Source organism: Pseudorasbora parva, chromosome 18 (assembly GCF_024679245.1).
Source record: "Pseudorasbora parva isolate DD20220531a chromosome 18, ASM2467924v1, whole genome shotgun sequence".
NCBI lineage: Eukaryota > Metazoa > Chordata > Actinopteri > Cypriniformes > Gobionidae > Pseudorasbora > Pseudorasbora parva.
In genome coordinates this window covers 37282339-37426517 of record NC_090189.1, presented here as the reverse complement: position 1 = coordinate 37426517, position 144179 = coordinate 37282339, and the positions used below count along the sequence as shown (strand labels likewise).

Sequence of the window (144179 nt, the reverse complement as noted above, 5' to 3'; positions counted from 1 at the left end):
TGTGGTGAATTCAGTTGATTGGACATGATTTGGAAAGGCACACACCTGTCTATATAAGGTCCCACAGTTAACAGTGCATGTCAGAGCACAAAGCAAGCCATGAAGTTCAAGGAATTGTCCGTAGTCCTCAGAGACAGGATTGTATCGCGACACAGATCTGGGGAAGCGGACAGAAACGTTTCTGCAGCATTAAAGATCCCAAGAGCACAGTGGCCTCCGTTATCCGTAAATGGAAGAAGTTTGGAACCACCAGGACTCTTCCTAGAGCTGGGGCACAGCCAAACTGAGCGATCAGAGGAGAAGGGCCTTAGTCAGGGAGGTGAACAGAAACCTGATGGTCACTCTGACAGAGCTCCAGCATTTCTCTCTGGAGAGAGGAGAACCTTTCAGAAGAACAACCATCTCTGCAGCACTTGAACACTGAGACCTCTATGGTAGAGTCGCCAGATGGAAGACACTTCTTATTAAAAGGCACATGACAGGCTGTTGTACAGGACTTCTCAAGTAGTGTCAAGGCAGGCCGCAAGAAAAAGTAAAAACTCTGAAGTCTTTTAAAGGAGATTTAATTTTCTTGTCAGGGCATGTTCAAAACAGTGCAACCAGGTTCCATTCAACAAAATTCCACAATAAAACACCAGGAAAATCAAAGTACAAACAAAACTGGAAAAGATTTACATAATGAACGTTACCAAGTTGGCTACAGGCCCAACAGTCACACTTCGTTCTCCGTTTGTCCTAATAATTGGACTTTTTATAGTTAAGGCTCCTCCCCTTAAATTCAAACACACCAATGACAGGACAATTTTATTTACACTCTGCATAGCTTACTTATCTTTTACATCAACATTCTGACATGACTATTATCATCTTCTTTAATAAGTTTCATTTCCGTAAGGAAAACCCATTAGAACCTTAAAAGACATGACATCAATGTAAGAACATTTTCAACGTTTAAACTCCTCCTCCGGAGTTCCAGGAAGAAGGTAAGTCAAAGAGAATCATCATTAACAAACAAATCATTATTTGTCTAATTTTCACCTTTTCTTATTTACCGGCAAAACAAGGATAAGACTGACGACCATGAGTCACAATGCAATGTGCACCTTCCATTTGACACGTGTGAGACAAAACATTAAATAAAATGATCTTGAAAACAAAGCCCATTGTTTGGTTCTTTGAGTTGCGTACCTCACTTTATCACACAGGCCAACTGGAGTTTGCCAAAAGGCACCTGAAGGACTCTAAATTGTCTGGTTTTATGAAACAAAATTAAACTCTTTGTCCTGAATGGCTGGTGTCATGTCTGGAGGAAACCAGGCACCGATCATCATCAGGCCAATGCAATCTCTACAGTGAAGCATGGTGGAGGCATCATCATGCTGTGAGGATGTTTTTTCAGTGACAGGAAATTCGTTATATCCATTATAAATTAAAGACATGCTTAGATAATGATATGAAAGATAGCCACAAAATCGTATATACTAAAGCTGCCAGAAAAACCTCATGGAAGCATTTAGTATGTTTCACAAGAAAGCATGGTCATGATATGTAATGTGGCTTAAATATAAACAGCTGTCGTGTCTCAATATACAGTGGATCCAGAAAGTATTCACAGTGCTTCACTTTTCCCACATTTTGTTATGTTACAGCCTTACTCCAAAATGGATTAAATTCATTTTCCTCAAATTCTATAGACAATGACAACGTGAAATAAGTTTGAAATTTAGGACCCCAAGTCTGTGTATTAGCACTTTAAATTATAATTGAAAAGGATATACATCAACATACATTAGGAAACAAAACCATTGTAAATCACTGAAAGCAGATAGTAGATATGATAGATCTTCCCAAATTAAATGGGGGCGTATCACTTACAGTTGCTGCCTATCTTATGTAATCTTGAGTACATAGAGTAGTATTGCATCATTTATACCTCTGAAGAGTCTTTAGTTTTATCATATTTATAAAAGACAGATACGCTCTACAGATTCTTCTAAAGAACAGCCGAGCTCCTAGAGGCATGCAGTGGACAGAGCTAAAAAAAATCACAAGCACACACACACACACACACACACACGTGTACATTGTCGCATTATCCCTGGATAACTTTTAAATCACTATACATTTGTGTTGTTTACATTAGGCCTGTCATGATATTCGATAAATCAATTAATCGCACGATAAAAAAAATGAGCTCGATAATTTTTTCGGCCGCGATAATTGCCATTTGAATGATTTTTTTGTTTTCCTCGTCTCTCTCATTGACTGCGCGCGCCTCGTCCGTTTGGGGAGATGTTTATACTCGACGCGCAGACCGGGTGCGGCATGATGAGACGTCATTCTCGGCCAGCAGATTAGTCTGGAACTCGTGACTCTTCGGTTGCGGAGCCACACGCAAAGTTCCGAAATTTGACGTGCACAACGCCAACGAAATGGGGTCTCGTGCACTCTGCGTTAACGTCATTTTTGCCGCGCGCATCCTCGCGCTCGAGCGGACGCGTCGTGAATAAACTAGGTTTAAAGCTACACTGAAGTTTGATGAACGCAAGTTAATTCTTCAGTTCAATCTTTGTGTGCTAAAAAGGCACATACGTTCCTGTAGAGATAGCAATACACATTCTCCTTTTTTTGCCAAATAAATGAAAAGCATGTTATGTCAATGTCTTCTCTCTTGCTGTATCAAAATATCACTTTCCTCAGAGATGGTCAAGTTCAGTTTGTGCATGATTAGGTTATGATATAACAATTTTTTTTTAATACTGTATCCTAAATTGTGGATAATTAATATATCATATGCTGAAGTACATTTCTGGATTAAAAGAAAAAAAACAACAAGAACCATACAGAATGGAAAAACGTGACCCTAAAACCGTGATAAGAACCGAACCGTGGGTTTTGTGAACTGTGCCGCCCCTAATATGCTCCTAAAACACAATCATCCGTTGCAGTTTTCATCCATTTTATTTATTGTTTTTGGTACTTATTTAAATGCATTTTTTAAACAGACTTGAGTCCATGCTTTTATTGTTTTTGGTTGTTTTGTTCATTTATTGTGGTTATTTAAAATGTTTTCCATTTTTAGTGTTAAATAGTCTTTAGAAATTAAAGTTTATTGATCTTTGAAAATGTGCACCAGCATTTTTATGCCATTATCATTATTTTAGATGAAAATGGTCTTAGAACGACAATATTATTGTTTATCGATAATATAATATATAATAATTTCTTGTCCAGTAAAATTTGTTATCGTGACAGGCCAAGTTTACATTATTTGCAATTTCACGCCAGTTGCCAACAAAACACAGATTTGATGTATTTTACTTACTAATTGTGGTTCCAATTCATGACCAAAATATTTTAGCTTTGTCTTTCAGTGCCAAAAGATCTGTAAAGCATTGAACTGGGGCTTTTTTATAATAATAATAATAATAATAGTAATAAATTTCACCAAAATTCTGGAAAAAAAACAAAAAAACACAGAATTCTGTTGTTGCTCCAGAAAAACAAACTGCATCCACTGTTTCCTCAACGCTGGGTTCTTTGGTAAGCTGAAAAAGGTTATCTTTCCCTCACAACCAGAAACACACCAATGTCTTTGGTGACATTATTGATTTTTTTTCTGGTCTAAAAACAACACGACAGTTCAGCCGATGACTTCCGTAACCCAAACAAAGCTTGTTGATGGATGTGCTCTTGCTCTTTCTCTTTGTGTGTGTGTGTGTGTGTGGGCATGTTTTTGTGACATATGAGGACACAAATGTGTATAATGACATGGGTATGACATATGTATTACAAGGAGAGGGTGAAATATGAGGACATTAGCCATGTTCAAAATGCTTATAAATCATACAGGAGGAGTTTTTTTAGAAAGTAAAAATGCAGAATGTTTCCTGTGATGGGTCGGTTTAGGGGCAGGGGCAGTGTAAGGGGATAGAAAATACGGTTTGTACAGTATAAAAACCATTACGCCTATGGAATGTCCGCATATGTCACAAAAACAAACGTGTGTCTGTGTGTGTGTGTGTGTGTGTGTGTGTGTGTGTGTGTGTGCTCATCCAGGAGTGTCCCCATTTAAGGAATTCCATTCTTCATGAAGTCATACAGGGCCATACTCGAAAAAAACTTCCTGAAATTTATTTGAATCCTGAAGGAGTGTATTTGGCACATAAATACTTCATACATCATATGTCCAGCTATGCATGGGGTTGCCATGGCAGCGACTGAGGAAGAGGCCAGTCCTTATGGTTATATACTGTATTTTCTCTAAAGAAGCCGATATTGTCCTCAAGGCTCCTCAAAGGAAAGTTCAGGGAAGAAGGAGGCAGGAACCAGAAAATGCTTCAAATACAATACTTGAATTCTAAAATAAACAAACACAAAAAGAAAGTAAAGCACTAGCCCTTCACAGATGACTGCTGCTTAAAAACATAATAAAAACACAACATGTCCCAGGCCTGATCCTCTCTCTTGTCCTTCACTGTAATCTCTCTGTCTTTTATGCTCCCGGGGCTCTTTTAGAAGAACTCAAAGCCATTGCAGAGCGCAGGTGACAATATTTAACGCTCACGCCACCGGCCTCAAACCATTTCCATGGCTCTCGGCCTCTCCCTGCTCGCCACATAATCTCATTGCCCCATGCACTTTACAGTTTTGCCGTGTTTGTGGAGTTGCTGGTGAACAATGGATCACAGTTCACCATTTGCCCCACTGAGAAGGACATCGGCAGCTGGACCAAGAGCCCAGCCAGCCGCATCCCCCACACTGCACAGAGCTTATGCCAGAGCCCACAGCAGACACTGAGCCTGCGATGCAAGAGCAGAGAGAAAGACTGAGCTGATCATCGACCGGAACCAAGCTTGAGTCTATCTAAGAAGCGTCTGACCAGGTGTGTGACCTGGCATACGTTACAGTGGGCATTCTCTTGGAGTATGAGGGAAATGGGTCAAAGTAACATCCACATGGATGGCAGGACCTAAGGTTTCCCAGCAGAACATTGCCCAAATCATCACACTGCCTTGCCTTCTTCCCATAGTGCATCCTGGTGCCATGCGTTCCCCAGGTAAGCCACAGACAGACAAACGGCCATCCACGTGATGTAAACAAAACCGTGATTCATCAGACCTGGCCCCTTTTTTCTGTTGCTCCGTGGATCAGTTCTGATGCTCTAAGCCCACTGTTGGCGCTTTCGGCAGTGGACAGGGGTCAGCATGGGCGCCCTGACTGGTCTGTGGCTATGCAGCCACATACACAACAAACTGCGATGATCTGTGTATTCTGACACCTTTCTTTCAGAACCAGCATAAACTTCTTTAGCAATTTGAGCTCCAGTAGCTCGTCTGTTTGATCGGACCACGCAGGCCAGCCTTTGCACCTCACGTGCATCATTGAGCCTTGGCCGCCATGACCCTTTGGCCCGTTCGCCACTGTTCCTTCCTTGGAGCACTTTTGATAGACACTGACCACTGCAGACCAGGAACACCCCACAAGAGCTGCAGTTTTGGAGATGCTCTGACCCCGGTCTAGCCATCACAATTTGGCCCTTGTCAAACTCGCGCAAATCCTTACATTTGCACATTTTTCCTGCTTCTAACACATCAAATTTGAGGACAAAATGTTCACTTGCTGCCTAATATATCCCACCCACTAACAGGTGCCGTGATGAAGAGATAATCAGTGTTATTTACTTCTCCAGTCAGTGGTCATAATGTTATGCCTAATCTGTGTATATGTGTGTATACTGTTATAATTGGTTCAGAGTTGTTTATTATTATTTTTTATTTAAAAAAAATTATTTGCAAAACATAAGTTACATTTGATAAATTCTGACCTGTGAATTCATATAGTGAAAAGATGTTTGACTGCAAATATTGATCTCATGGGTGAAACTCCAAGGAGAAAATTATCAGTTTAATGGTTCCATGTTTTTAGTACAAACATGTATTATACCTCAAATCATGTACCTTGCTGAGAAAAGGTGAGATGTTGCTATTACTTTGATGGCACATACTGTTTGAGCTAGTTTTAGAAGTGGGTTGCCTGAATTTCAGATTCAGTTTTAATCTAAAACTATGAGGCCATTGTAAATACAGTGGATTCACTGTGGGGGTATACTGTCCTGTCATATTGTATGGTTTTGGTTGAAGGATCCTATCACAATGAGTATTTCTCTTTCTAAAGAGAAGAAAAAGCACTATAAACAGAAACGCAAAATGTGACCCTGAGATTCTATTGCTCGTGCTGGTTTGTGTGAAACAACAACAACAACAACATGCAATTTACATGATTAAACTGTTTGTATGTTTCTGAATTGTGCATCATTCGGAAGGGAATTGATAATGCCTTAAAATGTATTGTTAAATTAAAACAGGATGCAAACAGGTTGCAAAATTGTAACTGCTATATGAATTAAAATATATATATATTTTAAATAAATGTAAATTTATTAAATTATGATTTCAAAAAGTATAGTATTATGTTATTAATTATTGCAATTATGATTTCAAGAAGCCTAAGTATTATGATTTTCATTTTTTCTCAGTCCTTTCAATGGCAAATATTTTCTGAATCATTTGATTTTGTAAACTATCCGATACACACAATACTTTAATATATTTTCGAATTTCAGTTATTTTATGAGATGCACTGTGCATCATGATTATAGGATATATATGCTATTTTTTCTTTTTATTTATTAAATCCAGGCAATTGACTGATGGAACCTTGAAAAAAGAAACTGTATGTAAGAAATGTATTTCAATGAAGCATAAAATGGCCCTGACATGTCACTAGACATTAAGAAATCATGTTAATTTCAAATACTTATATCACTGACAACAGTAGTCCGGCCAGGATATTGTCATTTAAAAGTTGTTGTTGCAGCCCTCAACTGATGTTGATGTTGACATGTTGTGTTTTGGCCTGAAGCTCTGCCCTCCACCTATCGACCAATCATAAAGTCAGAAGTGTTTCGGCATCCGGGTTGCCAGTTCTGCTCTAGTTACCACAGCTGCAGCTACAAACGTTCCTGCTGATCTTGCAGCTTAACTGGCAACCTCAAGCCAGGGGGAGGGGGAGAGGGATACACCGCTCTACAGTCATTTGAAAGTGACTGCAGTACCAGTTTTGGCCACAATCTTACATACACTTCCTTTAAAATTAAGATACAATTTATACAAAACGAAATTCACTTTAACTCTTTTCCGACCAGCTAGGGCTGGGATAAACGATTATTTTTTAAATGATTGATCTAGCGATTATTTTTTCAATGCATCGATTAATCTAACAATTGATTTGTCCTGTCAGATTCGATTCACTTCGATTATCGATTATCTCCCCATTAATTGCCTAATAGCAATTTATACATGTTGATTTTATTATCTGAATGAAAAAACAAATTCCTTAACATTTCAATATATTTATTGCTCTTAAAATTCCAAAGTAAAAGACTATTCTTTAGACATGTCTAATGTTTGTGTGACAAGTATTCACTAAGTTAGAGTTCATTTTCTGAAGACTATCTGAATGAACATCTTTGAGAGAGGCTGCAGATCCCACATCATGTTTGTTTTCTTTATTTAGCAAAAAGAATAACATGTTCTTTATATTGTGAGAGTACACAAATAAAAAATATATACTTAACAGATTATAATGATGTATAACACTTGCCCTAAAGATAAAAATCTGCAGAGTTATTTGAGTCTTTTTGGCAATGATAAGAAAAAAATCTACGCCATTGCGATCATCGAACTCTAGGGGTTAGGGTACTAATATGTACCATTTAGAGGTAAGTAAGGTAAAAAGATTTGCCTTTTTTTCTGAGAGTGTGGTAAAGCAAAATATCATGGTGGAGCTGAAGATCATGGTGGATCTTTTGACCACAATGGGACAGATGGAACTAAAGACCATGGTGGAGCCAACAGAGCTAGAGACCACAGTGGGCTCTGCTTCAAATGGCCACATGGTCTTGACTGGGACCACCAGACTAGGGAGTTCTGAAATGGCCATGATGGCTGTGGATTCTGGCATGGCTTTGTTTCCTCTCACGTAAACAAACCCACTTTCGCCACAACACTTCATGATTCAAGTGCACAAGGATATATACTGCTATGACAGAGAGTAGCCTGCCCTGGGCCCGGAGGAGAATCTGGTGCACCAAACTGCATAGAGGCAGACCCTCCTAGTGACTTATGAAGGACACTACCAATGTGTCATTTGAGTGGAAAATTACATGGAAGGCGCTGAAATCTAGGAAATATCTCAGTGCTAGTAAAACATCTATCATTACCAGGCAGTTTATGGCCCATAAGGGATGGTGAAGACCATAAGGTCTTCAAAGACCTTGAGTCAAGTGGCCATCTAGGAGTGCACCCCAGACCAGGAAGAAAGCATCTGTCGTTAGCTTCAAGCACAGGACCCTCTGCCAAGAACGAAGAACTTCTACATCATTAGGATACAAAGGCGTCTATGCGAATATGGAAGGCATTCCGCCGGAAGCTAGATATTTTACTTTATAAAGTTTTAAATATGGATATTTTTCTTACTAATACCTATCAAAATCACTTTAGTAGGTCTTTACTAACCCTGGAGCCGTATGGGTTACTTTAGTAATGGCTGGATGCACTAGCCTAGAAATCTAAACACACCCTAGTGGCCGTAAATCTAATCTGTTGCGAGTATCGTCTAGCAACTCTCAATACATTTCTGAGCTGTAAAAACCAAACTCTGGTCAGACCAATCACATCGTGTATAGAGTCGGTGGGCAGGGCTTACATTGTGCTTTGGCAGAGTTGCGCTTGCGTGCTTCTAGTAAACACGGAAGCTGGTGAACAGCGGCCTTTCGAATCAGCTTTGACCGCGACTCTGGAAGACTTGGAGTTAAGCTTTTCTCTGAGAAAAGAACAAAGAACGGCACTGAAGTTATTCTTAAGAAGGGAAGACGTGTTCTGAGTTTTGCCGACCGGATACGGCGAAAGTTTAATCTGTAAACTAGCTTCACTTCATGTTGCTCTGGTTGGTTGTAGCGCTATCCTATCACGTGCAGAGGGAGTTTAAAGGGGGGGTGAAACACTCAGTTTCAGTCAATCTCATGTCAATCTTGAGTAGTATTGCATCCTTCATATCTCTGAAAAGTCTTTAGTTTTATTATATTTATAAAAGAAATATGGGCTGTAGCGATTCTTTCCGGAGAAAACAGAGCGCCTGGAGGTGTATTGTGTGGGCGGAGCTAAAGAATGACGATCGCGAACAAAGCGGTGACGTCCTCAAGCGTGGAGAAACTCATGGCTATAGAGCTCAGCTAATAGATATATGATCCAGAATCATTCAGAGGCTGAAATAAATTGAACAGGAGAAACAGCAACAGCAGGACGTCCGTCTCTGTGGTATGTACTGTATTTAGTGGCCTGTCAACATTTGTGTGTGTTTACTCGCAGTTTATGAGGACATGATTCGGTTTATGGACTATTGTATGAGACTAAACCTTAGCAGTAGCAAGCAAAACGGTTTTGTACGTCAGACTAGTGTAACGTTATAACTTACATAGAACAACAATAGAGTCCGTTAGCGCATTTGAATGACGAAGCACGCGATCGTGTCGTTTACTGATGTTTACTCATGCGACGAGCCAACAGCACAGACATTGAAGCAGTTTTACTCAACGGCTGCTTCCAAAGCAGGACCGAACCTTTATCGCTGGGACCGCTCCGTCAAAAACACACTTCTTTGGTATGATTTGGTAAAGTCCTGACAGCAGTGAACGGTGGAGATCCACTTTTGCGACGCGACTGAAGCGATGTTATGAAGCTTCCCGTCATTTCTGCGTTCAAATCGGGTCAAATGCAGCGCTGCCTTCCCGGAATTCTGTGCTGAAGCGTTGAAGTCGCTCGACGTCACCCATAGGAATAAAGTGGAGCGCGGCGCCTGGATCGACTGGATCTGCACCTGAGAGAGTGTTTACGGGCGTGCATTTCCTCTCTCGCTCTGGTCACGCGTGCGCACCCTACCGGGAGAAGAGCCCGTACGGCCCATACAAGGACCTTCCGGCCTATTAACGTCAAGCTGAGCCATACTCAAAAAAATCTCTCCGAAACTTGTGAGAAACCGGAAGGAGTATTTTTAACACAGAAATACTCCATCAAACGTCCAACATTAGTTTTTGAAACTATGTCTATGTTTAGGATGGGAATCCAAGTCTTTAACAGTGTAAAAAGCTCAGTATGCATGAAACAGCATTTAACCCCCCCTTTAAAAGAAAAACGTTTATCCCGCCCCTCGGATTGAGTCCTGTCACTGGTGAGTTTCCAGACCAAACATCTTGATGTGGGTCTGGCTTGTCAGGCTATGGATGCACATTTTTGGTCATCAAATACACATAGGATGGCTTGATGGTGGATCATTTTAATTTTTTGTTGACTTATCACTTTAAGGTGAGGGTGTGAGTGTGTGAGTGATGATAATTTTTGTTTGTTGGGCACCATCCAAGGAGTTCCACCTTGACAGTGATGTACAATCTTAGAAGATTGTTGAAAAATAATATTTTGTTTTTTGGCATTGTCTTATCTGAGACAAAAGCAACTTCTGTTTATGTTGTCCACAGAATCTGAATAACATTTAAGTGACACTTTTCCTCACGTGTGAAAGGTAGTCATTCTGTTCACTAAATGGTAATGTGCCTTTAATTGTGTGCCTACCTCTTTCTCTTTCTCTTCCCACCCTCCCCAGCTGAGTCATATCTTCATACACTCATAGAGAAACAGTCTCCCTCCCACAACCATTCAGACGTACTATCAACTGGCAAAAACTCACAAGCTCCCTGAATACATAATGAAAATGTCAGGCTGACTAAGGAACTAGGGTCAGTGTATAGGAGAGCAGCATGTTCTGACCTCCACTGCATAGAGTTCTTTCATATGAGACATGAAATGATTAGGACTGTGGATTTCCATGTGATTTCAGAAATTATATTGATTTAGGCCTTAAATCTCTTCTTCTTCATTTGGCCTAAGTATGTGTGACTATTTTTTTGGTCCTATGTAATTTATTTTTAAAGTTAAAAGTATTGCATCATTGCAATATGCAAAATGCAACAAAATATACATGTAACTGTTTTTAATTCAAATTCATTTTAATATTTGTTTGGGACAAAGTCATATCAAGTGTCAAATATCAAATATCAAGGTGATACAAATGTCCACATTTTTCATTATGATTGAAAAAAAAACAATCCTTAGAAAAAATTTATAAATAATAGTTTGGCATAATCTTTTAATATTATTAAAATGCTATGTAACAAAACTGCTTATTAATATTTAGACAGATTTTGTCCACCAAGTGAAAATCATGTAGTTTAAAAAAAAACATAAAAAAGAAAATTATGTCATAGAAAGGACCCCTGCAGATTCTCATCACTGTGTTCGAAGGTCGAAGGTTAGTGCAGGTTGTAGAACGTGGTATGACAAAAAAGCGATTTATATTCCTGTATTTATACTGAATAATATTTGGGGGGAAATATAGTATATTCAATATGACTTACAAATGGGAATGAGGTAGCCTGACGTGGTCATACTCAATTCTAGTCAGAATATGAGTCTGAAACTGCTCCATTGGGCTGTGATTATGGGGCGTGTTTCAACCGAACCAGGAAAGACCTCAATTGGATAGAGCTACAACCAATCAGAGCAACGGAGCGACGCATTGTCAAATGTCAACAGACAGAGCGTAACTGCACTGTGTTGCCAAGTCTGCGTTTTTTCCCGCTGGTTGAAGCGACTATTATGTGATATATAGACCCATGAGTGCAAATTTTAGCTGGCAACCTTGCCAAAATAACACATTTTTCCCCCGGAGAACACCCCAAAGAAGCTTAGGGCTAGTAGTTGGCGGATTTTTTTGTAAAAACTTGGCAACCCTGTCTGCACACGCGCTGGAATAAACGATCTTTGCCGGTGTTGTAAAAAAAATTAAGTTTTTATTGATACACAGAGTACTTACCCAACATGATCATCATCTTTGAAAGAAATTATGAAGGTGAATGCATATACAAACATGCTCTCCATTTAGGATTCGAGTAAATATAATCCAAGCCCCTTTGATGACGTGCATGATTACATGATACTGTTGATCATCTGTCCGTCATCGTCTAAAGCCCGCCCTGATGATTTCATTGGTCCGAACAGTTTCTGTTCGGGGATAATTACTCCTCTATGGAGCAAGGCCAGACCGAATTGGCCGACCTAAAAATGTTGTGGGCGGCGCTAAATTCGGCTGGCATACAGGCTAGGAATGAGGCAGAAAAATAAGGGAAATGCTCAAAACACAAAGTTTCAGACATTGCTTCGATTTTCATAAGATAGAGTATGGAGGGATTAAAGGAAAGTGAAAGCATATCATTTTTTGATGATGGGGTAATTGATGATGAGCCAATAGCTGGATGGTGAAATCGTGCTGTATAGACAGATTGGCAAAAAAAAGATTCTTGCAGCTACTGTGGGATCATCTGGTTGAAATGAAAGTTAGAACTATGTCATCTGCATAGCAATGGTAGAAGAACAGAACCCATGTGCCTGTATGATGGGTTCAGTGATGTATGGAGAAGAGGAGTGGACCAAGAACTGAACCCCTGATATGGAGACCTCAGTTTGGATACATACCCTCTCCATCCAACCCTGAAAGACAAACCTGTTAGGACTTAAACCAGTGAAGTGGAGATCCTGTGATGCCCAGTGATAAGAGGGAGGACAGAAATAACTGATGATTCTGTGTCAAAAGCCCTATTTAGACTGTAACTGTTTCTCCCTTGGACGTTTGTAAAAATAAATTTGCATGCCACCTCAATGATAAAACATTCGGATGGCGATTTATTCACGATGGAGGAGCGAGTTTTGTGATACTGCGCACATGAGAACACTGCTCACGTGGTCAGTCAAATGATTGTAATAAAAGTGTAGGCTCTAACTAGATCTTTAAAATGCATCCAAACTACAGCGAAGCGCAGCGATACGGTGCTCAGCAGTGGTCAAAAAGGATATAAACAGTTCATTTTGATGCAGTCTCCACTTGAAAACTCAGAGATGTGGATTCGGACAGCAATGAAATCACCACAAGCCTTTGGTGGCTCTGCCTACATTTTTGCATCACCCGAAATACCTCCAGGTACGTTTACCTGCACTTTTTGGGTGAAACGTCCACCGGAGGCTATATTGGTTATATGTTTATATTTTTTCTCCATTCACAGACTGATCTCATGAAATGGCGTATATCAGACTGATGTATGACACGCCAATTCGTATGCCATTTTGGCGTGCTATCAAGACACATAATCACTTTTTAGTGTTTATCAACGGCGTTACATTCTATCCCCCTACACTGCCCCTACCCCTAAACCTACCCATCACACACACACACACAGCCCCTAAACCTACCCATCACACACACACACACAGCCCCTAAACCTACCCATCACACACACACACACAGCCCCTAAACCTACCCATCACACACACACACACACACACACACACACACACACACACACACACACACACACACACACACAGCCCCTAAACCTACCCATCACACACACACCGCCCCTAAACCTACCCATCACAAGACACATTCTGCATGTTTACATTTAAATAAAAACAATTTAGTATGTTTATAAATCCATTTACCTTGTGGACACACATATTCAGACACATTTTGAACGCGTAACTCAATCCCTTCCCTAAACTTACCCATTTGTGTATTATAAAAAACAGGATATAACAGGCAGATACGACTGCATGCATTATTTATTCAGAAAGTACAAATATCCCAAGTGTTCCGAGGCCAAACGATTGATTTGTGTGAAGAAAATCCCCAAAAGCGATCAGTAACGTCGAGTCCATCCACCAAAGATTAATAATACATTTCAAATATTGCCGCCGGAAGAAACGTCACGTCAGCTTTGACAGCATTGGCTGTCGTGTGTCTCGTGACCAATTGCGTCATTGCGACCGAGTGCGTGTGTGTATGTTCTGTTCGCAAAGGAGATCATCATTTCGACGGCTAAAACTTTAAGATCAACTCTGTTCTTCACATGAAGATATCGTATGACTTCAGAAGACTTGGAATGCAACATGAGTTAATACTTCTATACTGTTTTTTGGTCAGTTTTTGCAATAAATACATGTGACTGTACATTTATTTGGCTCTTACGTGTTTTATATTGTTGAGAGTGGGTAGGTTTAGGGTAGGAGTGGAGTTAGTTACTCCAAAATATAAAATTAGGCTATAAATATTCATTCTGTGAAATCAGGTTGGCGGAGCGACTCCAGTGCAAAAAGTGCAGGTAAAAGTTACCTGGAGGTAAATATTTCGTGTGTTGCAAAAATGTAGGCAGAGTCACGTATTTCCAATGAGCCTTGGTTGGATAAAAAATAATTGAAAATACCTTTCGACCCAACGACAAACAATTGCTGTCTGAATAGGGCTTAAAGGAAGCAGATAGATCCAGGAAGATGAGAACTGGTGATTTGGAATTGAAATGTTTTGAGATGTGCACGTGTGTCTGAAGCGCTGTTGATCTTGTTGTGGAAATAAGAAGATTTTGAAGCATGAACTTGCACAGACAAGGATGAGAGTAGAGATTGATACATACTCAGATGGTCGTTAGATTTGTGCCATTTTCTCTCTGCTGCCCTCAGTTTGATCCGGTGTTCACAAATAACATCAGAAAACCAGGGGTTATAGAGGGAGTAGCACATGCTGGCCTGGAGGAGAGAGGACATATATTGTCTAGGGTAGAAGTTTAAGTGGAACACAGAGTGTCCGTTGTGGTATTCACATCCAGAGATGAGAAATCTGTCTGTCCTTGGACTTTTACGGTGAAGTGTTTCATGTGCTTTGTCCCTTATTTTTTTCATGTTGATTAGTCTCCCCAGGTGTGTCTCTTTAAACCCCTGTGTGTCCTGGGTTCTTTGTCAGGTTTTATCCATGTATGGATGTTACGTGTGCGCGCTTGTTGGCCATTCTGTTTTCTTTCTTTGATCAACAGCGCCAGCCTTACCAACCTCCTAGACCTTGTTTTGATTTTCTTTTTTTGCTATAAACTCAACAAACATTTACAATCCAAACTTATCCGTGATGTTCCTTGAGGGTCCCTGAGTGAGTTCCTGGATCGTGCACTTTTGCTGGATGGTTAAAATTTGTATGTGGTGCCGCTGCCATGACTGAGCCAGCATCCTCAGCCAAGATGGCTACCAGTCCAGCATTTCGTGCCATCATAGTCACCATCCAGAGCCCAGAGATGGCTCTAACCACTGTCAGAGTTGACTCCACCTCCTGTCCCCAGTCCAGTAAGGACTCCGCCTCCTGTCCCCAGTCCAGTGAGGACTCCGCCTCCTGTCCCCAGTCCAGTGAGGACTCCGCCTCCTGTCCCCAGTCCAGTAAGGACTCCGCCTCCTGTCCCTAGTCCAGTGAGGACTCTGCCTCCTGTCCTCAGTCGAGTGAGGACTCCGCCTCCTGTCCACAGTCCAGAGTGTGACCTATCTCCTGTCCCCAGTCCAGTGAGGACTCTGCCTCCTGTCTCCAGTCCAGAGTGGACTCCACCTCCTGTCCACAGTCCAGTGAGGACTCCGCCTCCTGTCCACAGTCCAGTGAGGACTCCGCCTCCTGTCCACATTCCAGTGAGGACTCCGCCCTTCCTGTCCTCAGTCCAGAATGGACTCCTCCTCCTGTCCCCAGTCCAGAGTGGACTCCGCCTCCTGTCCCCAGTCCAGTGAGGAAGTCTCTTGTCCTTAGTCCAGAGTGGACTCCGTTTCCTGTCCCCAGTCCAGTGAGGACTCCGCCTCCTGTCCCCAGTTCAGAGTGGACTTTGCCTCCTGTCCCCAGTCCAGAGTGTGACTAATCTCCTGTCCCCAGTCCAGTGAGGATTCCGCCTCCTGTCCCCAGTTCAGAGTGGACTTCGCCTCCTGTCCCCATTCCAGAGTGTGACCTATCTCCTGTCCTCAGTCCAGTGAGGACGTCTCCTGTCCTCAGTCTGTGTTCAATGAACTCCCTGAGCCGCTGTGATCCCCTGATTTATCAGTTTTACCTGATTTCCTTTTATTATGTTTGTTTGAATAAATGTTTGCTGCACATGGATCCTACTCTCATTCCTCCAAAACAGCCACGGTTACACAGGATGATGACAGAGGAGAGATGGAAAGGAGAAAGTGAGAGCTGTTTTCATCTGAAAGTAACTAGTAGAGGAATTGTTGGTACACAAGTAATGAAAAAATGAAAAAATTTATGTACATGTTATACAACTAAATTAATGATATCTTAAATATTTCCTAATTTCACTAAATGTTCAGTATCATGATTTTTTTTTCATTAAAAATGGATCTTTATTTTCAAGAAAAGGCATTATTTCTGCTTTTGTAGGTTCATTTAAAAAATATAAGCAACTAATTTATACATGCAAACTGGGTGCCGGTGTGATGAGATTGGTCTCAAACTCTGAAAGTAACAAAACTTTGCGCTGCACACTGCCATGCAAAAATGGGGTCTCGCACACTTAACATGCACAACCCACTCGGCAATGCGGATACTTCAGCGTCGAGTGTATGCATTAGCTACGTTGTAGGTAGCCTAGTGTGCTGCACGCGTAGCCTACGACATACCCTGACATGCATCTCTTCAAAAATGTAACCATGTAGAAATTACTACAATGTGGATTTTGACAGTTGTAACTGTAACAGCATGAAATTCAAATGAATTGTTGTTGCATAGAGAAAGGTCCAATTGTTGGAAATTAGAAGGCCTGAGGCCCCACCCCTTTCAGACTTAACAAACACTAACATATAGCGTAAAACCACAAATCTACAATTTTCTACAGCATCTTGAAGCTTGGTTGGAGTGCTATCTCTTTTTGGCTTGGCTGGATTGCTTTTAATAACTTTAGATGCATCATTCGGTATAGCCACAAGATTCTCTCATCTCTGATACAGAGAGAATTGCTAATGGTATTTTGAGCTGAGTAAGCAAAAAAGTGCATAATAAATTAGCATGATAAGAACTTTTTTGTATCTTAAATTTGTGCCAACAATAGAGTCCTCAGCGAAACATCAATATCTATCTTATCTTCAAACAGTGTGTTTGTGGTTACAGCACTTTGTTCAAAAGCATTGTGGTCTAGAACATATCAGCCGTGGTTCTGTGTATTGATTTTACAGATATAGGATAAAAGTATTTTCTCTTTGTGCTAGTCTATTATATGTTTGGAAATATCTCATTTAATTTGGTTATAGATTTGTTGAATCATTTGATCCAGTAATCCAGTAATTAAATGCACGCTGATTATGCTTAAAGGTGCTTTAAGCGATGTCTCTCGTTTTTAGGCCAAAAATTTCTGTCACATATACAGCAAACATCTCCTCACTATCCACTAGCTGCCTGTCCCCTGAACAAACTGTAAAAAAACACAGTCTGGATCACGAAACATAACAAACAGTGCCCTAGCAAGCGACAAGAATGATTCAACCGACAGGAATGATTCAACCGACAAGAATGATTTGAGGGTGGAGGTTTGGGGTTAGTGTGCGTGCATAAAGCGGTGTGTGTGTAGAAGAGAGAAGCATAAAGAGGGAAGTTCGAATGATATGATTTTGATATGGCCGACACACCACCAAAGATACGACATTCTGATGAAAAACTTGCAACAAAAAGGGAAAAGAACCGTGCAAAGTACTGAATTTACATCGGAAAGGTGGCGAAAACTCTGGCGGCAGAAAGGAAGCACGGAGGTGGGGGGGGGGTGTCTTGCTAGCCTCTGTTTTGTTTGACAACACTTCAAACGTCAACAAGAAGTTAGTCCACCCTGGATCGCTTAGAACACCTTTAATAAACTGATAACATGTGGGTTCATGTAAACGCATAAAACGGTTTTCTTTAATCAGGGAAAGGCCATAAACGGCATAAGCAAAAACCGATTGGCACAGGAATTTTTTTGCTCATTACCCCGATTTTCTGATGAATGTAAACACATCAACCAGCTTTCTGGCGGCTTGGGTCATGTGCGCATGTGCGTGACATAAACGTCACACAGAAGTTAAAGCAAACCGAAAGCTAACATGGCTGCCAAGCCGCACTTTTGTCGAGATGAAGAAACTGATCTAATGCTTGATCACATGAATAATCTTAACATTCTAAAGTACAGTGGGGCAAAAAAGTATTTAGTCAGCAACCAATTATGCAAGTTCTACCACTTAAAAAGATGAGAGAGGCCTGCAAATTATGGTGGGAAATAAGTATCTGGTAATGACAAAAAAGCAAGACTTCTGGCTCGCACAGACCTGTAATTTCTTCTTTAAGAGGCTCCTCTGTCCTCCACTCATTACCTCTATTAATGGCAACGGTTTGAACTCATTATCAGTATAAAATACACCTGTCCACAATCTCAAACATTCAGACTCTAAACTCCACTATGGCCTGGACCAAAGAGCTGTCAAAGGACACCAGAAACAAAATGGTAGGCCTGCACCAGGCTGGGAAGACTGAATCTGCAATAGGTAAGCATCTCAGTGTGAAGAATTCAACAGTGGGCGCAATTATTAGAAAATGGAAGACATACAACACCACTGATAGTCTCCCTCAATATGGGGCTCTCCACAAAATCTCACCCCGTGGGGTTAAATTGATGTGCCAGACGAGTCCCCCTGCTTAAGCCATTACATCTCCAGGCCCGTCTGAAGCTTGCTAGAGAGCATTTGGATGATCCAGAAGAGGATTGGGTGAATGTCATATGGTTAGATGAAACCAAAATATAACTTTTTGGTAAAAACTCTGTTTGCAGGAGAAATAATGCTGAGTTGCACCATACCTACTGTGAAGCATGGAGGTGGAAACATCATGCTTTGGGGCAGAGGACGACTAATCTGTGTAAAGGAAAGAATGAATGGGGCCATGTATTGTGAGATTTTGAGTAAAAACCTCCTTCCATCAGCAAGGGCATTGAAGATGAAATGTGGCTGGGTCTTTCAGTTTGGCAGGAGTTGCCCAGGGACAGCCCCAAAACATCACTGCTCTAGAGGAGATCTGCATGGAGGAATGGGCCAAACTACCAGCAACAGTGTGTAAAAACCTTGTGGCAACTTACAGAAAACCTTTGACCTCATTCATTGCCAACAAAGGGTATATAACGTATATAAAGTATTGAGATATATAAACGTATATAAAGTATTGAGATGAACTTTTGTTATTGACCAAATACTTATTTTCCACTATAATTTGTAAATAAATTATTTAAAAATCATGAGTTCTTATTCTGTCTCTCATAGTTGAAGTGTACCTATATGAAAATGACAAGCCTCTCTCATCTTTTTAAGTGGGAAAACTTGCACAATTGGTGGGTGATTAAATACTTTTTGCCCCACTGTATCTAGATGGGAGGAAACATCGGAATGCCGAAATGTTCCAGAAGGTGTCAGATAAACTGATGGATGCAGGATTTCGGAGAACTGTGGAGCAAGTAAGCTGTCAGAGGTGGGTAGAGTAGCCAAAATCTGTACTCAAGTAAAAGTACTTACAGAAATATTTACTCAAGTAAAAGTAAAAGTAGCAATTGTAATAGTTACTTGAGTAAGAGTAAAAAAGTATTAGATGAAAAAACTACTCAAGTACTTAGTTACTAGTTACTTTCGATCTGATTGATAAGAAGCGAAAACCCTGAATTTCAGACTAGAGCTTTCACAGACCTCCAAATATATATATATATATATGTAATGGTTAAACTGGTGTGCTGGGCTAACCAGAGCTCTTTTTAAAACATATTTTGTTCTTATGTTTTTATAAGTATATACATTCTTTAGGTAGGAATAAAATACAATCCCGTTTTTATAAGTATATACATTCTTTAGGTAGGAATAAAATACAATCCCATTTTTATTTGTATGTATACACTTCAGACTGTTGTCTGTCTGAATTTGTGTATAAATGCAAGTCGAATTAGGCTATCTATTTGTTTCGTTTTTAGCCTGGTCATAGGAAAAACGTAGCTGTGGCAACGGTTTTGCAAACCACAAAATATGTACCAATACGTACACATCGCGACAGTCGCAAAGTGAAATGTCCACTGGGTGGCGCTAAAAGCTTATTTTCCCCCCCGGAACAGATGTGCGTGAATCTGGCATTTGTTACGTAGGGTTTTTAACGTACACCCACACTGAACCCTAAACCTACCCGATATTGTTAACAAAAGCAAATGTGACAATTTAAATTTTACCCATGTAATTTTAGCTTGTGTTTTGAACTCGTCTTTGAGCTCTTTTATCATGACTCGTTCTTCACGGGGTTCGTTCCCAAGTTTGTCACATTGCAAATACAAATCTGTATCAGCTGAGCTATCGAGCAAGCTTAATAGGTAAGAAAAGACAACCATCCAAAATGTATTCGTTTACAAATCATTGACTATGGTTAAACAAAACGAAAAAGAAAATGGTGTTTTTCTGCCTCTAGTGTTCATTATTGTTGGAAACACTCGGACAGTGTGTGAAATAGTATTACAATAAGGGAAAAGTGCCCATAGTTACCAAATTACCATTAATAGTGTTCAAATAAGCAACATTGTTACACTTACCGCTAGATGTTTTTTCAGGTTGGAGCTGCATCATCTGACTAAACGCACGCTAATTAGGTATAGCTCCTGCTCTCGCGAAGCAGCCTCTCCAACGTTTCGCGAGACTTGCGAACAAGTCATATTAACTTGTTTTAAAATATATAATTAATTATTACCATTGACAGTAGCGGAGGAACACCACCGATTGTAACGAAGTAAAAGTACAGTTTTTTCACAAGAAATGTACTTGAGTAAAAGTAAAAGTACCTCATTTTAAATAAACTCTAAAAGTACAAGTTACTCAAAAAATGTACTCGAGTAAATGTAACGAAGTAAATGTAATTCGTTACTACCCACCTCTGTACGCTGTTGATGGAAATCGTTAAAGTCTCTATATTATAAAACCAAAAAAAAACACAACACTTCCTGAGTGAATCCTGACAAATCACAAAGACCATGTAAACGTAGTTTTCTGCAAAGTTGTTTTTTTATTTGCATGAAAAACAGTTTCAGTAATAAGCAGATTTTTGATAGTTATCCGCTTATTCTGTGCATGTGAACACAATCATTGACATGTTTGATGTACAATGACAGGTCTACTCTGATGTGGTGATCACAGATTCATCTATGAGGATGCACAACCCAGATAAAAAAATTAATAAAATAAAAAAGTTTTATGTTTCAAACAGAAATGGCAATAGAGGGGCAACAGTTCACTAAATTGAAGCTTTAAATGGATAATTCACCAAAAAATGAAATTAATTTACACACCCTCATGTTGTTCCAAACCTGTATGAGTTTCTTTCTTCTGTTGAACATAAAAGAAGATATTTTTAAGATTTTTGGTAACAAGACGGTTGATGGCATCAATTGACTTCTATATTTATTCTTTCTTTTAATCCTGTCAATTGCGAGGTGGGGCCTCCATGGATCGGACTTTGTTTATTCAGCACATCCCACAGATGCTCGATTGGACCAAGATCTCGGGAATTTGGAGGCCAAGTCAATACCATCAATCAACACCAATCAAACTCATTGTTGTGCTCAAACCATTACTGAACCATTTTTGCTTTGTGGCAGGGCGCTTTATCCTGCTGAAAGAGCCACTGCCACCAGGGAATGAATACTGTTTCCTTTAAAGGGTTTACATGGACTGCAACAATGCTTAGGTAGGTGGTACGTGTCAAAGTAACCTCCACATGGATGGCAGGACCCAAGGTTTCCCAGCAGAACATTGCCCAAATCATCACACTGCCTCCGCCGGCTTGCTTTCTTCCCATAGTGCATCCTGGTGCCATGTGTTCCCCAGGTAAGTAATGCACACGCACCTGACCATCAACATGATGTAAAAGAAAATGTGATTCATCAGATCAGGGCGCCTTCTACCATTGCTCTGTGGTCCAGTTGTGATGCTCATGTGTGGACAGGGGTCAGCATGGGCACCCTGACTGGTCTGCGGCTATACAGCCCCTTACGCAACAAACTGTGATACACTGTGTATTCTGACACCTTTCTATTAAAAATCAGCATTCAATTCTGGAGCAATTTGAGCTCCAGTAGCTCGTCTGTTTGATCGGACCACACAGGCCAGCCTTTGCTCACCACGTCATCAATGAGCCTTGGCCGCCCATGACCCTGTCACCGGATCGCCACTGTTCCTTCCTTGGAGCACTTTTGATAGACACTGACCACTGCAGACCGGGAACACCCCACAAGAGCTGCAGTTTTGGAGATGCTCTGACCCTGTCGTCTAGCCATCAAAATTTGGCCCTTGTCAAATTCACTCAAATCCTTAAACTTGCCCATTTTTCCTGCTTCACAGATCAACTTTGAGGATAAAATGTTCACTTGCTGCCAAATATATCCCACCCACTAACAGGCACATGTATTAATCAATGTATTAAGCTCTAATAGATCTAGTATAATATTAGCTTTAAAATTATATTTTTATATACATATGCGCTTTACATAGAAGTGGGAATCTCCTCAACCACCACCAATGTGCAGCACCACCTGGATGAAGTCTGGAGTTAAAGACTACGGCCAGCAGAGGGAGCCATTTCCGCATATTTTCAACTCGTGCGTGGGGAATGGAGATCACACTTACAGCACAGCTCAGCTGCAGGCATTAATTTAAACGGATGCTAAGCAATGTAAGTGTTTTAACTTCCCAAATTAATTTCTATGAAAGTTAAGCTTCCAAAGGCATGAACTTAAAATGCGTTGTGAATGTATGCCGCGAATGTGGTCGCGATTACCTCAGCTCTCATCACGAGAGCTCATCAACTCATTTATGACGTTAAATGTAATCTGACTCCTAATCTGAGTCTGCTGTGAGACTCACGCGGCCACTCGATCGTTATATTGAACACACGTTCAGTATTTAATTGTACTTTCTGAACTCAGTCACTGTAATCCAGAAGCGGTGGCTTTGGGAATGGCTTCACAGGGCAGCGAAGCATTCTGGGAATTGTAGTCTTTCATCCCCATGAGAAAAAAATACATTTTCTGTCTTTTCTCAGTCTAGAAGGCACCAAATTCAAAAATATTTTCACATTTCTACTACATTAATGACCCAGTTTAAATACAGATTCATCTTCCCAGCGCTGAAGTACCCCTTTAAGCCAGGATATGGGGATTATTAGGAGGCCATGATGGACAGGGGCCAGTGGGCAGATTTGGCCAGGATGCCGGGGTTACACCCCTTCTCTTTATTGAAGGACATTCTGTGGTCGTTAAAAATCCCAGGGAGTCGGGACCTCAGTTACGTTTCATCCGAAAGACAGTGCTCTTTGACTGTACAGTATCCCCATCACTATACTGGGGTGTTAGGACCCACACAGACCACAGGGAGAGCGCCCCCTGCTGCCCTCACTAACACCTCTATCAGCAGCTACCTGGTTTTCCCAGTTGGTCTTCCATCCAAGTTCCACCCAGTTGGTTATTACGCGTTAGGTTATTATTTTCTTGTCAGCAAACTTGAAGCACATTCAGATTACATTGCATATTTATTTAACAGAAATGAAAAGCGTGAACTCACACAAAAGACTGCTTTATTTATTTATTCAGGTACTGTATGTTATCGTCGTGTTGTCAAGTCTTTATAAAATAATATCATTTGCTTGAATTGTGGCATTGTGTGTTTATGGAGGATAAAAGAAAAGGGCAGACTCACAGAGTTCAAAAGACTTCTTTATTACTTTTTTTCAGAGATCATCCATCCATTGACATCTAGTGTCCAATTATATTGCAAAAGAAACACAACGCTGACAGTTAGGCTGATAACAAAAGCTGTGCATCCAATTAAACTTTTACATGCATCAATCACTTGTTAAAAGCTGGCTGAATTAAAGCCCATTCATACCAAGGACGGTAACTATTAATATAACAATGACTATATAAGCGTCCACATCAGCGGACAATATCATTCTGAGCACGTGCTGCAGTTTTGTCGTCTGTCATTTTAAATGCCGTCCGTTTTTATTGTTCATTGTTCAACTCGAAATAAACATAGCAAAATGTATTCCAACAAATATATTTCTCTGTGCTGTACAGTCATTATAGTTGTGGTGAACTATATCTTTATCGTGTGTTAGTGTGAATGTGCGTTTTTGCAGATGCCAATATGGACAGGTTAGCTGACATGCCATGAACAAAACGGCACAAGATAACACAAGCCATGCCGCATTGTTTTGGGTTGCCACTTGATGTACAATGTAAAATCTGCAGTATATGGTCATATTGTATATATTAGAAAGATATCTTGCAGTGCAGCAAAATTCTGGAAGGAGGAAACCACATTCTGCCGCCTTTTGAGTTCCTTTGTTCTTGTATTGATCTGCTCATCAAAATGTGTTGTGCTGCACTGCTATCAAGCTTGCAAAATAGGCTTGTGTGTCAAACTGATTCTTTTATCTGAAAGCATATACACCACCAGGGACTTCTCATCATCATGCTACATGTAGGAACACACTCATTTTAATTGCACAATTACAAAGTATTGCCAAATATGCTACATGTGTTAATCTTGCTAAGCAATTTGCTGAGCTCTTTTCATCTGCCCTACATTCACACAGGTATTTAAAATACAGTTACTCTCTCTTTTGTTTGCTTGACAAAATAGACGGGCAGCGAGTTACAGGACATGCTACATGTTAAATTATTATGACAGCTTCTCAATACAGGCTATTAACTAACCAGGCGGGTAGCTTGATTATTTGGGTCAGTGGAGTTCTTGGCATTTTTGGGGAATGCCTCGCTGTCAGACAGATCATATTCATGCTTAACAGCTGCCGCTGCAGAAAGCTTGCTAGATGAGCCAAAGCAAAAAGCCCCACATGGTTCCAAATAGTGACACATTTTTTTTTACACCCTCTAGCTGGTGTTTTTATAAGGCAGTGATGGAAACCAAACAACTGTGGGAACTGCCTACATGTTCTTCAGGACTTTTTTTCATTTCTTCCCTCTAGTGCAGATTTTAGATTTTAGCTTGTTAAAAAAAGAAGAAAAGCCAACCACTTCTGCTAAGACAACAATTGCACTAGGAAGCTCATGAGCATGTCTGCATGGTGGCCAGAATGACTGTGAAGGAAATCATGGCTCACCAATAAAATAAGCCAGGACATGTTGCTCTAATAAAATGAGCACAGGAGTTCAAGGGATTTGAACATTTCAAAAGATTGAAATGCCTAAAACAACATAATATTAAAAAATAAAGATCAAGAGTGTACAACTCAATTCGTGCCTGGGGTACAAATCTCTGATTATTGTTACTCATCTTATTCAGACTATTGTTTTGATTAAAGTGTGCTTAAGCTTTTTCAGATATTACCTTTCATGTAGTGTATTATATAGCAGTTTGTAAAAATAAAGTCAATGTAAATGCAAAGTTTCAAATATCAAAGTGCGCAATAAATGAAGTTATTGTCTCCCAAAAGAAAGAACCAAATTGCCTTGTCAGTAATTAGCTTTATTTCATGCACAAACATAAGTAGGATTGTACAATTTACATAATGCAAGTCTTTATGGACTACTTGCACAGCTACTTACATGTTCTACTTATTACAAATCGAGAGTTTCTGGTAACAGCACTCAGTTCACCTACATGCATGATAACGCAGATTATTATTATAATTTACAGCTGTCAATTTATTAAAACAATGAATCATCTCTGCGTTAACAGAAATGTTAATTTAAATACATTCTCTTTTCAACTGTACATTCTGAATAATACAGTGCCTTGCGAAAGTATTCGGCTCCCTTGAACTTTGCGACCTTTTGCTACATTTCAGGCTTCAAACATAAAGATATAAAACTGTATTTTTTTGAGAAGAATCAACAAGAAGTGGGACACAATCATGAAGTGGAATGAAATTTATTGGATATTTTAAACTTTTTTAACAAATCAGAAACTGAAAAATTGGGCGTACAAAATTGTTCGGGCCCTTTACTTTCAGTGCAGCAAACTCTCTCCAGAAGTTCAGTGAGGATCTCTGAATGATCCAATGTTGACCTAAATGATTAATGATGATAAAAAGAATCCACCTGTGTGGCATTTAGTCAACTAGGTCATCACATAGAAAATATACATAACCGGAAATAAATGATTTCAAAACAGAAGTGTGTCACGAAGCTCATTGAAAGTAGTCCATTGGTTGTCCACAAACTACTTTTACTTTGACCCGCCCTCAAACACTGTAATTGAAATTCAAATTGTAATGGCCGTTTCTTTTCCAACACATGCTGTAAGCGGTAGAGCAATCACAACACATCCAACCACTCAGAACAGAGAAGGCGCTCTGAAAGTATTCTTAAACACAACCAGCACAATTGAGGCTCTTGTAAAGGCCTTTGTCAACTCGGCATGGAAATGCATCACCGGATCACTCAGCCATCCTTCCCTCGCCTGTTCCCAATGTAGTGGATTGGGCCAACCATTAAGACCAATGCCTCCTAAAGAGGAATGCCTTTCACTTCCTTTGCCCCCATATATCTGCTTCCTCCTCTGAGTCTCCAGTCACTGCTAACCTCGTTGCCATCACCAACAAAAGTGTGATACGTGACCATAAAATCTCCTTTCCTCAGGAATAAGAGGCCCATCATGATCTTCAGCTCACAGTAGACAGCTCAGTTACTTCTGCTTCAACCCTGGTGTGCCATTAAGCAACTACCTGATAATTATTTACCCCATGTCCGTATGTCCTTTCGTGCACCCAGAACAGAAAGACATGAAGGAATATGTAGAGGAGGAACTCAACCAGGTATTCATAGACTGTAAAAAAAAAAAAAAAAAAAAAAAAAAAAAAAAATATATATATATATATATATATATATATATATATATATATATATATATATATATATATATATATATATATATATATATTACAGCACTTCTGTGTTTTAAGGAATTATAAACAAAATCTTTCGTGAGTATTCACAGCGTTAATACTCACTTCGTTCTCGTTTATACTCAGACTATTCTGATCTTTACAAAACCCTAATGGAATATCTTTAGTAAGTCTGTCTGAGACAAAGACTCCAATGTCCTCCAAAGACTCTGTGCTTGTTACATCAACGCTCCATCAAGTTCCTTGGGTTATTAAACTGGTCTAAAGGATGTGCAGGTGAACCCGGGGAAAGTCCAAGCGATTCAATCATGTTCACAACCTACAACCATAAAAATCTTCAACATTTCCTTAGTTTTGCCAACTTCTATTCAAATTCATCAAATTCCACTGAAATTACCCAGAACAATTTGTTCCAGGAACTTTTTTTCACCCAGACCTGTTGCTGTCTCCATTTCCATCATGGTCTAAAAGTACCGTGAAGATTAGGCGAATTAATCTGTTAACGTAGCACTACATGCAGCTTTCCAGTTCCCGCTGGATTTTGTCTCTTCGCATATAAGCTTAACAAAGCCCGAACCTCGTTGGGAGTCCATCCGTCATATTTTTCTCAACAACAGCTCCATTGTTAATTCGAATGGCAAAATACTCCAAAGCAGACTTTTAAAAAATAGTGGTTGAAAAAAAAAGGCTGCGTGGAGTCAACCAATCCAACTAATGCATGAACTCAACCAATCAGCATGTTCAGACTCCAAGTCCCGAGTGCTACAGTGCGAACAGGGACTTTCTGAGGGGAATTTTTTAGACTGCGGTCAAAACACACCAAGTACCACCCCAAAGTCCCTGGTTCCTACGGTGGAAACGCTCTACTAACTACACTCCATAGTATACCAATCCCAAACCCTAAGACTGGAAGAACTTCACACTTTTAGGTGTGTCCATCAGTCTCTCCTCTGGGTACCATCTTAAAAAAACAAACAAAAAAAAATGGGCAGAAGGAGTGGAAAGTCTGAGAGACTGGCCATTTCCTGAGGACATACTGCCATCACCACCAGAACAGCTGGAACCATTTCCTCCTTTGGGCCCAGATTTCCCTCTGTAATCCAGCCACTGGATTTACCCCGTCCAACACATACTCAATTTACAACCTCCCTTATTCCCATGTACTGGAGAACCATCAGATGTACATCGATCACTGGCTGCTCAAACTCTTTTCCTTGAAGATGACCCAGTGTATGTTGTGCAGTAAATCCTGAATTAACCCTGGGGTTGTCCACCCCCCATATCAGAGTGGATGGATCATCAGTGATATCAGGCTCCACTTTCCCTTGACTCTCAAATTAACACCATCAAGTCTCACAAAGGACTATCGACCTTTACCGTTGCTGAAGTGTTACTAACCTGGCTGCCATTTCTGTTTTGGCTTTTGTTTCATGTTTGACTTATTTTGAAATTATTCATAGCCATGTGTTTCCTGTCCCCCTCTTGTTCACGTGTCATGTTTTCATTGGTTTATTCTCTCTTTGTCTTGTCGTGTATATACATATGCTGTTCCATGTACCACAAATCAGGTTATTGTTTCAAGTCTAGTTTACAATTGTTCATGTTTATGCTTTTTTTTTTTTTTTTGATTCTATTCATGGTTTATGTTTCCCATCTTTGGAAAAAAAAACTGCACTTGGTATGTTATTCAACTAAATCTCCAAATAGAATTATTTTATTAGGTCTTAATTAAAGGAACTGTATGTAAGAAATGTATTTCAATTAATCATAAAATGACCCTGATACAGTATGTCACTAAACATTAAGAAATCCGGCCACGATATTGTCATTTAAAAGTTGTTGTCAGTTGTTGTTGTTGTTAACTGATGTTGATGTTGACATGTTGTGTTTTGGCCTGAAGCTCCGCCCTCCACCTATCAACCAATCACGAAGTCAGAAGTGTTTCGACATCTGGGTTGCCAGATCTGCTCTAGTTACCACAGCTGCAGCTACAAACGTTCCTGCTGATCCTGCAGCAACCTCGAGTCAGGGGGAGGGGGAGAGGGGGAGAGGGGGAAAGGGATTGCAGTACCAGTTTTGGCCACAATCTTACACACACTTCCTTTAATTGCATAAACTATAATACTGATTTGCCAACATTGCCGCTATATGATCAATTAAAATAAGCTAATAACATCAATGTTTTCTCCAAAATTTTACAACACAGTGAAGCTGCTTTGAAACAATCATCATTGTAAAAGTGCTATATAAAGTTGACTTGACTTGGGTTCACTTTACCATCGTCTTTGTCTGCTTTATTACCAAGCTAATTATGGCTATGTTCACACTGTAATTTTTTTTTGCTTTCACAGAGCAACATACAGGAGTAGAGTCTCAAATATTGTCTGTATGAACGTGCAACGAGAGTCAAGCATGTATTTTCTTATCACTTTTGACACGTCAAGAGTCAATATTGAACTGTGATTCAGACTTTGAGTTTATCCGTTAACTTCATTAACCGATAGAATCTTCATTGTAAGCATGCGCTAGCTGGACCCTTTATCCGCTCGCACTGTCTTTCGCATGACATGGCGTTTGAGACGCGGATAAAACACAAAGCTGACGGGAACTGTTCCGATGGAGAACAGTGACTGGATCAAGAACTTTCAGATGAGACACAGCTCATATCTCTAGCGCTGTAAGTTACCAAAAGCGAAACCACACACAAAACCCCTTAGCAGAGCAGCTTTCTCACAATGTATGACGTGACAGACAACTAGTTGACCAGTGCAGTTTCGTTCACACAGGGTGGGCTTTCTGAGAATGTCCTGAAAACTTTGGTACACAACATGCCTTTTATTTTCTAAGAAGTAATTCGATTATGCTTTAAGGTTTTCATTTTGAGAATTTCATCTTTTTAATTACATTTTTTTCATTTATTCACAATGTTAGGATGTTGTATCACCATCACATTGGTCACTTTATGCTATATAATAAAGTTATTATTTGTAAATAATGACATAAATATCACTTTTGGGTGAACAATTCCTTAAACAACTGAATCTTCAATCCTCAAACTAAGACAATTTTATTGAATAGCTGCCTGCACAAACCTAACAATCTTTTTTCAGTTTTTTTGAAGTGGCTGTTTATTAATGACCCATGATTGCAGTTAGAGAAGGGTGTCATTGGATCAGTAATGACTACGTCTCGCACAACAGTCTGGAGGCTCTGTGTTCCCTGGTGCTACTTTACAGAGTCAAAGAACAGTGTGATTGCTTCTAGTTGGCCCCAGGAGATAGTCTGTATGCTTTTTCCCTCCACTGGCATAATTAAACATCCACATGCCCACGCCACACCCGCTACCCCATAATGAACGTGTTTGCATGGGGGAGTGAATCTGCCTCGTCTCTTCACTCTCAAACAGCTTAGTACACCTTCCCCTTTTTTCTACATTAGACACTGCCTTCTTTACCCCATCATTGTATACCATTTATATTGGAGTAGGTAAAAATCATAAAAAAAGAGATTAACATGTAGCATTTTTTCTACACGTGCACTGCTTGCATAGGAAATAAATTATACATGACATGCAATGATAATTTGGAGCTCAGGAGGTTTTCAGATGCAGTCAAAGAAGTAACAGGAGACACACTGTTAGCCAAGCAATCGTGTGGCTGTTGAATTCTGTGTGTTTAAAAAAGTATTTCAAGGGCAAGTCACTGTGAATGTTTCAATAAATTTACATGTAATACTGAGTAATACTGGCTTACTAAAAACTGAATTCTCTACTCTAGTTATGCTAATACTACCATACTGCTCTTACTATAGACCCATTTGGAGCCGACATCACAGTTATTTCACTTACAGCCAGGGCCGTACCCACCATTGAGGTCCCCGTGGTCCGGACCTCTGTAATTCTCCTGAGGTGTACATAATAGAAGTTGCAAAATAATAGCCTATTAAGGCAGAATGTACAAATAGGTGTTCTCGCCTCACCCTGCGTATGTTTTCAATTGTTTCCAATGGATGCGCCGCACTTTTCAATAGCGCCAACAGCTAGCAGGTTTTGTCCATTTTTACGCGTTGAGCATCCACAGTTCAACTTTGGGTGAACATCAATGTCCAATCACAGTGGAGGAGAGGCGGGACAAATGCCACAACCACCAACCGGCGCTTCGAACAACGACTGATGTTTGACATCACAACATCGCAAGAGCGCTTAATAATTAGGGGTGCAAACTAATAACGTTTTCTTGACCTGGTTTTCTTGGAAGCCTTCAGTAAATTTACATTTACAACTTTGTTTTTACCGATTCAGACGAAAATGAAAAGACTGCTTCAAACAAAGCTCAGCTTTGAAAAGAGAAAAGATACAGGGCAAGAGAAGGAGACTGGGGAAAAAAGAAAGAGAGAAGATGATGGCGATGAGACAGAAAGAGCAGGTAGCCCACTGTGCGCAGAATAGAAAAAGCATTCGCCTACAATATATTCCTAATTGCTACACATAATGTGATTCTTGTCTGTGAAATCCAGGCTAAACTCTCATAATCTAAAATTGAGATTAGGAGCATCAAATTTTGATTTCACACATTGGTTATATTTTCACATTGATTTCTATCTTTGACATGATCTTACTCATTCAACATTAAATATATCAAGGTTATATGTTCAAATAATGTTCTTTACATAATGTAAATCACAAAGATTTGCAAGTAAAAAAAAGTCAGAATTGTGAGATATTAACTCGAAAAATGTATTCCTTTTATTCCGTGGCTTCCACTGATTGCTACAGTCAGAACAATCATTTTCCGCAACCAGGCTTCGCCCACAAAAAACCACCATAGCTGTTTGCAAACACAAAATGGGTCTATACTGTAGAGTGGTGCAGGTATGACGTCACTTTTCTAGGCCAATCACACTGGTTCCTGCAAGAAAAACCAAATAGGATTTTCCCGTAGGCTTTTGGATTATTGCTAAAAAAAAAAGAAGCTCTGTGATCAACAAAAGCTTATGATACTTACACTTTTTGTCCAGTAAGATAATTCTATCCAGCAAGATAATTATCACAGATGAACTCAACTTTTAATAAATTTGAAGCCTAAAGGCAGTCGCCAGACGTAAAAAACTGAAGGTAAGCGATAAACGAACTACACCACGGTCCCACAAATTCAATGTCACCGTCACTAAGCTTCTGAGAGCTCTTCCAGTTTTTATCTCAAAAACATTTTCCCATAATGTTTGAGTTAATATAAGATCTCAATTATGAGCATAACAAGGCTGTAAAAGCGGACTGATCTTACCTGTTCGGTGTGATGATGTATAAACCCTCGACAGCCTCTGTAGTCCCATTTAGCAACTTGTTAGCAACCTCCTTTTTCAAGACACATAACAGATTAAACAAAATCACAATTGGATTAATGCTGATGTCGTAGAATAAAACGTGTTTGAGCTTGTTTTCACCACACAGACCAGTGGCGTAAGCAGAAAGTGGATGATGGGTGGGCCTCTAATAGTATGGGTGGGCTGTTGAAATAATTCGCATTACCCCTTAATTTGTAGAAGAAGAATAAAATCCCCAAATCCTATTGAAACATATATCAACACAGCTAAAAGTAGGCTATTCCTCAAATGTTGGATCTTTTATTGTCTTTTAATAAAGTCTACTTCTACGTGTTGATGCCTTCTCAAGCCCCCGTACAAGCTGTGTTTGTGATGTTTGAGAGCGGCGCGCGGAATGACCAGGGGCGTAGCCATCTTTTCAGAAGTGAGGGGGACAGAAATGTCGTAATCCCCCCCCCCCCCCCCCCCCCCTTTTTTTGGACCAATATAATTTATCACATCTCTTGCTTTTAATTGGGAAAGATATCAAATACACTGCTGAACAATAACCACTAATTAATATCTATAATATTATTCTCCTATTTTTTATGCCAATTTTATGAGATTCTATGCAATGTAAAAAAATATAGATATATTCTGATGTAAACCATGCTGTTCTCCATGTGAAGATATAGTAAAGTGTGATTTATTCCTGTGATCAAAGCTGAATTTATCGTCATTACTCCAGTCTTCAGTGTCACATGATCCTTCACTAATCATTCTCAGATGAGGATCTGATGATCAACACACATTTATGATTATTATCAGTTGTGCTGCTCATGGTGCTGCTTAATTTTTGTGGAAACCATCTAAACATTTGTGGTAAAATTAAAAAAGAGAGAAATTAATACTTTTATTGATCAGGCATGCATTAAATTGATCACAAGTGATATTTTTAATATTAAAAAAGATAATGTATTTAATAAATGCAAATAAATGCTGTCCATTGAACTTTCTATTCATTAAAGAATCCTGAAAAATAAGCAGCACAACTGTTTTCAACACAGATAATAATTATAAATGTTTCTTGATTATAAAATTATTTTTTATATCTTATATCTTGATTATATCTTGATTATTATATCTTGATTATAACGATTAGTGAAGGATCTTGTGACACTGAAGACTGGAGTAATGATTATAAATTCAGCTTTGATCACAGGAATAAATTACTATATATTCACATAGGAAAAAAGCTGTTTTAATTTTTTAATAATATTTCAAAATAGTACTGTTTTAACTATTTTTGATTACATAAATGCAGCCTTGGTGAGCAGAACATACTAAACATTAAAAGCTGCATTATTCATATAGCCTACTTTATTGTCAATAAATAGCCTACATTGAGATGACTTGAAAAACACACATAAAGCATATATTGTCGCAATCGTCTGATTGTCGTCGTCACATTTCATCATCATAACGATAGTTTTCCTTCAGCTGCAGCTCCAGCGTGACTGGATATTACCTCTACGAATCCGCTTTTGGATTTTCTGTGAGAGCGCCCTCCTCATATTTAGATTCGAATAAAATTACAGGTCCTGCATAGATAATTTTTTGTCTCTGAATATAAATCTTGATGTATTCACTTTGGTTTCTATGTAAATACATTTGCCCGTGACCTCAAGAAGCGCGCTCTCAACCGAGATTAGAGAAAGCTGTTTTTAGCGTCCCTGTTAACTTGCCCGCCCTCGCGCAGGTTCGAATCCCGCTTGGAGCGGGTCGACTAGGATCGGTGAGACCCAGTAAAAGTGCGGGGGACGAAAATACATTTTATTAAAAGTGAGGGGGACACGTCCCCCGCGTAATCTACGCCCATGGGAATGACCGTTTGGGAGGTCGCTTTATTTTTTAAAATTCCGCTATAGGTGCTACTAGTGTCGCAGAAACAAAATACTGTAAGCAACTAAGCTCCGTGCGATCAAGTGGTAGTGACTGCTGTGAGGTCAAATTTACACGATATGGCGTATCTCAATGGGATACAAGCGGCAGCACTGACCTCTTGCGCGCATCTCTACGCCATATCGTGTAATTTGACCTCACCTGCCGGAAGGGATGGCGCGGGGATGGCTGATGTACGTAGTGTTGTCTTTGAGGTAAAAAATTATATAAATACTGTTCGGTTTCTCACAAAAAACAATAATTTTGTGTCTTAAGACCACAATGTGTTGCCACGAGCCACAGGGTTTAATATGGATTCGTATGTCTGTGTGTGTTTTATTCTCATAGTGACTCTCATAGAAATACACCCCATTGACATGCATTAAATGAGTAACGGTTGGAGTTAAAAATCTTAATTTGTGTTCTACTGAAGAAACAAACACACCTACATCTTGGATGCCCTGGGGGTAAGCAGATAAACATCACATTTTCATTTTTGGGTGAACTATCACGTTAAATGTGTCATAAATGTCAGTTTAGCCATGTTTTAATAAAAAAAAAGGTGCTGCTAGTTAGCCTAGAAATCTAGACGCACCCTAGCGGCAGCAAATCTAATCTGCCGTGAGTGTCGTCTAGCAACTCTCAATACACGTCTGAGCTGTAAAAACCAAACTCTGGTCAGGCCAATCACATTGTGTATAGAGTCGGTGGGCGGGGCTTAACATAATGACGGCCGAGTTGCGCTTGCGTGCTTCTCGTGAACACAGAAGCTGACGAACGGCGGTCTTTCTAATCAGCTTTGACCGTGACTCTGGACAGGGATGGGCAGTATTTCAAATACATGTATTTAAAATACGTATTTGAAATACAAAATACTATTTTGTATTTTGTATTTTAAAGCCTTTGGAAAAAATCGAATGTAATTTGTATTTAAATACATTTAAGATGAGTATTTTTGTATTTTCAAAATACTCAAAATACTTTGAGCCAGGCAACCTCTTTATCAGGAGCTGTTTTCATGCATCTACTAGTTCAGACCAGACACGCCCCTCCCCCCAACATTCATTCAGGTGAGCCGCAGCTGTACAGCCCTAGCCTGACAAGCCTGACCCACATCAAGATGTTTGGTCTGGAAACTCACCATTGACGGCTCAATCTGAGGGGCGGATAAACGGTTGTCTTTCAAACTCCCTCTGCACGCGATAGGATAGCGCTACAACCATCAAGAGCAACGTGAAGCGGAGCTCGCTGACAGATTAAACATTCACCGTATCCGGTCGGCTAAACTCTGAACACATCTTCCCTTCTTCAGAATGACTTCAGTGCCGTTCTTTGTTCTTTTCTCAGAGAAAAGCTTAACTCAAGTCTTCCAGAGTCGCGGTCAAAGCTGATTCAAAAGACCGCCGTTCGCCAGCTTCTGTGTTTACTAGAAGCACGCAAACGCAACTCTGCTGTCATTATGTTAAGCCCCGCCCACCGAATCTATACACGATGTGATTGGCCCGACCAGAGTTTGGTTTTTACAGCTCAGAAGTGTATTGAGAGTTGCTAGACGGCACTCGTGGCAGATTAGATTTGCTGCCGCTAGGGTGCGTCTAGATTTCTAGGCTAGTACAACCCAGCCTTGGATCGGCAACTTTACAAAATTGTTGGAATAAGGTGAGGATGTCATGGTCAATTCTACTTGTTGATTAAAGTAGCTTGTCAAATGTGTTTGAAGTATTAACGTTACTGCATGTTAGGGATGAGTGATATCAAATGACAATACATATCGTAGATTCGTAGCAATAATATAAAATGTGAATCGATGGAACTTTTTCTAAATCATTTACATAGATAGGCCTATCGGGGAAAGCACATATATCTGTGCAGCTTTTAGTGGGCAGGAATAATTGGAATGTTGGAGTGGAAAAAGAAGTGAGGGCGAATGAGTTATTGACGTAATTTGTGTTATTATAACTGCCGCTAAAGGAAATTCAAATTCAAATTGAAAACGAAAGTTTTTAAGCAGTTGCACACATCTAAATGCTTTTTGGCATTCAGAATAGGCCCAGATAGATTACAGCCTAATATGGATACCTTCACTGAATTGCCAATTTCACATGTATTTGGTGTATTTTCAAAATACAAAATACTGTATTTGTATTTAAATACAGTTTTCCTCACAGTATTTTGTATTTGTATTTAAATACATTTTTCCTCACAGTATTTTGTATTTGTATTTTAAATACATTTCCATGTATTTATGCCCATCTCTGACTCTGGAAGACTTGGAGTTGAGCTTTTCCCTGAGAAAAGAACAAAGAACGGCACTGAAGTCATTCTTAAAAAGGGAAGACGTGTTCTGAGTTTTGCCGACCGGATACAGCGAAAGTTTAATAATCAACTAACGTTAGCTCCTTCACCTTCGTTGCTCTGGTTGGCTGTAGCGCTATCCAATTGCGTGCAGATGGAGTTTAAAGACAACCGTTTATCCCGCCCCTCAGATTAAGCCCTGCCGATGATGAGTTTCCAGACCAAACATCTTGATTTTGGTCTGGCATGTCAGGCTAGCTGCTAGTTGGAATCAAATCCGGATATTGCCGCAAAGAAACACATAACATTACTACCGGCATGATCTAACTGAAGAGATAAATTAGCACATTTTTATTAATATTAGAAAATAGTTTTAATGCATGAAAAAATAAACCACATTTAAAATTATTATTAAAGAATTGTTAGATGTTAGAAAATAGTATTATTAAAACAAATATATATTTCCCTGTATCTGACAGGATGGGCAAGCTATCAATCTGGGTGGGCACAGCTCACCCGCAGCTACGCTAGTACCACTGACTTTATTTTAGCCAAAACCCCATTCAAAAAGCCCATTGACTTCAGGACAAGGAAACCGGAAGTGCTAAAATGCTAACTCGCTTCCGCATCCTGGCCTACAAAGAGATGTCATATTTGCACCACTCCTTTGCTAAACAGCCTATATGCACAGCATGCACATATTCCTACTAATACTACATTGCTGTTTACAACAATAGTGCTCAGAATACTGTAATGCCACAGTGCAATGCTCTTGACAAGACCCTCCATTTCCTGTGTAATGGATGAACCAGAAGTATTTAAGCATAGAGTAGTTCATCGACAAACACAAGAAATGGAGGGTCGATGTGAGAACATTGCATTATGGGATGCATTATGCTCTGTTGTAAACTGCTCATTTTGACATTCTGTAGTAGATAATCTACAGGAAATGTGCTTACTATGCACAAAATACATATCATATACTGCAGAAATAGTAAGAACTGTAGCATCATGCCTTTCTGAACATTGCTGTAATGTGTAAGCTAACAGTTCAACTTTATTTATTTTTCTCTTTACGGAACCAGTTGGTTGATTTATTTCGAGTAATATATTGAGCTATGTTGCACACCATGCTAGCCCATTTTATCTTTTCTAACAATGCATAGAAATAATAAGATACAATCAACTAGGCTACATAATCAGTTAAGCAATAGGCTTAATGACAAAAAAATATATTTTTTGTTGCCATCAAAGGCTGTGTATCCAGTAAGACTACAATAGTTAGAAACAAAATCATCTGTCACTTGGTAATTTAGCTAATATTTAATACCAGTGTTGGGAAGGTTAATTTAGAAATGTAATAGGGCACAGATTACAAGTTACCCTTTTTTTTAAATATAGTAGTCTTAACTAAAGTCATTTTTTAAAGTAATGTAACTGATTACATTTTGATTACTTTTCTAATTTCCAGCACTGTCTGGAACACATTTTTATCATTCCCCATGGTGGCAATCTCAGATGGGTTGTAGCCGAATGCTTTGTGCAGCGATGTGGACTGATGTTATTGGCAGATGCTGCAAATTCAAACAAGAGAGCCAATCAAAATCATCAGAATAGCTTTCCTTTACTAAATGGCAGGAGACATCATGCACAGTCTGCACATCAAATACAGCAACAACTTAATATTATTTAACATATCCTAGCTTTTTACATTCAGTATATGTAGGCTAAAATATTTAAATATGCTTTGTAACATTTTCATAAGTAGGCTATTTCATAATTTAACTAGCCTACATTTTCTCAGTTACTGATTACAGTTACAAATTATTGTGTAAGTAAATGACGTATTCTAGTTACATATGTACAGACTTCAGCTGTCCAATCTAGAATCTGAATCTGGAGTAATAAAGTTGTGAACTATGTTCTTTTTTTCCCCCTCAGCAATCTGGGAACTTTTCACAAGCTGTAATTCTGTTTCTGTCGTTTCAAAACCTTGCAGTCACACATTTACTGGACTGAATAGTTTATTATAATAGAGTCGCATTAATCATGCACCGACTGTACGAATATTGACATTAAACTGACCCCTTGTGCGCATGTCGCTTTCTCTTTTCCTACTCAACAGTCTAAAGTCTCACATTTTGTATTTATCTCTGTTGAGCAGATGTGGACTAATAAGCGACATGGTGCAATAGTGGACAGATGCTACTCGTTTTAACCTAAGATAGAGTACGGTATAACCATAATCTTGCTCAGTTTGCCTTTATTCGGTTTTATCCCACGAATGCGCCCTTTGCCCCTTTTATTTACGGACTGAACTGCGCCATCCTGAATGCTTCTCTCTTAAACTCTCTGTCGTATGCTCCCAGCATATCTGCCTAGAGGTTTTCGTATATAGTTTCTTCGGCTCGTTTTGAGGCGCATGCAAAAGTTGCGTTATGATGTACGAAAGTTGCAGCGGCCGCGCGCGCAGTTCTCGCGACTGCTAATGTGCATTAGCTAGCGCACTCGAGGTCGCATACGAGCTCGCCTAATCAAACTCTGAAGTACAGAAAGCTTTATATTCGCGTTTGGCAGTCGGTATACGGTGGTGTCGGTTTAAAATGACATGAGGGAATGACATACGCCAGTGTACACACGGAGTGACCGTTGCAGTTTTGACCACGTCCAACCGAAGCGGCGGTACTAGTATGATTGGTGACACTTTTGACATTAGCACCAGAGTCGGCACGTTTGTCGATTCGGCGCGGATTTGATCCCGCTTTTATTGTGATTTGTATTCGCACGGCTGAAGGGTAACTTGTACTGGAGTTTTTCTGTTGTTGTTGGAGGGGCGTTTACCGTGTTGAAGCTAACAGCAGCTTTTGACGGGTAGATCACGGGCTGTCGGGAGTTTGACAAGCTGAGCAGCTTATGTAATGCTGGCGATCCCCCCGCTCGACCTCAAAAGACGAATAACAGCGAGTATTCATAGCGCGGATAAGTTTATTTCGCGACACGAGTTGTATGCGTCGTCATTACGGCGCATTTAGTTGTTTTTGCGACTCGCCGCCGCTGAAAACACTGTCGAAAGCGGCAGCGCGTCTTGTTAAATCTATTGCCCATGCGGGAAGTTAAACGAGAAACTATTGTGAACACCATCTAAACGCAAGACCAGCTTTGGATTTCGTATAGTAACGCATTTTTCTTCATAAATGTTGCAAAGGTAAGTCTGTTTCATGTACTTGGGGGGCGGGGGGGTCATTTGCTTTCCCTGCGTGGTGAATGCAGAACGCATTTTTTAAATTACATACCATATGCACACATTTGTTTTTGTTTTCATGCTTAACACCTTACATTTTCGAATAACAAGCCGTTACTATAGCTCCTACATTGTTAAAACGCTTCTCTTGCTACCTTTAACATTTGCGTCATTTGGGCACCCCAGGCCTTTTTACGTTTAAACCACGTTTTTAGAACTGTTTTTAATTCTCGTTAAGTTATTTGGTACATATTGGCGTTCTGTTTGATATTTTTGTTTGTTTAGCAAGCTTTAATGTACATTTAAAGCGGTTAGTCAGACTGAAGTTCATTTTGGATGCAGTAGCTAAGCTCAACTGACAGGTGGCAGCGGCGCGTTGCATCGACCATTGTATTTGGAGGATTTGCACGGGTTTTAATGTCTCTACGTGCCTCAAGCCTTTATTATCTGAGCAAACAATCGCCTCATCAAGCTCCATTTTGTGGGATGAGTTTGAATGCTTTGCAGTAGTTTTATAAAATTACAGTATTTATTACTGCTTTAATGCACTATTGATTTGAATAAGTTGTCAGGAGAAAAAAACAAGCTCGTACAAGGGTCAAAGACAACTTGAATCGTTGTTTAGCTGAAAAGACTTGTTAAAAGCCGCATAAACAAATAGTTATATCACCTAAAGACAAGAGAGCTTTTGTGGTAGAGTATGGATAGCAATATAGTTTCATATTGTGTAGTTTCATTATGTTGAGGAACTTCGAGTTTAGTCAAAGTCTGAATCTGTAATACAGCTCTGAAAAAAATGAAGAGACTATTTATCATTGATTTTTCAATGTTAAGTGGTCTCTTAATTTTTCTCCAGAGCTGTATTTTATTTTCAATCTTTTTCCTGTAGAAATGGTATTACTTTATTTTAACATAAGTGCTGTGTAAAAACACTAATTTACTAGCAATTAATACCTAATTTTATACGTAAACAATGTCATTTTTTTTAATCAAATGAACTGAATTTTGCCCTTTTCATCTTTCTGTTTATACAACAGGACTGAGATATGGATCGTGGACTGAAACGCAGCAGTAACAATGCTGATAATTTAACTTTTGGGGAATGCATTGAGAGAGGCCTCGTGCCGGAAATTGGTGTCAACGTTCCCGCTTTAAATACATCAAAAGGTTCCTCAAATGGACTGAGCGGTAGTGACGTTCAGAGAAGCCTGTCTATGGTAGATCCATCCTTAATGGGACGTAACACACAAGAACCAGATGTTAAAGCATTTAAACCCTTCAGAATGCAGCACCAGCAAAAGCTAAAAGAGCCCCTTAGTCTCAACATTGGGGAGAACTTTTCACTCTTGGACGAGAGCATTGCAGACTTAAATCGTGGTTCTGGCATCCAGGCCATGGACACTTTTACAGTGAAAACGGAGGAATTGTCCCCCATGGAGAAAGATGGGCTGGACTTTACACCCTATGACCAACTGCAGAAGGAAATGGACGGTCATGAAAGGGTTATTGGAGACAACACCATGGACATCCTGAAGGATCTGGACTTACCTGACTCACTCACTGAACTGAATGAGTTCTACGTTGCCGACGAGGCTGCCTTTCTCTCCTCACTGTCAGTGGATGATACCCTGTTGGCAGAAAGCAACTTGCTGAAGGATACCAGCCCTGTTGTCACTGGCAACAGTGAAGCCTGTACAAATGTGAACTGCACAGGGAAACGGCAGCAGATGGTGGAAGCCAGTGTCAACATGCCGGTCATAAAGACGGAGAAAGAGACAGACTTTATCCAGCTTTGTACACCGGGTGTCATCAAACAGGAAAGCGATAGGCGGAGCTACTGTCAGATGTCTGGGATGGGTGGGTCTCACGGTGGGCCCACCGCTTTGGGAGATATGAGTGGCCAGGGATATCACTTTGGAGCCAACACCCCCTCACCTGTGAATTTACCAGATCAGAAACCTCCGTTCGGCCTGTTTGCTCCCCTACCCACCTTAAGTGACGGCTGGGTTAGAGGAAATGGATATGGAGATTCCTCTGGGATGCAGAGAGCCAATGAGACCGTACTTCCGTCTACCTATCCATACAGCAGGTAGGAATGACTACTAAAGGCTGTTGAATGAACAGCTTTATGCTGATTATGAGTGGTGATGTGGATAAATAGTGTTGTGATCTAAAATGAAATGAGGCTGAGGTTGTGCACATTATTTTGCCTGTCTGCCTGGTTCCTATGCACAACATGAAACTAATGGAAATTAATATACACTGTAAAAAAAGAACAAAAAAAAAAGCAGGGGCTGGATACACAAAACATTCTTAAGAATACAATTATTCTTAACTGACAATTTCTTATTTTCCATCTTAAGAAAAAATTTATAAAAATATTTTGTATTTCCAAAAACTTTTCTTAAAAATGTTCTTATCTTTTTTTCTTATGATTGTTCTTAAGATAAAATTCAAGAAGTATTCATATTCACAAAAAAAGAATGTTCTATTATCGTAAATAACTTCTCCAACCTGTCTTAAATACCATGTAAGATGTTTAATGGATTTATTAGGTTGTTTCAAATATTAAGCATTACAACATAACAGTAGCTAGCTAAATATTTTATAACTAACTACCACATGGATGAGTGTAAAACCAGCAAAGCTCGCACCAACCAGCAAGACAATAGCGGACGATAAACTCCACGTAATTTAAAAATACTACTGTTATTGTGTCACAAATAGTAGTTTTAAAACTTTCAGGTGAGAATGTAGTTTGTGTAAAAATTAATTTTGTGGTTTATTTATAAAGAGAGACAATTTGATCTGGAGTTTTCAGAGTTGTGAGATCCAGACGATCAGTGGGTGTTCAGCGCTCATTAACCTGTCGAGAGCAGACTTTCCTCGGGCAGTCCCTCTGACGTCTGCCGCGGGCTCAGATGTCTCTGAGATATGATTCCTCTTGTGTAGATCTAACGGACGATCTTTGGTACCCGAACAGCATTCTTGATAAACAGCTAGGCTCTTATAAAATACATATTTATATGAGTTGTATAATATTAAAAATATATATTATAAAATGCATACACACGACATTGATTGATTTACTTTTGGTGAGCTTGTGCAAATTGTAGCCTCTTTTTCCTATTTGTAGTGGAGATGAGTGATACCTGGTGAGGTCTTCTGCTGTTGTAGCCCATACGCCTCAAGGTTGTGCGTGTTGTGGCTTCACAAATGCTTTGCTGCATACCTCGGTTGTATCGAGTGGTTATTTCAGTCAAAGTTGCTCTTTTATCAACTTGAATCAGTCGGCCCATTCTCCTCTGACCTCTAGCATCAACAAGGCATTTTCGCCCACAAGACTGCTGCATACTGGATGTTTTTCCCTTTTCACACCATTCTTTGTAAACCCTACAAATTGGTTGTGTGTGAAAATCCCAGTAACTGAGCAGATTGTGAAATATTTAGACCAGCCCGTCTGGCACCAACAACCATGCCACGCTCAAAATTGCTTAAATCACCTTTCTTTCCCATTCTGACATTCAGTTTAGAGTTCAGGAGATTGTCTTGACCAGGAGCACAACCCTAAATGCATTGACGCAACTGGCATGTGATTGGTTGATTAGATAATTGCATTAATGAGAAATTGAACAGGTGTTCCTAATAATCCTTAAGGTGTGTGTAGATGTGATCAGTCACTAGAACATTTTAATTTGGAAACATGATTTATTTATTTATTTTTACGGTGAATATAACTACATTTTATAGTTATGTTGAACGGTAAAATATCAGCTGATGAAATTATGGGAAATCCTGCGCTACATGGGGTCAAAATTTGCATTTTGCAGACATGCCCACTATGGGAAACATTTCTACTAAAAACTACTAAACTTAGCAGGGAATTTTAAAATTGATTGATTAGTTAGAAATTGATAGTAGTTTTTATAGTGAAGAAGTTCGTCTTACGTCCGTGAGAAGTTAATGATACTCTGGCACCAAGTATCTATATATATATATTTTTAATACATAGGCCTACCCACAGCTGTGTTTAGTCACTTCCATGTGTATCTAAGCACAGGGCTCCAGACTGTAGCCGAATATATAGTGCATGTGAATATTAAACTGCAAAATACTATTTAAATATTACTGAACTCCATGTTCTGTGTCTTTGAATGACGGGCACTGATTTTTTTTTACCATGGCGCTGATGTGTTCACGCGAGAGGTGGACAAAGTACACAACTCTATTACATGAGTAAAAGTAAAAGTACTACTGGTCAAATATTACTCCGTTACAAGTGAAAGTTGTAAAAACAGATTTTTACTCAAGTAAAAGTACAGAAGTATTCGTTTTCAAAAGTACTTAAGTATAAAGGTAAATTTCCTTTTTTTATGCCAATGCATTATTTTATTATTGTTGTATAACTGCACACTGTCATCATGGTTTAAGTCATTCAGTAATGCTCCATCTGACGTACTACCATACGACTAACTTAAACTCATTTAAATACTTGTATATAAGTTACAAAGCTCTTTACAAAGCTGCTGTCACTGTAAGGCCTAATGCACGGATCCAATACACTGATACACTTCTGATATTCTCCCGACTTTACTCTTCTCTTTCTCACAAATGTTTATATTTTTTATATTTTATAAGACATGCACCCAACTATACAAATCTTGATTTAAAAAAAAAACAAAACTTTTTTTTAACTGAAACATACTTTCAAAGTATGGCTATGGGTGCACACACTTGTGCCTAAGAACCGTCTTTTTCCATTTTGCTATGAACTGATCAGTGTTTAAAAAAAGTTGAGAAAATGTATATGACCCTATAAGAGTAATTCCCGACAGACTGTCTGAAACAACAACAACAACAAAACCTTTTAAAGATGGAAAAAATCATCCACCGACTTTCAGAGCTGCTACAGAAACGACTTTCGACCTAGATAGAAATTTAGGGGAGTAAAAAGTATGTTTGATAGCTGTACTTATTGTACATTGTTGCTATTTAAAAAAAATAGATGAACTGTTAATAAATGAAATACATGATCATATGACTTTTTGGCAAAACATTTTTTTTTTTTACAGAATGATAGAATAGATATATCGTGGATGATTTTCTTGAAATATATTGTGTGTGTATAATCGCTGGTATCGTTATATATATCGAATAGTATCGTGAGTTATCTGAGTTATTTAAAACTGGCCACAAAAACTGCTCCTAACTGCATGCTATTTGCTAAAGCTGTTGTTTGCAGCTTCAATTAGTGTGAACAGAGCATGTGCTGGTTGGCTTCTTGTCCCAGGAGCCCAGTGTGCTGATCTGTACTGGTGCGGTGCCTGTCCAAAGCAAACACGTGGTCCTTGTGGGGCTCCCCCCGGCCCAGAGCGGCACGCATACACTCCTCTTTGAGCCTGGTTTCAGGAGGCTTTAAGCATCAATAAACTCATCGAGTGGAACACTTGACCGCTGTTGCTGGAGTTTGCGATATTGTTTTTCGGTGAGTGTGAAGAGGACTAGAAGCTATGAGTCATTATGTCTTAAAATTCCCTGAGTACTGGAAATTATATACAAGCGTGTCTTGAACAATATTGGTTTGCTATTTGGGGTTTCAGATGAAATGAATAGTGGCGTTTTATGGCCAGCCTCCTAGACTTGGATGCAAATGTATGTTCTTTGGGAGACTTTTTTTGACCTCGCTATTATGCTTTTGTTCATGTGCTTGACCTGTATGTTTAATAGCAATCGGTTTATTGAAATGTCATGGTAAAGCATGAAAGTTTTTCCCTTGATCCAACTTGATCCACTTTCATCTCATTTGCAGAAGAAAAACCTTTAAACCTTTCCCATTGGCTGTCCTGAATGTTAATCTGGCAGTCTACTTGGAAAGCCAAATGAGAGATATGTGGGTCAGCATGAATTCTGCCACTAAACCAGCGTTTAGTGCTGTGTTAGTGGAAACATATCAGTGTTAGTTACCTGAAATTTCAGGTAATTAAATTACCTCTTTATTCTTTTTTTTCCCCTTCTTTTTTTTTTTTTTTTTACAGACACATCTTGGATATTTTTACAGTTTTTACTTTGGCAGTGTATTAATATATTCTTCAGACATCAAATCTCTAACACTGTAAATCCATTCAAACGTTTTATCTGCTTTAGATGTGCTGTTATGCGGTTGTTTTTCATAGACTTTGTTCTTATGAAGACATTTAAGATTAAAGTCTAAAAAAATCTCCCTGATGTACACTGATTAAATGCTTTCAAAACTTAGTCAGCAGTTATGCCTGCATCATATTTGCTGAATTATGATTGGTCTTTATTACACTAGCTTGTGTGTTGAGCTGTTATTGGTTTTCTTCCCTGCATATTTCACCATTTATTGCTATCTTTACACTGCATGTTTTGTGCACAGCAAAAGAAGCAAGACATGCTCATGAACAGCAAAGACTCTGATGCCACATTTAATTTACATGAGCACTAGAATTTTGTTCAGGAAATGCAAATCTATTTTGTAATCATTTTTTTTAAATGTCATTTGTAATTGCGTCATTACATACTATATATATATATATATATATATATATATATATATATATATATATATATATATATATATATATATATATATATCTTGTAGAAATGTTTGCTTCGAAGGATTTTTTTTTTAATGCAGTTTTTTTTTCTTTTTTTTCTGGAGGTCAGGAATGTGATTTGCTTCTGAAAAGAGATGATAAATCAAACATTTGATAAATTCTCATTTACATGTCACATGTCAGTTAAGAGGTGGGCCACACTGATCTGTGTATAGTGATTGCAGTACCAGTTTTGGCCACAATCTTACATAACCATTTTTCTTAATAAAAAAACTATATTTATAAAAATAAAACTGTGAGCATAAGTTTACAAGTGGGTAATTAAAAAGAAATGAAGAGCCACAAACCTGTATATTAAATTATTTTTCAATTTAGGTACACTTGGGTATATTAAAACGGAACTTATATTTCAATTTCATACAATTATGTTAAATAAAATACAATTTTGATGCAACTTAATTTTTTTAATCTGAGATGTATTTTATACACTTTTGTTTTTATGGATATTTTGATAAAATTATTCTAAAATGGTGGTATGGTAAATGGACTGTATTTGTATAGCACTTTCAACAGACCTTTGGCCATCCAAAGCGCTTTACATATTGCCTCACATTCACCCATTTATACAGCGACGGCGGTGTCAGCCATGTAAGGGGGCAGCCCCAGCTGCTTAGGTGTCTTACTCATGTACACCTCAACACTTGGTCAGGTGGAACCGGGGATTGAACCACCAACCTTCTAGTTTGTAGACAACCATGAACCACTGAGCCACTGCCGCCCTCAAACATAAAATCATAAAAAGGACACCCTAAAATATAAAAAAGGATATTGGATGATTTTCAGAAATTTTCAGTACACGACAAGCTTTTCTTGGGATTTTTCCGCCTGTCACCTGTGCAGTTACTTTTCATACTCAAGGAAGCGCATTCATTCCTGGACACAAGTAGTTTGTCGCCTTTTAAGAATTGATTTTGAATGGACCACATTTTAAAAACGATTCCTTGAAAAATATGTAATTATTAAGTATGTATTTTATGTACACAATTATATACACAAGTAAAGATGAAGTGTGTAAATTACTAGGCCTAGTTATTGTTTTATGATCCATGTAACCATAATAAATAGGGTTGACTCTAAAAAGCCTAACTCATATACATTTTAAATATTCTTAAAGACAAATAAATAGAATGATGAGCAACAGCACAAATGCAACAGAACAAACATAAACATGAAAAACAGTTCTTTTCTGGCTTTTCATGTAGGTCTAAACTAGATTTTCAGGTACAGAAATAATAATCAAAAATATAAAATATCACTGCATAGTCATCGTTGTAAATATAGATTAACCCTTATTAAAGTTATGTCAGAGTAGTGAATACAAGGAGAAAACGCTTCCCTGCCATTGATGACATTTTCTGTGTTTTCACTGTTATTCGGTAGGGGGTGCTATTACGCATCACCTGAAAGTGTACAGAATTTCCTGATCAAAACACAGGTGAAGAAGAAGCAGAAACATGCGATCTCATATAAGCAGATTCATATGAAAAATAATGCAATCACCAGTACAGAATCTATATCAAAAGGCTGTGCTATTGAATGAAATGTCAACCCAGGACGAGCTCTAGGACGGAAGCTTTTGTAGATGTTGATGGACTCGATCTGTGTTTAATCATCGTTATGAATCCAATCTGGATGTAACAATAGTCGTTCTTTCGATTTTCTCAGCTTTTTACTCAAAATGTGGCTTGTTTTAATGACACCCACATTCAAGTGTTGATTAAAAATAATGCATGAAGCAAGAATAAAACAGATGGTCTATTCTTTCTTTTGATATATTGCGTTCAGATATCCTGTGGGCCATGAAACCATGAAAATGAGAACGTTGGCGGTGACTGGCATATTTCATGTTTACATTCATTTAAGATATAACCGACTATTTTTACGATGCTATTTGACAAAGACAGGCATTTTTACATCATTTTGTGTGAATATTCACACGTTTTGAGACGTGTGTGTGTGTGTGGTTAAGCTAGTGTTGCGTTGCCGCTTGAGAACCATACTGAGAGACATGGGCACTTTCTCATCTATGTGCGCTTGAATATTTAAATAGGCAAAGCTAACAAATGTGAAAATTATCAGTGAAGTTGCAGCGCTGGCCCCAGGCCATCAGGCAGTCCTTATTATCGAGCCCTGCTTAGTCACCAGTCAGGTTCTTTTGCATTACATTGGGCCTAAAAACCCATGGCCATTTTGTTTAGAATTGTTGATGCAATTAATGGCCTTTATATTTGTTTTATGAAAGTTAAAGTATTATAAAGCTTTATTAACAGAAACATATGCTTTTTCATTGCTTTAAATAGAAAATATATAATTCAAACATGAGTAATATTTAAAGGAACACTCCACTTTTTTAAACTCTTCTTAAGTCCCTCAGAGTTAAACAGTTGAGTTTTACCGTTTTTGAATCCATTCAGCCGATCTCTGTATCTGGCGTTATCACTTTTAGCATAGCTTAGCATACATAAACGGTAAACTCAGCGGTTTCGGTTTAACTCAGAGACGAAAAGTGGAGTGTTCCTGCCAAATCTGGTAAAAAGTCATTTTACCAATTGATTTATTAATTTATTTTTGTGTGGAAATAAGCATACATGGCATCAAGGCAAACAGAAGTCTCTAATAATATTACTTCAGAAACAGTCATAATCATAATTTGGTATTAATTACAGCAGTCCTTTAATGCACATATCCAGTGCAGCTAGAAATCTTGGCCTAATATTTAAAACCGTAATCACTTTAAACAGTGCGAGTGAGTAATGTTTGACTTGGACTTAGATTTGTTAACTTTACAGCTCTTTCCTAAATCCCACCTTTGATCATCTTTAATGCTACGCGTACCAAAATTGTTTCCCAGGTTTGTTTCAACTTGTTTTCCAATCTTAGAATCAATGGAATTTCCACCAGCAGGCCTTAATTCTAGAGGCTTTCTCACACACTTCAGCAGTTAGAAATATCTTGTCCATACCGGTCTGTTTTGCTCTTTCCTGTGGGCAACATACCGGCAAGTTTATTGCTTCTCTTCACGTTGACAGTGAGTGCTGCAGTAACACAGCGCTCTCAGACTGCATTTAATTTGGATATCATTTTTTTATGAAAAGGTCAAAGACTAGTCTAGTAAAGGAGTCAAACTAGTTTATAGCTGTTGCAATTCTAATAAATAAATATCTATGAATGGATCAGTGTAAATTATATCTCTGCATCTTATAATAATCAGTCGAACTTGACTCCATAGAATCTTATACATGAGAGGTCTACCAATATCAATGTTTTCATTTACCAATAGTGAAAACTAAGACAAAAGATTTTTAAATGACAGAACAAATAAATTGACTTATCAAATACTATTTGTTACACAATACTCTTGGGGTGCGTATTCCACCTGTTTACCTGAGAAGAGGAAGGGGCCGCTTGGTGTAGACTCTACGAGGAACACCATTAGTACGACCAGTTTTTTAAGCAGGGATGTCACAATGCCAACAATCTAGTAGTTACCAGTGTTGGGTGTAACAAGTTACTAAGTAATTATTAGTTACTGTAATTTAATTACTTTTCCCTTGAAAAAGTAAAGTAAGGGATTACTCTTATTTTTTCTGTAATTTAATTACAGTTACTTTAAATGTAATTTGAATGAAATACTGTGCAGTCTCTAGAGCAATTATATATAATATAATAGTGGAATTAACATTAAAATTTTAATTCTAACTTTAAAATGCATGTTTGTATGTATTCTTCTCACATTTGTAATACTTTGGTCAGTTAAAAAGAATAATTTATGTAGCTTTATTTATTTGGAATCGTTTCATGTCATTCCTTGAATCACTTAGTCGAGGTAGATATAGAATTTAGAAAGTAATTAGTAATAAGTTATTAAATACTTTTTTGGAGAGAGTAATTTGTACAGTAATCTAATTACACTATTGAAGATTTAATTAGTAACTAGTAATTAATTACTTTTTTTAGAGTAACTTACCCAACACTGGTTGGTACTGATACTACCAAAAGTACATGGTACTCGAAACTAAAGTTGATACCATGGTAAAAAAAAAAGAGAAAAGAACAATAATACATAAATAGGCATAAGGTATGACATTCTGAACGTATGATAACCTTAAGCAAACATTTGACAGTATCATGGTATTGAGATTACACCTCTAATATAAAATGTGTTATTTTAAAATGTCTGGGGGAAAAAAACACATTTTTTCCTTTGAACACAATACATTTATTTTTAAGAAACATATAATATGTATGTCAGGTTAAATGATTAAATAAATAATTTAATTTCTTAATTTCTTTTTAGTTAAATTAAAATTATACAAAACAAATGCAGTCGTTTAAGTGAGTCTAAACCTGCAGCTCAACAATAATTAGAACATAAAACAAATTTATTTATAGAATTATAATGAAAATAGTTTAAAAATGTAAGTTATGATATACATCATTATTTTATTTTACAGGTAAACAGTACAATGACAATACTAACATTTATAAATGTTATAAATATCTTTATTTCTTGCTTTCAAACATTAAATCATTAAGCTTTTATTTTGGAGGAAAACCATAGGGAGATCCAGGAAGACGTTTCTCTTTGACAACAGATTTATAAACTACATGGTTGGTGCACTCTGCTTTCCCAAATGCAAATGATAAGTGACTCAAACACGCAGCACTTACTGTGAATCAAAAGTGAAAACTAGTTCTGTAATTACATCACATTCTCACATCCATGCATTGTCAAAATTCATATAGTTACCGGGCAACTGGTGAATGACAGTTTCAGCACTGGGTTTTATGCACATTTGGCACTTTGTAATCAGGGCGAACATATAGTGTCTCGCAGATGGCAGCGTGAGCGTGTGCAGCTGACTGTCAGACGCAATCTGTGCATGCAATAATTGTATTAAACCGCCCATGCCTATTCTTAAACATGAACTGCTTTATTTAAACCTTTTAACATTACAATAACACAACATTAGTGGCACTTGGCCTTCAAATTATAAATAAAATTACAAAAAACGTGTATGCAGTCAACAAGTTACTATCCTGTTTCCTTGCTTGGTTTGTGTTTTATGTGCCTTTCAAAAGCTTCTGTTAATGTTTGCTGATTTTGCTCCTGGTGGACATTCTCCTCTGGCTGATACCGGTAAAAAAGAGAGTCTGACAATGACTAATAAAACGGTAGAGAGACACACACACACACACACACAGCACACACCCCTATACTATTTGTCGTGTCCAGTGTAGATGGCCTCTTCCTGTGGTGTGTCCAGTGTAGACCTGGTGTTAGTCGACTAATTGCTTAAATTAATGACTACTAGTCAACTAGAAAAATCTTTAGTCAGGGACAGCCCTACATAGTTCCGTTTTACAAACCTCCAAATTTTGATCTTCAATGATTGATTGTATATATTGTTAATCAGCGTCAGAAGTACAGGATCTGTGTTGAGCATAGTCACGTGTCCCAGCTAACCCCCACTGACTGTTTTCATTTCACTGACTGTTTTCTTGGAACCCTCCAAGAGCCCCTTTCACACAGAGACTCCGGAAAACACTGATAATGTGCCCTGGGATTGGTTGATTTAGTTTGATTCTTGATTCACACTGCCGGTGATTTTCAGGACACATCCCATAAAGATCCCATGAAGACACATGACATAAGGATGTGAAATGTAATGTCTGCAGCATTTTAAAGGTGTCCTGAACTGGATTTTTTTTTATACTGTTGTCTGAGGTCAACTAATGACATCCATATGGTTTTTACAAGCCTGTGCAATATATATCGCATATGTATATATCGCAATATGCATATCACAATGGCACACAATATCTGAATGATTTTAATAGACTACTTCAACATTATGAAAAAGTGTACGTTTTAGGTCAAAGCTGTGACGCATATAGCAGAGAATAGACTGGGCACACAACTGTTACTTATGTGACTTGCTTGACATTAAAAAGAGTTATTAAATGCAATGACTTGCGAAAAATAACTACTTGCAGTCTCGCGCTGTCTGACACACACTGAAACGTGCGCATAAGCCGCCTCTCAGAAAGTGTGATCCCTTCAGTTCAGTTTCATGTCTGCATTATATTTAAATCTTTGTCAAAATCAACAAGACTACAGAAACTTTCCTGGATTTTGTTAATTTTCTTTTCTGAAGAAAGACAATTTTATTTTCACACAGAGATTGGTAGATCTATTGGGTAAATTGGTTGACATTAGCAGTCTTTGTTGCATTATATGGTGACCATTCAAAAATGGGAAAAAGCACTTGGATTTTTTGATCAAAGTTTGCACAGCTGCAACTCAATTTGAAGATAATTTAATAGATTCTAATTATTTAAACACTTTTTACTTTTGATTCCTTAACTTTTAAGTGGTTCCATGAGTAAATTGGTACACCTTTTCAATGGTCTCACCAACACAAATAATGCGGAAACTAGAAATGTATTTTTTTTTTTAATCTGTCATCACAATTGAATATTCCTGTCTAAATGTGCCATCAATAGCCTACTATCTTTCCCATAAATATATCTCAATATCCTTCTATATTCTCATTCTTAATAAACTTTTCTTTTGTATCCTTACTTTTAAAGGCCCTATATGGTTCAGTCCCATAGATATAATGTGGCTCCATGATCAAATTATTGAATATTTATTTTCTACACCAAGGTAGATTTCAAAATTTGAAATTTATTTTGTCTTTTTTCCCCCCAGGAAGATAAATAAATAGCATATACACTTTTAAAGCATAGCCTAACTGAACGTCTTAGAAATTTCAGCCAGTACATTTTTTAAACAAAGGCACTTACATTTTTTTAACTAAATGTTGTTGCAACCAAGTATGAATAAATGAAAATGCATATTTTTCAATGAAACGTTTGACTACGCTACAAGTTACTTAAATATAAAATGTTTGGTATGGTGCTCTGCAGTGGTCAAAAAGGATAAAGAGTGACTTTTGAAGTTATATATTCTTGAAAAATTAGAGATGTTGATTCAGACGGCAATTTAACAGTTGGTAAATTCGGCCCATGATTTTTACTCGGGTGGTGGGAGGAAAAAGCTGGATTCGGATGGCAGTAAAATTGCAGCCTCGCCCCTGTCAATGATGAAAATACCGCACAACCCCACGAGAAACAATTACCGTCCGAATGGGGCTTAAGTCCCCATCCCAGGATCAGTCCCAGGACGTGTTTGCATTAACACAGAAGGCAATTTGATGGCACTTATCTGGGATAAATCTCTGTGTGGAAAGCAGATGTCTCTACAAACTGAAGAATGTTTCTGCTTGCAAATGAGTCTCATTCCATTGAACACTGCCCAAATGCAAAATGCCTGAGTCAGGCGAACGGTGAATAATTGGTGTTTCTTCTGACTTTACACCTTCTTGCAGCTCACTTACTTTTCTGCTGTGGTGGGGCTCATAAAAAGATAACCATAACATTGTTTTGATATAATTTTTTATTTGGAAGTACATCTTTAGGATATTTTTCAAGCAGCGTTCTCTGTCGACGGTAGTGCTGTTAAATTATTTTGCCATTATTGTTATTTTTTAATTTATTTCATGGCCCTTTTTATTTCTGTTGGATAGAAACTGTGTGGAGAGGTGACATTGATTAGGCAGATTCAACAAAGCCATGGCTCTTGAATATATGATCAAGTTTGTAAAAGTGTCTGTGTGATTGTTCAGGGAAAAACAAGTCAGAGTCAGACATTTCGTTCTTTATTCAATACTCATTCATTTACATACTCCGTAAAATATGGTGGTGGAACGCGATTATTTCACAACCTTAAAAAACTGGTCCCGGTTTTTAATTTTCCAGCACAATTTTTTACACATATAAAAGAGCAGCATTAAAAGATCACAATCTCGATTCAAACACCCACACAAACAGTTTTTTTTAAATGTCAATGATTCACCAATGTCTATTAAACTTTATTAAGTAAATAAATATATTATGTTTTTCTCCTTTTAGAGTTTTAAAGAAACATTAGCTTCAGTTTTTATTTGATAATGATGCATGTCCTGTGTTAATCTACCATGTATCGGAGTAGCTTGCACATGGCTCTGTCTAATAGGGGTTAGTGGGGCAATCATTTTCTGCAAAGCTTAGGCCTATTTCCAGTAACAGATTGTTTGATGCTGCACAGTCGAAAAAGCCTGTTGTACAGTAGAACATAACAAAGGGAAATGGTACAGTTTTCTGAGCAGTGGAATGTGGGTGACTTTGTGCCACCACCAAATACGCATCTCTTTTTGACTGTCTTTCACACTCCCTTTATACAATGCAGTACCTGTTCAGCAAGAATAGAGATGTCAGTAGTGCTATGTGCACAACATTTCTGCTATTCTCGATAGCATGAGTCTAAACCAATGAAATGAGTTAAAAAATCATGCTGATGTAAACGAAACAATCTTACTCGCACTGTATATCGTGATTCCAATACACAGAATTGCAGTATTTCAAGATATCTGTCTTGGCAAATATTTACCCAGACTGTTATGTATTGAATTAATATTTGGTTTACTGTTGAGGAAAAACATCTGATCATAAAGGTCATAAAATCCTCCTGTAGCAAATAATAATTTTGCCCCTCCAAAACTCTTCTCTGATTCCCAAAATGATGTATTTATTCTTGTGAATTTTCTTCTTCTTTGTACCTTAGAGTAGCTTGAATGTAACTCTACACTCTTACTTCATTTAGTATAAGGATTCTTGAATATACAAATTAGCCCCACCCCACTTACTCACACAAGCTCAGAAATACAGTCAGCCAACTTACTGAGGTAAACAGTGCACAATGTTGTAAAAAGTAATAATTATCCTTTTGCTTGACTACATTTTCAAACAGCTAATAATGTGCTGCCAATGTTACTAGGGGTGTGCCGGTTTCAGAATTGGTGATGACAGTTATGATGTGAGTCAAATGTGACGGTTCGTAACATAACCGTTGTCGTGGGGAGGTAATGTTCATCTGTTATAGGACAACTTAGTTTCAATAAAAAATGCATTAACAGTCTGACAGTCATAAACAGGACTCAGGCCACAGCCTGGATGGAAAAATAAATTGTTATATTAATGTTTGAAACATCAGGTTATCAACTTAATCGATATGAACTGCCACTATGCAATCATCACAGCTTTCAGTTTGTCTACCGCATCAGATGTCGACGCCGTCCTCTCCAGCAGCTGGAATTTGTTTACGGATGCCATAACAACGCTCAACGGCCACCAGGACTTAAACGATTTTATAAAAGCTATTTATTTGTTGTAAAGTGTAACGGCTGTTTCACACCGCAAGCGTGAGCAGCGCATATTTTTTCCGGCGCCCATGTTAATCAATGAGTGCATTCACACCGGGAGCAGGAGCTGAAACACTAAAGCAACTATTTACAGCATTTACAACGTGTTAAAAAGTAATTTAGTTGATAAAAACCGTCTGCGATTAGGTGTGTGTAAACTCGCAAATGCACACAGGTGTGTAAATGTGAATGAAGAGGTGCTGCAAAGACGCGTCGACGTCATCGATGACGTCGACTACGTAAATACGTCGACGTTTGTGAAATGCGTTGGCGTGTCGTGTCGCACATTCATCTCGCGTAATGTTGGCTTCTGCTCCTGGGAATGGAGAAAGTTCTCCATTCTATCACAAAATCCTAGACCACGAATATCAAAAGTATGGGAATACTTTAAACAAAGGCCAAACAGTGTTTCCCACACATAGACTAATTTGTGGCGGACCGCCACATAATCAATAACGGCCGCCACATATTGATTCGTCATTCATTAATTTTTGCGCTATTTAAGACGCACGCATATTTGTTTAGCTGCATTTCCTTAAGTTCTCTCTCCGCCCTTTTGCGCGTCTCTTACTCACACACACACACACACACACGTGCGTTGCATTCGACCGTAAAACAAGTTTTGTTGCATTTTGGCGCATTTAGTGTGGCATAGCTTTTAAAACCAGAGCAGTTGAATAACAGAGTTGCGACACGCCTTCAGCACGCGGCAGCGCGCGGTCACGGCGCTCATAATAGTTCTAAACAAACCAGCGCGGTGTCAATCAATTACAGACCAGTGTTTCCCAACCGGGATCCCGAGCAAAACCGGGACGCTCTTACACCGCGGTTCATCTCACATCTGATGACGCATCTTTAATATGTGTTGTAACTTGAAAATAATGCTGTATGTATGTTTCTGTCGATGGATACACGTGCTGGCTCCTCAGGTATACACTACAACAACAGCGCTAATAAAAGAAAAACGTGGGCAAAACGGAAAAAATAAATCGTTAGATTAGTCGACTAATCAAAAAAATAATCGTTAGATAAGTCGACAGAAAAAATAATCGTTAGTTGCAGCTCTAGAATGAAGACGTTAGCACTAGTTGTATCTGTTAACATAAAATTTTGCAAGATGACACATTTTATTTGGTTACTACGTCCATCCATCAAAACTTTGCTGGCTAGGTATTGACTGGCGTTATCCAATGCCATGGGTTCTTTGACTGACAGCTCACAGAGCCAGTAATGGGCTTCCTGTATCGACTCATCTGGGTATTATACGGAAGAGTCCAAGAGCTTGCAGTGAAGATCGTCAGAAACTGATTAGAATCTCTATTTCATTGAAAATGGACATGGTTGATTACTCTAACTCAAAACGCCCATGCAAACAAAGGAGGCTTTTAGTTTCCCCCCCTATTTTTTCATTGATTTAAAAGGTCTAAAAGGTTTTTGGTTAAAAGGTTTTGATTAGGTGTGTACCATATTTGCTGTTATTGCCAGGGTTGTATGGTTGCTAGGTGATTTTGTTTTGGAATCTTCAGAAAACAGTTTAGAAGCATATTATAATGATTTCAGAAGGGTCATGTGCCACTGAAGACTGGAATAATGGCTGATGATGCATCACAGAAATAAATTATATTTCAATAGAAAACCATTACTTTAAATTGTAATACAATTTAATTCAATAATTGCTATAATCATTATAATCATAATCAAATAAATGCAGGCTTGATGAGCATAAGAGACTTCTTTCAAAACATTAAAAGCCGCAATGTTTCCGTGGGGGTGTGGCGAGATCTCGCAAATATAAACTGTGACGAGATTTCTCGTCGAGTTGAAAAGCTGTCTCTCCTCATATCTGACAGAGTGTGAGGGTGGAGTTAGAATTGAATATGCCAATGCTACATTTACATTACGCCTCCGCTCTAGTTTTGCTTTTTATAGAAATAAAAACAATTGAATTCAGGTCATAACAGTCGCTTTAATTCATCCAGAGCTGTTTGAGCCTCGCGCAGCACGTGACGAGAAGACAAGCGTGTTACATGTTAGTGGACTAGACCGTGGAGGATCCGTTGCGCAGCCGAAGCGCCAGACTTCATTTTTTAAAATGCACGTTCAGCAACACCTTTTCACAGAGTTCACACGGTCGCGAAATTCAAAGTGAATTCAAACACGATTTCAATAAGTTACAGCTGTTTGAAAGCGGCTCTCTAGAGCATGAGAATATCTCCTAATATGACAACTATTAAGTTGTAACCATCTTAGCTCTGTATCTGTATGCTTGAAGAAAAATGTGGTCTCTATTTGCACTTTGACTATTAAGTATTTTGATTATGGTTATTGTTTGCTCTTAGTATTTATGATCAATTTGTGGGGTGGAGTTCAGTCAGGAGGTTAAAAGAAGCTCATGTGCAGTTCTAAGATCTGAAGAGACAATCATACAGGAGAGAAGCTGTCAGTTGAGTTTTTGGCAAAACCTGTCTTTTACTGCATATGATAATTCATACTCAGAAAGTAGAAATGAAATGAAATGACATTCATTAGTTAAAACATTTCAAATGCACCTGCAAACTATTTTTCTTGTCATGTATTTCATCAACGAGGGTCACACACGAAAGTTTCCAAACTTTTGACCGTTACTGATGGGGTAGCTACACCTGGTGTTTTTGGTGGTGAAAGTCTCATGGGTTTAGATTAAGGGTAAGCATGAAGATAAGTATCATGATGAATCGTCATCTCTGGGTGAACTATTCCTTTAAGACCTACGTTCCCGCTGTGCTCTTCAAGTGGGAGTTCTTGGCCTGATTTCCTGGCTCCAGCAAAAGCTTCTCCCCTCCCCTCAATATCCATGGAGGAGGAGTTGGAGCTGTACTGTAAGTGGGCTTGGAGCCAGCTGGACTAAAGTTGCAACTTCGCCCTCAAGCTTAGTGAATTCCTCCCCTCTCTCTGTTTGTTTTGAGTTTTCCAGAAGCTTGAGATGGATTTGCTCTTGGGTGCTGAGTTATTGCACTGCAGAAAACAGTACCTGATCCTGCTGTAATCTCATCAGCACTTCAACACTTTTCACTGCAGATTCATTGAACTGTGGGTGTTTGTTCTATACACACAAGCTGCTACCCCCCCCCCCCCCGACTTTAAACACAATCTAAAGATTAGTGCTTAGACAGATGCCCTTTGCACTTAGCAAGGAAATGTACAGTAGGATATGGTTGTGCTAGAAAAAAAAAAAAAAACATATTTTGTAGAGAAAGCAAGAATACTATACTTTAGACTGGATTGCCTTACAAAGATCAAACACTTGGGGGGGGGGGGGGTGCTGTTTCATGCATACTGAGCTTTTTACACTAAGACTTGGATTCCCATCCTAAACATAGACAAAGTTTCAAAAACTAAGTTGGACGTTTGATGTTTGATGGAGTATTTCTGTGTCAAAAATACTCCTTCCGGTTTCTCACAAGTTTCAGAGAGTTTTTTTTTCGAGTATGGGTCCGCTTGACGTCAACAGAGAGAAATGTCCTTGTATGGGCCGTATGAATGAATAAAGGAGGCATTTTATATAGCGCTTTCATATGTACTACTATACACCCAAAGCGCTACACACTCATGTCAGGGGTCTCTCCTCAACCACAACCAGTGTGCAGCATCCACTTGGATGCTGCGACAGCAGTCACAGTACAACGGCGCCAGTGCGCTCACCACACAACAGCGATAGGTGGAGAGGAGAGAGGGTGATAGAGCCAATTCTGTGGATGGGGATTATTAGGAGGCCATGATTGTAAGGGCCAATCAAGGGAATTTGGCCAGGACACCGGAGTTACACCCCTACTCTTTTACGAGAAGTGCCATGGGATTTTTAATGACCACAGAGAGTCAGGACCTCGGTTTAACGTCTCATCCGAAGGATGGTGCTCTTTGACAGTACAGTGTCCCCATCACTATACCCACACAGACCACAGGGTGAGTGCCCCCTGCTGGCCTCACTAACACCTCTACCAGCAGCTACTTGGTTTTCCCAGTTGGTCTCCCATCCAGGTACTGACCAGGCTCAGCCCTGCTTAGCTTCAGTGGGAAACCAGTCTTGGGCTACAGGGTGATATGGCTGCTGACAGGCCGTACGGGCCAGAGCGAGAGAACAAATGCACGCCCATAAACACTGCACTCAATAAACCTAGAGGACATTCTCACAAATTGTGGTTCTTTATTCAAATGCGCTACTCCATTGTTGTTCTATGTATAACGTTACACTAGTCTGACGTGCAAAACCGTTTTGCTTGTTACTGCTAAGGTTTAGTCGCATACAATAGTCCATAAACCAAATCATGTCCTCATAAACTGCGAGTAAACCCACACAAATGTTGACAGGCCACTAAATACAGTACATACCACAGAGACGGACGTCCTGCTGTTGCTGTTTCACCTGTTAAATTTATTTCAGCCTCCGGATCTGATTCTGGATCATGTATGTATTAGTTGAATTTGATTGATAGCCATGGTTTATTAGGGTAACATTTTATTTTCCACGCAGCGAAGTAAGACGCTCTCATGCAATAGCTGCGCACACTTGTGATTCTTTAGCTCCGCCCACACGATACGCCTCCAGCCGCTGTTTTTTTCGGAAAGACTCGGTACATCTTTCTTTTATAAAGATAATAAAACGAAAGACTTTTCGGAGATATGAAGGATGCAATACTACCCTATAGGTACTCAAGATTGACGTGAGATTGACTGAAACTGAGTGTTTCACCCCCCCCCCCCCTTTAAGAGGTTCATTCAAATCATTTATATTTTTATACATTTTTTAAATATTATTATTTTTCAGGAAAAGTAGTCCAGTATGAAACCACAATAAATACTAATAACAATAATAGACCTGATAGGCATTTTTTATGATTATTATTTAAAAACAAAAAGAATTTACTGTAAAAAAAGGTCAGGTCTCCAATTAAAAAAAAATTCTAATGACTGATCACATCTACATTTTTCAGTCAGCTGAATTGAATTTCTGTGAATTTCAGGCCAACTGAAAAGTTTTCATGTGATCAGTCTAGAACATTTTTAATTGGAGACATTATCATTATTATTATTTTACAGTGTGGGGCTCAAACATGGGCATTTCCCTAATTTGTTTTGAATATGATCTTCCAAGGCGTCTTGAGCTCTTTTGGCATCTGAATGCATTTACTAGATACAACGGCATGGTTTATTTAATAATGGTCAAGGTAGTTCACTGAATGTGATTCTGCCTCCACATGTTTGCTAGAAGCAGAACAAAAGCTAGATGGAAAGCATGGCAGAGATAGCAACAGTAACTAAGGAGGGCAGGGCTTAACATTATTATAAAGAGATGCTTTTATTTGTACACATTTTGCACAATTTTTTCACATCCTTGAAATAACTATTACACAGATTCATACTGGTCGAAAAATCTTTACTATCTACTTGGTCAGGAACACAGCCACGGTCCATGTGAAATAGAAAGGCGATTGAATGTGTATTGAATTATGAAATTGCAGAAGCATCTCTTAATAAGCAACTAATGAAATCCCTTTCTCTCATACAGAATGCTACTTCTCTTGCTCTCTATCCATTTGTCTTTATGGCCTCCGCTTATTTCGTGGCCTCTTTCACATGTAATTACTGTCAAGGTTCGGTCCTGTCCTGGTAAAGCTGAATTACTGGCTTTTTGCACTGCTGCAGGGATTCTGATCAACGTCTCTGTCGTGTGCTTTGACCTCTGACTGCTAAGAGCAACATTTAGCAGCTAATTACACTCCACTTAGCTTTGTTTTTCTCTCAAAATGAGTTTTCCTCATTTGGATCCAAAGAGAAAAAAAATGGAATGACCTGCATCATAAATGTTTGACTGAAAAGGGAAAAGTAATGTCAGTTTTATTTTTTAAATAGGGTACCCATTTAGCACACTAGCCTACTATCTATGAGCTCAGATTATAAAAAATAAAATAACTTATCCTTCTTGATGTCTTAACCAATTAATGTGTTTGTTACTATATACCTCATATAATTTCAAGCTAATTAGACCATTGCACACTGAGTTATGGGTATTCATGTGTTCACACTGTCTGGCAGCCATTTTGAAAACTATTTAAAAAAGTAACCAAAAGAGGAGCCCCTTAAATGTGCAAATTTTTAGATGTTTAAGCCTTTATTTTCGATACTTCTTACTGCAAAATGAAGAGATTCACGTGTAGACTTTATTGTGCATATAATAACCTAGAACCTGGATGTGGGAAATAATTACAGTTAGATCCAAAAGATAGTTTTAACAACATAGCGCAGGTGCTACACAACATTGCTAGCTTTCTAGCTGAATAAGATTGTGTGCTACACTAATATATTACTTCACAGACATTACTGGCTTGTACTTTTAAATACATTATATTATAAGTTTACAGTTTATTACAGTTTTGTGGTTTTACACTTCTATAATTTTTAAAAACTAGATATTATTGTAAAGTGAGCTTAAAGGATGCACTACTATGAAAATCACAGCTTCAGTGTGACATCGATAAGAAAATGATAGTTTCATAGATTTCTTCAATAATATTGTTCATATTAAAATATGGATGAACCATATTTCAGACTCGACATCATCCGTTTCCGCTTGGCAGATTTGAAGCTTTCAGGCGGCCTGCACGGCGCTGACATCTTGGGACCGAGTCTGCGCAGTAGCGATTTCGGGACCGGAGTTGCGCAGTAGAGCGCAGGAAGTAGAGCAGGAAGTGCAGCTGCGATATCAAAAGCCCGCCCACTCTCTCGCAGATGCAGAACAATTAATTATGTTGGTGTGAAATAAACAGTTATGGAAATGTAGAAATTAAAGCTAAAGCTCTAATCTGCTCCCAAAAATTTCGAAAAAAGTCCGTTAGTGCCTCAGTGACAACTTCACTCAGAGAAGCCGTCAGTCTCAGCTGTCAATCATGACGTCACACCCCCCGTTTTTATAGCATCAAATAACTAACTCAAACTAAACTTATTTTTAAAACGAACACCTGAAATGAAATCATCGTGATGATAACTGCCTTCAGTGACATAAACTAACTTTGGGTAAAAAATTTTGAAGTGTAATTTTATTATTTAGTTTGCCTCGCGTCCATTAGAAAACACAGAGGGGCGGCTATACTGGGACCGGTCACCGGGGGACGATCGAGGCGCGAAAGCTTCAGTAAATGAGAGGGAGACTGCAGGCTTGGGATGAACCTACACATGACCTAGATTACTTATCATGCAAAAGTATGATGTATGAATGCTTTTGTCATTTTAAAATAAAATAATTTATATTGTGTCAGAAATTAATATTTTATTTTTACTTAACTTGTACTGAAACCAATACCCTGTGCTAAAATGTCTCATTAAGCTCACCAAAGTCTACATTAGGTACGTGTACCCTAAATAAAACCATTTTAACTAGCGACCAAGCTGATTTCCGTTGATCAAGTGTAATATAATAGTTATTATTTTATTATCATATTAGCATAAATTATTACATTTTACATTTCTTCTGTTGCACTGCCAAACAATTAAATAAATGAATTAATCAGCTTTTTTCCCCTTTCTTGGTCTTATTTGATTAAAAACAATATCTAATAAACGGGAAGCTATTGTAATTATTAGTATTATTATTTTACAGCATTGCCTGATTTGTTCTTGTTTAAAGTATACAATTAATAAAGTTTTGCTTAGAAATAATTGTCAAAAAGGAAAATAAATAAATGTAAAAAATCCAAGATATATCATGATATAAAGTATTATTTTACAGACCTGTTTCTCAAGTAAATCTGACTACTTTAAAGGATATTTCTTTTTTTTCTTCTATTTTTTTTACTGAAATAAAGTAATTATGAAAATAAGAAAATAAAGTGGCGAGTAAAATAATCTCTGTAAACCGCCCTATGAGCTGCAGAAGTGTAAGAGCACCAGTTATTGATTTTAATGCAGGTCTCCACTGATGCATCGGTTGCTATGGTGACGCGCAGGGTCTTGTGAACGTTCATGTTTACCTCTGATGACTTCCTTTCTGTTCTCGGCTTGTATGTGGTCATCACTTTAGCTGGTGTGAAACTCCCATGAATGCCACACTGCCACCTCAGTCTGTTTCACACCACGTATGCGTGAGACTGTTCAGTTTGATAATGGAGCTGGTTCAGTTTGCCTCATCTTTGACGCAGAATTGATTTTTCTACTCGTATTTCAGATTGTTTTTTGAAACGCACAGACATGCTGCTTTGAAATGGTAAGACGGCGAATTGAAATGCACATTATTTGATTTTTATGTATATCACTAGTTCAAGGTTTGCTGTTCTTAAGTTTGCTTTAATTTACATTTTTATATCCAGTATTTGCATTTTCTGTTTCCAGTTAATTTGCTTACATTCCCAAATTTTCTTAGAGGTGATTTTTTTTTTTTTTTCTGTGCAACTAGTGTCACCAAACAGATCCTCATAAAGATTTCCCTTAAACATTCTCTCCATCTGGTTTGACAAACAGAGAGGTGACTCTCAAATATCAAGAGTGGAAAAGAGACGTGCTTCACCAACCCGAAACATATATGAACTAGTGTGACCATAACACAAAAAGTTTTTTTGCAAATGCATTCAGCCACATTGCAGTAAAAACAAACACAACAAGAAACAGACAGACAGAAGAGGAAGAGGTTAAAGGGATCGTTCACCCAAAAATGAAAGTTTGATCTTTATCTGCTTAACCACAGGGCATCCAAGATGTAGGTGACTTTGTTTCTTCAGTAGAACACAAATGAAGTTTTTTAACTCCAACCAAAATTACCATCCAATCACAATTCGTTATTGATTATTGACTTGCAGTCAGTGAAGGCGGGAAGCCTATTAGAGAGAGCCGAGCAAATGCAGATTCACAAAGCGTGAAAGTCAAAGAAGCTTGTGTGTATATTTTATTGAGGATCTTCAAAAAATGTTTTTTTCTTATCAAGTTACTATGTGTAGTTTTTTAAAAAAAGAACTCAATGTGGTATGACCATAGACTGTAAAAAAATATGGACGTAGTGTCTGTGACGTCACCCATAGGATTCTGAAGAGCCGTTTTGAAGCGTATAGTAGGGTCGAGTTGAGCGTGTCACACCCGGATAACAGAAAATGGGCAAAGAGGCGGTATGTGGGTGGAGCTGAGGTGACACGATGACTAATGCCTGGTTCAGACTACAAGATATTTTTGTCTGTTACTATAGTTATTGTGTCAGATTACGCGATTTTTACTCCTAAAATCTTGTCGTGTCCTGGACTAGAAACGTGTCAGACTACACGTTGCTACTCGACCAATCATCGCTTGTTGTCACAACGTGCGTGATGTCATTGACTTTAAGAAACAAGAGCGTAAACAAACGATGCCTGAAGCAGCGTGTTTTGTGTTTAGAAAAGCGCAAAAATAGAAAGAAAACCCAACAAAAAAAATGTTCCTGGCTTGCTGGAAGAGGACATTATGGGCTGTCAATCCTCCAAAGAGAACTTGAGGTAAAATATTGTTCTTTTTATATTAAATAATTAGTTATTAGCCAGAAGTAAAAGCTTGCCACCACAACGTATTTGTAAAACCTCTATTAAGCTTACATTCCAGTAACGTTACTCACCGGGTTCCTGAAGGGCTTCCGCTATCGTTCGCCAGCATTTTTCTTATTTGGTTGTGGTAGTCCGTCGATGACACATCGTACAGGCAGGAATACTGCTGCCACAACTACATGAACCTTTCCTCCATTTTATAATTCCACCTAAAGTTAGCCGCACTGTCATCTCTCATGCGTTTCGCCGTGTTTGAAAGCTGTGTACGAAAAACTGTCTGTGCTCCGGTACGAAAAACTGTCTGTGCGTCACGTGACAGAACCCGTCGTGAAGGACCGCAAAAAAAATTCAACATGCTAGTCTTTCTGTCGTGACGTCGTGAACTATCGCAGACGCGGGTTCGGTTGTCGTGTACTATGAAACACTATACGAGATGAAACGATCGATTCTTGCGTCCCGACGTCCATTATCGTTTACGAATCCCTACGACACCTTACGTCAAACGGATCGTGCCAAATTCGGGCTAATATCGTGTAGTCTGAACCAGGCATAACAGACAGCAGACAAATGGCTATCCACCTGTCAATTAAAGTGGCCACGCCCTTAATAATGAAGAACTTTAAAGCCGCACTTGGCTACTTTTGCTCTCGGGGTCCCCCTACAGTTTGGAAAAAATAATGTCCTCAACTACTGTCGTAAGAGCTGTCATCCTACAACAGGGGATGCTATTGCGCGTGCATTTGTTGACATGACAACCCTGATAGTCCTGAACTAGTGATGCGTGGGTCGTCTCATAACCCGCGGAGCCCATATGTCTATTTAATGGTCGCGGGTGCGCGGCGGGTTGTAAAAATATATACAGTGGTGCGGTGCGGGCCAAATAACTTCATAAAAGTGGTGCCGCGGGTTGGTGCAGCACTAGTTCCCCTGAACACTGCAAGAGGAGTTCGAGTTCTTCTGGCGTCGCGTGTGAAATGTCTTCATCCCAGGTAACGTTACAGTCAGTGGCATATGTTTCAGCATGTCTTATGAATATAATTTCATGGGTTTTATTTTTTTCAAACACCAAATAATCACGATGGTCACGTTTACAAGCCAGCGTCATTATAGTAGTCTATTGGTTACCGTTTTACAGAATCTATATGATACTTCAGTTCAATGTTTGAGTGGTAGGTAATCACCATAACAAGCATGACAGCATCGGTCGGGCACGCCTCCTTCAGCTCACGCCAACGAGCAAACGCTGGTCACATGTTGATCCTCGTCCTACCTTTAATCCCATCACTTTCTCGTTTCCTCTTATGGCTTTCCTCCAACAAAACCTTTTCTTTCTTATTTGTCTGTGCTGCTTCGGACATGACTATATTATCCGACGAACAAAGTTAGGCTCGCACGTCCGAATTTAAGGAAGTGTGGGTGTTGGTGGAAGTGACGTATATGCCGTAAAGCAGTCGAGTTTTGTAGTTCTTTTTTTTCTCGGGTTACTACCCGAAACCCGAAGTTTAAAAGTACGATTAAAAACGATACAGACCCCATCAGGCTATGGCAGACGTGTCATTCAACCTATTGTAAGTTGATTTATCATCACAAGAGTCTTAAAAAATATATTATGAAGGTTGAAAAGTTACCTAGTGCTGCTTTAAGGCTTTATATAATGTAAACGAACGAGTTTAAAAAATGAAAGAGATGTGCGCAATCCTGAATTCAGTTCTGAACTTCAGCCTTAAATGTCAAATACAGACACGGGTGTCAATAAAACAATCTCTATTTTGTGCGTGCTTTTTGCATGTCTACATTTAAAAGAACGAACTTGAGTGCGCAAAGGATGCAACATATGTGAACAACCCCTCAGTTGTTAGATGTGTGTAGCAGTCAATAAACAGGACAAGGAAGGTCACGTACCTGACATTTTGTGGAGCAAAAAAATACCCTCATGTTGTACGTGTATCTTTTTTTAGCATTTAAAGTTTGCAATAGTTCAACTAGTAAAACAGATTATTTGTTTTTTTATATAAATTACTTCAAGGAAGTGTATGTAATATTGTGGCCAAAACTGGTACTCCAATCCCTTCCCCCTTTTCCCCTCCCCCCTGACTCGAGGTTGCCAGATTGGCTGCAGGATCAGCAGAAACGTTTTTAGCTGCGGCTGTGGTAAGTAGAGCAGATCTGGCAGACCAGATGCCGACTAAATGATTGGTCGATAGGTGGAGGGCGGAGCTTCAGGCCAAAACACAACATGTCAACATCAACATCAGTTGTGGGCTGCAACAACAACTTTTAAATGACAATATCCTGGCCAGACTACTGTTGTCAGTGATATAAGTATTTGAAATTAACATGATCCCTTAATTTCTAGTGACATATCAGGGCCATTTTATGATTAGTTGAAAATGTTTCTTTCGTTTCTTACATACAGTTCCTTTAAGTAGATATTCCAAGCTTTCTAAAGAGATATCGGTCATGTAAGTGTGGTAAGGATTCACTGAGTTACAGTTCATTTTTAGACGCATTTCAGAGTGGACATCATGGAGAGACGGACGGGAGAACGCGCATCCTGTTTGTTTCCTTCATTTAGCGAAAGGCACATTTAGTTTTTATTTTGAGTGTACACAAATAAAAGTATACACTTTAAGCTTTGTAAAGACATATCGTTCATGTCTGTGTGGCCAAAAATTATGGAGTATTTTAAGTTGTTTTACACTGTCATGATAAAAAAAAAATCAAGCAAAACCCGTTTTTTTCCCGTTTGAACCCGTTCTTCGGGTTCAAAGGGGTTAAGTAAATCAATTAAAATGCGTTTCCATTCCTGTTATATCTGTTGAGTTCAGGTATCTGGTATGTAATTCTCTAATTCTCTGGATTCTGCTGATAGCTTTACACCATGTGTCATTTTTCATCTTCCACATCAACAGAGCCCTCAGTGGGAAACCCACCCACACACATTTCCACTTTATCTCTGTTGGTATCCTGTTATCTTAGGCCCTTTCAAACTCTTCACTTGTCCATAGATACAAATTGAAGTGAGATCAGTTAATTGAGTTTCACTAAGCTAGACACTCTGCAAAACTCAATTACATCATATATCAGAAATCATAATTACAAGGCTGCTCTGAATGTACCACACAAGGCTGCAAACCAGAGAGCAGATCATTTACAAACATGCAAACTCTGTTTTGACGTTCGTCACTTACATCTGTGTTGAGTAGGATTTAGCTATACAATTGGACATTTCTGTTACAAATGTGCAAAGATTTCTTTGATGGGTCACAGCTCCTTTTCCTCCTGTATGGGAGGCAAATCAACTTCATGACATGGTTACATGTCAAAAGTAATGCAATGGCAAAAACATTACATCACATCTTCTGAAATCCCATTGTAATGCAAGTATTGCATTATTTTTAAGTGTTTCACTGTAGAGATTATTTCCTGTTGCTTCCTCTTCCTGTTGAGGGTTTCTTTGATCTTCATTAAAAGGGTCATGAACTGCATTTTTTTAAATAATGTTCTCTGAGGTCCACTTAAAATGTTATCAAGATTTTTCACATCAAAATAAAAAAGAACATTTTAGAAGTAATAAGCTTTTTTCCGTTTTGGTAGATGTGCTGCATGCGGATCTAGATGTGACTTGAAAGTAAACACCCACTTCTGTGATTAGGTAACAGTTTTGCATATTAAAATCGTTTTCAAAGTCCCCGCCATTACACGTGTGAAATTGTTTGAAAACTTCCAATGTTGAAAAATATCTTGTTACAGTTTGAAACATTTGGCAACAATCTGAAACATTTTTGCATATTACATATGCTCTATGCTGTGGCAAAGAAAGTGCAGTGTTGTGTTTTAAATAAAATGACATTTGTTGTAATGTCTTACTGATGACAAAACAAAAGATGTTGCTCACTGAAGCTTTCATTTAGGATTTCAGCTGACAGCTTCAGTCAAGACAAAACCATCGTTCTCTATGTGCTTTCTTCTTATCTGATAATCCAGTACATTAACCCCATGAATGTCGAAGCTAATGAAAAAACAGCAAATCACACCTATTCAGTTTATCTGCTATTGTATAAGTGTTCAGTATAGGCCTGCACGATAAATCGTTATAAAATCTAACGTTAGCTGAGACGGCTCTCGGCTGTGTGTATAAACCTCCTCTCGTGCTGATTAGATAGACAGTTTAAACGTGTTCCTCAACTTTGTCATTTTGGCTTGAATTCTGCAAACTGTCGAGATCCAGACATGTTAGAGTCTGACAATTAGGTGAGTATACTAGTTTAATAAGTGGAATTTTGCCTACTTTTTAAAATCTTTATTTAAATATGGCAATGTTCTTATTTAAAACATTTTATTTGAATATAACAACACTAAACCTCATTCAACAAAATATTTATATATTTAAATCACTGACAGAGTCCTATTCCTAGTGACAAGAATCAGCCAACCACTCAGTCTCAAACCAAAGTTGTTCCGAAAAAACAAGTATTTGGTGCTGTGGAAGTATTTTGGATTCAAGCAAGAAGACGAGGGTCAATCTGATGTGATTTGCAAGGCTTGCTTTGCCCTTGTTGCAGATCCGCAAGTTAACACCACAAATCTTTACCAGCACCTCAAACGTCACCACAACGTGTAATATGATGAAGCGTTTCAATTAGTCTATTTAGAGTCACGTTCAGGCCATATTCATTGAGATGCGTTAAACGTCCATTTTGGGTAACCTACTTGAATGGCCAGTTGAATGTTATTTGTACAAAAAGCAAGCGGTTAAACAGGGTTTCTTCTTTATTCATTGTAGCCTCTATGTTTACAGGCTTGTGGTGATGTTCACTGTTCTATGTGCCAAAACAAATATTTTTGGTACTGCCAATTTGTTTTATCATGATTCATGTGTGCAATAAACATTACACTTCATGAGAAAAAAAAAATTGTTGCTGAGAATGGTGATATCAACTCTAAGCTAAAGAAATTGTGATTCATATTTTTCCCAGAATCGTGCAGGCCTACTTCAGTACATATTAAAAAATGATCAATATCAGAAAAGGCAACAGTGACACATGAATGACATGATGAAACATTTTTACTCACACTTGTTTTAATTAGGGGTGGGCGATGTGACCAAAATCACATCTTTATTTCACGATAGCTATATATATGTTTGCTTTAAATAAGGTTTTTATGAAATCTAAATTTTGGATACCTTTGAAATTTCATAATTCACAATTTTCAATATAATTTAAAAAAGCTAATACTAGCCAAAAAAACACTCAAGCTTACTGAAGACAAATTAACAGTGATAAAGAAAGAGCAAAGGAAACAAACTACAATAGAACAAAGAAAAATGAAACAGACCTACCTAAAAAAAAGCTACAAGCACTAGAAATACTACATAAAAAATATAATCAAATATATTAAAAAACACTGCATTGTCTTTACTTTGTAAATTAAATACAGTAATTGATGATTTGATGTGCTCTATAAGCAGCAATTTTATGTTCCGTGTTTCTCAGACACATACTTGACAATGCTTAAAGGCAAACCCAGACTCTTTGGCCTGAAAATAGTCCTCATTGCGCTTCTGCACCCATGGTAGCATGCAAAATTCCCTGATTATTACACAGGAATGAGAGTATAGTTCCATAGCCATATCGGTCTAGAAGATCAAAACTTCATTTTCTGTCGTTCTTATGCAGCCTTCACGTGCTATTGGAAAATGTATAATTCCGACTTCTGAAGTCGTGATTACGAGATCATTGCATTCAAGTTTTAAAATGTGAGGGCCTTCATGTGCAATTTTTACCTAGAAAACTAATTTTTACGATAATTCTGAGAGCACTTGAAGGCAGTATTAGTACACAGTGTAACTATACGCATCACCACATGTAAATTGGAAAATGTTGCTGTTATTTTGTCACTTATTGAGCAGTAGGCTAGATGGAGCCCTTTACCTCCAGTCTTTGTGCTAAGCTAGGGTAGCGGTGCGTGTGTCAGACCGAGTTATGGCCCGCACGGAGATGAGAATGGTATGTATGGACTTATCTAACTCTGGGGGATACAGTGAATACGCTAAAGTCCCAAAAAGTTGCCGTGTTCCTTCAAAAAATACAAACGATAAACTTGTAACTGTGTAGCACAGCAATGTCACATGAGCGTAACTGCTTTAATCCTGAGATTAATCCGAGTAATCCTGTGTCTGCATCTCTATTTACTCCTACATGACATGCATGAATCAGTGAGAGGGGCTAAAGGCAATGATGTACAAATAGGCATTGATCTTATTCTGCAGAGACAGCCTTTTGGCACACTATTACGCAATGTGACACAATCATAAATAAATCTTTTTAAAGAAAAAAACCTCTAGCTGTTTTTGGACTAATAAGGATGTTTTAAGTTCTGAAACTTGAATGACATTTTACTGCATAGTGACCTCTTATATGTCAAAAGATCGTGATTTCTCAGGTCATGACCCTTTTAATAGCAGCTCACATTTTTATTGTCACCTAAAAACTTGACTCAAAACACAAAAGTGTACAGCATAAATAGCATAGGACATCATAATGTTAAAGGGCTCATGAGTTGAGAAATCAACTTTCCCTTGAGCTCTTTTGATACATTTCATCTCAATAAAATTGTTTAAGTTTCAGTAAGTTTCAGAGCTGAATAACATAGGCATGTGAGTAAATAACATAGGCATACATGGCTCTTTGTGTTTACTGAAGTTCCAGCTCGTGGGTAAATACATTGTGCGTTGTTTTTTTCATTTGACATTGTTCACTTAATTTCACTGCAAAGCTTTTGTGAAACGAGACACATTTTTCATGCAATTTGTCCCCATGGAGAGAAGGGGTTTCAGGTTGCAGTAGTGTAACAGGGTTTCATGCAACTCATGCAATGCGCCAAGCAAATATGCTTCAGATTGACCGTATTTAATGTGCACTGATCAGTGTTAAGGGCCAAAATGTGCTCTTGTATAAAGCAATCTTGTCTCTTCAGAAGACTTGGATTAAACAGCTTGATTTATAGGGATTGCTTTTATATTTTTGTTTTGAAGTTTGACATTTTGGTGGAATTGACTTTCAGTGGAGAGAAAAAAAAAATCTTTCAGGTTTTTAAAAATAATATTTTTTAAAATCTGCATTTGCAACCCTCTACATTGCGATGAAATCACTCACATATGCGATTACGTTTCACTTCAGGTGACTAAATAATTCCTGTCATTAGTCATCAGCTAATAAACCATTTCACTCGCAAGTGATTGAGTTAGCTAAGAAGGTTAGCACAGATATATTTTCACTGCGTGTTGAGTCCTACGACTACAAATAGAACACTGAGCATTTGACAAGGAAAGAATGCAAAAGCTCATTCTAAATATATAGAAAATGAAAATACACTCAGCGTTCTCTGACACTCCGTAGACTTGCACGCTCACACACGTGAAGAAACGAGAGAAAGCAAGTCTTACCAGGTACAATGGATGCACATGTAAATTATTTTCTTTTTTTCACTGTCAGAATGATGGAATAAGGCCTATTACCGTCCAGTTTGTTTTCAGCAATGCAGTGAACGCAGCCAACATAATAATTAGTCATGAGCCCATCAGCCTGTCAGACCGTAGTGCATTTTATATAATTATTATAATTATTATTTTTATTAGGGCTGTCAAAATTAACGTGTTAACGCAAATACATTTTAACAACACTAATTTTATTAATGCGCACTTAACGCAGCGTGCATTTTCTGTTTGATCCATGGCCCGTAGTTGGAGAAACCGAGATGCCACTTGCTTGCGGATAAGTTGAACTATTTTCAACTTTTTTAAATTTAAAGCACCAAGACATTGATTTATTTTGTCTGACCAGGTATCGTGTTATATTGTAGTCAGATATGATGGTGCTGCAACACGCATCACTGCAAATGAGTAAAGCAAGCCAACGCAAATGGCCGAAAATAAAACTTAAAATAAGTCTTAGATGCTCAAAAACAATCTACAATAAAAATTAATAAATAACCTTACCAGTGCTTAGGTCGCTCTTTCATATTGTGGTCTTTGAATTTGAAATGAGCTGATAAATAAAATGCACCTTGAATCTTTTGTTTTCGTTGCTGTGAACTTCGTTAAATATAGGCTATACCGCAGGAATTGAAGATCTGATTTATGGGCTATTCATTTTGCGGAGGTGTGAGGTAGCTATAAGACTATAAGCAAAACTTAATGTTCTTCTTGTATTTTTTATTTGTTTAGACCGTTGCGAGCTGTAGCCTATCAGCCTGCCTCAGCTCGTCAAAAATGCCTTTTTACTGTGGAGGTAATATTATAGTAGGCTAAATTGACTAACATTGTGATGCTTTAAGTGTTATATCAATGGATTTTGTTTTATAGTTTTTTATAGTCAAGGTTAAATTGATTAAACATGTGGTTAACTCACTGTCGACCGCTGGTCGCTTGGTTGTCACACAAAAAATGAAAACTTTAATTTAACAAACCAAAAATTGCTCTAAAAAATTTTCTAAATTAACTTAACAAAGAAACGAGACGAAACTTATTTGACATTAAAAACAAAACCGCACTATTTTATTGGATGCAACAATGTAAGCCAATGCAAGCATAACCACATAGCTTATTTTGTACGTAACTTCGTCACCCTTTCTGTCGAAATAGTCCCACATATGGAGCCAGAATGGTGACTTTAAAATTTGGCATCACAAATTAAAATTGTCATTGAAAACAAAAGCAGAACTGAAAAAGGAAACATTGGCATTGAAACATTTGCATTGAAAACAGTTGTATTGGCATTGAAACAAGTATTGGCACTGAAAAAATAAAATTATTAAAATATTACAATCGTATTCTTTTATTGAATTGGGATTTATTTGTATTTTTCAATGACAATCTTCAGATTTTTTCTTCATGTCACTCTTTTTCAGTGACAGTTTTTTTTTTACAATGTCAGTTTTTTTCAATGTCACTGATTTTCTGTTTCAACTTTCTGTCACTGTTTTGGCGTGGGGAGGGGCGGGGTCTGAGGGGAGGGGTAAGTAGAGCGTAGTTTGCATATCATTGCATATAGGTATACTGAAGCCGTCATGACAGATGTCCAGTTTACCGGGAACTTCCAAGCCACAAGTCTGTTTTTTTTTATCTGCCATTTACATGTTTATTCACGTGCAACCTGGCCGGTTTGCTTAACTTTTAACGGCCGTTATGCTGTTTTTTTTCCCCCCCGACGTCAACTGAAACATGTAAATTACTAACGCCGTGTTGGCTAACTTAACTGTGGTTAATGCAGGGTCAAATATAAACACCGGTCACCATATGCACAGAATAAGGCTAAAAGTCCGGTTTGGCAAAAAATAATTAACGTTAGGTGTCTGTCGAGTACATCACAACAGTGGCTAGCCTGTGACGTTAACACTGACATGATAATCAGCAGGGCGCCGGCTGTGTAACACTACTGACATCCCCAACCACACACACACACACACACACACACACACACACACACACACACACACACACACACACACACACACAGGAGAGCCGCTAGTTCGGCTTAAACGCAGCGTTACACAGTAACTCCTAGGGCCGCGAATGTGCTTCTATCTGTATTTAATGGTGCTCATGTGACGGCACTGGATTCTGCTGTGCTGGTGTGATACTGCTGAACGTTTTGCGTTAGCACGTTTATGAGGTCTTGTGCAGCAGCACAACTAAATTAAATACAGATAAAAGCACACTCACGGCCCTAGGAGTAACGCCTGTCTCCGGTGTGTGTGTGTGTGGTTGGGGATGTCAGTAGTGTAACTTATACAGCCGCATTAACCACAGTTAAGTTAGCCAACACGGCTAATGTTAGTAGGCTAATTTACATGTTCCAGTCGACGTCGGAAAAAACACGTCGTTAACCAAGCCGGCCAGGTTGCACGAGAAAACATATAAATGGCAGATAAAAAATATAAAAAAAGACTTAAACTTGCGGCTTGGAAGTTCCCGGTAAACTGGACATTAGTCATGCAGCTTCAGAGCTGGTGACGGCTTCAGTATACCTATATGCAAATGATATGCAAACTACGCTCTACTTACCCCTCCCCTCAGACCCCGCCCCTCCCCACGCCAAAACAGTGACAGAAAGTTGAAACTGAAAATCATTGACATTGAAAAAAAACTGACATTGTAAAAAAAAAACTGTCACTGAAAAAGAGTGACATGAAGAAAAAATCTGAAGATTGTCATTGAAAAATACAAATAAATCCCAATTCAATAAAAGAATACGATTGTAATGTTTTAATAATTTTATTTTTTCAGTGCCAATACTTGTTTCAATGCCAATACAACTGTTTTCAATGCAAATGTTTCAATGCCAATGTTTCCTTTTTCAGTTCTGCTTTTGTTTTCAATGACAATTTTAATTTGTGATGCCAAATTTTAAAGTCACCATTCTGGCTCCATACCCACACAGCATGCTTCTTTCCCATTGCTTAATTTTGCGAAATGTCTGTTGGCACGTGTGGTTCGTTGCATGCGTCGACACGCCCCGTGAGAAAACAACAAACCAATAAAAACCCTATAAACCGTTGTGTTGGTTGAACTAATGGTTAAACGGTCAATATGAGCATCCCTAGTAGAACCTCAAACATGACTTATTTAAAAAATGCAACGTTAGCCACTTTTCATCGCGCTAATATGTAATACATTTGCGCGTGTCTGTCGAGTAGAGCAAAGATTATACTAGCCAATAATCGATTCTATTGCCTTTGTGTTGCATAGAGGGTTTTGTTTGAAAATTGAATGTCAGTCTTGTGGGTTTGGAACGACATGAGGGCATGTAAAAGCAACTGTTCACCCAAAAGCAGTTTAAATTCACAGTGTCATCCACTGTTGAGTTGGGATAATTGTCATAACAATGAGGAAGAAATATGAAAAATAAACTAAATCACAAATTTCTTTGTTGTCATGCACCAGATTACAGTATTTTTGTGTCAAAGTTTTGCAAGCTTTGTTCCAGAAGAATCTTTGACTCAGTTTTTCTTTCCTTTCGGTTTCGTTTGAGTGTGCCGCCTGAGGGGTAGAGGTGGGTGGATGCAAAGCTTGCCATGCACACATGAATAGCGATGCATCCTCCACAGGGGTGACCTCTTTTCCATTTCCTCTCGCGCTGACCTGTCACTTAAAAATCCCTTTCATGATAGTTAGATCAAACAAAGTCTTCCAATTTCAAATGTTTCACAGAAGGGGGAATGTTGCAATATCTCATTAATAGCATTCTGAGGTTTATTCACATGTTGTTGTGACTTTACAAACACGTTGATTACAGGTGTGTAAACGCTTCCAGCCGCTTCCAGTGCAGCTGAGGACAGAGACTTCCTGTGTTTTACTGCCCTTCCTGAGGGCCTGCCAGGTGTGCTGCTTGGGACCGATGATGCTCGGGCAGATGTTTAGAGCAGGCAAATGCTAACAGATAAAAACCCCAAATAAAAGCCAAATGAAGCTGAAGAACCATTTTTATTTATTTCCTTCAAGTAAGAACAGATACCAAGTAATCTGGGTTATTGGAGTTTTGAAAAATCATGTATTTGCTTTCATTTTTTAGATTTGTGTTTTCAGTTTCTGTCGGTGGATCATTCTGTGATGTGCCATTGATTATGTGATTTAAAAAAAAAACACACACAAAGACCTTGAACATGAAACTAGATGAAATTACATGACATTTTAGATCTAGGCCATGTTTAAAGATGCATTATGTAATTACAAAGACTAACTAAAAAGACTGTTCACTCCTAAACTGAAACGCACAATATGGTGCAATAGTCCCGTCTTCTAAAGTAAAAGAGCCAATCGCTGATTGGTAAAGTCATTGCGCTACTGTAAAAGTATATTTACATTTTTCCGGATGAAAGCAAATTTTGCATGTTATTCGGAAATCAAGGTGCCAGAGTCTGGAGGAAGACTGGGGAGAAGGAAATGCCAAAATGCCTGAAGTCCAGTGTCAAGTACCCACAGTCAGTGATGGTCTGGGGTGCCATGTCAGCTGCTGGTGTTGGTCCTCTGTGTTTTATCAAGGGCAGGGTCAATGCAGCTAGCTATCAGGAGATTTTGGAGCACTTCATGCTTCCATCTGCTGAAAAGCTTTATGGAGATGAAGATTTGGTTTTTCAGCATGACACCTGCTCACAGGGCCAAAACCACTGGTAAATGGTTTACTGACCATGGTATTACTGTGCTCAATTGACCTGCCAACTCTCCTGACCTGAACCCCATAGAGAATCTGTGGGATATTGTGAAGAGCAAGTTGAGAGACGCAAGACCCAACACTCTGGATGAGCTTAAGGCCGCTATCGAAGCATCCTGGGCCTCCATAACACCTCAGCAGTGCCACAGGCTGATCGCCTCCATGCCACGCCACATTGAAGCAGTCATTTCTGCAAAAGGATTCCCAACCAAGTATTGAGTGCATAACTGAACATTATTATTTGAAGGTTGACTTTTTTTGTGTTAAAAACACTTTTGGTGTTTGGTCGGATGAAATATGCAAAAATTTTGAGGGTTTTCATGAGCTGTATGCCAAAATCATCAGTATTAAAACAATAAAAGACCTGAAATATTTCAGTTGGTGTGCAATGAATCTAAAATATATGGAAGTTTAATTTTTATCATTACATTATGGAAAATAATTAACTTTATCACAAGTTATGCTAATTCTTGAGAAGGACCTTTGGACCAAACTTTGGTTGTGGCCTCTCGTGTAGTTAGGACACAATGTTAGGCAGTTTTCATTTATATGCTGTTTAATGTTGATCACGTTATTTTGCATATGCTTCTGCTTGCATACGATCGCTTGTTGTTTTTTTTTGCGTCTTTTTCGCCTGTGTTTTGATCAGGAGATTCTGTATTCATTCAGAAGATAAGTAATAGCGCTCGTTAGCGTCTGACAGTGAAAACACAGAACATTCGGTGGGGAAAGAGTTAACATGATTTTTTATTTTTTATTTAAATTAATAATCATTCATTAATTGCAATGTTGAATCGATTTATTAGCAGGTTATTTCTCCACCACCACAACAACATGTCTCATTAACAATATGTGGTTCAAACCACAGTGGTGTTATTATGGTTTTAGGAAACAGTCATAACTAACTACTTACCTTCTCCACAAAGCGGTGACTATGGTGGGTAATCTGTGAGTTATGTCGTTATATCGTACACACGTAAACACAGTGTGCTGTTTGCTAAACCAATGGCAGATAAGTGTTTGAATTATGTTTGGAATAGCACACTTTAAATTTTAGTTTGAGCAATTCATTAAATAATCATCAATAAACAAGAATTTTATATACATTTGTGCAGAACTTTTCTGTTCTTTTATCACGCAAATTTGTCTTCACAATTTGCTGTTCAGATTAGTATTTTCCATGAATTGTTTCCTAACACGACTGTTCTCTGAAAAAGTGTTTCTGCTCCCCACACACTTTTTTGTTTACCTAACCTAGATTGAAAGCTTTAAACATTGAGTTGTTCTTTAGCTAGGATTTGAAGAGCACCACAGCACATTTACTTTCTTTATTTTCCCAAGCCGGAAACCAACAGCTACGGAAATCTCCGAAATGGGAAGAAATAACAGCGAAAGCTACTTTAATCAAATGTGTACAAACAATGTGTTCCCATTAGCTTCGCTATAGCTGTAATGTTCTAAATGAAGGCTAATCGCATAAAACGGACGAGGAAATGGCAGCGTCCACTGGCTCCCTAGCCATCCGTCTGCTTTAACTGTGAGGACATGTCAGGTGTTAATCGAATTGGCTTCTTTGCACCCAATCCATGAATTCTTTTATTGCTGCCCTGTGGGACTGAAAAGCAGCATCATTTTGAACATCCACCCTGCAAACATAGTATTATAGAAGAGTCATCACAGCCCACAGAAACGTCCTTGAAAATGCCAGAGCTTGAATTTGTGTGCGTTTAGGAGCTCTGCTTATCTAGGTATAACTTAGAGGTTTCAGAAAGGTGTTTGGAAGGTAAAATGCTGCCACGAGTCCCGAATAGCTGTTGACTGGGCCGCCGCACTGCCCTTGGCCTGCCTCGTGCCGTACTGCAGATATTTGTGTCTCTGTCAAGACTCTAAAATGGAAGCCGAAGCTATTTTGCATAGAAGCCTGTGCTCTCTTTGCCTCTAGTTTATCTCTGTCTGTGTTCAGTGGTTTTTATCGTACTGAGACGATTCTACAGATGTTCTAAAAGATTGATGACTCACATGGAACTGTGGACTTTCTATAGTGATAGCGGTGCAGTGCGGTGACAGGCTGATGATGTCATAAGCACAGGCCCACTGCTGGGTTCAACATGCTGCTTAGCTATAAAAATGCAGTAAACCTTCTGTCTTTAAATGGGTAAAGCATAGTATTTTAACCCATTGACGACTGGATTTTTCAGAGAAGTGTGCCGCTTATTATTTTTGACACAAGAATGCGATTTTTAAATGTATTTTCCAGGTAAAGATTCAAGTATGACACTCAGAAATGGCCCCATGGATTAAACCATATTATCATTATTAATATCACAAATGAAGAAAATTAGTGGTTAGCGAGCCAATCAGTCAGGAAAAAAAAAAAAATCAAAGTTGTTAGTAAAACAATTTTTTTTACAAAGCTCTGTGTGTGTGTGTGTGTGTGTGTATGTGTGTGTGTGTGTGTGTGTGTGTGTGTATAAACCTCCTACTTTAAAAAAAAACTCACTGAACACATGTTGGATTAATTTGACCCATAGTATAGTATTTAACTATAAAACTAGCTTTTTTTCCCTTTTTTACATCAATGGAAACTTATGGATTAACTTGAATCCTCTTAACTTTTTTTTAAATACACCCTTAAATACTCTGTTTGCATGGTAATTACTTTATTTTCGATCATATTTTACAGTATAGCATATTTTATATTGTTGTAATACATATTGCCTACATTTAAGCTCGTTTAACAAATACCACAATTAAAAATTAAACATTTAGATGTAATTCAAGTGCTGTCGACCGGTCTCTGTAGTCCCGTTTCCACCATAACGGCGCTGGATGTCCTGCCGGAGCTTATGTTCAGTTTGGCAACTCCTACTTCAGACCGCCACCCTGTGTTAATCTCGTAGCAGAAATATATGGCGACTGACTCCAAAACCTGTCCATAAACTATCAGTGTACAGTTTTGAGTTCTCACATCTTGCCCCTGTATGCTGCGTTGCAAAAAATTTGACTACAGCACATTAATTAATTTATAGATAATAAAATTGACACAAACCTGTAAAAAGACATGCACCAATTTGCTCTCTTCTGAAGAGGTTGCAAAAAAGCCTTACGTCTGCCCCAGCATATGGGTAACACAAAAACTACCCAAACACTGGGTTGTTTCATCTGACCCAGGATCTAGGTAACACAGAAACTACCCAAACACTGGGTTGTTACATCTGACCCAGGATCTAGGTAACACAGAAACTACCCAAACACTGGGTTGTTAAGTCTGATCCAGGATCTGGGTAACACAGAAACTACCCAAACACTGGGTTGTTAAGTCTGATCCAGGATCTGGGTAACACAGAAACTACCCAAACACTGGGTTGTTACATCTGACCCAGGATCTAGGTAACACAGAAACTACCCAAACACTGGGTTGTTAAGTCTGATCCAGGATCTGGGTAACACAGAAACTACCCAAACACTGGGTTGTTAAGTCTGATCCAGGATCTAGGTAACACATAAACTACCCAAACACTGGGTTGTTACATCTGCCCCAGGATCTGGGTAACACAGAAACTACAGAAACACTGGGTTGTTTCATCTGACCCAGGATCTGGGTAACACAGAAACTACCCAAACACTGGGTTGTTTCATCTGACCCAGGATCTGGGTAACACAGAAACTACCCAAACACTGGGTTGTTAAGTCTGATCCAGGATCTGGGTAACACAGAAACTACCCAAACACTGGGTTGTTAAGTCTGATCCAGGATCTAGGTAACACATAAACTACCCAAACACTGGGTTGTTACATCTGCCCCAGGATCTGGGTAACACAGAAACTACAGAAACACTGGGTTGTTTCATCTGACCCAGGATCTGGGTAACACAAAAACTACCCAAACACTGGGTTGTTACATCTGACCCAGGATCTGGGTAACACAGAAACTACCCAAACACTGGGTTGTTACATCTGACCCAGGATCTGGGTAACACAGAAACTACCCAAACACTGGGTTGTTAAGTCTGATCCAGGATCTAGGTAACACAAAAACTACCCAAACACTGGGTTGTTACATCTGACCCAGGATCTGGGTAACACAAAAACTACCCAAACACTGGGTTGTTACATCTGCCCCAGGATCTAGGTAACACAAAAACTACCCAAACACTGGGTTGTAATGTCTGAGCCAGGATCTGAGCAACACAAAAACTACCCAAACACTGGGTTTTTACGTCTGCCCCGGGGGAACTGGGGAACACAAAATAAACAAGTAAGCAAACAAACAAAAAGGCTCAACCCGGATTTGGGTAGAAAAATAACCCATGATTTTATATTTAAAGCCGACTTGCCTCTCTGGTCCACAACAGTTTTTCCCGCATCCCAGCTCCACAGTCTCGATTTATTGCTATCACAGCAAGAGGTAAGGTGGAGGGAACTCTGGGTTCAGGCCAGGCTGAAAGTACAGAGCCCGCTTCCAGGACACCACGCCAAATATTTTATACTGTACCTGATTATATACGTGCAAACTCATGAAAGGCTATTAGAGTACACTTTACAAGAAAATACCATTTCACTCTTTCTACTTTAAAATTCTATGTTTAATTCAGAGCCGCTCTTGCAGATGGCTATTTGTATTTGAAAATGAACCTTTTCAATGTAAACCAGATTTAACTGCTTCTTTTTCATTCTTTGCACCATGAGTGGTTAAACACACAAGATGCATATGGATGCTTCACTTTGATGAGAGCATGTTCACTTAATGTAGTCCAAAGATCTTTCACATAGCATTACATATACAAAGGACACCATGGCATTATTGCTTAAAGAGATTGATGCATACATGGTGGGTCTAAAATAGCTTAGCACGTGCAAGGTCAGATGGCTCTCAGTGATGAGTCCCAATGATATTTTTCATCATAAATTCTGTGAAGGAAACAGAAAGCTCATTCTTCAGCGTTCCAGACACAAACTGGATGCACAAAAGGGACACTGTGAGATTGTTGTCATGCCTCTGCATTTAAATTCTCTCATATTCTCGACCAGGGGTTGGGGAGATCTAATGGACACATCTATTAAACTTACTTAAACTTTCAGTGTAGTTTACAAAAAAATTACTATCCTGTCATCATTTCCTCAATGTCTTTCTTGTGGATGTGTAAACTATCCCTTTAAGTACACCTTCCTCAGTAAATACATTTTACTAGTCAGTATGAGTTTGAGGAAAAGAAGAAATGAGTGGCACAACTATACAGGCCTGAAGTTCAGTAAGCACAAAAAAGCTTTGCACCTGGTTACTATGTTCTCACCCAGATTGTTGTATGGCCCTGACATCCAAATCTCGGGATTACAAGACAAACTGTAAATACAATACAAAAGCCTGTCATCATTACAGAAAATATTTTTTGACAATTCTGCAAAACGGCATGTTTTCTATCAGCATCAGGTACAGTAATTTGAACGTGACTATGTTCAAAAAGAACAAGCTGAGCCGAACCACCTTCACAAACACAACTTGTGCAGGATGTTTCAGTGTATATTTTTATTCTATAACTCTTACATTTCATATATGATGATATTTTTCTACACAATGTATTTCCACATACATTTCTTCACCTGTATTGAACTGCACAAAATAATAATTATAATTAACCACTGATTCTTCACTTTTGCCACCTATTAAAGTACATGCAAAGTTGTTTTCCCTTCACAGCTAAATACACAGAAATATACTATAGGTGTGTATTACGCAAATGTGTTACTTGTCGACAGACAAGTGACAGAAATACTGCTAGGAACTACAAATGAGGCGCTTCAGGCGGGTGTTTTCTTTTGGAGAGATCATCTAACTTTGATGTGGACTTTGTGTTTTGCAACGTTACAGATCGATTGCATTCACAAATACCTGCATTACACACTAAAAGAAAGGTAAAGTCCAAAAAATCAACCATAATAGGTCCCCTTTAACCAGAGATATATAAACACATGCTTAATTATTACGTATCAGGTTGGTCTAGGAAAAGCTTCTTTCCTCCAATGATTTTATTCTTTAGCTAATAGTTCTCCACATCTTCAAGTTCCGAGATCTTAAAACGAAGGCGAATCTTTCTCACCGCCGCCGTCTTGCATGAGTGAATAAGTGAAGATGAATGATGAAAAAAAAAGAGTTAATAAAAGCAATGTAAACCCTGACCTCAATTTGGTACGTACCCATGGACCACTTCGGATTCTGTGCATATTAGCCATATTTCTAGGCTTGTTATTATACCCTTGAATGATCAAATATACACATAATTATTCCTACGACTATATCCATATTGTCAGTTATGTCTTGAGTGACAAATGTGTCTTAAATGTGACATGGTTAAACCTGCAAAAACCATGTAAAAAGCATGCAGATTTTTATTTTCTATTTAACTTTTACATGGTATACATTTTGCCATTGCAAGAAATAATAAGTCGGAATTGTGAGTTTATATCTTTATTTCTAAATTTCGTGACTTCACACAAAGAAGGGAAAAGGGTACACCTCAGGTTAGTTTGAGTGATCCTGTAAAACTCTGCACATACAATGCCAATGATGGCCATTGTTTTTAGGACATCAGCCACAAGAGGGTCTTTGTCAACTGTCTGCTCCTTCTGAGAATATCAGTTCCATTTTTTGAGTCAACAAATGCCGTGTTGAGATGTTTCGTTTTAACTTCCTGTAGTTCATCTCTTTCCTTTTGTAGAGAATAATCTGTGTGCCCAGCTGGGTTGTCTTTGAGGAAGTTTACCTCACATCTCTTTGCTTTCTTCAACCGTCTAGAATCCTCATTTGCTCTTTTGTGGTTTACAGCGACTTCAGATCAACCTGGCGGTAGTTCTCAATCTTACATTTGACGCTCACAGCACACCTGTTCCTGAGCCTGGATCCTTAAGACATGGATGCGTTTCAGCAAGACATGCAGCAGACGCACTGACTCTAACTCTTGATTGTTTGGATAAGCTTTGAATGAAAAAATTAGCTTGAGGTGTGCTTTCCAAGATGTCCATTTTGGCAAGCCATAACTCGACATAATAAGAGAACTTGGGAATCAGGAAAGTAGAGGGCCAGTGAGACTTTTCACGCTGTCTGACAGTCACAGCTCTGGTTTGAGCTCTTGGATGGGGCTGATGTATATTGGCAGTCTGTAAAGAGGAAATGAACCTCTAATTCTGTTTTTTCGAGTATCTTCAGTATTGCTCTGGTGGAAGCGCTGTTATATTCATCAGGTTAGACTTCGTTTATGAATTCTGGATCCTCACATTGAATCAGAAAGTCATCCTTGATTTCAAGCCTTTCTTGAAGAATTCCTTTTAAGTGTTCAACTGAAGTGAGATGTTCCAAAATATCCATCCTCCTAATATTAACAGGGCCCAACACAACATGTTATAACTCGCAATTGTGAGGAAAAAAAGTCGCAATTACTCTTTGTTTTATTTAGTGGCGGAAACAGGCTTCCATAACGTACTGATCTATATTCTTTATAAAAACAAAAGGTGAGTGGAATGTTTTTGAAATCACGTACACCACTTATCACACCTTTGAAATAGGCTAGCTGTGCTTGGCCTCAAATCTGACTGTTCAAACCTTGACATAATGGCCCAAAGCAGCGAATCATAGTGCTCCACATACTGGTGTTCTGATTGCAATTTTATGTTTGAGTAATGGTTGGTGTTCTGAAATGTTTTGTTCTAAAAAGCATAGGGTTACTTTTAAAAACTGGACTGACACAGCCAACTCCACCGTCTCTCTTAAAGGCCCACTGAAGTGCCTTGAAACGCGCTGCATTATTCAATGTGTTGACAGAATTTCCCCTGAAACGGCTTCAGCTGTTAGCAGCTCCTCCCCTTTTTTGAAACAGCCAATAGCGTTTCGTTAATATACAGTTTGACTAGAGCGCAAGAGCAGACCTTTCTGTTTGGTAAAGCCAGTTTCCTCTAACACTGTTTACCATCATAATCTCCTCCATATCGGTTTGAAATGCAGCGTTCTGTGCAGAATTCAAATGGGTCGATATGTTTGTTGTCTGCGCAGACTCGCGCATATGATCCGCGCCGCGCTCTCGCGTCTGTAGTCTAAATTTAGACCAGAGCCGTTGGGGTGTGTGCGCTTCTGCAGTGCGTGAAACTAAAGTGAAAACAGACTTTATTGGCCTCAAATGAAAGCATATTTACACTGAATCGTTTCCTATTACATATATAGTGTGCTATGTGCCTTTCACCATGTAGAAATTAATAAATGTGTGTTAACAACTGACCGATTCAGCCGCAGCTTCGGCAGTATAGGAGGCGGGCTTTAGATTCTAGAGAGCATTCTGATTGGACAGAAGATTTGACAAGAGAGTGAAGTCTGCGATGATGTCGGCAAAATCTGAGATTTGTTTTAACGGAAGTGGGAGACTGTAAATTTTAAATGCTTTTATCTCCTAAATGCAAATGTTGTCATAGTTTTGGAACATACCAGCTTATTCATAACTTTAAGGCTAACACAGTCATACTAAAAGCTAAAAAAACTTACATTTTGATTTCAGTGGACCTTTAAGTCCATCAAAATTTCCGAAGCAGGCTCAGAAGTGGGTACATGGTTACCAATCATTAATCTTAATAAGTGTTGCAATTCTCATGCCTATTCCTGCCTATGGTTTTCTTTGAAAAGCTGGATGGGGAAATGACTTGGTGGTCTGTTTACTCTGAGTCCTTGTTCTTAATATTGTGTTCAGAGTAGGAAGAGTAAAATGTCAATTTCTTTCAAGTAAATTGATTCCTCTAATGGTGGGAACCCAGTTATTGGGCAAAATCAAGAAAGATGCTCCTGGTCTCCAAGCTCCTTGTGGTCTCTCTGTTCATCTGTAGTAAAGTTGTGCTGTTCGATAGTTCGAAGCTGAAATCAACTAGCATCTCATGTCTGTATTTCACCTTTGCTGACTTGGCTTGATAGCCTGCCCCAAGATTGCCAGAACATACTACACTGTTCCTCTAGTCTAAGGTGTGCATTCAAGGCTTCAACAAACATGTTTTTTGGTGTTGTTGAGGGAAGGGTAGAATGTAGTTTGGCAGGCAAATTTAGAAGCACCCAATAAATGATCGTGTGAATGTTTTTTTTTTTTTTTTTTCAAGTGGCCAAAGGATTGCAAACCACAAAATCCTCAATGTAAACACACACTTCAATGCAATCATTTTGAACACCTTAAGTTGGTTTTCTTTGTAATACTGCCCACGAGTGGATGTGTATTGTTCTGGTAACACCTTGATAAAAACAGACATTTGCTCTGTTGAGTAACACTTCAAGAACTCTCAAAACGGAGACACTAACACTAAAATGGTACTCCATGGGATCAATTAAAAAGGCTCTTTTAAAATAAGCATTCCTTCTAGTTTGCTGATATTAGAGGCTGTGAAAACAGAATCTTCTTTGTAGTGACTGTAAAAAAACAGATTTTTTAAGTACTTCAGCTGATATAAATTCAGCAAACTCCTCCGCCAATGATTCAATGTGGCTTTTTTATTTTCTTAAAATATCCCTGGTTGATTCTTTATCTAGACGACAAAACGGTATCACTCATCCAACTTAATATCTCCTGAGTTGCACTTTTTGGAACATGCTAAATTGTCTGCATATTAAGGATCAATGATGCAAGTTTAAACTCTAGCCCTGCATAGTCTATGGGCTCTGAATAAGAGTTTGTTTCAGGTCCAAAAGGAATTACAGGAAGAGTTCTGTCTGTAATATTTGACTCTGGATTTGGCATTGGATCTCCTCTCTCTTCTGACCATTCCCCTTCATTGCTTTCCAAATTGTCCGTTTGAAATGTAACAGAACAGCCAAAATCTTGAGACTTAATTTTTCTAGATATGTGACTACTTAAAGCATTAAGGATGTTGGTTGTCAGTTTACAATCTTTAAAAGGACATTTGACTGTCATTTCACCTCAAATTATTTCTGATATGGTTAAAAAACTGGGATGGCTGACAAACATCTTTAAAATCACATTAAAAATGAAAGTGCTGTGTAATTGCAGCAGTCTGTTTGTGTGCTCCTGTCAAATGTGGTTTATACGGTTTTGAAAGTGCAGATGCAGTCAATGTACAAGCAAACCTGTAGTGTTTCAAGAGGACATCTCTGCTACTGTGGGCAAATTTGCAACACTTACACTGCATTCCCATGGACGTTTGAGATGTGCAATGTTACATCTACTAAATTGGCATTAAATGTTTTAAACAAAATAGTAATGATACATTATATGCAAATTAATTATGTTAAATGATATTTAGTTACTTATGAACCTAATTCCCAATTAGATTTCAATGGGCAAAAGGGAAAATAAAAAATAAAAGAATAGTTGCAGCAAAGAGTGGGTTTGAACCAGTCCCAGCAACTCAGTACACACAATAAAATGATTTAAATATGTTTACAATAAACAAATGATTACAGTGCAAAAAGAACTAACCAAACAATTCTAACATTTAAAGAAGCACGTTCTTCAGGAGCGTAAAGTCAAAACAACAAACCAAAGATCACTACCTGGTAAAAGGAAATCTAATCAACCTACTAATAAACTACAGAACTCTTGGCCACCGTGTCCACTAAAGCTTTCTTAGCCAGCTGAAAACAACAGGCGCTCTTCTGAAAACGCCTCGCTTTGGGCGCTTGAGCGGTTTGGCAGCGCAGCGTTATTTTCTTCTTTATTTCAGTTGAGTCCTTTTGCTTGTTGTGATACGAAATATCCGTGGATGTGTTACTAGTACCTCAATTTACAGATAGTTTGTTTCTCTATTGACTCTATATAAAAATGCTGATACAATGTAAAGTATTTGATCTGTCTCTTGTTTTAAATAATTTTGTTGCGTTATTTTGCTTGTTGTTGGCATCTGCTAACATTGTACAAGTAGGATGTGGCGGTTGGTCTGTGTTTTATTTGTCCCTCCCCCCTTTCACTGTAATTGGACGGCTAGGTAAAAAGTGACAGTGATGAGCGCTGTGTTTTACTCAAAGTTGAACATTCTTCAACTGTCTGGGACCAGTAAAAACGGTGAGCGCTCAGCGCACGAGCTGTTACGGCCTTCTAAAAATGTGGTGCTCCCATTGAAAACAATTGAATATGTTTCGAGAAAATGATAACAAAAGTAAATGGCACCTGTCCCCCAACTTCTCCAACTCTCAATAGTGGTCAAATGACTCAAAGCTGTGCACTACAGCCACAACACATTTAAGTTTAATTTTAATTTGGAGCTTAAGCTAATCACACAAAAGCTGGCAGTAACACCTATTTATGCTTAAGACACACAGACAATAACTAGGAGTCTCTCCTTGGCTCTCTCTTGTTCTGCAAAATAAAGGTTCCTCTTGACAGTAATGAGGAGCAGATTAGGAGAGGGCGGAGCACAGGAGTTAGGACTGAACATACAACAAAAATTACAACTCCCAGCAAGCTATTGGGTCCATTGGCAGCACACACAGTACATCAATGACTGACACGTACACCATGTAAAACACTAACGCATACGTCCTGGGATGCAGCACTGCTTTTCTAACGTAATACTAGCCACAATTCAGCATCCTTATTATATTTCTAGCATCCATATGGGTATTATTCTTACTAAGAAGCCTCACAGATGTACTTTATAGTTGTTTTGTTAAAAGGAACTTAAAAGGTGTCATTAACTGGCTATTAACATTTTTAAAAAGGTCAACAAATGACTTTTTTCTTTTTTTTTTACATTCAAAAACATCATAACTAATAAGTAATAGGCTATTTTCTACACTGGTTTTGAGGCTCTCTCCTGAACGCTGGGTTTTGATGGCCGTGCCGCACTGGAGACTTGGAAGTAAAGGCCCACAGCTAGGATTGGAGAAGATTTGCATATTAAATGAGCTTAAGCTCCCCTGTGAGTTCACATGAGGGTTTTGAAAGCGGTAACCAGAATAATTCTCTGGATTATAAGGCTTGTAAACGTCTTTATTAAACAAACATAATGATTTATTTCTCATCCACCCGCGATTGATTGGAATATTATTTTTGTATTACATGGCCCGCCCGATCGGTTAATATAAGCGTGAAACACACACACACACACACACACACACACACACACACACACACACACACACACACACACACACACACACACACACACACACACACACACGTGTGCGTGTACCCTTCAAATGTCACTTCAAGAGAGAGTTAATTATGCAGCTCAAGAAAAGAATATTATTTCACTATTTTAGATCAATCCTGTCTGGAAAACGCACAGCCCTTGGGCTTTGTGAGCCCTGGCCCATACATGTCTGATTCCAGAGTGCTAAAAGTATGTTCTGTTAGACACGTACACATAATCAAAACGATCTATAACAATGCAATACAAACAATATGTGCACATGATCGTTTTTTTGGCCTGGTGGCTTTAAAAGCTTTTCTTTGACTAACAAGGAAGTTTTCAGCTCTGAAACTTACAGGATATTCTTATATTAGCATGACCTTTTATATATCAAAAGCTCAAGGGAAAGTTGATTTCTCAAATCATCACCCCTTTAAAAAATATTTTGTTCCACTGAAAAAGTAACAGCATACATGTTTGAAACGACATAAGTTAAAGTAAAATGTATTGCATTAACTTTAAACATTCAAAGCAGTGGTTTCATTTCCAGTCCAGAACTGTTATTTGTTAAATCAGTGCATCACATTACTGGGAGTAGCATTTATGGCACTGTAAAATTGGCACAAGGAAAATAAATAAAGACATTACCATAAGAGTGCAAAGAGAGATGAAAGAAAAATCTATATTGGTGCTTTTGACTTTCTGTGGGCGGATAAATTGCATAATCCCATGATCCGTGCGACCTCCTTTTTATTTTTCATGTGTAGCAGGATTGGCTGAGCTCAGACGTTGGAAGTGCAGTGGCAGTTTAGATATTATATAAGCACCTCAGAGCTGAAGCGTTAAAGAGAGGAAGAGAGGGCTGTGCTCTGCAGCTGAAGAAATCTCTCCAACACACTGTTTCAGTGAGAGCCGTGAGAACTCGTTTCACTCAAAGGGTCAAAGAACTGATGTCTTCTCCTCAGGGGAAGTCAAATGCGAGGCCCTTCCCTGTACAGGGCACATGTGATATGGATGTGACATTGGCTAGACTCCATTGAACATTGTACCCAGGGCTCTACATTTTTCACTTAGGAGCATTCATGACCATTTTAAATGCTTTTATTGCTTTTAAAAATGCAATAAAAATAGATTACACTCAGTTAAACAATGATTAAAAAAATAATGAATGGATGGATAGATAATGGTTCAGCCAGGACTTGAATATAATTATTAAACTTCAAAAGACAATTTCAGATTCAGTTTCAGAAGACGGATTCATTAAAATATTTCCATTATGTAAAGTGTTTAAAGGAAGGGTGAAATGCTGTTTCATGCTTACTGAGCTCTTTACACTGTTAAAGACTTGTATTCCCATCCTAGACAAAGTTTCAAAAACTACTGGTACAGCCTATATTTATTTTATAAGTATAATAAAACTAAAGACTTTTCGGAGATATGAAGGATGCAATGCTACTCTATAGGTACTCAAGATTGACATGAGATTGACTGAAACTGAGTGTTTCACCGCCCCTTTAATATCATGTAACATGAACAGTTGTATGTAAGTGAGAAATAGTGCAGAAAAGAATGAAAACTCAAACTCGTTTATACAGCGTATAAAACAATTTGTTTCAAAAGCAAATTTAAGCAGTGATTTGGTAAAAAAAATTCTCTCCCGCCAATAAGCACTAGAAGGCCAAAAGTCTCAAAGCCTGTAATAAACACTGAAATTTGGGAATAAATTATGGATTTTACCCTCTCCGTTTAATGCATTTATAATCACTCACTTTTAAGTACTCTCAAGCGCCATAACGGTTTGTTCAGTTCCGGCTCATCAGTCACCGTTCGGGTGATTTGGATGTGAAAGAAAACACTCAGACAAAAACCTGTGGTTTTAAAAGAATGCGCTTCATGCTCGCTGCAGTCAGTTTCAAAGTTCTCTCTAATGGGATTCTAAGTGCCAAGTTAGTTTCAGACTCCACTTTTTAAAGGGGGGGTGAAATGCTGTTTCATGCATACTGAGCTTTCTACACCTTTAAAGACTTGGATTCCCATCCTAAACATAGACAAAGTTTCAAAAACTAATGTTGGACGTTTGATGGAGTATTTCTGTGTTAAAAATACTCCTTCCGGTTTCTCACAAGTTTCGGCGAGTTTTTTTCGAGTTTGGGTCTAATTGACGTTAAATAGAGCGGAAGGTCCTTGTATGGGCTGTACGGGCTCTTCTCCCGGAAGGGTGCGCGCGCGCGCGCGTAACTAGAGGGAGAGAGAGGAAATGCACGCTGTAAACAGTCTCTCAGGTGCAGATCCAGTCCTCCGTGAACACTTATGTCGCGCCCCGGGAAGGCAGCGCTGCATTTGAACCGATTTGAACGCAGAAATGACGGGAAGCTTCAAGGCATCGCTTCAGTCACGTCGCAAAGTGGATTTCCACGGTCACTGCTGTCACAGGACTTCACCAAATCATACCAAAGAAGTGTGTTTTTGACAGAGCGGTCCTGCTTTGGAAGATGCCGGTGAGTAAATCAACTTCAAATGTCTCTGCTATTGGCTACGGACGCATGAGTAAACATCAGTAAACGATACGATCGCGTGCTTCGTCATTCAAATGCGCTAACGGTTACGCCATTGTTGTTCTATGTATAACGTTACACTAGTCTGACGTGCAAAACCGTTCTGCTTTCTACTTCTAAGGTCTAGTCGCATACAATAGTCCATAAACCGAATCATGTCCTCATAAACTGCGAGTAAAGACACAGAAATGTGGAGAGGCCATTAAATACAGTAACTTACATACCACAGAGACGGACGTCCTGCTGTTGCCGTTTCTCCTGTTCAGTTTATTTCAGCCTCAGATTTGATTGTGGATCATTATCTGTATTAGCTGAGATAGATGGGTTTCTCCACGCTTGAGGACGTCACCGCTTTGCACGCTCGTCATTCTTTAGCTCCACCCACACGATACGCCTCCAGGCGCTCGGTTTTTTCCGGAAAGACTCGGTACAGCCCATATTTCTTTTATAAATATGATAAAACTAAAGACTTTTCGGAGATATGAAGGATGCAATACTACTCTATAGGTACTCAAGATTGACATGAGATTGACTGAAACTGAGTGTTTCACCCCCCCTTTAAGTTTCATTTCCCGCTCACTAGCCACCGGTCCAGTTTTAAAGGGTCATGAAACCCTAAACCAAATTTTCTGAGATTTTAACAGCTATGTGTGTCAAATATCATGGAAGACAATGTTACCATCTGTTAGTTTTGAATGTGGAAGAAAACTAGTTAATTTTAAGCCTTTTTTCTTTATTTTCAACTTCTTGGTTTAAATTTGTCTTCATGTCAATGACATAAGCTGTGACGTTTTCTTGTACTATAGTACGGATATGACTCATCAGTGTCTCATAATTATTTATGAGACTGCATGTCTTTGTCCTATAAGAACACGCGGTGCTTTATTTATGACAGCACGCGCTTAATTATTCATGACAGCACGCATTGGTAGGCATTTCCTCTTGACTGGTGCTTCAAACAGTGAGATAACATACAGTAAGTGAGGGATGCATTAATGGAGTGTTTTTTACGCTTTGAATGAGTGTCTGCGTGGCCTACATTCTCTTCAATACATCATGAGTCTTCACATAAACGCGATTCGTCTGCACTGTGAGTGTAACCGCTCTTCACGGCTGTTTAACCGACCAAACGGCATATACTCCACAAAATTAGCCTCAAAAGTTATCAAAGTTATACAACAGTGTGTTCACATATATTTTCAAAGCAGAGAACAAATTGTGAATGTCAGTCTCCCCTCACCCTCCTGCACTCACATTTCTGTGAGTGTAAAAAAGTAATTTCACATTTCTACTACATTAATGACCCAGTTTAAATACAAAGCTTAATGCTAAATCACTGAAGTAACCCTTTAACATGCACACTGCATTGTTTTCTACAGTAAATGACTCTTTTAACGGAAAACAGTAGGATGTTTTTTTTGTTTTTTTTACAGTGTGGGCCACGATGTTCACATCTTCACAGTGCAGGTTTAAAAAAAGAAAGAAGCCTTTGATGTTCACAACTGGCAGATATCAGGGTTGTCGATAGCCTGACGTGGTCATACTCAATTCTAGTCAGATTATGAGTCTGAAACTGCTCCATTGGGCTGTGATTATGGGGCGGATTTCAACCCAACCAGGAAAGACCTCTGGACTTGGACAGACCTACAACTAATCAGAGCAACGGAGTGACGCATTTAAAAAAAAACAAAAAACAAAAAGAGTATATCTGTATCCTTAAATAAAAGAGTTGAAGGGTGCGTTCACACTTGTAGTTCGGTTCGTTTGGTTCATTTGGTCCGGACCAAAAAACAAAAACAAACATAATAGTCCTGGTCCGCTTAGCGTTCACACGGGCATTTTTAACAGCGAACCTAAAGTTACCGAACCAAAGGCACAGGGAGACGCTCACAACCTGATTGGTCGGCTTATATGACGTAGGAGCTCGCTTACCGAACATTCAAAACAATGCTGTGTGCGGATTACACGCGCGGGCATTTTATGTGTGTATATATGGCATTATTTTTTACCAGAGAACTCATGAAGAGCTCATGAAATGTTCAAAACATTCAAAACAATGCTGTGTGCGGATTACACGCGCGGGCATTTTATGTGTGTATATATGGCATTATTTTTTACCAGAGAACTCATGAAGAGCTCATGAAATGTTCAAAACATTCAAATCAACGCTGTGTGCTGGATTAAACGCGCGGGCATTTTATGTGTGTATATATGGCATTATTTTTTACCAGAGAACTCATGAAGAGCTTATGAAATGTTCAAAACCACGCTGTGTGCTGGATTAAACGCGATCATTTTATGCGTGTACATGTGGCATTATTTTTACCCGCTGAGAACTCATGAAGAGCTCATAAAATGTTCAAAACATTCAAAACAGCAGCACGATTTCCTCCCTTGTGCAGAAAAGAGTCGGGCGTCTATGCAAAAGAGACGGCCGTTCTGTCGTCTGTACCTGCTAATAATAGGCAACACAGGAACTTTGATGAGAAGAGCCAGGTATGCTTTTTGTGTGTTTTTTCTAGCATTTTCGAAACATGCTCGTCAGACCAAATATTGATGAGGCTCTTCCTCGTTGCTCCAGATTTGCCCTCTAACGTTAAAGTTACTCATTTTGGACCGATCTTTCCGCGTCGTCAAATCAGCTGCATTATGCGTGGCATCTTGTGACATTACGTCCGGTTTTTGGTCCGTTTACATGTCTTTGGTCCGTGTTGCGTTCATATATCAATCGAACCGCACCAGAGTTCGTTTGGAAGCGGACCGAGACCCATCTTTTTAGCGGTCTCGGTCCGCTTGTTTGGTGCGCACCAGGGTTCGGATGGCAGCGTTCACATATGTTCAAATGAACCGCACTAACCGAGCAACCACACCAGGGTTCGTTTTAATCGAACCAAACATGACAAGTGTGAACGCACCCTAAGGATACACAGTTACATACCAACATGATCATCATTTTTGAGAGAAATAGTGAAGGTTAATGCTTATACGAACAAGCTCCCTGTTTAGGATTTGAACAAATATAATCCCCCAAGCCCCTTTGATGACGTGCATGATTACGTTACTGTTGATCATCTGTCCATCATCGTCTAAAGCCCGCCCTGAAGATTTCATGGTCCGAACAGTTTCTGTTCAGGCATAATGACTCCTCTATGGATCAAGTCCAGACTGAACCGCCCGAGCTCAATGTTGTGTGCGGGGCTGAGTTTGGCTGGCATCCTAGCTAGGCTGTGGAGAGTCAAAACATGAAGATGTGAACTCAAAACACTGCCTTAAACGCAACATTCATGGTGCAAGACGGTGCAAAACTCATCGTCATATGAAAAAACAAAGAAGTGTCATATGTCTGCCCAATAATATTCCACTTTCACACACATTTCCACTTGCATGTGAAATGCTGGCACTGCATCTTTTGAATTTACAGCCAATGGAGCTGTGATTAATGGGATGTATCTGGAATTTTGTGTAGCAACATGACCGTTATGAAACTTGCCTTTCCTGTTGGAAGAGCATTCTTGGCGATAACAGCCTCGTCGTTTCTCATTGGTGTCGTTACCATATTTTATTTACCACTTACCCACGATATTCAAGGACTTGCTTTTGAGGATGAAGATAAAGATAAAGGGGTCCTCCAGATGGACTTTTAAATTGTAATGGATGTTTTGGAATTGCAGTTTGGGGTGTAATAGTTAGTTCTTATATTGATTTTAGCTAAAGCTGGTTAAGGGATTGCTTGGATCAGACACTTTGCCTCAGGCAAAAGGCTAATGTGATTAAAAATTTTTAAACACATGGCTCCTACATGTGTTTAATACTTCAGAGCATTGTGTTTGAGAGGCCGTGCACATTTTTTTTGAATACAGCAACTGTACGCCACGTTTCGGATCCAATTTCCAAGTAATCGTTTGGCAGTTTTGGTACATGTTTTGGAAGATGTCTCAGGATGTCGCAGGTGCTGCTAGTGTGCTAGTGTGTACTTGGTTCCGGGAGATATTAAGAAGAGTATCTTTTAACGTCTTGCTGTGAGGAACATCTTCCAAAAATAAATAGTGAAGGAGAAGGGCGCGCCTTGTATACGAACTGGGGATCGCATGTAATGCAACCTTGTTACTCTAGCGCGTGCGTGAATAGCTTGCATTTTTCAATAACCTCAGATATTCATGACCAGAATTGTATCTCCTTAATGGACACAAACAAAGATATTCCCAGATAGTTATAGACATGAATGATGAGCCTTAAATCAGTTGCAAATGTGAGTTGCACTTGCACATTATACTAAATCAGCAAACTTTTTACTTGGTGACATTTTATACACTGCCGTTCAAAATATTTTGATTTAGGATACATAAAATGTACGCAATTGCAATTCCAATCATAGTCATTTCCACCACAGAAAACTACAAAGTCAGTACATAATTTACACTTTTACAAATGAAATGAACTAATGAGAGTGTTTTAAAGAACTTTATTCATATTGAAGATACACATATACAGCATAGTGGCCTATATTCAGCCCTCAGAGCCGTTCTCTTAGAGCGCAATGAAGCGTTTCACTCTGGAAAGTGCTTCTGAGCTTTACGGAAGCACAAGTGAATTAGCATTTTTTCACCTTCAGTGGTGCCAAAACACTTCAGTAGGTGAAGGTTTGAAGTGTTTAGTTAGCTCAGGTCTAGGTTATGATCATATCATTTTTCTGCTCTGCCTGCAAACAAGTAGGCGGCAACTAATGGCTGAGGTCACTGAACTGCATTCTCAAGATGCGGATCTGAGTGTGTGTTTATGCCGAGACCGTCTCGGATTCTCAAAGGACTGTTGTGCAAGTAGAGAGTAGAAGGAAATATATCAAGAAGACAGACAGTCACACACCACCTGCTGGATGGAGCATAAATCGACATCCCAGAAATCCTGCAGGGGAAAATCAACAAATCCTGCAGGCACAACCTCGATTTGGCAGCGTCTGACTATAACTCTCAGTGTTCGAGGCATTTCTTGATTGTGCCACTGCAAAATATTCCTGCCTGCAATCCAGCAAAAATATGCTACACCCAATATGCTGACCCATGTTCAACTGCTGTTCACCTTCTCCACTTCGCTGACGTCATCAAAGTGCGTGAGATCGGCCAAGTTTAATCAGTTACCGAGTCCTAAATTATGATTAGTGGCTGAGATCCGGAGCATCCCTAGTTTTTTCATAGTACAAGTACATGCAGTTTTTCACAACCTAACCATAAGCTCTACTTTTCTGCACAATAGTAACGGTCAAAACTTCAACATAAAGAAAATCTTTCAAATATCAAACAGTTTCCCTTCACTGAAGCAGTGTTAATTTCGTTGACGAATAATTTTCATCAGCAACCTATTTTCATAGAGGAAAACGAGACAACAACTAAATAAAAACTAGTGTTGGGTGATAAAAACTATGACGATAAAATCTACTGTAATTTTCGTCAATGAATAAAAACGAGACGAAAATGTTAGGGAGGGACGATTAGGGAAGAGATCCAGTCAGAACTGATGTCCTGTGTAAAAGATGCGCACGTTTGAATTGTAACGTGTGGAACTAATCGCGGGGAAACCACAGGGGAACGCGGAACACTGTTGCTCTTCTACAGGCTCGCGCATCTCCAATACAGCGCTTCAGAGCGGCTCAATCAATAAATACTGCACATTCATGCCAGGCAATTGTTAACTAATAGCAAACTAATGCTGATGAATGATGACAATGTTTGCTTTACGATGTTTATATAGTTATATGTTTTAGACAGTTGTAGCAATGCATATTTTATATCCCTCATATGAACTTGCAATTACAACTGTGTAGTGTGGTACATTGCGAACAAAGATCAGACATTGTTGTACAAAATTCTAGTCTAGAAATGGCATAGCAACCTGTGCTTTAAAAAAAAAAAAAAAAAAAAAAAAAAAAATATATATATATATATATATATATATATATATATATATATATATATATATATATATATATATATAATTTTTGTTTTATATATATATGTAAAAATCGAGAATGGAATCGAACCGTGATCTTAATTTGATAATAATTTTATCAAATCTAGGATTTGGAGAATCGTGACACCCCTAATTTCAATATTTATTCTCCATTTCCAGCCATATGCAAAGCATGCTGGGAACTAACAATGGTGTCTCTAAATAAAAATGCTCAATTGAGCTATTTCTCTTAAAATAAATAGGTGGTATTTTCCACCTTAATTTTAGCAGCTTAATCGTTTAAATTTCCTTAAAAAATGGAAAATATATCTCTTGGTTTTATTAGTAAAATGTTCTCAATATTCTCTATACAACACTAAACCACAATTTTCTTAAGAAAATATACACACTATTTAAAATTATCCCATTAATTATTTAATTAATTTTAAGACCTATGATTCATTTTTTACAGTTAGATAATGAAAAAAGTACAATTCTTCGCATATAAGTGGGAAAAAACTGTAACAACTGCACATTAAATTTTTGTTTTACTTTTGACAGTTCATACGGGATAAAGCAACCATTTTAGAGAGACTTTTTTTATGATTTACACTTTTTATTTTCTCTTTCATATTGACAAAACGGTACATTTATCCTCCAAACATGAGTGTTTTACCAACCCCCCTCCCATATTACCCACATGCGTCAGTTACAGTTGCTAGAGTAAATCTGCTAGAAACAAACAATTAAGTAAATAAATGTGCAAAAAAAAGAAAAGGAAAAGGAATAACCAAATCATTTAAATAACAATGTTTATGAGTTATTCAACAGATTCATTGGGGAGCCATTTTTTTTTTTACTATTTAGGATTAATTTAAAGGCACAGTATGTAAGGTTTGCCGCTAGAGGTCGCTCATTCAAGACACTAACAAAGGCGTAGCTTGATGACGCCATGAATGAGTGTGGGATCACGGGAAGTGTTGTCTTCACCTCCACAGCTGATGGAAATCAATCCAGCGGGACTCGGGCAGAAATCATGTTCATGGATGAGCTAATGTGTTACTGTGGTATGAAGCAGGGCAGGGCCGAGAGCCTGGGACATTTTACGTTACTGTTTTTATTGTGCTAATGTGCAACAGTCGGCCGCTGATGCTCCATTTGTTTAGTTGTTTATGGTTATTTTATTAATAAAGTTTTGTTTAATCTGTCTCCTTTATTTTTTGTTTAATCACTCCTCCTTTCTTGAACTTCGTTACAGTTATGTTTAATTCTAAATGCTGAATTACTGCTCATATAGGTCACTTCATTTGATGGATTCAAATTATGGGGTAACACAGAGCTGCTTTACTTGGTCAAAACATTGATACTAAAATACATTTGAGTGTGTTGAAAGTTGTAACTTTACTCTCCGTTCGCTTGTGGCTGGTATGAGACACATGTTGCAAACTGCAGTAACCTAGATCGATTTTAGAATATATTAATAAAAGCTGGAGGATGACTTATGTTGTTAAATGGAATACAATATACTTTTTTATATATACTGTGTGTATGGTGGAGAAAATGCTGTTATTACAAATAAAGCTAGCCACTTGACAAAATAGTGCTGTCTCTGAGGCATGGTACAAACATGGCACTCGCGATAAAAAAAAAAGTTGAGCTGTGTAACAATGATTCGTTTTCCGTCAATAAAACTTTCCAAACAGTTGTTCAGGTCTAATAAAATGCATAGTATGTGTGTGCATATATATATTAATTTGAATATATATATATATATATATATATTCAAGCGTCTGGTGTTTCCATGGTTTTAGAAATCAAGGATATGACATCATTGACGTCACACGGATTAAAATCACAGATTTCTCAGATTTTTTTTTACATTGTTAAAAACATTTGGAATAATGCAAGTACACAAGTCAACGAAATTACATGAATAACAATTTTTAACATATTATGCCTTTAAAGGGGTGATGAATTAAAAAATATTTGATATATAAAAGGTCATGGTAATATAAGAATATCCTGTAAGTTTCAGAGCTGAAAACTTCCGTGTTAGTCAAAGAAAAGCTTTTATAGACACCAGGCCCAGAAAACGATCTTGTGCTTCATCTTGACGTCATCGTGTGGCGAAACACGCCTCTACAGAATAATAAGCACGTGTAGTTCAGTAGCCCCGCCCACTGACTCATCGGATCACACTAGTCAGCAGCAATAAACATGAAGGAGATAGCAAGATATTGCGCTATTCCTGGTTGTGGAAGAACACAGTCGCTGCATAAGCTTCCTTTGGATCCTAATATTAGTAATGTGTGATACTTCATTTATTTTTAATGAATTCCAGCTCACGTGGGGAAGACATGTACGCGTGTTCGCTTCATTTCACTGCGGAATCGTTTGTAAACAAGAGACAGGTCGTGCTGGATTTGCAGACATATTGAGATTAAAACACAATGCTGGTTCTTCTATATTGGATCCGACAGGAATGGTGCAACACACTTATGTGAGTAAAACGTGTTTTTATAATGTGATAGTATTGCACTGGAATTAGACTCGGTAAGCAGGCCAGGCAATCTTAAATAGTGAAATAATATTCCTTTCTTGATCTAACTTCTTTATACTCTCTTGATGTGGTATTTGAAGGGCATGCAAGTGAATGTGTGCGTGTGTGTGTGTGTGTGTGGTTCGCTCTTATATCCACCAACTGGGCGGGCCAAGTAGGCCTAATACAAAAATAATATTCCAATCAATCGCGGGTCGATGAGAAATAAATCATTGTGTTTGTTTGATAAAGGTGTTTACGAGCCCTGTGATCAAGAGAATAATTCTGGTTGCCGCTTTCAAAACAATCCCTCCCTCATGTGAACTGACAGCTGAGCTTAAGCTCATTAAATATGCAAATCTTATCCAATCCTAGCCGTGGGCGTTTACTTCCAAGTATCCAGTGCTGCACGCCCATCAGAACCCAGCGTTCAGGAGAGAGCCTCAAAACCAGTGTAGAAAATAGGCTGTAACTTATTCATTATTATGTTTTTAATGTAAAAACCATATGAATGTCATTAGTTAACCTAAAGAAAAATAACAAAAAACAGTTCATGACACCTTTAAGTTTTATTGTAAAATGTATTAGGGTTTATTATTTTTCTTGCTATTGCTGTCAGTTTGGAAACAAACAGTACGTTCTTCTGAAATGCACATAGCCATACACTGTTTGCTGGGAAATACTGGACTGGACCTCTTGGAACTGCTAGTTTATGGAAATATATGCTTTCAAAAGAGCCGAAATCTTTGAATCTCATCAAAAATCATTAGACACATTCCTCTGTTTGACAAGCATTTGTAACTCCCTGGGAGAATTTTTTTTAAAGGCAACAATTACTCCAACTTCATGTCAGTTGAACTGAATTGTGAGTGAGTGATTTTGGCTGACAAGAAATGTCCAGCTTGCCTCGCCGGTTTATGGCCGGTGTCCTCTTTCTATTGACCCCTCTAGTCTAACCGCAGACCTAACTTTAGGTCAGACTTGTTGTGCTTGAGAATACAAGCATTCTTGAGAGCTAAACCTGGGGCCCGGTATTACAGTATTCTGAAACCTGAAACCCTCATCACAGTTGGTGCCGTTTTTTAAATGGGTGTGAAAGTATTACTCGCTTGTAACAATGTATGTCTCCGCTTCGAATAGCCTGTCGATCAGCTGACATATAGCTTAATGTGTTCATGCTGATGGAGCTAAATATGGCAGCTTGCGGCATGGCATGTTGGCTAACATGTAAGCGAGTTCAGGTTACATGAGAAGGTGTCAGGGATTTATAATACCAAACCCAGATCATCAAAGAGGTAAAGCAGCACAAATGAAGCTCTATCGGGTGAGTGAAATTGCTCCAACAGTTGTTGATGACCAGTGGCACTATTCCGGCAATGATTATTAGCTGTCCTGAGCTTCTCCTGCTAGCTAATTAATGGTGTTAACCCTCAGATGGCGTCATGTTGAACACTGGAATAGAACAGATTTTCAAACAATAGGCATCATACACTTGCCCACTTTTTAAATGGTTACAGAGGAAAACACTGGGCATCATACACTAAATGGGCCCTATGAAAGCTGCTTTGTTTTTTTGTTGTTTTTTAATTTTTGTTTTTATTATATTATTCTAGACTTTTTTTCTTTTAATTTGACTGGATTCTGTTTTAATGGTCAAATTAAATTTCAGTAATCAAAAAACATGTCTAATTAATTGAAATCATGCCATTTCTCTAATAAAGCAACACTTTATCAAAAGTTTCACAAAAATGATATTTTTAGGGCCCTTTTCCATTTACTTATTTATTTAGATTTTAATAAACAAAAAAGAATGTCTAATCTCTTTCAATTTATACTATTTTTGTTTTGCTTTTACAATATGATCTGTTGGTAACACTTTAGTATGGGGAACATGCATTCACTATTAAGTAAGAGTTTTGCATCAATAAACAAATAAACTAAAAACAATGATCGATAACAATAAACTATTTACTGCTTAATAATAGGTTGTTAAGTTTAGGTATTAGGTAGGACTAAGAGATGTAGAAGGGCATGCAGAATAAGGCATTATGTGTTTCAAGTACTAATAAACAGCCAATATCCTAGTAATACACATGCTAGTAAGCAAATATTAATGTGAGAAATATTAATAGTAAGAGATATTAATAGACTGGACCCTAAACTAAAGTTTTACCAAAATGTGTTTACTTTACCAAATGTGTAATCTTTTCAGATATTCTAAGCTGTCTAATAAATTATAACGTATTTTTTTCTTAAGTACATGCATGTGTGTGTGTTTATATATACACAATAATTATACACAGTACACACACACACATATATTATGTAAACACAAACTTTTATTTTGGATGCGATTAATCACGATATTTTTTAAAAAAAAATATAAATTTAAATAATAATTTCTCTTCCTAGTGGCATTTTTAAATGTGTTTGAGGGATATGCTAAACAAGTAATGTTTTTGGTAATCACATTAAAAATAACATTTAAATTGGATAATATAAATAATAAAACTGCTGGAGAAAAAATGTGAAAGTCCTTAAGTTTGAATTTCACTCTAAGGTTGTACGAGCCGAGAAATTATTTCTGCCACAATACCATGGTTAGTGTTACTCAATAAATCCATGGTGAACGTTGGTGATTTGTGGCCTGAAAAGCCTACAGCTTGTTCATTCATGGCACATTGTTTCTCCATGTTTCCACATTGGTGCTGTTTAATTTAAAGGGGTACTTCAGCGCTGGGAAGATGTATCTTTATTTAAACTGGGTCATCAATGTAGTAGAAATGTGAAATTATTTTTGAATTTGGTGCCTTCTAGACTGAGAAAAGACAGAAACTGTATTTTTGTCTCATGGGGATGAAAGACTACAATTCCCAGAATGCTTCGCTGCCCTGTGAGGCCATTACCAAAGCCACCACTACTGGATTACTATGAATGAGTTTGAGTTAGAGAACAGACACTACAATTAAATACTGAACGTGTCTGTTCAATATATAACGATCGAGTTGCCGCGTGAGTCTCACAGCACTAACTCCGATTAGGATTACAGGATTCAGATTACATTTAATGTCATAAATGAGCTAATGAGCTCTCGTGGTGAGAGCTGAGGTAATCGCGACCACATTCGCGGCATACATTCACAATGGGAGTTCAGTCTGGCACGTTTTCAGATCATGCCTTTGGAAGCTTAACTTTCATAGAAATTAATTTGAGAAGTTAAAACACTTACATTGCTTAGCATCCGTTTAAATTAATGCCTGCAGCTGCGAGCTGTGCTGTGAGTGTGATCTCCCATCCCCCATGTGCGGGTTAAAAACGTGGAAATGGCTCCCTCTGCTGACTGTAGTCTTTAGCCTCTGGCCAGACATTCCTCCTATGATGCAAATATCGTCAATTTGCGTCACGGGAGGAATTTTTCCAGAAATAAAATGCATAAATCTCTTTTCTCAGGGGGATATGAGGGGGGAAAGCACAATCATTTGATTATACTCAAGGGTTTCTACTGATACAAAGCCATATGCTAATCACTGAAGTAACCCTTTAATGTCTATTGTTTATAACAGATTTGAAATGCTTCTCACTGGATCTCCCAGCACTGTTATTAATACTGAGGTGAATTCAAGCGCTTTCTCACCGCATTTCTCAGCGCTGTGTAGTAACGCTGCGAGTAAACGAGCCCAAAGTATACATGTTTTGTTACTCATGCATGCAAAGGTCTTTTTTGTTTTGTTTATTTGTTTTTTGCTGTAAATTAGCTTGGTAGAAGCAGGCTACATGAACTCAATGTAAAAACTTTGTTAGGTGGCCAGTTGATGCCCATGTGAAATCTGGATCTTGTGTTGATAGTATAGCAGTTATCTAAAGCTCTTTAATTTCATTCACTTCAACTTTTTTTTCTTTGTATTCTAGCTCTTTGGGCAGGCCTGAAGTGAGCAGTTCGTCCAGTCCGTCCGGATCAGTCAAGCCCGGTGGGAACGGCCAAAAGATCTGTCTGGTGTGCTCAGATGAGGCCTCTGGGTGTCATTATGGTGTGCTCACCTGTGGCAGCTGCAAGGTTTTCTTCAAAAGAGCAGTAGAGGGTGAGCCTGCAGGACATACACATACTACTCATTCTTCCTTTTTTGAGATACACTGGGCTGATAAATGCATTGTATCTCAATATGTTATACAGTGAACAACAAAATAAATAGCATGTAGTGTCAGGATGTCCTAATGAATGGCTGATAAAATGACGGCATATGGACAGTCAAATTGAGTTTTGTTGATTTTAGTCCATGTCTGTTAGGTCATCTATATGTTAAAAGTGGGATTATTTTTGGAATCTATACAAAATAAAATTTAAGAGCACAAGCCCTTTGCTATTTACTGCCCTGACCTCTTTTTTATATTGGAAAAAATGCATCCCAACAATTTAATAGTCCATAGCAAATGGGTTGGAATTAAATGTGCATTTATTGAAAGTGAAAATTAATGTGAGTGTATACAGTATGCATTAATTGAATGTATAATGCTTTAATTCTGACATCCCAAAGTGCTGATATATTACTGTGATCATTTTGTACATCACTCAATATGTGGTCATAAGTAGCCAATTCCAACTTGTGTTTGAAAGAAAGCGTGAGTAGCTCAAAGGTCTAAAAACAGTGGTGAAAACATTACTGTGAAAAGTCGGGAGTGGAATCTGATGTCATTCAGCATGATTTCAAGAGGTTCCCATGGGCATTTTGTGCTTCAATGAAAGCAGGAACATCTGACCTTCAGTACAAAGTAGGTCACATGGTCAGTGTCAGAATGAGTGACCTAGCGCAGAATCTGATGTTTTTGAACTCAGTCCACTGCTTAGTCCAATAGAATCACCTGCATCAAAACTGTGTACTGAGTGTGACCTCAATTTATATCCTTTGAGTCATTTCTGTGTGATTTACTCCTAAAACCTAACCTCAATAGACAGATGATCAGGTTTGCCTCAATTAATCACAAAAAGAAACAAAATGTCAAAGTGTGGTTTCCTGCGGAGGTTGTAGCACAGAATGTGTCTAGAAAAAGAGCATGCAGCAATAAAGCATGTGTGCTTGGCTACCTGACAAAATACCCTCCTGTTATAGCACATGCTCCATCCGAATGCTGAACTAAAGGGCACCTGCGTAATAGGCGCTACAATATCTACTCCTTTGGCTTTATCCACCGTCCGTTCTCTGAAGAACACACAAATAAGGTTTTAACAGTAAAATCCAATTCATTTTCTCCACAGACAATTCTGATTATGTATACACCTTTCAGAACAGACCTACCATAAACTCAAAGGTTAAAGCGATGGCGTTTCTGTAGACACAATTTAAATGCTGCGTTTCAATACTATGTCCTTAAAGTATGTACTCTTTTGAGTGTGTAGCCGAAAAGTAGGCAAACTTTGGGACGTACTACTTCGTCATCTTTAACCGACCACTCTGTCGCTTAGGTACGTGCATCCCGTCACCATTTAACCTGCCCTGTCAATCATTTCGTTAGAGTTAAACCCCTCCTCATTCATTTCATTTAATTTCCAAAAAAATAAAAAATAACTAAAAAAGTAGTAGACCAATCGGTATCTTTGTAATACTCAACATACTACGATTTGGGACATACTAATTCTATTTTCGAATACTGTTTAGGTAATTACTATTATTTGGGATGCACCGAAAGTCATTTCAGTTGACTTTCAAAGTAAAACAAAGTAATAAAAAAAAGTCAAAGTAAAAAAAAAAAAACCACCACTGGAGAACTACATTACCCATAATCCTGGAGAAAGACTCACCAATTAGAAAAGTACTTTTTTTGCAAAGTCAAAGTATTTTGTTTTAAACATAAAAATCAGTGATTCCATGCCACTAGTTTCTTTTTGTACTCAAGCGCTGCATGGGATCTGCCATATCTTTTTTTTGCTTCATATAAATTTTGAAGCTGATTGATTTTGATCCATGGAAGTAGTGGACTGCACTCTTTTATTGTGCCAAAGAAACTTCACCAATGACTATATTCTATATGGTTTATTAGCTAGAATACCCATGTACAAGGTCAAAATAACTTTTGTTTGGTTGGATATGAACCCTAGGAAATAAGGTATGCTTTATTTTAAGTCCTGTTAGCTGTTTGTTGATGAACAGTAGTTAATTTGCATAGATATTTGCCTTATTACCGCAAGCTCATTAACACATGGCCACCCACGTTTTTATACCAACACATATTTTAGTAATTTCAGCAACTTGGTTTGCCTTTATGAAGGAAAGAACAGGGTAAAGAACCAACTGCAACAAGTGACTGATGGCAAATCACTTGGATTATATTTCTGATATTAATCATCAATATTAATTATCATTTTGCAAAGTATTTTAGCATTTAGTGTGACTAAACGATTAATTGTGTGGACACTGTTTAAAGGTCCGAGTGAGGGTTTTGTAGAGAAGCCTTGACATTGATTTTCAGGGGGGAAAAGAATATGGCTTCTTTATGCAAAAATAACAGATATGAATGTGTCCTGCATATAGGATTCTTCATATTGTAAAATATAGCTAAACTAAAATGAATAGCTTCTGCTTTTTTTTTTGGTCAAAGTGTCAGCATGAACTGAGCTGTGTTTTCAGCACTTGAAACATTTATATCTGTTATTTTTGTTTTTCTTCCCTGATTTCTTCGGTTGCTCTGGCAATGGTGAAGGATGGAGAGCACGACAAAACACAGATGGTAAATAAATTCACCTTAAATAATGCTTTTGTTAAGTTTCAGTCGCCCCACAATGCACCACAATGCTTTTGTCTAATAATTCATAGTAACACTGGCATAAATTAATCACCCTCAGGCACTGTCAGCAATTAATTTAATAAACTTGTTTTAATTTTTTTAACTTGACTTTACCTTTATCAGGGCCTTTTTCTTTCTAACCAAACCAAAACACAAACATGTGTTCTCCAATTATATCAAACATTTTGGCCATTATCAATTCAGCATCAGATTCAAATAGCTGACAATAATGCATAAGACATCTCAACACAATGAACACTGCTAAAATATATATGTGAAATAATTGGTAAGCACATGTTTGATTACATAAACCTACTAACCTCTGTATTCAGTTATGTTTGTTTGTTTGTTTTTTAAAGCTGACTGAGTTTTTACATCAAAAACCACTTTGTATTAGCTACAACAGCACTCGCCTCTGATACAGTAAACATTTATTTAGGACATTTTGTCACTTGTGATGTCATTCAACCCAAGTTGATTTCTGACCCTGCTCACAGGCATGTGAACCGCACTAGTTATTCGTCACTAATTTTCATTCTGATAACCATCACAGTTGCACTTCACTTGACGTTTCTTGCGCCACAGTTAGTGCCTCTGAGTTGTATGACTGCATTCGCATTGATTGCTTTTGTTGATGTGTCTTTACCCGTGACTAATAGGAAGACACTTGAATCAGAGTGATTCAAGCCTGCTAAACATGTTTGAGCGTGGCATTATTGTTTTATTTGAACGTTTAATGAAAAGAGAGCTTCGGGAGCCAAGCAGTGGTCTGGGGGATGAAGATAAAGCTAAATTGTCTTTTGTGCACTTTTCCTTGACTTTGCTTCAAGCCCAGAAAAATCTGTTTAGTTGAAAGGCTGACGGAAATGGATTTCCAAGCTCTATTTATCAGGCTGTGTTGGCGATGGATGTAAAGTATAATATAGTCAGGTTAATTAAGGCAATCTAATTACTGTCCACTGTCAAAGCAGCATCAAACTGGAAGGAGTGGATTAAGGACTGATAGGATTCTCAGGCTGGACATGAACACATCCAGTGTGTGTGAAAGGTTTCTCAATGTAAATGTGATGCAAATTCAATTATCACTACCTGAATGCAGTTCAATGCATGGTTCCCAAAATGTTTTTATTAGGTGTAACATATTAGGTTGTGGAAGCTGATGAAGACGATGGTGAAGTGAACCCAAGTGCAGATTATTTTCAGTGTCCAAAGATCTAAAACATGAAACATAAATGATAAATAAAATCCAAAATATGAAACATATCATGAATAAAACAGACCTTCATAATGGACATGTGGAATAGCGTGCATACTTATATCCGACAAAGTAACATGGCACTAGCCTGAAAAGCCAGAACCACATCAAGATTTTGGGTCTGGGAACTCTCCATTGGCAGGGCTCAATCCGAGGGGCGGGATGAACGGTTGTCTTTCAAACTCCCTCTGCACGCGATAAGATAGCGCTACAACCAACCAGAGCAACGGTGAAGTGGAGCTAGTTGACAGATTAAACTTTTGCCGTATCCGGTCGGCAAAACTCCGAACACATCTTCCCTTCTTAAGAATGATTTTAGTGCTGTTCTCTGTAGTGTTAGACCGATATGGATACGGTACGATACGGCCGATACACGTTAAAAACACAAATATCAGCCCGATATACGTATTGGTCGACCCCTATTTCTTTGTTCTTTTCTCAAAGAAAAGCTGACAAAAGTTTTCTGGAGCCGATTCGAAAGCCGCTCGCCAGCTTCTTTGTTTACAAATAGCACGCGGAACTGAGGAAACACTCCCGTCATTATGTTAAGCCCTGCCCACCGACTCTATACACTATGTGATTGGCCTGACCAGAGTTTGGTTTTTCCAACTCAGAAGTAGGGTTGGGCATCGTTTTGATTTGAACGATTCTGATTCCGATTCCGATTCTTACTTTCGATTCCGGTTCTTTTCGATTCTCGATTCCGATTCTTTGAGGGGTGGAGTCAAAACATGTCACATTCAATGCTATTTTCAATACCACGGGGGAAAAACGCTGCATATACTGTCAATTAGATATTTTTTATATAATATTTTTTTTTTTTGTCTGTCTTTTGAAAGTCTAGTCAATCAAAAATTTCTTCTGAAGAGATCACTTTATATGATAAAGCTTTTAAGCTTTTTCTCTTATATAAACATTGATCAATTACTATTAAAATTATCTCACAAATATTTGCTAAGTCAATGTATTTTTTACAACGGGGTAATTATGTTGCAATAGCTTACACACAGCACAAGTAAGCTTGATTTCAAATGATAAATTGAATTTAAAAAGACGACTAAACAGTAATTACATAAGAACAAAAACATATTACAAAAATAGCACAAATAAATAAAATAGAATAAAATATATAAATGAAATAGACTGCTTTATTTTTTCAGGTAGGTCTAACATTCAGGTAAGAAACTGAATTAAAAAACGCAAAGTGGCTAATTAAATTTAAAATAACATTGGATAATGTTTTATGTAGTTTGACTTTGAATAACAAATGACTGCTGTCCCTTTAAGAACTGCGGCACTCATGGATCCTGAACACTGTTCCTGTTACTCATTCTTAATTTCTTCCTGAATTGTTCACGACTGTGTTTACATTAATACTCTTCTAAATGTGCACTGAGAATTTGGTTGATTGTATTTGACTAATAATAAGCTGGAAAAAGAAGCGAATATTTGCACTTGTATGTCAGAGGGGGCTTTATTACGGTATGTGTGTGTGTGTGCGCGCTTCAGATGTGATCTTGAAATCTGAGGGATTCGTAGAATTATGTGCAATCCCGCGCGAAATTCAGACCGATCACACACACTAACACTAACACGCTGTCATGAGGAAAAGTCCAGCAGAACGCGCGTCCGTCGTGTTCAGAGGGTTAACCGGGCTGAATGAGAATATGCGGCTGCGCGTCAACTCGCTGTCAGTCAGAGAGGAGAGGAGAGGAGGGCGCAGCTGGGATCGATATAGGCTACTGTAGAAACTGAGCAGGCTATCGTATCTTTTCAGATATTTCAGTATCTATATTTTTGACAACACTAGTTGCACTGTTTCGACCCAGGATTTTTAAAAGTGAAATAAATCCACACTTCAGAGCGCCGTTTACCGGGCTTCCATGACTAAAAGAACAAGCAGGCGCGCAAGCACCGGAAATCAGGTGGCCATGGAAACCAAAACTTGCGCGTTTGGAACCGAAGATCGGAACCGAAAACAAATTTTCTAAACGATTCCGATGGAATCGTTATTTTTTAAACGGTTCCAAGTTGGAACCGGTTCTCGATGCCCAACCCTACTCAGAAGTCTGTTGAGAGTTGCTAAACTACACTCGCGGCAGATTAGATTTGCTGACACTTGGGTGCGACTAGATTTCTTGGCTAACATGGCACACCAAATGGCTTAAATATAGGATTAAAAGGATGACAAAACAACCAATGAGAACAAGACACATGAAACAAGGGAACCAATCAAAACACGACACTTATGACAAGTGAGGGGTAAATAGGTCACATGACAAGAACCAGGAAACATTAAATTAAAAGACCAAGTTGACATTAAGGCTGGGCAAAAAAATATAATAATAATTCTATATATTTCATATATTTATTATATATTTTTATTAAATACCAAGAATCGATTAGTCGGTCCTGTTTTCAGTTGACAAATGAACGGAATATTGTAGAGAGCGCCTCCTATGCAATAATGCACAATAAGTTTTGTGCTTTATGTTCGATATGAAACAAACTAAATCCTTTTTTTTTTTTAAATAATAAGATAAAAATAAATAAATAAATAATTTTGGTGTTGTTTAATGTGGCATGACAGATCGCTGTAGTGCCTCGGTTCAAGAGAAGCGGCAGCTCAATATGGACGTGAACTAATCATCATCCCGCTCGGTGTTGCCAAGTCTGTGGTTCGTGAGGCTACTTTTAAGTTGTTGCGCGTACAATTTTTTTTCCACGGGTTGATTTCCACCCCTGTAAGAGGCAACCCTGCCTCCACTTTAATTCCAGTTAGAGCGTGAAATTAGCATGAATGAACATAACAGATATGTTAAATAATACAGTACAACTTTACAGAAATCTGTATCATGTCTCATGTAATCGCTCAATCAGTGTGGAAAGACGTCATTAAAACAACTGGAGAACAATATGTAACGTGATGTCACATTTACCTCAGAAAAACCATTCAGTGACCATAAACTCTTTAGGCAGCTAGAATAATGAACTCTAAAGAGGTCCATTTTGCTAAATATGTGCACCATAGTCCTTATAATTTTAATGTTTGAATCAATCCTTTCAAGTTTGTTGACACCAAAAAATGAAAACAAATTGGTTACAAACATTATGTAATTGTGAAGTTAGTATTATATCTTTATTATTTAAAAAAAGTAATGAACTGTAATTTGTGTCTGTATACAAATCAGTTACTTTTAACCTTCCATATTAAAGTAATGTAGTACCAACTGACTTCCCATGTATGATTTACAGCATTAGTTGAGAGATTTTTTTTTCCATTTGCCTGTGCAAAATCGTTCTGTACCTGATATGTTTTCAAAATAATCAATTTCAGATCGAAATGCTTGAAATTTGTGTCAGTACCCAGGCCTAGTTTTTATTATTTCATATAAGGTCAAAATAATTAGATAACACTCTGGATAGCTTCTTATTAGATCGACACACAAAAACCTCCCTCTCATAATGTTGTAGTTACAGAGAAGTAGAACAAAGAGGCACGGAAACCGGTTTTAAACTCCAGCTTACACTTGGCAATTGGAGGCTTTGAAATGCTTCAAAATGAACAATTGTGTAAGCTGGGTCTCTGCAGACTTTTGGATGGCATGTTCTCCACACCAAATGGAGGGATCCTCTAAGGTCTTTGGCTGAGTGCTTGGCAGTAGATTGGTTGAGGGTGGCGTTTGATTATTCATTTTTGGCCTGTCAGTCTATAATAATTCCAAGCATTTCTGGCATAGAGCTTTCAGAAATTTGTAGAAATGAATAAAGATGTGACAGTTATGCTTTCATATGCTGCATGGTGCAGTTCAGTACGGCTCAGTACGGTTCTCCAGTACCACCTTGGTTAAGGTTCCAAGTGTTCACTAAAAAAAATGACATTTAAACACTACAGATCACTGATTGTTCAAAGAGAATTATCACTACCGTCACTCCCATTATATATTTTTGTGTCAGTGATATAGCGGTTGAGACCCTAAACACACTGCAGAATACAAGATTAGTTTACCTGTGTGCGCCGTTGAGCAAAACAAGTGATGTCGTCATCTGCGCTTTGTTGTGCAAGTGCATACTCTCTCGTTTTTAGCAGTATTTTGTTTTGTTGTCATCAGCCTCCTTTGAAACAAACTTCTTCATCTTGTAGTTAAAAACATCCACATGCCGAGAGGTAGAGGCGGCACAATTACAACGATCATTTTATAATCCCATCCACTTCAAAGCGGTGCTAACTGCAGTGGAAAACCAAAGAGAGCCGAGCCATGCCGTGCCGAACTGAGTCATACCACGCAGTCGAACAGCAAAGCGAGCTAAGCCGAGCCGTACTGAACCGCACCATGCAGTGGAAAAGCATCAATAATACGTACAGGAAGGAGCTGGAATGGTTTTTGACAGGGATGCTTCACCTAAAGCTAAAAATTGACTCATAACACCTTTATTATGTCACCTACACCTTCATGTCACCCACAACCTTGTGTAATTTCTTTAACAAGAAATGTATTTCCATAAAACCCAAATGAAAATGTTTTGCAGAATGTCGCTATCATTTCATTTTCAATCAATTTTTGACTGTAAAGGTTAAAATCATTACAGCAAGCTCTTTTTTCAGTGTCAGCACTGCATTTAATAGAGATGTGATGCAAGACTTGCAACTTTGAAAAGACCATTATATCAAGCTCAAGCTAAATTTAGTTAGTTTTACTTTTACGTTACACCCCAGTTTCACAGATAAAGCTTAAGCATAATTCACAGGCCAGATTCACAGACCCACTTTATATTAGATGGCCTTAACTAAAATGTGCTAACATTTAAGCTAAACATTTGATACACTTATTGTGTAAATACATGTTTTTAATTGTACTTGCATTTTAAAAACTGCACATAATTACATATGTAATTCATTTCTGTAGTTACATTTATAATTCCCTTGTACCTGACACTAACTTTACCCTTAAACTTACCCATACCTCCACACCTGTCCCTAACTTTACCCTTAAACTTACCCATACCACCACACCTGTCGCTAACTTTACCCTTAAACTTACCCATACCATCACACCTGTCCCTAACTTTACCCTTAAACTTACCCATACTACCACACCTGTCCCTAACTTTACCCTTAAACTTACCCATACCACCACACCTGTCCCTAACTTTACCCTTAAACTTACCCATACCACCACACCTGACCCTAACTTTACCCTTAAACTGACCCACACCACCACACCTGACCCTAACTTTACCCGAATACCACCTAATTATAAACAAGTGTTGAACACAATGAGTGAACACAATGAGTAAATTGTACTTATTTGTTTATTGTAGCACATAGTAGTTAATGCCTCCTAATATAAAGTGGGACCCATTTTTGCGTCAGCGCAAACCCTAAACCACTAAAACTACTAAAGTCAAGCACTGAAAAGGCGTAGACAGATTTATTTTTGCTGCTGACCTTATTGCATATGTATTTGTACAAGTGATGCTATAACCCCAAGATGCTCATTGTAATCGTAACTCATTTTTTTTTTTTTTTTTTTCAGGGCAGCACAACTATCTCTGCGCCGGAAGAAATGACTGCATCATCGACAAGATAAGGAGGAAAAACTGCCCGGCATGCCGCTTCCGCAAGTGTCTTCAGGCCGGCATGAATCTGGAAGGTGAGGTTGCTCTGATAGACTAGAGTGACGAGTGGTTGTCATGTGGTTCACTTGAGTGATTTATATGACATTTATATGCCAAAGCACAGGACTGCCAGGAAGCAGCTAGGAGTGATAATTGTGGGGAGTTTTTCCAAAAATTTTAGATTATGAACAGCTATGAAGAGAAAACATCTCGGTTACGTATGTAACCCTCGTTCCCTGAAGAAGGGAACGGAGACGTACGTCGGACTTAGACCTGATGAATTGGGATCTGATCTTAGAGACCTATCTACTTCGAGTATGTAAAAACGAGCCAATCGGAGATTGGCATGTGATCCGCGCATTCCACGCTCCGCCCGCAACGCGGTTATAAATAGAAAGTGGAGTGGAATCAATGCTTTTTTCTGTTGATGAGCTGACTTAATGACTGGGCTCCTAGCGGAAGCACAGTACCTGGCGACGGGACTTACATCTCCATTCCTTTCTTCAGGGAACGAGGGTTACATACGTAACCGAGATGTTCCCTTTCAGTTGGTCACGTTCAACGTACATCGGACTTAGACCAACGAATTGGGATCCCTATTGAAAATGCCAGGAGGCTGGCCCTTCCAGTGTCTTGCTTGAGCGCACTGGACCGTCTAGAAAGGTACGGAGGTCAGGGCTCCAAGCAGGGAGGTCAGTCAATGCTGTTTCTGCGAGACCAACTCAGTGTGACTACTGAACGCTGGGAAGCGTGCCCGTCTCGGGAGAAGGTACGCTGCGGAGCCACGTCCTTCAAAGAATGCCTGGTGGCGGAATACACATAAGGACTAACCTGGCAGGGTAGTGCAACATATGGCAGTCTCTGGGGTGGTTCCAACCTAATTGTAGGGGGGAAAGAACATGCCCAGAGACGACAGAGCGGGCTCTGTCAAGGGAAAGACACGGGGCTAACCGAGTAGGGTAGCGAATACCGTGGAGAATATATGGGGTTGCCGTGAGGGAACCGCTACATATGGAACCCAGCCTACATCCACGTTCCACAAGCATACGGGTGCAGGCCTAGCGTCAGACGGTCCGCAACGTCTGACACCACAGGGGTGATGGAGGAGCTTGACAGGGTTAACCGTTTCCGGGGGAACACAGCACGTATCTGGCCCAGAGGGCGGGAGTTGCGTTGCAAGCCGACACTTAGAACGGGCACTTAGTGCTCCTGGCCACTAGGGGCGAGAATGCGGGAAGATACCGGCTCTACACGGAGGCTATAGAATCTAGCGAACGTGTTAGGTGTCACCCAGCCCGCAGCTCTACAAATGTCTGTCAGCGAGGCGCCTTGAGCCAGTGCTCAGGAGGAAGCTACACTCCTTGTAGAGTGTGCCAAATATACTGCCAGTAACTCGAGGCAATTGATATGCCAACGCAATTGGGGTCCCGTCCACAAACACGCAATTGCATGCATGTTGTACGTGGCCCCCCAGCCTGTGGCAGAGGCATCCGTGACCAGCACAGCATGCCTGGACACTTGTTCTAAGGGCACCCGGCCTGGAGAAACGTAGTGTTGGACCAAGGGCTGAAGTTTGGCGGCAGTACGGAGTCACAGCAGTGCGAGCGGCGTTACCGTGGCTGCAGATGCCATATGCCCCAGGAGCCTCTGAAAGAGTTTCAGTGGGACCGCTGTCCTGCCTTTGAATGAATTCAAGCAGTTCAACACCGACTGGACTTGCTCCGGCGCGCAGTCTGGCTCCCGAATCCGGCTCCATACCGAGGTAAGAGATTCTCTGTGTAGGACAGAGCTTTCTCTTCTCTCGGTTGACCCAAAGGCCCAACAGGCTGAGGTGACTGAGCACTATGTCCCTGTGTTCGCACAACTGCTCCCGAGACTCGGCGAGAATGAGCCAGTTGTCTAGATAGTTAAGAAAGAGAACGCCACGTTCTCTGAGTGGAACAATGGCTGCCTCCGCAACCTTCGTGAAGACACAAGGTGACAGGGACAGCCCGAAGGGCAGGACCTTGTACTGGTATGCCTTCCCCTCGAACGCAAAGCGTAGGAGCGGTCTGTGTCGAGGAAGGATAGAGACATGAAAGTACGCGTCCTTCAGGTCGATCGCTGCGAACCAATCTTGGGGACGGATGCATTCGAAAATGCATTTCTGTGTCAACATTGGGAACGGGAGCTTGTGCAGGGCCCGCTTCCAGACACACAGGTCCAAAACTGGTCTTAACCCACCCCCTTTTTGGGCACAATGAAGTAGGGGCTGTAGCACCCTAACTTCATATCGGCTGGAGGAATCGGCTCAATCGTGTCCTTCGCCAGTAGGACCTCGATCCCTGAGCGCAAGATCTGAGCATCGCTGCTTCGCACAGAGGTGAAGAGGACGCCCTTGTACTTGGGCGGCCGGCAGGCAAACTGAATTGCATAGCCGAGTCTGATAGCACGGAAGAGCCCGTGAGACGTCCGAGGAGCTGAACCAGTATCCAAGAGCGAAAAGCAGGAACAACGGCACCATAGACATACCCGGGGTGGGCCAGCGAGGTGGAGTGTTCTGGCCCGACTCAGGAGGCCCGGAGGCGGCCCGGAGTGATGCGCAAACACTCCTGGTTTCGGCAGAGTGTGTGGGTGAGAAGGCCCGGAGGTGTCCTCGAAGCCCACTCTGGTGCCCACTGCCCGGAGGCAGGGAGGTGGAGCACCCTACTCGGGAGGCCCGAAGACGGCCCGGAGTTTTATCTGAGTATCCCGGTTGGGGCAGAGTGTGGGTGAGAAGGCCCGGAGGCGGTCTCGATGCCCACACTACTGCCCCCTGACGAGGGGAGGGGAGGAAAGAAGCTGCAAGGCCCGGGAGCGTCGCACATATCCAATCTGGCCCTCTTGGGGCCCAGAAAGAGAGGAAACTGCTCTTGAAAATGTGGCTACCGCTGGACTCTGGAGAGCCAGTGGCAGAAACGTTAAACCAGTCAGGGCCCCCCGGTCCTCCTCCGGGGGGGTGGGGGAGGGATGCGAACATCATCTGCCCCCGAGCAGCTCCTGTTCTCCCTAGCCTGCCCGTCTCAGGGCCGCGTCCCCTTGCCCTTGCCTGCCGGTAAGCGGGACCCTGGACGGATTGGGCGCCTCCCTCTCATCCGGCACCCTGCTTCTCCAGTGGAGGCTGCTGCTCGGCTCTAGCAGGGTGGAGGCGGATGCAGGGGGGGATACCCTCGGCGACAAGTAGGCTGCGACCGACGACCGGGTAAAGGCAGCAGCTGGTCGTGAGCACCTTGGTGCAACGCCTCCATCCGCTTCAGGGCCACCAAGAACTGCTGGGCAAAGGAGGCCAGCCCGACAGACAGGCTTTTTTTTTTCACGCATATCTGCCAGGTTAGCCCCCTGTTCCTGGACCACTAGTGTGGACATCACCTGACCCAGGGAGCATATGGTGACTTTCATCGCCCAGAGAGCGAGGTCCTTTATTAGTCTTGAAGCACTCAGGGAGATGGCCGCGGCTGCACACAGTCCGGTAGTGCAAGCCTGTGTGAGCTCTCAACAAAGGGAGAATACGCCCAGCGAACCAACAAGTGTTTTCTTTTGTGAAAGTCGATTTCTCGCTGACATGCTGTCACACCCGCACTGGCAGTTCTTCCTTCTCCCACGAGACTCAAGTTTACACACTCTTCGTAGAAACAGTACACACTGTTCGGCTCCGAAGTAGAAAGCATTGATCTGCCATTCCACTTCCTATTTATACCCGTGCTGCGGGGCGGAGCGTGGGATGCGCGGATCACATGCCAATCTCCGATTGGCTCGTTTTTACATACTCGAAGTAGATATGTCTCTGAGATCAGATCCCGATTCGTCGGTCTAAATCCGGCGTACGTCGAACGTGACTGACTGAAAGGGAACTCCATTTTAATATGGTACATTTTTCACATCAACAATCGAGAAATGTTAACGGATCCAAATGTAATCAAATAATTAAATTCCAGTGTTTCTTTTAAACAAATAAGGATGTTTTCCCTTGTGCTGAATGCATTTTTTTCCAGTGCACGTCCTTAAGTAGGTGGTGGAAACAGTGAGACACAAAAGATGAAGGAAGGTATAAAATAAGAAGGCAGCAGTGCCACAGTGAGAGTGTGCTGATGTACTTCACAGATATTGGACAGAATTCATCCATCTCTGTGGAAGGCTTTAAAATTGTGGGTGATTTATTTGCATGAAGCACCAAACATGAAAAAAAAGACCTTGATGCAGTAGCTGCTAACTAAATCTGGGGTTGTACCAGAGAGGCTTTTAGTTGCCATAGAAACATTTATGGCAGAACATTTAGAAAGTGGGACAAAATGACATTGTGCTTGATGGTAAGCTCTCAATTAACACAGCAGTGATTTCACAAGAGAAAACCTTAAAGAGGCATTCACACATCAAAACACACAGGTGTACATTCATATAGTGCTTGTGCTAAAATTCGAAAGATTCACTAATATTTCTTCACATAGGAACTCGGTAATTGTATGAATTCTCAATAAATGACTAAAAGCACATGCTAATTCTTACTGTGTAGTCATTACGTCACTTGAGAACATTGTATTTAATATAGAACATTAGAATCTGGATTTGTTCATTTTAATTTGCTTTGAAAGAGGGCTTCTGCATTTGGGTTCATGATGTTCATTTATGTAAATACATATTTGTTGATCAGATAAGTTTATATATAAAAGAATATTATCCATGCAATTAATTTGAATACTTGTTTTCTGTGATGAACTTGTTCTAAATTAATTTTTGGTTCAATATGTCCCAAGCACAGTTTGTGCAGTAGTTTTTAATGATTGTTATTATCATTTTTATTCATTTATTTATTTACTAGTGGTTGCTGTGAATTTCACTAACAACGTCAAAATCAATTTCTCTCACAAGAGAAGACTTAACATGAAAACAAAAAGATGAATAAATGAGTAAATAACGTCATTTTTGCAGCAACTGTTTTCAAAAGTAGGCAACCCTGATATTAGACATAACGTTTGAAATCCTTGGAAGTGTGGAAATCTCTGAAGAGACGGTAAACTCTTCTGTTGCTTTGCTTTAACAACAAATGGTTCCTCAGATATGTACCCTTTTAAACAATCCATTGCATTAATAATGTTGCTTATTAGTTATGCCTACAAGATGTCAGAACTAACACACCTTCCAGCACATCATACACACATGCCTTCTTTTTATTTGCAGATGTGATATAACCAAGAATTCTGTGAAACTCCCAACAGCTCATATTAGAAATTATTATCATAAGCTCACCACTATAAATCTGTATGGATTTGCTCAGTAATTTATTTTTGTTAATATTAACTAGATTCCGTACTGCATCTGTAATTTTTTTAACTAAATATAATTAAATGTATTTAACGTATGCTGATGTGTTTAATGTATTAAAATCAAAGCCATATTCTATATATCTCGTCACATAAAAGACTAAACATGAACACTTACATTAGACTTTCCAAATCACTGGTTAAATTCACCTGTGACAACCGACCGGATCTGCATTAAGACGTTTTGAACTGCTTATACTCGCTTACGACAAAACTCAGGATTTGAATATCTTTAGCACAGGCATTGCAAATATTAATCACAGCATGTGCTCGTAGAGATCATACAGCCCTCAAACTGCTCAATGTTAAAACGTTAAGTTCAGAACATTATTACTTTCTGTAAAGTTACTTTGAACCAATATCTAACAATTTACAAGTCCCGTTAGTTAGTTAATGCATTAACTAACATTGCACCATGGTCTGTCTGAATTCTCGACTCTGATTTGCTGGAAGGTGTGCAATAAAACCGTTCTATATTAATGTGCTGTTTTCATTGAGGCACACACAGATATGTCACACACACAGAGAGAGCGGAGATCGTGCTGTTCACACAGAAACATTCAAGAGCACAGAAACTAACGTTGCCCGTGACTTTTAGTAATAAAATAGCTTCACTATTGTATGGCTACATTATATTTCTCAGCAAAAAGGGACATATTAAATAGTTTAAATATTTCAACTTATAACTTTCCTGTTAATGGGGAGAGAGAGGTGCCGAACAGACACAGGTACGCAACTCTCATCTCTGTCTGCTCTATAATTAAAGGAAGTGTATGTAAGATTGTGGCCAAAAACTGGTACAGCAGTCACTTTCAAATGACTGTTGAGGTTGCCAGATTGGCTGCAGGATCAGCAGGAACGTTTGTAGCTGCAGCTATGGTAACTAGAACAGATCTGGCAACTTGGATGAGGAAACACTTCTGACTTCATGATTGGTCGATAGGTGGAGGGCGGAGCTTCAGGCCAAAACACAACATGTCAACATCAACATCAGTTGAGGGCTGCAACAACAACTTTTAAATGACAATATCCTGGACGGACTACTGTTGTCAGTGATATAAGTATTTGAAATTAACTTGATTTCTTAATGTCTAGTGACATATCAGGGCCATTTTATGATTCATTGAAATACATTTCTTACATACAGTTCCTTTAATTCAAATAAATGCTATAATTCATACATTCAAATGAATGTAATCTTACGCACTATTTTATCCCTGTGTCTGATTCAAAGCGGGCAGAAAGCTAGATCTAACTGATGGAAAGAACTGTAATTTTTACCCTTCCGGTCAAATATTGTGCTGCACAACATCAATAACAGCTTTAAGTTGTCAATGCTGGCAAATGACTATAATATAAGCGGAATAATCCATGGCTAGATGTGCATTAAATTATTTAAATGCACTTCGCAGAGGCAAACACCTCCGGGTTGGGACGCGTGTCGGGTCGGGTGGTTCTTCGCCTCCACGTTGTGAATTAAAATTGTTTGGTGCACAGCTAGCCGTGGATTATCCCTTACTTAACTAACAATAAGCAATACATTTGTATTATTAATATGTAAGTATTTATTCATTTTTATTAACATTAGATAATAAAAAAATACTGTTCATTGTGAGGTCCATTAAATAATAATATTGGATACAATTTTTGATTTTAATGTTTTCGTAAATGTTGAAACTTAAAATGAACACTAACTAAGATTAATAAATACATTAGAAGCATTTGTCATTGTAAGTTTATGTTAACTAATGGAACCTTATTGTAAAGTGTTACCCAAAAAAAGTTGTACTAAAAAAAAAAAAAAAAAAACGAACAATGGTAACGAACAATAACACCGTATCGTGCTGGTGTATAACGTTATAGTCTAACTTTTATTTGATGAAATCTGTTGTAATAGGCTATTAGGTTTGAACTTATTGGTCCTGTGCTTTTTTAGTGGCATTCAGTTTAAATTCAGTAATGTTCATAGATTAGTTAGTGGTCTCATTCTCTCTTGCGCTGCTGCTTCACTAGCATGAATGAATGAATGAAAGCATCGTCGGCATCGGGAGTTAACGTAGTTTGAGCCAGCGGCTCGATTGATAAGGCTCTGTGTCTATCTACAGACATTTCACCCTCCTCCTCCTTCGTCTCGTCTCGTCCCCTCTGTCTCTTTTTCTGCATTTTTCAAATATTGCCAGAGGGCGGAGTTAGGCTGTAAACAGGGGTTTAAAATACCCTTTAACTGTCACCCCCCTTTTTGAGAATAGTCATGAAAATGCCCTATTCAAACTTAAAGGGCTGTAATTCCTGAATGCTTTGGAATATAGACTTAAGTTTTGTCTTGATTTAAAGATGACAATCAGCAGATTATTGCTGAAGTGAATTTCATTTCAAAATATTTCAAAATATAACATAATAGAAAAGTTATGGAAGTTTATATTTATTGAAAATATATTACTAAAGTACTAATACTAATAAGTACTAATAAAGTACTAATACAGTACTAAATATTTTTATTTTTTATAAATAAATATTTTAACAAAAATGTTTTACTCTAAAATTACTATGAAATCAAAGCCATATGTCTAACCAAATTGTGTTCCAAATTTGAAGTTGATATCACAAAAATTAAAGTCCCCATGAGATTTTGTTTAGGCGCTATACCAAAAATAGCCACCGGGTGTCATTCAATTTCCATTGATTGTTTATTTGATGTATTTTCCTGTAAATTTCTGTCCAAATATCACTTCCATCATAAAACAGTCACCAAATATGGAACATTGAGACTCAGACCTTTCAAATGATATGTGTTTTGTCAAGAAATTATGTGTTTAGTCAAGATAAGAAAAGATTTTCATTACAAAGTAGTTACTGCTGTTATGATCTCGTCGTAAATTACTATTTTACTATCATGTAATTTTTATCATAAAACAATGGACACATAACTCTTCAGGAGTGTTAGACCTTTCCAACAATATATAGTTTGTCATGATTACATTAGGATTTAATAGTAATATAGTGAAGTAAATGTAGAATGCCCGTATAAGGGCAGGTGACAGTGAAGGGGTTAAAAGTTCTCGTTTTAGACTTAAATTTATGATTTGTGTTTGGTTTTGCTCTTTCCTCTGCGTTTCCGCATTCATCAATACTTGATGCCTCAGGTTAGAGAAACTAGACTTACGTACGGCGGCTACGTTACCGGAAGCCAGTAATATAATTATGGATATATTCCATTCAAAAATGCATGGCTTCGCTTCAGAAGGCCTTTATTAACCCCCTGGAGCTGTATGGGTTAACTCTGATTTTGAAGAATGTCATATACATACTTTAAATTATTGGGTAATTTTCGTTTTTGTGTGGACTAACCTTTTAAATCTGCAGTGCTCAGGTTGCACAAGTCGTAGCTACTTCACATGTTCTTCAATATTTAATGCGTGCTTGACTAAATCCATCATGTTTTTATGGCAGCCGCCATTTAAATGTTTATTATTAAGAAAACATATGAGTAGAGACATAATTGCGTCATTAAAAATGTATTATTAAAATGTATTTTTTGCTTTTATTTCAGCTCGAAAAAACAAGAAACTAATGCGGTTACGGGGACATTCGTCCTCAAGTGAGCAGGCGCCCGCTCTGCCGGATGAGCGCATGTGCTCGCTGGTGCCCAAGGCCATGCCCCAGCTGGTGCCCACCATGCTGTCCCTGCTCAAAGCCATTGAGCCAGAGATCATTTACTCGGGCTATGACAGCACCATCCCGGACACCTCCACCCGCATCATGACCACACTTAACCGCTTAGGCGGCCGCCAAGTCGTCTCTGCAGTCAAGTGGGCCAAAGCCCTCCCTGGTGAGCCCTCATAATTATCCATTCCTTACATCATGCAAGACTATTTTCTCTTACTTTACTTTATTCTTCAAATGAATGGGCTACTAGAAACCATTGTGGCCATCACCGACCAATGGCGTGAGAAAAGAACATGATATTCTCTATGCTTTGGTTGTGTCATGGGCTTACTGGGCAAAAATGGTTAACCCTTGCCTTGCCTTTGCCTCACTTTAGTCCTTTCCTGCCAGTATTGAGAATCGAGCCCGCAACCTTCGGGTTTCCAGTCTCTAACCGAGGCAAATTTTCCCCAGCATTTTCAGAGATTTGAAAACATGACAAGCGTGTGGATGTTCAAAGATAAAGGGATTGCTCTCTCTTTCCATATGTTATTTGTATATCTTGCCCTAATGATTATTTAATTGAATTTTGAATTGAATCTGACATTTTATGTAACAATGGTTTCATGAACGATTTACACAAATTTGTTCTGCTCCACTTGAATGAAGCCCAGTGCCTTTGATGTGATTATTATGATTTTTTACATGAGCCAAATAGTTGGTTTTGATTTCAGTGACATCCAATTCATGTCAAAATCCGAACAGAGAGATGTCATTATGATGTTGTTTCAGAGAGATCTGACGCAAAAGCAATAACTTTATAATTTACTGGATGAAACTCACTCACAAAAACAAACTAATTCAAACCATTTTACATTTTGAAGCAGTGCTCTTTGATTCAGCAAAGAATGTCCTTCATATAATGAACTGCTTTACTTGTGTAGGACTCTTGAGTTGGCTGTGTGTGGTGTTTTTAGGAGTGTTTACTTCCTGTAGAGTTAACGTCACTGTCATATTAAGGCTTCAGAAACCTGCACCTGGATGACCAGATGACGCTGCTGCAGTGCTCCTGGCTCTTCCTCATGTCCTTCAGTTTGGGCTGGAGATCCTATCAGCAGTGTGATGGAAGCACGCTGTGTTTCGCTCCAGACCTCGTCATCAATGAGTGAGCCCTTTACTACACACAATTGAAATGTTTTGGCTTTAAATGACAGCGTATGTGGTTTTCAATAAGTCTATAAGTCTAATATCTTTCTCCATCGGTTATCAGACTTTTCTTTTTTTCTTTTAAAATAGACTTTTGTTTAATGATGGAAAACTCTAGACCAATCTTGTAAGCGTGGTTTGCTGTATTTCGATCTAAGTGCTTCCTTTGGGTAAAATCTAGGCCTTTTGATATCAGAATAATGAGGAAAGTAAGTCCCACTTTTAGATGTCAGCTCTGGTTCTAGAGGGCCAAAAATTTGCATTTAATAGGACATGGAACATGGTGTGCTGAAATTCAATCCAATGAACTTCACACAAGTTTATTGTAGCAGCCTAGGAACGTTATTAAATAAAAGTCTTTATGAAAATCTATTATTTTCTGTTTTGGATGTCTCAGAAAGTACAGCAACAAAAACATGACAATGTAATATATTTAACTGCCACCTTTTTTTATTGAAACACATTAGTCATGGAGGGCATACATTAATTGGGGACACTAAAATTATGATCCAAATGATTCAACTAAATATACAAATAAAATTAATTAATAAGGTCTTATTTAATCCTATAAACTGCAATACTGATCTGCCAACATTGTTGCTCTATGATAAATTAAAATAATCTGATAACATCACTGTTTTCTCCAGAACGACTGTACAGACAAATCAGATTTTGCTGTAATATTGTCCTGTTTGACACTGTGAAGCTGCTTTGACACAATTGTCATTGTAAAACCGCTATATAAATAAAGTTGATTGATTGATTGATAATAATAATGATACTACTACTACTGATAATAATACTAATAAGGAAAATAGATGTGTTAATATTAAAAAATATTCAGATATTTTGAGGGAAGAATCATGCTTTATGTCCATGTCAAAAATAATATTGTCGGATGTTAGAATAAATATCTAGTTCAGTCATGAAACTCTAGAGGGCACAGGCTGGTCCTTTACATGCAAGCTGTGTCCCAAAGTGAAGGGTGCGCACTTCGAAGGCCATGCACTTCGAAGGCCAGACCAGGCCACGCCTTCAAAGTGCACGAAGTGCACGAAGGGCGAACCGAGGGACAGGGTTGCCAGGTCTGAATAATAAAACCCCTCCAATTGTTATTCAAAAGTATCGGAATCACAGCCAGAATGGGCCAAAATATCCCAAAATGCGGGGCGCGGGCAGTAGAAATATTGCTTAAGTAAAGACAACTTAACCTGTGGACTATAGGCTACAAACACCCCAAAGCAACAGTAGCCTAAAGGCAACCCCATTCCAGATTTGGCAACAATGAACCAAAGCGCCGTTAATGGACTAGCAGGTTCTGACAACTGACAGCGGACGTTCGTGAGGAGATTTTAAAAAGAGAAATGGAGCATATACTACTACTTATATATATATACTTTTTTTGAGCTTTCTATTGGGTTTTGACATGCTTCAAAGCCTGCGACGATGGGCTGGACCATAAGCATGTAAATCTGTAGCCGGTTAAATATTGTCAAATTGCAAATATTAGTTAACAGTTTATTTCTTATGTTAAATGTAACTGTTACAATATATTTTAAACATTTAGCCTATATACGTCCAAGTTTTTTTTTTTTTTAAGTAGGCCTACTTATTTTTATTCAACTCATCATCTCAGATGCATTTTTTATGGCATGCCATGCAGCCGTCGACCGATTCGGCCCCGCAAAGCTGCGGACAGTGGAAATATGCACTCATCCCAGAAGATGATGTCCCGCTCAGGCCTTATAAGAGTCTCTATTATTCCCCATCCCGGTCCAGCTCCAGCTTCTCCCGCTCAGCGCAATGAAAGTGTTGAAAAGTGTTTTCTTCTGGTTTGGCTGATAATAAAAATTTGTTGTTTCTAATGTTAAACTTATAGTTATTTTATTGGTCTATAAATAGGCTAGTTGTAAAAAGCCTACGTAGGCTAATAAACCAATTTATTTTCATTTACACATTTTAAATTACATGACAAGAAAATATATGTATAAACATAAATGTGTTTAAGCTACAAATTATAACGTGCATTACAAAAATAAACAATAGCTAGGCTATAGAAAAACCACTTCTCTTTAATTTAGCCTACGTTTGAAGTTAACGAAAATGAACAATAGACAGCAGTTCGTTTAATTTACAAATAACTTGCATAAAAAATAATAAGCTAGCCATTTAAATTGTTCTGTGTCAGCCACGCATTCAGCCTTTGGAGGATCGATCTTTCGTTGACCGTCGTCAGTGAACATTCATTCATTCATTCATATAAAAAAAACAAAAACTTTATTTTAGCATCTAAGTCAGCAGTTTTCGTTTGTTTGTATTTTTTCTTATAATTCTGAGTGACAGATGTCACATTTGATTTAGCCTATTTTTCTGTGATATTTGTTTTAGCTGCGGTGTTTACAGTAGGCTACTATGGCTGTAAGAAAAATGCACGGACAATTCCTATCCAGTGTCTCTCTTTCTGTAAGGGAAATTTAAAAGATAGATTCTGGAAACAAAATCTAAATTTAGCTGGATCAGTCGGGTCGGGAATAAAATAATTTATAGCGGGTGAGCACGGAGTGAATTTTGCGCGAGCGGAATGGTGCGGTGCGGAATAGCGGGAGCAGGACGAAAATACAGCGCCGCGCAGATTTAGGAGGCTATTTAAAGAAAGTGTATGGGAAAAAAATTGAAGCGAAACAGCGAAAAGGGTGATAATGGACTGATTCCTCTTCTTGAGATAATGGTTGAGAAATAAATAGCCCAATTAAAAATTGGGAAATTAAAGTTTATCTTGCTCAGGGCAGGGAACTGGGAACTGTGTGAATGCACTAACGTTGAACGTTTTATTTACTTCTAGCGCTTGCGCTGTTGTGTTCAATAGTACCCAGGCTACACTTGAGGTACCGACCGCTACCGTCTTTAACTGGAATCTGATCGAGTGCCGCGGGAATGCGGACCAGTCAAATCCTGTAGTCACCAGTGTGCTATGAATTCTGGGATAGGGAAGGCTGCGAAGTTATGGGAAGGTCCCATCTGCTGTACCCTTCCTTTGCCTGAGAACCGAAGGGCGCATTTTGAAGTCGCTCATGAATTGCGGAAGCCTTCGTCGCGCCAATGTGACGCAATCGCACTTCAAATGCGGCCTTCAGAGGTGCAGTTTCACTTTGGGACAGCCTTCGTAGTGCCGCTGTGACGTAATCGCACTTCAAATGCGGCCTTCAGAGGGTGCAGCCTTCACTTTGGGACAGTCTTCGTAGTGCCGGTATGACGTAATCGCACTTCAAATGCGGCCTTCGAAGTGCACGCACTTGACTTTGGGACACAGCTGCAATCTGCAAGCAATCACGTCATTACCACATGGCACAAGCTGATTGGCCTCAGCTGACCCTGCAGCCAATAAGATTGCTTGCTCAACATTTAAATATTTTAGTTTAGTATGTGCTTTAGGGTAGTCCTACAGCACACTACCAGAGTTCCTCTGAAACCCTCCACCTCCCCAGCTCCACCTGCCTAGATCTGCTATTAGATTTATGAACATGTATGTCTATTTATACAGCAGCAACATATCTTACATACTCACAGCTGTACGTCTCTGTAACTATTAGCAGTAGCAAGTCCATACTTGCTCTGCAGCAGCAGCGTAGAAATTCTAGTCTGCTAAGACCAAATACATTAACATTGCCACATTCATTATCACGCTGAAACTATTTCAAGTCGTCATGATTGAATCTCTTTTGTGTGGCATATTCTCTCTCTCTCTCTCTCTCTCTCTCTCTCTCTCTCTCTCTCTCTCTCTCTCTCTCTCTCTTTCTCTCTCTCTCTCTCTCTCTCTCTCTCTCTCTCTCTCTCTCTCTCTCTCTCTCTCTCTCTCTCTCTCTCTCTCCCTCTCTCTCTCTCTCTCTCTTGCTCTTTTTGGTGCAGTGACATGCTTGTAGAATATAAATATGTGTGTGTATGTGTTAAAGGGAGAGGATGAAACTGCCCTACATGAATGACCAGTGTAACCAGATGCTGAAGATTGCCAGTGAGCTGGTCCGGCTGCAGGTTTCCTACGACGAGTATCTCTGCATGAAAGTGCTTCTCCTCCTCAGCACAGGTACTGTACATACTCCTAAGTCATAGGGCTGGGTATCGTTTCAGATGTTCCAATTCGATTCGATTTTGATTCACAAGCCATCAAATCGATTCGATTTCGATTCTGATTCGATTTTGGATTCTCAATTAAACTCAAATGAATATAGATTTAATACAAATACTATAGGTATTTATAAAAAAAGAGCAGTGAAGATAAGTGGGTAATTAAAAAGATTTTTTTTTATTTTAGGTACACCTGAGTAGGGCCTACATTAAATCAGAACGCATCTCTATTTCAAATCCATACAATTGTTAAATACAATTTTGATGCAACTTTATTCTAAAAAATGTGTATCTAAGAAGTATTTATGGGTGTTTTGATATAGCCTATTTATTCTAAAACAATAGCAATTTTCACTACACAACAAGCTTTTCTTGCAATTTTGCCAAAAATGTGCATTTACTTTACTTTTACTTTTTATCCATGAGAAACTTGGTTATATTTTTTTTACAATCTATGTTTAATTCCTGGACACGAGTAGTTGCTGTGGTAATGGACAACAATACCTTAACGTGCTGACTTAAGTTGACTGTGACTTAAGTTGACTGTGGCTTAAGTTGACTGTGGCTTAAGTTGACTGTGGCTTAATTTGACTGTGGCTTAAGTTGACTGTGACTTAAGTTGACTGTGGCTTAAGTTGACTGTGGCTTAAATTGACTGTGGCTTAAGTTGACTGTGGCTTAAGTTGACTGTGGCTTAATTTGACTGTGGCTTAAGTTGACTGTGACTTAAGTTGACTGTGGCTTAAATTGACTGTGGCTTAAATTGACTGTGGCTTAAGTTGACTGTGACTTAAATTGACTGTGGCTTAAGTTGACTGTGACTTAAGTTGACTGTGACTTAAGTTGACTGTGGCTTAAATTGACTGTGGCTTAAGTTGACTGTGACTTAAATTGACTGTGGCTTAATTTGACTGTGGCTTAATTTGACTGTGACTTAAGTTGACTGTGACTTAAGTTGACTGTGGCTTAAATTGACTGTGACTTAAGTTGACTGTGGCTTAAATTGACTGTGGCTTAAGTTGACTGTGACTTAAGTTGACTGTGACTTAAGTTGACTGTGACATAAGTTGACTGTGACTTAAGTTGACTGTGGCTTAAGTTGACTGTGGCTTAAGTTGACTGTGGCTTAAGTTGACTGTTGCTTAAATTGACTGTGACTTAAGTTGACTGTGGCTTAAGTTGACTGTGGCTTAAATTGACTGTGGCTTAAGTTGACTGTGGCTTAAATTGACTGTGGCTTAAGTTGACTGTGGCTTAAATTGACAGTGGCTTAAGTTGACTGTGGCTTAAATTGACAGTGGCTTAAGTTGACTGTGGCTTAAGTTGACAGTGGCTTAAGTTGACTGTGGCTTAAGTTGACTGTGACTTAAGTTGACTGTTGCTTAAGTTGACTGTGGCTTAAATTGACCATGGCTTAAGTTGACTGTGGCTTAAGTTGACTGTGACTTAAGTTGACTGTGACTTAAGTTGACTGTGGCTTAAATTGACCATGGCTTAAGTTGACTGTGTCTTAAGTTGACTGTGACTTAAGTTGACTGTTGCTTAAGTTGACTGTGGCTTAAATTGACCATGGCTTAAGTTGACTGTGGCTTAAGTTGACTGTGACTTAAGTTGACTGTGACTTAAGTTGACTGTGGCTTAAATTGACCATGGCTTAAGTTGACTGTGTCTTAAGTTGACTGTGACTTAAGTTGACTGTGGCTTAAGTTGACTGTGGCTTAAATTGACTGTGACTTAAGTTGACTGTGGCTTAAATTGACCATGGCTTAAGTTGACTGTGGCTTAAGTTGACTGTGACTTAAGTTGACTGTGACTTAAGTTGACTGTGGCTTAAATTGACCATGGCTTAAGTTGACTGTGTCTTAAGTTGACTGTGACTTAAGTTGACTGTGGCTTAAGTTGACTGTGGCTTAAATTGACTGTGACTTAAGTTGACTGTGGCTTAAATTGACTGTGGCTTAAATTGACAGTGGCTTAAGTTGACTGTGGCTAAAGCTGTTAGGGTTTGAATAATTGACCCTGCGCTGTATATGGACTATAATTTGAATATCTCTATAATGGCTAACGTACATGCTTAAGTGACTGCTCAAGTTTGACCCTAATGCAAGGCAAGCATTCGCGTGTAAGTTATGTGATCTATTTTTAGCGGTTGTGTGCTCAGCTGTGTGTGTGTGGTCACATCAAATGGTTCTGCAGATTTTTAGTATTACTACAGCATTTCACCTCAGCATTATAAAAGGCGACAACGCACCGTAAGCTGCCATTTAAACACTGAATGGATAAATGATGTGCGCCTCTCGCTCCTTTGTAAGATCACGCAATGAAAATGGGTGACATCTAGTGGAGATGACCAGTAATTAGATTTACATTAATCTTATGTTCAATGTTAGCGTAAATAAATTAATATGGAAAATAGATTTGTGGCCTTTGAGAATCGATTCTGAATCGACCAGATTTTAAAAAACAATTAATAGAAAACATCGGCTCTACTAAGTCATGCTGAGAAATGCATTAATGTAAAATTGTATTTATTTTAAAGAAAGCACAACATTCACAATTTTGTAGCTTCGAATGATAAAACAATATAGTTTATATAACAAAACAAAATAGCTAAATAAATTTCAGTACCGAAGTCGGCACTTTTGACAACACTAAAACAATAAATGATTTATGAATTTGGACACCTTATCAGACAATAGTGGAACATGTTTATAATTCATGTGAAGAACTACACCTGTGGATACTTTGCTAGAATGCCTGTGTGAACTTGAGGTGAACTAATGCCTTCATGTGACTTCAATGTCCAAATAGATTTTGTGGCCACTGTATTACCAATATCACATATTACAAGCACACACATGCACACACTATTTTTTAATTACATAGATAAACACCACACTCTGACATCCATACCAACACACCCACACAGTTATGGCTGCATAATTTATCCAATTGTCTTTATAAAATGCAGAAGCAGAAAACAGGAATAAAGTGAATATTTGGTTTATACACCATACTTGAAAAAACCATCTGGTAAAAAATAGCACAAAAAAATAAATAATTGTAAAGTCTTGCCAAGAAAATAAAAGCCTATTAACAAAGATTGCAACATTTTATAGTTAAATGGCAATGGGATTAAAAATTGCAGTTTTGATGGGTTTCAGTGGGGACATTTTTATCCTTAAGGTCTTGAGAGGAATTATTTTGCGTACCTAGTGCAAAATAGATCTTTTTAAAGAAAATGGGGGTGAAATAATACAATTCCAATAAAATACACACCTGTGGCAAATTGTATCCAGTTAGCACTATCATAGGCAAAGTTATCAAAAACACTAAACTGAAAAAGACAAAAATGTCCATAAGGATGCACATTACTCTGTAAAATAGAATCTGTAAAATAAAGTGTAACTAACCTTTATTTTATTGTATTGTCCCTGTTACACATATTCCATGAACATACTATACTATAGTAATAACTGTAAATGATGCATGATATCGAACAACTAACCCTGAAATAACCCTAACCTTACATCTAATTATAGAGTAACTGCTTATTTGTATAGTTACACTGTTACAAGGCCACCTTAAAATGAAGTGTAAGCAGTTTATTATTTATTGGCGCACATGCTTATTAATACACTACCTTGGATAAACTAGTAAGTGGGTTTCAAAAGGTTGACTGTAAAAACGATTGTACGAATGTTAGCTTCACTTCCTGTCTTCTGAGATACTTTCATCTGTTCGATTTTTGAAGGCAGCAAATATGTGTCCTCCGCTGCCTTTGGTATCCCACAATCCTGTGCGTTCTATTGGGTGACAGTTGGGTTTGCTGGTCAGTTTGTGTGTAAATAGACGTTTTTTACCAACATTTTCCACTTGTGATGTCATTTCTAGCAAAAAAAATTACTAGTAGCAATTAATTATTTGTTTAGTTCTCACCAAAGCTCTCTCTATTTAGCTGTAGATCATTAAACTGTTACAGAAGTCTGTCCGAAATTAGTTTCGTGAGGTGCCTTCATGCACAAAACACTCCCCGCAGAGTCATTGTCTGATAAGTCAACGAGTCAGCTGCCTAGGTTTTCGAACACAGCCGTTATCAATTGTTTCTGCTTCTTCGCTTGTGTTTTGATCAGGAGATTCTGTACTCATTCTGCAGATGTGTAATAGCGTTCCCTAGCGAATAAACCTAGAAACCCGGAAAATTCTGTGTTTGGCAAGGATGCGTTTTCTCATAAATAACTGAAAATTCTGTGTTTGCAGGGAAAAGAGTTAATGAAATTGCTTTTATTCAAGTAATTTCTCTGGTTTTATTTAACCATTTCTACAGTAGCTATGTTTCCAATTTTTGAAGTAAATTTTTTTGTGTGAACTAGTCCATTCATATTTCCTTTAACATCAAGCACATTCCACTTTTTACTTCCTCATTCTTCCATTATTAATAACTTCAAACAGTATCATCACCTAAAAGATTTCATGCAGATTATCATGCAGACATAAATACGACACATGTATAGGACATAAAAGGTCTCTGCAGCAAAAGTAAAAGTACCAGGTGAGTTTTATTGTTCCAAAAAAAAGGAGGGAAGTAAATATATTTTGGGCACAGCTTTATGCCACAAATGCAGCCAATTGAGCCTAAAATATTCTTTAAATATGGAAAATAACCCAGATGATAACAGCACCATTTGCTCACTTGAACATGAACATAGAGAGGTTAAATGAGAACAATGTAGAAGGAATGCTTACATCCTGTTGTACTTTCAATAAACATAGTTGGCAATAGGTTATACTGCACAAAATTAAATGACTGCCCAACAAACTGCCATACTTTCAGATGAACCACAGCGTTCGTGTATCAGAGCTCTCTGTGTTGAAATCCCGGTGTCTTATCTGATAAGAGATTAGGATATAATTCCACCAAGACTATCAACAACTTCTGCGTTTTGCATAAGCTCATTTGTGTTTGCCCTGGCTGGAATCCAGCATCCCCAGGCCTCAAATCCCTGGCTGATACGCCATCAATCTGAATGCCTCAGGGACGACAGCCATTACATGAAACGCATTCATATTTACTTCAGTTTTGCATACTTTCCTTTGAGTTGTATGTGAACCGGCTGAACCGTTGCAAGAGTGGTGCTTCAACACAGGGCATTATGCCTCTGGGGCCCTCACAGATGGTGTAGTCTCTTTACAGTATAAACAAAGGTGGTATATACTATATTGCCAAAGGTTTTGGGATGCCTGCCTTTACATGCACAAAAACTTTAATGACATTCCATTTCTAACTGCTATAACAGCTTCAACTCTTCTTGGAAGGCTTTCCACAAGGTTTAGGAGCGTCTTTATGGGAATTTTTGACCATTCTTCTAGGAGCGCATTTGTGAGGTCAGGACGAGAAGGCCTGGCTCGCAGTCTCCGCTCTAATTCATCCCAAATGGTCCTGCACACCAAACTCGCTCATCCATGTCTTTATGGACCTTGGTTTGTGCACTGGTGCACACTCATGTTGGAACAGGAAGGGGCCATCCTCAAACTGTTCCCACAAAGTTGGGAGTAGGGGTGTGCCATATCTCACTGTCCATGATAATACCGGTATACATTTTTACATGATAAAAAAGTGTCATATTGCGATATCAGTGAGATATTGATGTGATGATGTTTGGCGCATTTACTTTCCCTAGGGTCTTAAATATTTTTGGTCACATTACCAGGAAAATTTCTCCAGTCTGACGGACACCGTGACTGTTATCATCGGACAAACCGCAGTTTTTCCCCCACTGTTACGTTAGTTATGCGTCATCATCAGAGAGAAGTGCGGTGGCAGAATCCAGTCGAACTACAGCTAACGTTTGCTGACCAGCCTCCTAACTATATATATATATATATATATATATATATATATATATATATATATATATATATATAATATATTATGCTGCTGCCTACCAGCTGCAATAACCAATAAAACTTTGTTCCATATATTTTTTTCTATATCGTCATAAATATCGTTATCACAAATATTCTTGAAATACAGTGATATCATTTTAAGACTATATCCCCCTCGTTGGGAACATGAAATTGTCTAAAATGTCTTGGTATGGTGAAGCATTAAGAGTTCCTTCTCCTGGAACTTAAGGGCCAAGCCCAACCTCTGAAAATCAACCCGCACCATAACCCCCCCTCCACCAAACTTTACACTAGGCACAATGCAGTCAGGCAAGTACTGTTCTCCTGTCAACCGCCAAACCCAGACTCATCCATCAGATTGCCAGAAAGAGAGGTGTGATTGGTCCCTCCAGAGAATACGTCTCCACTGCAGTCCAGTGGCGGTGTACTTTACACCACTGCATCCCACACTTTGCATTGCACTCTGTGATGTAAAGGTTTGGATAAGCTGCTCGGCCATGGAAACCCATTCCATGAAGCTCTCTACGCACTGTCCTTGAGCTGACACAAGAGTTTAGAAGTCTGTATCTATTGACAGCATGCGCTGACCCCACTCTTTAATTTTACGTGGCCTACCACTTTGTGGCTGAGTTGCTGTGGTTCCCAATTGCTTCTACTTTGTTATAATACCAGTAACTAATAACTAACAGTTGACGGTGGAATATTTAGTAGTGAGGAAATTTCACAAATGGACTTATTTCACAGGTGGCAACCTATCGCAGTACCACGCTTAAAATCACTGAGTTCATGAGAGCGGCCCATTCTTTCACAAATATTAGTAGAAGCGTCTGCATGGCTAGGTGCTTGATTTAATACACCTGTGGCCACAGAAGTGAACCTGAACACCTGAATTCAATGATTTGGAGGAGTGTCCCTATACTTCTGGCAATATAGTGTATACAGTCTTGCTCTAAAGTTTACACACCCCTTGCAGAATCTGCAAAATGTTAATAGTTTTAACAAAATAGGAGGAATCATACCAAATTTGCCCAAATAAGATATTTTACATGAAAAGTAAAAGTTGAATTTATAAAAATGGCCCCGTTCAAAAGTTTACATAGCCTTGATTCTTAACCCTTTGTCATTCCCTGGATGATCCAGGATCATCAGTTGTTTTTTTGGGGTTTTTTTTGTGATGGTTGTTCTTGAGTCTCTTGTTTGTCCTGAGCCTCCAGGTCCTGCAAATTCTTCAGGTTTCCAGCATCTTTTGCATATTTGAACTCCTTTCAGCAGTGGCTGTATTATTTTGAGATTTATCTTTTCAAACTGAGGATGATTGAGGGACTCAAATCACTGATGCTTCAGAAAGAAAATATGCATTAGTAGCTGGGGGGGGGGGGGGGGTGACTCAGATCAGGGTAAATTATACTTACCGTATTTTGTCTTTTGGGGAATATCTTCTGTTGCTTCTGAAAGGCTTATATATATATATATATATATATATATATATGGTCTTTAAACAAAATAAGAAAAAAAATACACATCGTCATCCTATTCAAAAGTTTTCACCCCCAGCTCTCAATGCATAGAGTTTCCTGGTTTTAAATTTTATTTTTTATGTTACTGTCAAGTCAGAGCTTTCATAAAAGATGCAGATTTTTAGTCCATAACTTGTAATGAGGGCAATTCTGACACGTTAATATGTTCCTATAAGTGAAATGCTCTGTCAGAGTGTGAATGCACTTTTAGTATTTGCATGTGGCATTCGTTTACTCTTTAATGACATGCATATTTTCTTGATTAAAAGACAATAATGTGATGTTAATGTGTCATCCTGACCCCATCTGTTTTCACAGTACCAAAGGATGGTCTTAAAAGCCAAGCTGTGTTTGATGAAATCCGCATGTCGTACATCAAGGAGCTGGGGAAAGCCATTGTTAAACGAGAGGAGAACTCCAGCCAGAACTGGCAGAGGTTCTACCAGCTCACTAAGCTGTTGGACTCCATGCAGGAGGTAAGCGGGCATCTCTTATGATCAGCAAACACAAACAAGAGACGTTATTGGCATTGATATTATAATTGTGCATACAAGAGAGCAAAAACATGCTTGGCCAGAAACACTTCATGCAAGTATGAAACCGTGCGGTCAGCACATTGCAAACATTTGGCCTGCATACCTACTGCACATACCGCATTAAAGCAGGAGTGCCCAATCCTGTTCCGATTCCTTTCTGCAGAGTTCAGTTCCAGTGCTGCTCCAACACACCTGTCTGCAATTATCAAATGTTCCTAAAAAACACAATTAGCTGGTTCAGATGTGTTTGATTAGGGTCTGAGCTGAATTTTGCAGGAGGCTACTAGTGCTGGGTGGTATGACCAAAAACCTGTATCACGGCATTGTTTAACATTCAGGCGGTATTTTATTTTCTGTGCCTTTTATAATGGCTTATTTTACTGTCTTTATTAGCAAGTCATTCAACCTCTCGTACAGCCAATTCCTTCAAAAACGCTGATTCATTCAGGAATGAAAAAAATGGTGCTGTGATTATCTGAACTTTGAACACCACATGACTCAACGACGAGCAATGCGCCTCCGGGGTGACTGAATTCTGAAAGTACATTAAAAAAAAGTATTACGGTACAATGTTTTTCTATTTATTATTAGACAGAGCTGTTAAACTAAACAAGTAAACTTGAATGTGTGCTGGGTTCTCAGCGTTAGCAAAATGAAAGTCCCGCTTACGACACGGCCAAACAGAAAAAAATATGGTCTGATAAATGCGGGATAGTAAAAAAAAAAAAAAAAGGCAGATATCGGCCGCTGTATCAGCCTTGGTGATATATCGTTTAAGTGCTACTCGTGAATGTATTAACACTGTAGTCATAATTGTCAAAAGTATTTTTTACACAAATCATGTAATATATATATATTTATCTATAAATATTATAGTTTTTGGAGGTTTTACCACATTACATTTTACTACCTGAAAACAAGCCAACATTTTTATCTAAAAATCAAGTCTAAAATTGACTTTATCTGAAATTAAGACTTGTTGACCTTGACACAGTCTGCAGTGGTCCTCCTTATGATATCATTTAAAGTGCCCCTATTATTCTATTTTAAAGGTTCCTACATTTATTTTTGAGTTTACATGCAATCAAAGGTTAAAAACAAAACAAATAAAAGGTTTAAGTTTCTCATTATATACACTGCATATCACTAGCCTGACAAGCCTGACCCACATCAAGATGTTTGGTCTGGAAACTCATCATTGACAGCTCAATCTGAGGGGCGGATAAACGGTTGTCTTTCAAACTCCCTCTGCACGCGATAGGATAGCGCTACACCAACCAGAGCAACGAAGGTGAAACAGAGCTCGTTGATGGATTAAACATTCACCGTATCCGGTCGGCAAAACTCAGAACACATCTTCCCTTCTTAAGAATGACTTCAGTGCCGTTCTTTGTTCTTTTCTCAGAGAAAAGCTTAACTCCAAGTCTTCCAGAGTCGTGGTCAAAGCTGATTCGGAAGACCGCCGCCGTTCGCCAGTTTCTGTGTTTACTAGAAGCACGCAAGATTTGCTGCCGCTAGGGTGCGTCTAGATTTCTAGGCTAGCACATCACCACATTGTTCAATGATTGAGTTGATCTGTTGATCTCATGTTGAACTCCAAGATTTGAGAAGCAGTCGTCAGTAAAATGACGCGTTTGAGGGCAGACAGCGTATATCATAGACGGGCATTGTGCAAATGTCTTTTCTAGTGATGTAGAACAGTCACACACAGGGATTCGAAAGACAAACGACTCGTCTAGGCAGTACAGAGTCGATTCTTAAAGGAAACAATAACTTTAGTGTGCACTTTACAACTTTAAAGAACATTAACATTCACAAACAGCGATATACTGTATAACACCGCTTCATTCGGGGAAAAAAACAAAAACATAATGGGCCACTTTAATGTTTAATGTTATGTCGTTGCACCTAGGCTCGGAAAACTTTGGAAACTTTCCATGAGGAATTTTGGAAATATTCCAATTTGGAAACTTTACATTGGAATTAATTTGGAAATTTAGGGAAATTTATATAAACTGTATCATTTAAAAGCATATATATATATATAAATGTTACACGTGTAACACAACATGTTTCTCATGTTAGTTTTTGCAATTTTTTTCCATATTGATATCATTTCCAGCTAATTCTAATTTAGTTCATATGAAAAATTAATATTTCTATTGCAGCAATTTGTATGCATGTTATTTATCTCAGTGTCACATGATCCTTCAGAAATCATTGGAATATTCTGATTTAGAAACCTGTGATACTTTTTTCAAGATTGATAAATATTGATAAATAAAAAGTTAAAAAAGAACAGAAATAGAAATATTTTATAACAGTCTTTACTATCTCTTAGTGTTCTTTTCTTAAAAAAAAAAATACTGACCCCAAACTTTTTAACAGTAGTGTATATTGTCACAAAAGACTTCTATTTTAAATAAATGTTTTTTTTTTTTTTTTTAACTTTATTCATCAAGGAGTCTTGAAAAAAGCATCACAGGTTATAAAGAATATTAAGCAGAACAACTGTTTCCAACATTGATAATGAATCATATATGAATGATTTCTGAAGGATCACGTGACACTGAAAACTGAAGGACTGCTGCTGAAAATTCAGCTTTGCATCACAGAAATAAATTATATTTTCATTTAATTTTGATTGAATTCAATCTGGTTGTTTTAACCAAGATTACGCTGCTATATTGAAGTTCCCTGTATAGGCTAGCCTGTAATTTTGCAATTTCCCAATTTATTCCAATTAATTCCCACATATTTCCGTCAATTCCCATGGAAAGATTCCTGCCTTGAAAATTCCCAGAATTTCGCAACCCTAGTTGCACCATTGACTTGACTCTAAGGCCGTGTGTCCACCAAAGTGTTTTTAGCCAGAAGAAAACGCTAGGCGCTCTGCTGAAACCACCTCGCTGTGAGCAGCGCTTGAGAGCGTTTTGGCAGGCAGCATTTTTTTTTCTTCAGTTGAGACTCTTTGCTTGTTGTTATGATACGGAAAATCCACCGAAGTCTTACTAATTTCACAGAGTTTGTTCCTGTATTGAATCTATCTAAAACTGCAGATCCAATCTAAAGTATTTGATCTGGCTTTTGTTGTAAATCATTTTGTTCTGTTATTATTGCTTGTTGTCATCTGATGACGACACGCAGAATGTGGCGGTTGGTCTGTGTTGTGTTTTATCCCGCCCCTCCCCCACTGTGATTGGCCGGCTGGGTTAAAAGTGACAGTGATGAGTAACGCTGTGTTTTACTGAAAGTTGAACATTCTTCAACTCTCTGCGACCAGTAAAAAACGCTGAGCGCTCAGCGCGTGAGCGTGAAATACTCGCTCAGTGCCTCGGTGCGCCCCAGGCGTTCTAAAAACGCGGCGCTCTCATTGAAAACAATTAAAAACGCCAGCCAGCAGCGTGAAAAAAACGCTTTGGTGGACACACAGCCTAAGGCTGGAGTCTTTGGTAGGCAAAAGGTTTTCAAATGTTTTTTTATCTAAGAAGCAATTTACGCCACATTATGCCAAACTAGGTTTTGTTCTTCATTATGATATCAGAAGAGTTGTACCACACTGACATTTGCGAGTCTGTGCACGTGCTGTACTGTGTGTATTGTTGGTGTGTAAAAGCTCTATTGAAATGTTACTTCTGTCCACAGATGGTGGAGGGGCTTCTCAACTTATGTTTCTACATGTTTGTGAATAAATCTCTGAGCGTGGAGTTTCCCGAGATGCTGGCAGAGATCATCAGCCATCAGCTACCAAAATTTAAAGACGGGAGTGTCAAGCCTCTTCTGTTCCACCAGAAATGACTGCCTTAGATCATAACAATGCCTTAACGCCACCTTTCCCTTACCAGCGCTAGTCCAACCTGCCCGCTTGCCCCCGAACATCCCGATTGAATCGAGGGATACAATCGCTTCTGCTTGATTCTCAGAGGAAAGAGGTGAGGTTCGCTCTTCACGAATGTTTGTGGAGCAGGACAAAGGACGAAGCAGAGTCGTGTACTCGGAGCAGACGGAATATGACTTTCAGAAAGACATATTTTAGCGATATTTTCTCTTTTTTTGCATGTACACTGCTGAAATGTTTACAAAGGTATATCAAAAAAAGGGAAATGTGCCTTTTTTGCGCTTTGCGAATCAATTTCAGACATTTCTCAGGCTAACGCAATGACTTGGCATACACGATTTCTATCGACAACTCGCATTCGTCACGTCCGTTTCTGCTCTTGTCTAAACCTGCCGTGATGGTTCTCTGGGGGTGGCAGCTTAACGGTCCCCTGAGGTGCTCAACATTTTGAAGCAGCCCATGAAACCTTCTTTTTTTTTTTATCTCATCGGAGTTTCAGCACCGTATGGAAATGCATATGATCGAATTAAGATCTGTTCCATGACTGGCAGCAAATACTGAGTTGTTTCTTTGTTTTTAAAATAGTTCACCCAAGAATGGAAAATCTTCCATCGTTTACTCGCTAATGTTGTTCCGATGCTTTTCTTTACACAAAAGGAGAAATTCTGAACTATTTTTCACTGTTGGTTTTCAATTTAGCTGCAATGAATAATGGCCAGAGCTTTCAAGATTCCAAAAATACACAAAAGCAGCATAAATATATGGTTAAAGTGGCTCATGTATCACTCGTGTTCTGTATTTCAGGTTTGCTGAATTCATACGACAGCATGGTGGGATGAGCAGACTTAAAGGATTAGTTCCCTTCGAAATGAAAACGGCCTGATATTTAACCACCCCCATCTCATCCAAGGTGTTTATGTCTTTCTTTCTTCAGTCAAAAAGACATTTTTCGAAAAAAACATTCCAGGATGATGTTTTTCTTCACATTGATTTCAATTGCAACCAAAATGCTGAAGGTCCAAATCAATGCAGTTTCAAAGGCAGGGTTTCAGAGGCTCTATACGATCCGATCCCAGACAAGGAATAGGGTCTTATCTAGCCAAACCATCTGTCATTATATATATAAAAATAAAAAAAAACATTTATATATATTATATACAAATTATATATATAATTTGGACCTTCAACCCGTTGGTTGCAGTTGAAAACCCTTATGTAGAGGAAAATCATGGAATGTTTTCCTCAAAAAACGTAATTTCTTTTTGACTGAAGGAAGTAAGGCAGTTTCATAAATGATCAGGAAATGTTCATTTTGAAGTGAACTAAGCCTTTAAATATAAGTCTTTGTTCCCTGACAATGTACCACTTTGATCAACTGCTGTGAATTTGAAACCGAAATATTCATTCATGAATTTGAATCATGCACTCGTGAAGTGACAGTGTCCGTCTTCAGTCTCTTTTATTATTTTGAAAAGAAAAGAAAAAAGACCAAAAGTTTATCCACAGGAATAAGCAATTGATAGAGGAGTAACATGAGGGTGAGACCCAGACCGGATCCGGCCCACATACGGTACGAGTGGAATCCACATCTACCAGTTGTGGCCCGGATCTGGGCAGACACTATGTTGCTGTTTGGGAAACATTTTGGACCCTATCATACAGCCAGTTATCATTTTCACATCCAGCGCCGCATTGTTTAAACAGCAGATGCTGTCGCGTCCATCTGGAGCAGCACAAACACATTTTTAAATATTAAAAATAAAATGATTCCACTCTGGAGAAGCGTTCAGTCTTTCCTCCATGTCAACAGCGAATCCGTCATGGTGCGAGCACAACTGGCTTTTAAAGGGAATGGGAGATGAGACTCTGATTGGTTCATTGCATGTTACACCCCAAAACACACCCATGACTCATTAAGAGACTCGGGACAACATGCGCCTGGTGCGCTGACAGCTTTTTCCGTCGCTAAATAGCAAAAGTGGATTCGGAAGATGTATTTTGTTTCAAATACAAAACTAAAAAGATAAAAGATTTTTTAAAAAGCAACAACATAAAAACTGAATTATGTATAATACTATCTCAATGATACTAAAAAACTGATAAAAGATTTTTTTTTTCTCTGGGTGAACTTTTTATTTAACTGAAATTTAAACATATTCTATTGACAATTGATTACTGAATTAATTGAGATTTTATGTGAATTATTATCTCAGGTTTATGTAAAATATATGACCATTTACACTTAGTAAATCCTGGAATCGATGGATGAATTCAGGGTTATTTTGTCAAATATTCAGATGATCATATCCCAGCATTCCCCCTGTCGACTGCGGTGTGTTCATGTCTTTCTGTGAATGTCTGTGCGAGCTTGAAGAGCACCTCAGATTATTTGTTCATGCATTTTGTTTTCCTGTTTCTTGGAAACCATTTGAATTGAAATGTTTTTGGAATATTCTCTGCATATTCTAAATCTGGTAACATGTTTTGACCCACTTTTTTTTTTGGGACATCAGAACAAAAGGAATGGTGCTCGAGTATATGTGTTTGCTCATTCATGCCTGCGCTTTACGGTGTCTGCACCAGCTGCGCTTCATTACAGCGTAAAATTAATCACTTACCCAAAAATGAGAAATGCTCATTATTTACTCATCATCATGTTCCAAACTCATGCTGTTATTTTTCTGTTGCTATAAACTGTTGTATTGAAAAGTGCTGCGTGAGGATTCTCCACAACGTCGTCTTTGAACATGCCGACATAAAGGCGTGTAAATGATGACGAATTTTCATTTTTGGGGTGAAATATTATCCTGCACCTTTCTGTAATTCCCAGCGTTTGAGTGTGGCAGACAATTCAAACATTAAGCTAACAATGTTATTTTTAAAACAAGTACTTGATTTGGTGATTTGATCAGATGTTGATCAGCCACCATGGCCATGTACAGTATTAAAATGGTGACCGGAGGGTTAAAGGTTAACCTGCAGTGATGCAGCCGATTGCAGACACCACAGTATGTCTCAGAATCCGGTGCCACCGTCTGTTTAACGCTCATTTCCAACAGCTTCACTCTCGTAGGACATGAAATGGAAATCTGCGCAAAAAAATCCCAATCAAACATGTTAGCGTACTTTACGAGACTATTTTTTTTTACAAATTCCTCGCTGGGTTTGTGAGATGTCGCGTTTTCTAATTGTTTCACAATAGGCCTTGCAAAGGGATTTTGTGAGCCATAAACCATAGGTTGTATAAATTCAGAAAAACGCTGAAAAATATTTTTTGGTTTGGTAATCATTGATCATTTTTAAAAGCAACTAAAACAGATATAATTACACAGATGCTCTTTGATATACACATCATTTTACAACTACATTTTAATACAGAAAGTTGTATTGCTATCTTTTTTTGTCAAGGACTGTAATGCAGATGCACTTTTGAAAGAAGTGTTATGTTATATATAAATGTAAATTCTATAAATCTATAGGAATATATGAGTAATCACTGTTTTAAAGAATGACAGCTTAAAGTTAGAAGTGGGGGGTTACGAATATAGTTTGTATAGTGCAACAGAGTGACCAAAGCAACGCAGATTTAAAAAAAGATTATAAATATTTAAAGCAGTTACATTTTACAGTAGCACTTACTACCCGATTATAGTACTTTATTTTATCCTTTTCTATTTCTTTTATAAAGATTTAGGCTTTGGTCTCATGCATAATGCTGTAAAATTAACTAATAAAAAAAAATAAAAAATAAAGCTGTGTGTAAAAGTAATGTATCAGAACCAGAGAATTTGCACTACCCTAATACTGGCTTGACATAGTATATTTTGTACAAAAATTCATGCAAATACTATCTTTAAAGATTAAGGGCAAATCATATTTCACTGG

General features: G+C 38.7%; 1 protein-coding gene across 2 annotated transcripts; it reads left to right on the top strand.

Annotated features, from left to right (window-relative positions):
* The first annotated feature begins 38600 nt into the window (after positions 1 to 38600).
* LOC137046631 (glucocorticoid receptor-like) lies at positions 38601 to 141851 on the top strand. Of its 2 annotated transcripts, XM_067423925.1 has the most exons (10): positions 38601 to 39664; positions 40738 to 41789; positions 104446 to 104615; positions 107230 to 107256; positions 114106 to 114222; positions 123074 to 123352; positions 124189 to 124333; positions 128325 to 128455; positions 136239 to 136396; positions 140102 to 141851. In XM_067423925.1, the coding sequence occupies exons 2-10, from the start codon at positions 40747 to 40749 to the stop codon at positions 140252 to 140254; spliced, it is 2223 nt and encodes a 740-aa protein (XP_067280026.1). In that variant the 5' UTR covers positions 38601 to 39664; positions 40738 to 40746; the 3' UTR covers positions 140255 to 141851. The 2 variants fall into 2 exon arrangements, with proteins under 2 accessions (XP_067280026.1, XP_067280028.1); XM_067423927.1 differs by lacking the exon at positions 107230 to 107256.
* The last annotated feature ends 2328 nt before the right edge of the window (positions 141852 to 144179 follow it).

Bases quoted from the DNA above. Each gene is read 5' to 3' on its own strand.
- LOC137046631 (XM_067423925.1), top strand. From the start codon at position 40,747: ATGGATCGTGGACTGAAACGCAGCAGTAACAATGCTGATAATTTAACT. The intron at 41,790-104,445 runs GTAGGAATGACT...TTTGTATTCTAG, and splicing joins TCTACCTATCCATACAGCAG to CTCTTTGGGCAGGCCTGAAG. The intron at 123,353-124,188 runs GTGAGCCCTCAT...TGTCATATTAAG, and splicing joins GTGGGCCAAAGCCCTCCCTG to GCTTCAGAAACCTGCACCTG.